Consider the following 116,639-nt stretch of genomic DNA (forward strand, 5'->3'; position numbering starts at 1 on the left):
ACAAAGGACATAGCCGATAAGCCAATGGGTTTTGTTTTCTTGACAGGAAAGCTAGTTAATCACCCCTGCTGTAATTTTCATAGAAACTTAATGAAACAAGAAACTCAAAATACCTATTGATTAACCACGCCTAAATAGAATTTATTCATTTCTTTTTCATCAACTAAAATATTTTAGAGTTCATGAAAGTTGATGTAGTATAATTAATTATTCGCATCCAAACATGAACTTGTACACTTGCATTCTTTCTAATCTATTTTATTAAGAGTATGAGCAAAGAACTAAATTTGGTTTTCTTTTTTATAAATATGGATTGAATGTGTAAACTATATATGTCATTATCTCTCATTAGATATCTGACACGTTATAATAGTAGGTTACGAATTAAAATGTTACAGTCTAATAAGGGTGGGTTTAAAACACAGAAAATCGAAAGAAAAATAAATTGAATCGAACACCAAACTGAAACCGGAAAGAAACAAACTGAATCAAACCGAATTCTATTGGTTCAATTTTGGTTTTAGGGGATTGAAAATCGAATCTAAACCCACTTAAAACGACGTGGTTTCATGTTAACCTTGATCCTAACCAATACACGGTATACACCACTCCAAATTCGATACCATGATACTCTGTCCTTTCAGCCCGTGACGCCGTCTCTCTCTTCGCGTCTCTGCCCTTCTCTCATCCTCGCTTAGACGCGCTATCTCTTAGCATTACTTGAAGTTCGAAAGAAAGGTATATATGAGTTTAATTAGGATAAAATTAGGGTTTATTCAAATTGAATTGGGGTTTTAGTGGAAATTAGGGATTAGGGTTGCTGGTGGGTTGTTCTGTGGATTTGTTCTTTTTACATATGTAATTAGCTTAAAGATTTGTAATTGATTTTTATTTCCATTTGCTTAAGATGAAATGGATTTTGGCAGGAGCCTTCTGATTAGATTTAGGAACCTGCAGCTATTGGACTTCATGAAATCAATCAGAAGTAATCCTTGTGAACATTTATCTAGTACTATCTATATTCTGCACATTATAAAAACACAAAATTCTGATCTCTCTGTGAAAAGAAACAAAAAGGAAAATTTTATTTGAACTCATGTAATTTTGTTCTACACCCAACTTACTCTCGTCACCCATATTGTTTTTTATTAAAAAATTAATCTCTCTTTAAACCCAAATTTATTACCAAAACTACCCTCTCAAACCCAATTCAAAATGTTAAGTTATCTTTACACATATTCCCTTTATAAAATAACATTTGTAATTGATTTAAAAAATTAAAAAAAAAATAAAAAAAGGAAGAGGCGTCCTTGCCCCACCCCTCTTCCCAATAGCATTTCCATGGCTACTTTTTTTCTTTCTGCTAACAAACCCAAACATTTGTCTTTTTTATTTCTACTGATGTGCATAAGCAACAAATCCAACAATTCATCCCTTTATATTTATCAACAAGCAAGGTAGTTTATAATCTAAGAATATTGGTAAGAAGTTTGTCCTTATAATTTTTCAATTGCAGAAAGTTTAACAAATCATTCGGAATTGATGAAAAAAAATTGAATTAGACAGAAGTACAGGTCTAAAAGGTTGCCATTTGGATTTAGAAATCCAATTCAGCTAAGTGCCAGATCCAAAACTATTGTCAATTTTCAGGTTTTAAAAAATATTGAACAGAATCTAAATTTGAATATAAAAAAAAATAAACTGAACTAAACAAAAACTGAAGAAAGCAGAACCAAATAATAATCTCGGTTTGACTTTTATTAGAAAAAAATAAACCGAATGAAACATAAATCACTCTACAATCTAACGTGATCTCACTATATAAAAAGTCTTAATTCACAACTCGAATAGCGTAATGTATCTATATATTTGACATATCTCCTCATAAAATAAAATAAAAAGAAAAAATGAACAAGATGAAAAATTAAAACTAAAATATGTGAAAGTCTTGGCAGCGTGACATTTTTGTGAAGTTGACTCTTCGAAGAGGCAATGGCAATACAATCAATATGAATATGTTGTAGTTGTATTTGTAGTTGTGGACTTATATTGTATGTGGGGCGTCGTGGGGTGGTACCAGTAGTCTTTCCAAACCCTGAGAGGATGAGGCCGTGGTTCATTAGTCACGCCCTACTCTTAATTAATAAATTTCAATCAGAAGAAAAGGGCAGTTTTAAAGAGGTGGAGTAAGTTGGGCACTGACGTGGATCTGAAGGAGTGATGTCGAGCACTCATGTCCTACTTTCATACCACGGTAGGACCCACGTGTCTCCTCCTCCTGCTAGGGTTCCTTCTGGAAGTAGAATGTTGGGAAGGCTTTTTGGATTCTTTCCTCCTAATCCACCAAATTAGATAATTCGTGTCGTTGAAAATTGATCTAAAGTTGAAAATTGATCTAACGGTTACAAATAGGGGCTCATTTTATAAGTTATAATAACTTCAGCCCTTAGATCAAATTTCAACTGCACAGATTTCCTGATTTGGTGGATTACGAGACTTTCTTAAAAAGTTGAAAACTGCCACAAGACATGCACAAGTGGGGACATGGGACCCTAATTTTAGCATATTAAAATAATTTATGTGAAAGTGGCCCGTTACATTAAGTGTAATGATACAATTAGCAAAAACTTGGAAAAAAAAAAGTTTAACTAACTGTATTAGTTGATGTATTGAGTCGTGTTTTCAGGATACTGAAAAATTTTCTTAGCGTAGGTGTGGGGTGGGGTCCGTGCACCGTAGGGACAAAGGGTGGGCCGTGATGTTGTGGCCAACCAGCTGAAGTTGATTGTGCAGCTAGGGTTATCGGTGGCACCCGCGATCAACGAAGCCGATTTCGTTCGAGAGTTAGGGTTAACTTGGAATATTGGTTAAGACTCAAAAGGCTAATCCAATTCACTCACTTACAACTGCAGCCACATGGAAGTGAGTGAACTTTTACTCATTCTCTGCTCTTTCACTTGCACCAATTCTTGCGTGAATTGAGATCGATAATTATCCTCTCCTTTTCTTTTATCTTTATTTAAAAAAATAAATAAAACTTGTTGGTCTTTTCTTTTTAATTTAATGTTCATGACAATCGAAAGAAACCCTGACTGATTTGTGATTAGTGTAAGACTTAATGGTTTTATGTAGTCCGATTTGGCCGGTGTTTTTTGGGGTTTGAATTTCCAAAGAGTGTCTAACTCGAGTCCATTACTAAGAGATTATGTATCAATGGAGTATTATTGCTTAACACTTCTAAAATAAACCTACTAATTAACTAAAATCTGACCAAGTATGTTCGTAATATGCAAGAAAATAGCTAGCAATATTTTTCCCTTGTAAGGTGGTGGGTTGAGATTTACGTACTATAAGAATCTATACGCGACTGAGATAGACAACTTCAAACCAACAAAAACAGCCAAATAAAATTAAAAAGAAACGATTAGCAACTATAGTACCACTAGAATATTTGAATTTAAAATTAAAGGCAAGCAAATCCAATATTTATATATAGTAGATTTACAAAATTTTAATTCGAAAGAAGCTAATGAGTTTGGAGGTGGCCGGCAGGATATGATTAGCAAAAACGATTTGAGGTAGTTAAATAGTTTAGTTAAATAGTTTTTGGTAGGCACAAATATTATCAAGTGGTTGACCAAGCTTTTATATCGTTCTAGGTGATAAGCAATATCTCCAAATTAATGCTGGGAATGAAATTAGTTGATTTCTTTACCTACAAATAGGGGTGTTGTGCGTACGTTAAGTGATTAATTAAAATTAATTCTGTAAAAATTCAATTCCTTCAACTTGAAGTAGTCAAAGACAAGAGCCATCAGTGTTACATTTTTTTTCTCCTCGAGTCTTTTTCTTGCAGTCCTTAAAGAAGATTTATCTGCGGATTTTGTTCTAGTTTTTTGTCTCTTGAGTGGGATGGCCAGGGCCTTGTTCCATGATTTCTCAATTATTTTCCATCTCGTATCTTACTTTGCCACCTCCCTCTCTCTCTCTCTCTAGATTGCTAATCAATCATTTAAAATGAAGAAGTGGCTTTGACTAACATAGCTTCTGCAGTTTTAAATTACAGAAACAGTAAGTCGGATTACGTAAGGGATTTCCTCATATGCCATGCCCAGTAGTATATGGGATCAATGTGCCTGTCAACAGTAGTAAATTGGTCCCACCAATAGAAGAACCAAAGATTTCCATATCACAATGTCCTATTTGAAAACAATATAGTGTTATAAGTATCTATCCAAAGAAATTAACAATTTATATATATATTAGTGTCATTTATTAACTCATTTGACACTCATGCCATTGCAAAGAGACTCTAAGAAAAGTCATTGAGCACTTAGAGTTAATGGAAGACTTGACACAAAACCAAGTATAGTAGCGTTTTAAGATTCATACAGCCGACCACACTCAATAGGATAAGGCTGTTGCTCCTTCTTCAATTTGCTAATTGGGTTGCTACCTTCATTGAAGATGTGTTTTTTCTCATTGGCATACCAAATCTAACTTTGCTGCCCAATTGCTACCTCCCTTAAAGATGCTCTTTACTCACGAAATCTATTTCTATTAATTGGTTAAGAGGCTTCTCTCATTGCTTAAATTAAGTAACTAAACAAAATTAGAAAAACACGTGATCAATTGGTGTAATGACACTTGATCTCTAGCTACTTGTCGTCCTAGATTTCAGGTTTAACTTGCAAGATTACGAGAATGATAAATACAATTTTCATGGTTTTAAATGTCTTCAAAGACTAATTAAGCATACATTTTTGTTTGTATCTTACTTTGGATAATATTGTGATGTTTTTCTTTACAATCTGATCCACTGTCTTAATCTGGTTGCTACCTAACTTAGTGATGTAGCATGAACGGCAATGAGTGCTTCTTATTAGGATCTTAATATATTCCCAAAATGAACGTCAAAGATAATATAGTTGCACTATTTTGCTTGCATGCAAGTTGTTTGACGTCGACTCCTTTCGTATGGCACGACAGATCTTTTCATTCGATACACCTTGGATTCGGATTAGGCTTTTTGGGCAAACGACACGTGGTCGGTAGCAGTGAGAAATTCCTCTCTTTAGTTAAGATAACACTAAGTAATTGGATTTGAAAGCAAGGGTGGAGAGCTGTGTGAGGTGGCCTCCTTCCCTCCTCCCTGGTTTGTGATACCTTTTCCACACTAGGGATAAAGAGTGAATGAATATGAATACTTTTTTATCAATAATATTATTTATACACTTAAAATACACACGTTTGCTCATACATTCTTAAAAAAATAACGAGTCTACCATTATACACGTCAAATTTATCAAAAACTGTGTCAACAAGTATATTAATTTTGTGTCCAAATTAATAGCATTACTTTTTCGACTTTTTATCTAAAATGGTTATTGAAATTGTCATAACTCTTCACTTTGGTCCCTAGAATGACCAAAATGATTGACAATAGACAGTCTAATGAACCACATCTATCAACTTTAAAACTCAGGGGCCACAATGAAGAGTTATAACAATCTCATGGACCATTTTAGCTAAAAAACTCTTACTTTTTTTTTCCAAGAATATTAAAAAATGTTGTATTCTATCTGCAATTAATTAGTCAATCACCAAACCCTTTGAGTTTTTAAATGTTTTGGGAAACGTATTGAGATGGTTTGAGAAGCAAGTAAATGGAAAAGATGTAGTAAAATAAAATTTACTACACGTATATGTGAGACATGCAAAAGGCAAAAGCAAAGGCTCTCCTCTAAACTCTCCAAGCATGCATCACGTTATAGCTTTGTCTCGCAGTGTGATGAAGTAAGTAAACCAACGCAAAGCACACTTGATCAGCTGCCGTGCAAATTAAACCACACAACAAATTAACCCCCTCCCACATCCCACTACAGCCGGTGATTTCGTTTTCACTCCTAACTCACGTTCATCGTTTCATGTTACTTTACCTTAGAGTGCATTTCAAGTGTGATTCCACGTGGCACCACAAGGTCCATCCCTATATTTGATTGAATAGTTGGTTAATATTATCAATGGGAGAAAATCTTTTTGATGAAAAATATCTTCATTAAAGAGAAAAGCTTATAGTACAACCAGTTTTAATACAATTAAAATTCAAAGTAACTAAAGTCGAATCAGGGAGACAATAATCTCAAACTTGAGGGTTAGCCATATCAATAGGAGAACATAATAACGTACATAATTGTTACTAGTCCACTCATGCGATAAGAACATGAAAATACAACGTATCACAATGTAAATGTACGTAACGAACCCTTCAATATTAAAAGCATATTGTATTGACCGCTTACATTGAGTACTTTTTAGTGTTCAGCCAAAATATCGTCAAGTGGTGTTATTATTACAGACTATAATGCACTTAGAATTATTATTTATGTATTTGTTTTATCAAATTAATAACATACAAGTGACACAAGTTAATTCTGTTGTTGACTCTTAAAAATTTTGTGAGTACCTTTCAGTGGGTTTTGATTAGGAAAACACTTAATTGGGTGAACTTACTGGCTTTATATAGTTTATGAAGAATCAGCGAGAGAAGAAGTTATGTGTTGATGATACTGGATGAACCCTAAACTCAAGATCTTAAGAGTTAGTCTTTGATGAGATCTGTACAGGGAAAGAGGGTAAGAGATAAGGATATGACCACCAGTGGCTTGAAGTCGGGTTGGAGCCGTGGAGGCAGTGTACTGAGATAGGGACTTGTCGGCAACGGAGGGGTAGGGTCGCCGTCGCTGGGTATTTTTTTCAGGTATTTAACTTATTTTTAATTTCTTAAAATAAATTATAAGTCCAGCCGTGATAAAAATAGTACACATGTTAAATTTTAAATGGAAGTATCACAGATAACGTGGTAGCACAATACTACTTAATAATTTCTCAAGAATAAGAACCTACCTTTCTCTGTTAAATTTGGACAGAATCTGTTAAAGGGAAATTGTTACGATGGGACCCATTTTGTTGGGAATTATGAGACAGCTGATTGTTCCCTCTAGGCTGACGCAAGACTCTTCTCTCCACTGGACACGTGGAAGTCCTTTATTCCATCGGCGGCAAAGTGTTGGCGCGTCCTTCAGTTGCCACGCAAGACAAAGCATGAGTGTCGCAATTCGATCATGCCAGTAGTTTGTTCTGCTTGCGTGGAAATGTGATGGACAATAAAATAATATAGTCAACTGGTCCACGTATTTAACGAAACGTTAACTAACACCGTTTGTATTAGGCCGTGGTGAATACTTGTCAAAGCACGGCGGAGAAGCCGGCCCCGCCCAGGTTTTCGGGTCTCGCACCACCTCCTGGCTCCGTGATGAGATTTTACTTTCGTGATGAGATTTTACTTTCAACTCTTTACTCAAAACAAATGTTTTACCTAACAGCAAAATAAAAAAATAAAAATGGCTCGTAACGCATTCGATTAAGTATATTTATTTCTGCATCTTTATTTGAAGTTTTAGTTCAATTCTCGCCTCATTCAATATTTATTTTATAAAAATCCGAAAAGAACAAACAAATTGTTATATATTTAATCTCAAAGTTGAAATTGAAAATGAGAAACCGAATGCATCTGAATTTAATTTGTATATTCAGTTAGAGATGAAATGATATTTAATTAATTTGACAATGATATTTAACCACTATTTGATTCCGCAACAAGAAGGTTTAAGTATATATCGTGGACAAATACTGATTAAATTAATTAAACGAATGCATCTTAAATATTTATACCAATATTATTAATTTGTATATATGGGACCACAAGAAGCTCCCGACTAATATAGCTGAAAAAAAAACCCAATAAGTACACTTGCTGGCTTGTATAAACACCACACTCTTGTGGCACAATTTTGTGGCTAAAACCCTTTTTTCATGGCAACCTTATCATATATGGAGATAAAGGCATTAGCTTTTGGCTGCAAAATCAAATGCAATGATTTCCAAGTTATCCATTTCTTGTGATATTTTCTTTTGCCAATTGTGACTCACTTTTGGTACCACCAAAAAACATGAGTTGTTGTGACAAACTTTAGTACACGTAGAGGGAACTGAAGTGGTTGTGGCACAGCTTGCCGTGTAGATTTAAGTATGAAAAAGAAGAAAAACAAATTCTAAATTTGGTTGGAAGAAAAGAATATAGCTAAGAGACAAACTAAATACCTAAAATGAATCTCTTTATATGATAACAAAGAAATTATTTTTTTGTATATACGAAATTTGCCACGCAATGAATTTTTTTTACCTGTTATAATATGAGTATGTGACATACATATAGTTAATACATTCTACTTCTAAGTGTATTAACAAAATAAATATACATATTATAATTAAGTAAAATATTCAAAACATGTGGCTGTGTTTTACGAGAAATATTTTCAATACGACTCGAGCACGGGGCAATACGTCACATATTGTTATACAAGTGGCCAGGAATTTTTTTCTCAAGTATCCATCCACTTATATAATGACATAGTATTAACAAAATAAATATACATATTATAATTAAGTAAAATATTCAAAACATGTGGCTGTGTTTTATGAGAAATATTTCAATACGACTCAAGCATAGGGCGATACGCCATATATTGTTATACAAGTGGCCGGAAAGTTTATTTCAAGTACCTGTCCATTTATATAATGACATATAATTATATAACGTATGTGTTTATGTTCTGAACACACTGAAAAATCTCTTTATAATAATGATAAGATTATCTAGAGTCACACAAGCCAGGTCATGACATGCACCTTCGTTATATGGCGATATTTTAGAGAGGAGGGGGTTTGACGTAGAGAAATGTCAATCTTATTCTTCTTTCCGTACATCGGAACATGCAAAAACTCAACCAACTTGATTAATTAAACTAGAAATCTTAAAAAAGAAAGAAATCTAATTAATTTATGTGTAAAATAAAAACATAAAAGAATGCAAAGCACGCACTGACTAAACAGAGAATTTTGAAGGAGACAATGCAGAGGATGTTGCTTAACGCATTTGCCAGAAGTTAGGGACCCTCGTAATCGTAAATGGTGTTGAGTGAGAAGAAATGAAATGAAGTGAAATATTGAAATGCAAGGCATGGGCACGTGACAGTTGAGTTTTGGCACGGTTGAGTATGGATCAAGCTAGTATTGGCTTGTTTAACATGTGTACTCGTTGTGGAGAAAATTTTTAATGGAGCGATTATCTTGTCGTTGAAGAAAGTTCTATATTTCATCGTAAAATTAATTAGTAATGTGAAAATTTGCTTAATTTTAAGTATACACATACAAGAGTTCTTATTTTCTCGGTGGCCAATTTACTATCAACACGTCCTATCCTCATCGAAATAAACTAGTAAATAACTGACGTGGGTAACTAGCTCTCGACTATTACGTGGCGTTATATACTGATGTGTTTTATTAATGAACGGGTGACATGATTTACACTAACGAATTTAAATTTTAATATAATCAAGAGGTTTTATGATATGAATAAATTAACAACACGTGAAGTTGTGGTTGAACATTAATAGATTTTTCATGGGGTGTCTTCGAAAATTGCCCACCAATATTTATTATACGGATGACTGTGATTGAAGAATAAGATTGTGTACAAGAGTCGCATCGTAGTCCAGTCCTTCAATCGTGGGCTGGTCGGGCATTCTCATGCATTCCTAGTTTTGAATCCGAAGCATATGATTACGCACAGTGGAAAACCCTCTCTCTTACGTTCCAAAAGACAAAAACGCCCTCAGTGGTTCGAGTAGATTTGCATGTTGACCGAAGCCCTAGCTGGAAGCTGCAGTGGATTTGCCATGCACGTGTAATGTGAGCCGTAGATGTAATCATGTAACTTGCACTTGATTGTTACACGTCAATGCATATTTTCCCAAAAGTCAAGACTGACAGGCTTTGACCGGGCCTTTAGACCATGTGACTATGTGAGTGAGTAGAGTAATGGTCTTGCTTTTTATTCTTCTTCCCCACAAGTGACACAAGTTGGAAGCCAAATTTAATAAAATGTATATGTGGATTCACACGCCACCTCACTCACGCCTATCCTGAGGTGCAACTCTTTTTACGTTGCTTCCACCTTCTGCCACTCCGTGTGACAATCCATCACACTACCATGACTAAGCTTTCTTTCTCTCTCAGTCTCTGTTTTGACAACCTTTTATGAGAAATTAGGTCCTTGAAATGACATAGACATCGGTGGATGGATGTTCATACGGGTGAGTGACCACGTAATTCAGATGACATTTATTACAAAATTATGATATTCTCTGGCATTTTGGTTCCACATGATTCTACGTTAATTTAACTCAATGTGGAAGGTTTGTGAAATGACATAAATATCCGTGGATGGATGTTAATGTTTGCAGTTGAGGGCAAAAACTTAAGTACGAGTGTTCAACTATGTAGTATATAATTAACGCAAAAACACAAAATATTTTGTACACGATCTCATACTGATTTCACCACGAGTGAGAGATGTTATAGTCGTGCAGTCTTATTGAAAGTTCTCTCGTGGATAAACAGCAGGGGTTGTACTGTAATTTTCAGAGGGGTTGTATTGGAATTTTCAGAAAAGGATAATATTCAAGAATCATGCAAGTCCATCGGCTCACTGCTTCGCCGTGCAAGCAAGGAGTAACTGGTTGCTTTATGCTTCCTAGTTCTGGGACAAGTACAATTACGCCTTTACGTGCATGGTAAGTGAACTCCAACACCAAAAAAGAAAAAGGAAAATGAAGGAAAAAAACCGAACCAAAAGAAAAGGAAAAGAGGGTGCACAATAGTCATAATGTTCCCACACACACCTTAATATCCTAAGGCTATTCTTTTTGGTTAAGTATAGTAATTACGGTCTCTCCTGGGGTCGACTGGGCTCACTCAAGCTATACCTGTAAGTTATCTTCGATGCTTGAATCAGCCAATTGAATAACTCCACGTGGGGAGAGATTAGAATTAATTGGATAGAAAGCTTTTCACTCTTCCACTTCAAGAATTTGGTACTCTACTTCCTGTTTGGTTTGCTTATAGATCAGATAAGATTGAGGATGTGTGGAGTGGGTGTTACACAGATATAGTGATCTATCCATTTCTCATCCTAGGGTAGAGAAGGTGTTTCATGTTTGTATATATCAAAATTATGTATTTGCCTAATTAAAATTAAACTTATACAAATCTTAAATACTTTAAGCTTATTTCAATTTATCTAAAAACAATGAAACTATTTATGCAATATTTGATGGGAGATGGTATTTCTACACCGTACACGATGACTTATTTAGGGTTATTTTGCCAAGAAAACGTAAGGGAAAATTGTAACTTATGCCAATAATAAACCGAGATGACATGCCACCCTCTTAACCACTGTAATATCTGATTGTTCACGTTTTTATTCTCTTGAGGCCTAAGTATATTTCCACGCTTCCAGCTAAGAAACTTGCTTAAATAACCAAACCACACAAATCAGAATTTATCCTTTTCCATCATAACCTTTGTAACAAAAGAAAAGGGATTAAAACGTAGGGTTTTTATAAAATTATAAGTAGCTGAATGCAAGTGACCGCAACAAGAACACCATGCATGCATTAAAGTTTACGATAATAGTTTAAAAAGTGGAACTCTCTATAGATCTTTCGGTAACGTCAATTTTCATGTCAATAATATAAACATGATAAAAATTATGACGTAAGAGAAAGCTTATTAAGATCGAAAGAGTCTTTTTTACATTTTTCTTCCTAATTTAAAAAACAAGATGGCAGCTCATGGTGGCGTAAAATTCCATCATTCTCTCATTCCTAAGATAATTAATATTGGGAAATATATATTTTAGTAAACTTAGGGATTTGTGAGAATTTAGCGTAACGAACTATAAATGGGATTAGAGTGAGAAGAAACTTAAGGATGTTGCTTGACGCATTTGGCATCTCTCTCTCTCTCTCTCTCTCTCTCTCTCTCTCTCTCTCTCTCTCTCTCTCTCTTAAGCTTCTTCTTCCTCACAGCTGCTTTGGGTTTGGGGTCCCTTAATTCCTTTCCTTCCATGATTCCATCCACCCTCTCCCTCCCTCCCTCGTGCCTCGATTGCTGCGCAATATCTCAGTCGTGAGCCACCACACGTGCTGCATGCCCTAATATACATATGATATATATGTTGGAGTCATTTTTAAGCCATGTAACATTCTCTGTTCTATTAGATATTAATTAGTTATTGTTTAAAAAATCAAGATTAGTTACTTTATTAGCATCAACAAGTTTAATTAAAGTATGTAAAAGGTTGCTACCTTGCCCATGCACTGAACGCGACCTATTATATTCTTTTGTTACCTTTGTGGAGCACTCTTGTTTGGTCAAACTCAAGCAGACAAACCTAGATTTTGGGGTCCCTTTGGCCAACAACACCCACTAAACTAAGTTTATCCAATAATTCTATAAGAGGGCCAATAATTTCGCAAACCGTCCATTAATATCTAATAATCTGTTAATTTAAATGGTTAAAAGTGCTAGGATTATAGGATGATATGATGGACTGCTGAGATTGTGACAATCAGTTTTGTTAGAGTAGATGTTGTTAAGGTGTTAAGTACGAGAGTAATAGACTCTCTATATGTCTCAATGTAAAATTCAACAACCTATTCAATGAAAGCTTTTATTCTTCTTTCTTAACATGGTATTAGAGCAGTTTTCTTGTGTATGAAGTCCAATAGCCACACGTGCTCCATGTCATCTGATTTGTATGTCACATGTAAGGCTTAAAAATTACTACACACTTCAAATTATGTGTTCCATATCCCCCTCTCCATGCATGGCTTGTAAAACCAACGTAATAATATGAGCTCAAATAACATGTAGTTACTAGAATTTTAGGAAACCATATCTTACTTGTTTTGTTACAAATCTCTTTCCTTACCTTATTACTTTTCAATATTTTATAACACTCAAATATGCAATCAGAGCACACTAAATCTTGCTTCTTGAAGTTAGTTTATGGAAAATTTCTAGGATGGCATCTTTTAATCACTACAAGGAGAAGGAAACAAAACCGTTTAGGATGTGACCCTATATATAGTACTGATGATCGTGAAGAATTTCTAAATACAAGCCCCACCTTTCTCATTTTTTTCTTTTCCATGATATAAAGCGCAATAGCATGAGGAGCGTGGATATGGATTACATCAATTGAATCAACTTTCAAAGTTTGCAAAATATACAACGTGAAGAACAGTGATGATGAAGTGGTAACGTCGCCTGTTGCTGGCTATTCGTTGGACACCCTTTATGACCCTAAACCTTAAAAATGCCCCAAATAATTAAGTGAAGTTGACCTCAACTCCTGTCATCCACCTCAAGTACTCCTTCGTTGAATTAGAGTGTAAGGCAGCAGAGAATTTTTCAGTGAACAGGGAATACGTTCAGATACACTAAAAAATTTCTCTTAAGACAACAATGCAGTTTTTGCGAATGTAAGGTTTGGGATGATATCAAAATGTGTTCTTTTTAATTTTTATTTTATTTTATCAAGTTAAACACATTTTGTTGCAAATGTAGGCCAAACTACTTTTGTATTACTTTTTTCTACTAGTTATCAATCATTATACGTATTATGTATTCCCTAACTAAGATCTCCGCACTGGTCTAAAAAAATCAAGAAATCTGTAATAATAACGTACTTGAAGATAAAAAAAAGAAAGAAAGAAAGAAGCTAGTTAGCATATCATCACATCCAAAAGAATTAATACATTTTGATATTTTGTTCAAATTCAACCCAAAAAGTAGGTCATTATTTACCAATATTTTTTTTTCTCATTGAACCCTTATTTTTTTATTCTCTCCCCACCTCTCCTTTCTCCCAATTTAGGATTGAGGATATATATATCTCTCTCCAAGATTCTAAAAGATGTTAGGCGCTAGGCGTGCTTAAGTAAATCTATTATATTTCATGTAAATAAGTATTTGTTTATACTTAAAATATATGTAATTTCATTATAAACTACAAAATAGAATGACATTTATATATTATGAAGTATTGGAACATAATGAAAACATGGGGAACAAGCACATAGTGTGTGTTCATTTAAGTATTCAACAAGTCTCTTACAATTTATTAAAAAAATAAAATACAAAATGAAAGTCATCTATTTTCTGTCTAAGTGAGTCGCAACCTAGGCTGGTCTGGGCGAGCTAGGCAAGTGCTTAGGCGGTCTAGGTGGGCGCCTCAGCAGGTCTAGGCATCCTTTCTTAATTTTCAAACACCTAGGCATTAATCGGGATGGTGATCAGCCGTCTAGCGCTTAGAACAATATATATATCCGAGTAAAAAGTTTGAGAGAAAGAAGTTCCCCCACTACAACAAATTTGGGGACCGCAACACAAGTACTCGCTTGTGGGGATTTCCCAATTAGAAATGGGGGCTTTTGAACTTTAATCATCGAAAAATTGAAATTAAATTAAAATATAGTGTTAGATTACATATGGTTTATAGTCCTTTGACGTGTATTTTAATTCAAAATTCATATTCTAGTTTTGTTTTAATACTTAATGACACATACGAAACATATGTAAATACATAAGATCGTGAAATATATTAAATTGAATTGATGTACCTAACATTTGTACCGAAATATATGTATCGTAATAATATTAAAATAAACTATTAATGTACTTGAGTGTATGTACCAAAAAGTATATTGAATGTCTGATATAAATATATCAAGATATATTAAATGAATTAATGTACCTAAATGAAGAACACAAAGCATATCAGAATATCTTATAAAAAAATTAATTTACCTAAATGTCTACAACAAAATATATTATGATAAATCGTAAATGCGGATGAGCAAGATAAGCGGAAGATGGGGTGGCTTGCCTCCTCGTTCCCTTTTACCTATGCCATGAAGCTCATGGGCAGGTTATCTCTAATTGGATTTCCTTTTCTAACTGGGAAATGAAATAAAGACTAAATGTAATTAATAGATTGAAATTAGGAAGAAAAAAGAGAAATAAAATATCAAAATATAAAGTAATATGAGGTGATTAAATGTATGCTGGCATGCATGGACATTCAGTTAAGGACTAAAATTAAGTTTTAATCTTACATAAGATTTTATTTTAAAAGTAATATTTTTTTAAGAATTTTAACGAAAAACTCTTGGTACTAATCATTTTAACGAAAAACTACATTTTTACACTAAAAAATCAATCTTAGTACTATTCACTTTACCTTTTATTTTGTCTTTATCGTTAAAACTCAAAGTTTTTGAGTCATTTTCATTAGTTTTCGTTATTTTTTTAAGGAATAGAATGAAGTTTTCTATTGAAAATGTCTAGAGGAATGTCGTGATTTGGTTTTAAATGAAATTTTCTCAATAAACTTGGGGAAGAGCTTAGATGAGGAGAGCATTGGACGACGTGATAAACTCAAAACGAGGAGCTCAACAATATTGTTGAGTTCTTGCTGAATTTAGATAGCTAGGTAGAGTTTCCAAGTGTTTTTTTTTTGTTTTAATTTTTTTTTATAGAAAATTGATGATTTATTAATGACTAGTAGTATTAAAAGCGAAAGGAAGACAACTTGATCCGTATCATGAAGGATTAGGCAAGCTAGATTACATATTAGGGTTTGATCGGCCGATCTAACCATGCAACTTACTCCTTCCCTCCCCTGGCTCTAAATTATATTAAAAATTTAATATTATTCTGATGTAACAGCTTCTAGAAGTGAATTAGCATATAACATCAACATTCATTCCAAATTGTGACTCGATAGGAATAAATATGTATATATGTGCACGTCTCTATCTGAAAATTGTTTGTGTGTTAGCATAAAACCCCACGTCATTTTACATAAATCAATTAAATAGGCAGACTTTCTAATCCAAACTCGAAAGCAAAGTTTAAAGAATGATTAGAAAAATAGTTAACCTCAAAGATCAAACACAAGGCATGCACCTAAAACACACAAATCCCATATCAAAATAAGAAGAAAAGCACGATAACACTGGTAAAGTGGCCTTTCGGGTTGTAAGATATGCATGCACCTGTACGGAGTTCCGGCTGCACGTCACGGTTGAGAGCTCCGTTTTAGCTAACAAGTTTGTTTGCTTCATTTTTCTTGTAATTGACTTGGTTACAATATAAGGTACTCACACCAATTATTATCTAATGAGTGTGATTAGTTTGTTATAATATAAGGTTGACTCTTGACTACGGCGATCGATCGATCGATCGGCCGTCCAAAGACCCCACAATGTGATCGTCTATTCTCATCAGCTTAATAGATATAAAGAGGCAGAGATTAGGTGGTGTACTAGAAGCAATGGTTGCATCACTACAGATAATGCATACAAAACCCTGATGTTTTGGTCGGCATCTAATTATCTTAAGTTTCCTGACAAAAAAAAAAAATGGTTGTCAATTTGTGTTTATTACCTTATTTGCTAAGGGTGATGGTAATCCTATAATTAGTAGCATTTTATCCATCATCCCACTAGCAAGTTCCTCAACTATAATTATTCTTCATTCCTCCATTTTTTTTCTATTTTTATTTACCGGACAAAGAAGAGCCTTTGTGTGGTGTAGCTTTGGACTCTTCTTTTTTGTGCAGATAAGTTTGAGTCGCACAATAATTCAGTTGGACTGTTATATCCTAGAAGAGACATGTCAAGAGATATATTGTTGCACCGGTTTGTAGACTTTTGTCAAACCATAATGGACTTGAATCTCCTTAAAGAGAATGAGATATACGCATCTCAGCCTAATTATCTACACGCTTCTTAGAAAAATATCTTTTTTCCCAATAATTTTCCCAAACATATCTTAAGTTAACATCACCAACGGATTACTAATAGATTATGACGTGACCCCAAAACCACAAGTGCTTCTGGTTTAGTTCATTTCGTCCTGTACGTACATATGTCTTTTCGATTAATCGACCCATAGCAATATTTGAATCGACAAGTCAGTCACTTCTCAGTCCCTTGGCTTTATAGGACGGTTTCTAGCTAACTTTTTAGATTTTCTTTCTTGAAGCTTCTTTGGGATAATTTTATTAATTTCAAGTGTATATGTGTGTGTGTGTGTATATATATATAAACGACTTTCTTCGTAATAAATTTTTTTTTAATCGGCATTAAGGCATGCTAAGCACCTATTCATTATTTAATTACAATGTGACTGGCTAAAACTTGATCATATAGGCAGATATATTAGTAAAATAAGTGTTGACATAGCTAGTCATGTTTATATTTCAGGCTCAACCCACCTACTTACAAGTTTTAAAGTTGACAGAATCATGCAGTTAGTTTACAAGAAAGGCTACTAATGATCATGATTTGTTTTCCATTAAATTTGTGAAGCACTCTGCATGGGATTATCATGCATAAGCTCAATAGTGTGACACTGTGCTTTCGATATGGTAGATTTATACTTAAAAACAAAAAATTATATCTAACTAGTTGTATTCAATTATGTGTCTTTTTTTAATCTAAAACAACATAAATTTCTTTGAATGTGCGAAGATTAACCAATACACAATACATAGCTTAACAAAAATTGGGGATAACCAATAAGCCCATTCAACAGCAAGATGCAAAACAAAAAGGAGAACCCTAATCCTTATCTTGCTAAGGCAGAATGCAACTGGTGTCGCTGCCCCCGCCACTTCCACCTTGCCAACAACTATAAGGGTAGCTTCCCTAAGAAAATTAACACCGCGTTGACTTCAACGAAGGCATTGCAGCAAAAAAATTTCAAACCCGCAACAACAGAACGTCACCAACCAGATTCGCCACAACAAACGACGCACCGTAAAAGAACCACTAGATCCAAACCACAGTCACAAACCCCTACAAAAAGAACCAAAAACGCAAAAATGGAGAAGGAGATGGGGTTAAGAGGCATCTTAAACACCCCCTTGCTTTGGGCTAAGCCGCAACACGCTTGGCCCCATATTCCGGCATGCCGGTCATGTGAGGGATGGTAATGGGAGGATTGAGATATGATGACGGCCAAAAGAGATTTGCCACTTGTAGCTTTGAGCGAAGGATGTGGGAGTGCGGTGTGAGAAGGGGGATCTTATGAAGTAGATGGAAGATGGAGGGTGTTAGGGGTTGAAGAAAGGCAATTACAAGACAAGAATTGGGTTTACCGAAGATAAAACACGGTAATAAACACCAAAAATTTGACGAAGAACACCGAAAAAATGGTGAAGCACGCTAGGAAACCAAGCCATCCACGAAGAGCATGGCTGGAGAATCATGAGTCCAAAGGGAAAGAGAGAGAGAGAGGGGGAGCGGTGTTGTATTTAATTATGTGTCTATACCGATAATGATAGAGAATTTTTTTCCCGAAAAATTATCAGAAATTAACCCTAAAGTAGTCCCATTTTCTGGTGAAACCCTAGAGTAGTGTTGATCCGGCAAAAAACAAGGATAATAATATTTACGCACTAATTTTTACCTCTCACATATTTTTGTAAATTTGTGGTCATTGATCTTTCTAAGTTCATTAGATCAAATAGGCAAAAATTAAAAAATATGTGTAAGAAGACAACATAGGTGTGAATAGCACTGGCAGTGATTACTGCCATGAGAATGATGTTATTTACCGCTTTCAAATCTATAAATCCCAATTCCTTTGCAAATCTGCGATGTGCACTCCAACTATAAACTCTCTGCGTTGTTGGCATCAGATTTGCCCCCACCACTAAATCACAATCTTGAACCTAAATTCACCACCGATATCATGTGACCATATCATGACTGGTGTGGACATAAATACAGAAGCACCATCATAAAAAAGAAGAAAAACTGACATAATAATATAATTAGCTTTTCAAGATGTGCATGATTTAGTACTTTCAGAACAATAAACTCGCTGGGACTTGTTCTTCTTTACGTTCTATCTCGCATGTCACGCAATGATTCATAGGACTGCGTCGTCGCTTGTTGACTCCGCAATTAAGAAACAATGAAAAGGAGAGATTAGAAATAGAATTGTATGCTAATCAAACTTTAGGAATCGGCCCTACTTGTCTGTCACGGAGACAATTATTTTTTCGGTGTAACCGGAAAGTTTGAGGAAAGCAATCACACAAATTTGACAAAACAAATTACACTTGATGAGATTGGTTACAATACTTACATGTATTTAATACAAAATTATAATATGAGGGTCAGTTATATTCATGTGAATATATGTATTTAATGCAACTACCTCTTAACTGTTGAGATGGTGATTGTATTGAATACATATAAATATTGTAGTCAACCCCACAATTTGTATTGAATAGTTACATTTCTAATTGTATTAGGACATTTTGTGATAAAATTAACACATGTCGGTTTGTGCTACAATTTGTATTGAATGGTTAAGTTGAGACAATATCAGTCTTATTAGTAGTACTAGTAAGTTGTTGGTCCGACTTTGAAATTTTAACATAGAACACATAATCGGACCAGTGACGTTACTAATTCACTCAAATTAGAACATGCAGATTTGTTCTTTATTTATATTATGGTATTACCTTAAAGCATATCAACCTCATCGTTCACCCTTAATACCCAACACGTAAAATAATACACTACATGACTTTGTTCTAATACTTATGAAGATTTCTCCCATGGGAGAGAGTTGTAATTTTGTAATGCTGTAATGCTCAATGACTGCTCAGTGAGACATGATTAGGACACCGTTTTTGTGCTGTAATTTCCTTGGCAGACATAATTGCAATACTAATAGCGAGCACATGGTTGCATGGCAAAATGATAGATAAGGAATCCAAAGGAAATGATATGAAGTAAAGGAGAAGAAGATAAAGATTATTGCGATGCCTTTATATGTATCAAACATGGTTTGATGTTGTTGGTAGACCTCAAAACAATCACTAATTACGTTTTTCAAATCTTCCAACCACCATTTGCTTCCTTAAAAGGACCATTTTCTACCAACCTAGATTTCTTGGTTGGTTGCTTTATCTTATGGGGTAAATTTGGGATAATTATGCCTCAGTAATCCTAATATATACATGGTTATTTTAACTTTTACCGTTTTTGTTAATTACAAGAAATATTATTCCTCTGAATAAAATTAAGAAAATGAGGATGGTTTCTCTTCTAGCAAATAACCTTCGGAAAGAAAGCATTCCTCCCTCTTGCCTGCATCTGAGGGATTGGGCGCTCTAGTAGGGACATTTTATGGTGTTAATTAATAAGAGGAGGTAGAGTGAATGATTTGCCAGGTGGGTCTTTACCAACTTAAGATTTTTTTAGGGAAGTCAGAAAACGCGAGCGCCCCATCATAATTCTGTTTTTTATGACCTACGGGTCTTCAGTCATACTGCCGCATTTGCCAATAATTTAGGTAGCGAAGTCTAAGATGAAATGACTGATTGGTTTACTGGTTTGTGAATTAGGTTAAGCTCTGTCTCGGAACCTTGCGGAGTTTGGAGTAAAGCATCCGGAGGTTGGCGTATCTTGTTCGTTCAAGATAGAGAAAAGAGGGGTTTAAACCAAGATGCAATGAGTGAAGAGAAAATCCTCACCTTAACTTTTGATCCTTTGCATCATTGAAAAGTTTTCATCATTGCGAAGCCATTTTCCAGAGCTACTCCTTCCTTTCACATATGGGTCAAAAGTCAAAACTTTTGTGCTTTAATCCACATCATATTGACTTGTATGCAGAAATTATTGAATGTTTGGGTTTGATCTAGCTGGAGTTGTATTTAGTTTTTCCTCTTTTGTTTCCCAAATGATTTCCCACAGCTGCTGCTTTCTGCTGATTACTTTGAGTAACCAACACTCTTTCCCTTATGATTTTTACAGCTGCGTCATGATAACAAGGCTATCAAATTTGTAGAAGTAGCTCCTCTTCTAGTATTCTTCCAAAGTTATGATTGGGCTTTTTTCTTTAAATAGCCCAGGAAGCCCACTTGAACTGTGAATAAGTTCCTCCTGACCCAATAAAATTCAATTGGGCTTCATGTGATAGAATGTCTCAAGCTAATAAGTTTCTCTCTTAAATGAGTCCATACAGTTAAGCCCAATTCAAGCTGGGCCTCCTTAAATGACCCGATTTGGTTATGGCAATCTGACTTCGACCTATCCTGATTCTGAATCATTACCCTAACCTTCCCTCACTGCTTGGCTAACACCGGAAGCAAAGACTATTACAAACCCTAACATTAGACTCATAGAAATCATTACAAATTCTAAACTCCGAAATGTAATTGTGGTGGAGAGCTATAAAAACTCGGCACGTGATGTAGTGCACTGAGCTTTTGGACACCCTCCCATTAGTCTATGGATAGAACTCACTCCCAAAAACCGGCTTGTAAGAGGGATGTGCTTCAAATCTCAATGCACTACATCAAGAATTTGCCAAGATGAAAACCGATGATAACTTCTCCAACACATTACAATACAAGTCAATGTATTTGAGTACAATCTAGTCTAGTGAAATATGGTATAATACGGCTACCAAATGAGGCTTTAACGTTACAAATAAGACGTCATTGTTATGTTTGTTCGAGAACTTTGGATAATCAATGGATTCAAGCTTGTGTTGATGTTGTGTTATACGTGCTTCATACACATTGAATTGGGTAATAAACATTACCTTATGTGAGAATATCAGATATCTACTTGGCCTCCTTATACGATGACCTCATTGGTTGCAATCAGTTCTCAGATATATTGGTGACTCTGACTTGTAATGTAAACCACCAGTTTGTGATTTTTCCAGGTAAGCTCAACAACTGGAGGTGGAGGGAATGAAGGGGCCCACTTTCAGATTCTGCACGCCACATGGCAATCCAAAAGCCAATCGGACACCACTCTCCTATCCTACAAGATAAGCCCTTCAATTCTTTACATTAACTCTCTCTCCCCAAACACTCCAAACCCCCCATCCAATTTCACAGATCAAACAAGCAGCAAGGTTTGGTTGAAGTCTCACAAAATGGCCTCCGCTTGGGCTTCCTCTTCCGCCATTGCAACCGTCGCCGTATCTTCACGGTAATTAGTAATTAATTAACTTAATGTTGTGGTTAATTACATGCTCTTGCATGGTTTAGTGGAAATTTGGAGCTTTGTTTTTAGTCACGTTTGCTTAATTGATAAAACAAGGATATGGATTATACTGCAGCTCCCAGAAGGGTGGGGCTACTTTGGCAGCGACCAAGGCTTCTTTCTTTGGTGGAAGGAAGCTGAGAGTGAGAAGCTTCACAGCATCCACCGGATCATCGTCATCTTTTACAGTACGTGCTGCTGCTGCTGACCCTGATAGACCTCTGTGGTTTCCGGGAAGCACCCCTCCACCATGGCTCGATGGAAGGTCGGTCCAAAATGTTTCGTATACCTACATATAAATGTTCTCTTATCGGACTGTCTAGCAACATTTAGTCTTTTTTGTTACTAACATGTGAACTCTAAAAATAATACTCTATATTCTATATGTTTCTTTATATAGTCTACATCTTCTTTGCTAGTTTCTGATTAAGTGTTTATTATGCCGCAATAATGCAGCCTCCCAGGAGACTTTGGCTTTGATCCGCTTGGTCTTTGTAAGTTGAACACCAGTGTTACTAAACCCTAACCCTAATTCTCACATGATCTCTAAATGCTGATGAAATCTGTAACTAATAATGTTTATTAAATTGTAAGTACAGCATCTGACCCAGACAGCCTGAAATGGAACCAGCAAGCGGAGCTTGTACACTGCAGATGGGCAATGCTCGGCGCAGCCGGAATCTTCATCCCCGAATTCTTGACCAAAATTGGCATTCTAAACACCCCATCATGGTACACAGCCGGAGAGCAAGAGTACTTCACAGACACCACCACTCTCTTCGTCGTTGAACTTGTTTTGATCGGGTGGGCCGAGGGAAGGAGATGGGCGGACATCCTCAAGCCCGGGTCTGTTAACACAGACCCAATCTTCCCCAACAACAAGCTCACCGGGACAGATGTTGGGTACCCGGGAGGGCTCTGGTTTGACCCACTTGGATGGGGAAGCGGCTCGCCTGAGAAGATCAAGGAGTTGAGGACAAAGGAGATCAAGAACGGAAGGCTAGCTATGTTGGCTGTGATGGGAGCTTGGTTCCAGCACATTTACACTGGGACTGGCCCCATTGACAACCTCTTCGCTCACCTCGCTGATCCCGGCCATGCCACCATTTTTGCTGTAAGTGCAATTAGTACAGTTTAAATTGATTTAAACTAATTTGAGAACATGTTCAGGGTTTTCTTAATTAGGGTTAACATGTATTTGTTTTGGTTGGTTTTTGACAGTCTTTTTCCCCCAAGTGAGGAAGGAAGGAGAATTATAATTGGGACTCAAGTGCGTGAGGAGAAGGGGCAACGTTGGTAGGACTTAAAACTTGTAATTTGATTTGCTTGCCTTGTGTACAAAAATATATTTGGAACCTTCGTTCCAATATGTATGAAATCAGCTGGTGACCTACAAAATCGGAACTTATAAATATGTAGACTACTGTTTTGCGATATAGGAGGGAACTATCGAACCTAGAACTACAAATGTATTAACAAGTGTTCTAAATCACTCGAGTTACAAATCCACTTCAAAACGATTTCTTTTTTTCGTGGAAAGAACTCAACTTGGGATTTATTTGGACCACAATATTCATTACGAAAAGGTTAAACAACATGAACTTCTAAAAAATCCAAATCCTGGTTTGTGTAGACAGGGAGAAGATGCTCAAAGCCTCAAACATACAGTCAGATTGCAGTCTTATTTATTAAAATTAAGCGATTTCGAAGTTTCAATCATGTGAACCGATGTTCTTATCTAATAGCTTGGGAATTATATACAATAAAACCGGTTACAAGATTTTACTCAAAATTAAACGTTCGGATCTAATAAACTGATATAAGCTGTATATTAATCACGATTTAATATCATTTTTAACAAGCTTTATTTGTGCATATGGAATGAGGATCCTATTTGGATTCTCTTTGTGAGGATTTTGGGGATCCATAAATCATGTATGTTTATCATATATCGTGTGATCAGAAATTATTTTAAATTTTTTATTTAAAATTGAATACAAATAGTATCTGACAAAAACTGACCACACACTATACGAAGTACGATGAACGGACATGATTTATGAATTTTCAAGATTCTCATAAAAAGAAGAGAGCTTTAATGAAAAGGATCTAGGCCAACAAATATTTAACCAAAAATCATCCCAAAATGTTATTTAACCAAAATGGCTCAAAGTTTAATAAAAAATCATCCAAAACTATTGTCAACGGTCAAACTTACAAGCCCAAACCGCTACAAATCTACGCTTTCGTAAATATCCTTAAATGATTTAATATTGTCATGGCTCTTCACTAACCTCAACCCAGAACAAAACCGCGCGTAATAACTCTCTGTCTTCATATCAAATCAAATTCCCCCATTTCAAAAACAATTAAATCAAAGTTGAAAAATGAAGCATTCATCGGAACAAAACCGCCTAAACAAGTTCAAAGAAGTTTAATGGTAGAAATCGACGAAAAAGTGTCAGGAAAAAAAAAAAGAACCGAAACATAAAATTATTTCTAGAGAACCCAAAACATAACACTGATTCTAAAAAAAAAAAAAAAAAAAATCAGATTTAGTGTTTGTTTTATCTGTGCACAAACAAACACTGTATTTGGAAAGAAAAGAACCAAAATCCAGAAACAGTAACTTAAATTTCAGAAACAATGACTTAGATTCCAGAAACAATCTATGTTTTAACCTTTGACTGTTTCTTTTCTTTAATGCATCAGTTGATTATATTTAAGAAACAGAGTGCTTATTTTGCTTTGAATCCAAATACTATGAATTTCACTATTTCTTTTCTAACTTACATTTAAAAAACAGTATGTCTATTTTATTTGGATTTCGAAACAGTGACTTAAGTCCAAAAACAGCAACTTAGATTCCAGAAACAGTGTTACTTAAAATTCAGAAACAATGACCCGTTGTTATTATTGAATAGCATGCAGATCTCAAATTTATTTTATGGAGAAACAAACGATGAACTTCACTGACAAAAAAAAAAATTGAAAAACAGTACCTCGAATACACTATGAATAATAACGACGATCACATTTCAACGAAATAATACAAAATATAAATTAAATAGCATGAGGATCTATAATTTTGTTTCAAAGAAAAAGAAGGTCTTTCAAACAACGATGAACTCCATTAACGACAAAAATCTAGAACTCAATCTAAAAAAGTTAGGGGTAAAATCGACAAATCATAATTTATTATAATTTGATCATTTTTAGTTAAACTACTTTAATATGGGCCTTGTACTAATCATTAAACAAAACTTATAACATAGTTTTTTATTAAAACTAAAAAATTTTAAATTATTTTCATTAATTTTCCTTAAAAATGGGCCTTGTACTAATCATTAAACAAAACTTATAACATAGTTTTTTATTAAAACTAAAAAATTTTAAATTATTTTCATTAATTTTCCTTAAAAAGAATCCGAAAATGATCATCCTTCGTTTGTATGTAACCAGAATCTCCTGCCCTTTCATCTGAAAGTTGTACAAGGTACTTAATCATCAACTTGGATGCCAAGTTGCCAACTAACATCCACAAGGCTCTCAGCCTCAACATAATTTAATCAGGAAGGTGAGCTCCAGATGGAGTGGAGGCACTCCCAGATTTAACCATCAAATTATGCATATTATATTCAAAATCTAATTTATCAATCATTTCTCTCAGACCAGAACATTAAAATTTAATCCAACAACAACAAAGAAAAGTCAATTTTAAAAGTTATAATAACTTTAGCTATTATATCAAATTTCAATAATTCGAATCTCCATACTTGATGAATTAGAAGAAAATGATCCGAAGATAATTCATTTCCATTCCCCTCAAGTTGAAAACAAAAGGACAATTATTTGTTTTGGAAGCATTCAGCTTTTATGAAGCTAAGGCTCATGGAAGCCAAATTCATGTTAGCTGGTTTGGAGATAAAAAAAAATAAAAAAATAATAAAAAATAAAAAAGTGATTTCCGCCCATTCTTTCCGTTACCACACATTTCTGAAGAATTAAAGGATAAAAATAAACACCAGAGTACTGAAAAAGAGACATGTACGGAAATCATTTCTCAAAGAGAAGTTGTTTGGACCAAAGTCCTGAAATCAACACCAGTTTAGTTAGTTATCTAAACACAAGGATTGGACGGTAAGATTTATGTTCACTCGTTAAATTGCCAAACTCTGGTTCTTGCTTTGTAGTTTGCACAAAAGCCCAAGTTACAGATACGAAAATAAACCCAAAAAAATGAATAAACACAAACTTTGTGGCCACAAGCAATAAATTAAGCAGCAAATACTAAAATTCTAATTAAACTTGAGTAAACTAAATTGTGAAATTCAGTGGAACCCAATACAATTTACAAACAAATTACACTTAAAAGGTAACAAATTTATCAATTAAGCAGACAAATTTAGTTATAAAAATATATTAATTTGAAGGAAAGTCACCTCATTACAGCCGAATGATGAACTCTCACCTTCTCTCCTTCTCTCAAAATATCATTAACTTACTATAATACAAGATCTAGTTTTTTGTAGTTTCTACAATTTTTTTTTTTTTTTTTTTTGGAAAAAAAATTGTGAGGAAAGAGAGAAATTCTATGACTTTCTAATAAGAAGCAGAACTGACCCAGCTAAGACGGAGGGTTGGGACGCTGTACGGAGATCTGAACCGGAAGTGGCCGACCCGTACCCGACCCACCGCAGCTGCTACATAACGTACGACCCGACCCGGCACAACTCCGACACCCGACATCGCCGTCGGACCAGCGGGAGCAGAAGCACGAGACCCGACCCGTTCCGTTACACCTGGGACACCGCGGGAACGGGCCGGCCATGGTGTTCCGGTCCATGATCGTTTTGACCAAGACCGCGCCCGCCAAGACGCCGAGACCGGTGGCCAGCTGAGTCAGCACGATCGGACCTCCCATTGTTGCTGATGTGGCAGATAACGAGGAGAGAGCAGAGAGAGGGAGGAAAATAAGCGAAAGGTGTAGAACGAGGATTTTTATTATTTAATTTTTGGGGTTTTATTGCAAAAAAATTGAAAAATTAAAGTGGTGAAGTGAATGAACACGTAGACGCCGCTGGGTGGGATTTTTAAGCACGTCGAAGATTTGGAATTTTGCGGACGTGTTTTGTATTTTATTGATTTTTCTTCCTTCCACGCTACTGGTAGGATTGTACCACTTGATTTTCTTTTCTTTTTCTTTTTCTTGTACACCGCTGGAAAATTTTCAGGTGTGATAGGCCTGAAAAACATTTTGTGTTTGTCATGTTTGTGAAGAGTTTATAGTATCTTAACAAGATGTGTCGTGTTAAATTTATTAACAGATTTTTATAGGGGTGGTTCGGTATGGGATACCATACCGAAACTAGTACCCCGAATCCCAAACCAAAATTTTTCGGGACGGAAATTTGAAGACCAATCCCAAACCAAATTTTCGGGAATCCCGAAATATTTTCGGGATTTTGGGACAAATCGGGAATCCCAAATTGAAATATGAAATTATGAATTGTTCTTCAAATATATAATTCAAGAACACATTCATGAACTAGGAATTTCATTTCATTCACACTACCATTTAATTGAACACTGGCATGACTGACTGTTTTTATCATAGTCAAAATTCAAATTAATTAAACCCTTTTTGCAATATGTTGAGAGACAAAAGAATCAAGTCTTCTAAAATCATCAGCCATGGCAGCAACAATAATAAAATCCACATGAATATCAAACAAAACATGAAAAATATGCAAGGTGTAGGGCATTCCAGGTTGCAGAGCATGAATTAGAAACTACTAGCATCAATTATAAAAGAATAATATATATAATAATTAATATTATATATTTTCGGTTCGGTATGGGATTCCCGAAATATCGAGAAGCCAATCCCGAATCCCATACCGAAATTTTGGGATCGGTTCGGGATAGCATCCCGAATATTTCGAGAATTTCGGTTTGGGAAATTTTTGGTTTGGGATCGGGATTTTTTCGGTTCGGTTCGGGATTTTTGGGAATTTTTTCCACCCCTAGATTTTTAGTAGGCGATTCAATTGATTAATGGGTTGTGTGTTTCTTCTCAGACTAACAGACTTTTAACAGGTTATTTTAGTGTCCTTTCGCGTTGTGTTAGTAGGTCGGTTAAAAAATTGTCAAACTTAGGTGTGATGTTAATTAGTTTTGAAATTTTTATGGGTGCTTGTAAAAAATATCTGAAAGTAGATAATGGGTGTGATTGTTGTGAATATTCTGATAATTTCCTATTCCTAAAATTGTTAGACTCGTTAAGTTAATTACCGATGAAATATCTCTCGTCTCTCTGGATTCATATGCCGATGAAATAGAACGGGTACTCAAAGATGAGTAGGGACTCTTACTCAAAACTCTTCGTGTTCAACTCACAGAGCTTTGTGCTTATGATCATAACCGTTCATATTATAAATCACATTGTAAAGATCATCTCTGTAAAAAATGAATTAAAATTAAGGTCGTTTAGTTAATCTATTCTAGCAAATACATAAACGGTTCGTAATGCTTTTACTAATTCCGTTAATTTGTTTTTATATAGTTCGATGACTAAACAACCTTAGTTTTAATTGATTTTTTACAAATGGGATCTTTATAGAATAATTTATAATATGAATGATTTTGATTATAAAAACGGAGTTCCATAAATCGACAACGAATAATTTTGAGTAGGAACTCCTGCGCCTTCTTTGAAGAGGCAAGTATTGTTCTGGTATTGTCACAAAGCCAGACACATTCACGGAGGGAGTTACAAGTACACCTTGGTCTCCACTAAAGTCTTCAATTGCTTCAACCATATCACAATTGTGTATAATGTCTTCAGTTGTCAATTCATTCCAGTAGGGAGACAAGTCCTAATATAATTATCAGACTTATCCTTCCCGTGGATGAGAGCACTTATATAGATCATTTTAACCATTATTGTGACATTTAGATCCAATAATACAATGTCACATATAGAAAAACCTAAATATGACGACATTGTATTGTTGAGTAATTTTCCCGCTTCATAGTTTCCTACTTGAAAATTCACGTCTTTGCATCCTTTTTTATCACATTTTATGGATTAGTTGGCTAAACTCTAAAAGTAAGTAGTGAACTGGATCTTTCTGAAATAGATTTCACTATTTGCTTTAGAGTTTAGCCAACCAATCCACATTGGGAAAGGGCCCCCAAAAATCACCTTACAAACTATAGAACATAATACCTAGAGATTCCCATCATCGCCATCGTATGCCGCTCACACCTCAACATTTCCAAGCCACTTTTCTGTTCGATCCGAAACAAAAATAAAAGAAATGAAAATTTATCATAAATCTATTAAATGCCGATGTAAGAAAAATATCGAAAATGAAGATAAAGAAAGAAAATTAAAAAAAAATTATGAAGTTAAATTGTGAAAAAACCATAAGAAAATTTTAAATAAAACATCATTAAAATATTGAATTTAATAACGATACTCCTGAAGAAAAATGAAAATATCAAAAAAGTCTTGATGATATTCTCAAACTTTTAAATCATGTTCATAACTTAGCTTCAAACGAGTATGTGGATCTAGAAAGTGAATATAATTCACTTTCAAACAATGAAATTTCAGCTTGAACAATCTTGATCCTTGAACTTAATACTTGGAAGTCATAAATGAATATCTAAAATAGCGATTTTGATCAAATCTAAAATGAATATTAGTATATGAAAAAATTCAAATTGAGATATGAGTAATTACTTTGTTATACGAACTATGTTGGTTGAGGAACTTCAAGCACAAAGAGCTATCTTGGGCATACCTTTGTCTCTAATTTTCATCCCCAAAACTAGATTGTTTCTTTGAAAAATTCTCACAATCATGCCGTTAAATACTGATTTTGACGGTCTTATCGAGGAATGAAGATAAGAACATATCAACAAACATCGACAAAAAAATCTCAAATGGGATACGTTACCAAAAATGGGGATATCGAGTAAATTTCAAACAACCTCACAACTTGAACAATAGCACAACAACGTTAAATCTTTCTTAGCCCAACATTTAATTGTATAAAATAATGATTTTAACTATTTAAAAATAAAAAAATTCTCACAACCAAGCAGTTAAATAATGACTTTTACAGTCTTATCAAGGAATGAAGATAAGAACATATCAACATAAACATTGACAAAAATCTCAATTGAGATACGTTACCAAAAGTGGGGATATCGAGGAAATTTCGGCGAAATTGTAGGCACGTTCACAACTTTGACAATAGTACAAGAACGTTAAATCTTTCCTAACCCGACATATAATTATATAAAATACTGATTTTGACTTTTCTCAAAAAAGTTTTCACAACCAAGCTGTTAAATACTAATTTTGACGGTCTTATCAAGAAACAAAGATAAGAACATATCAACATAAGCATCTACAAAAAATCTCAATTGCGATACGATACCAAAAATGGAGATATGGAGAAATTTTTGCAAAACTTAGACATGCTCACAACTTGGAAAATAAAATAAAATATTTCACTCCTAATTCAGGAAGAAAAAAAAAGAATGCAACGTAGGATGAGGGGTGAGGTCAAGCATCACGCTAGGCAAATTATTGTCCATCTGTGGGACTAGTGCCTGAAAGGCAAAATGGATGTCATGATATGTTCAGGGCATGTCAAGCCTTGTAAAATGTATGTCATGACATGTGAAGTCTCACAAAATGTAAATAATTATCTTGACGTGGATCGTTGCTCTACTAACTCAAGTAATTTAAGGCGTGGTAAATGACCCCACACATATAAGAAGATGGTGACCAAAATTAAAACACTTTTACTCTCATCATACATCAATCACATTATTGCTTTGTTTAGTTACAAGTTCACACTATCAGGCTTGGTGATATCAAATTTAAGTGTAAATCTTTATGAATATTTTGCTCCAATCAATGTTTCCTGAAGTGGAACAACTTATTTTGTGATTGGCGCGGTGTATTCTATTACCGTATTTAAGTGAAAATAGCATATTGTAACAAGCGGTTGATATGGCCGAGTTGGTCTAAGGCGCCAGATTAAGGTTCTGGTCCGAAAGGGCGTGGGTTCAAATCCCACTGTCAACATTTCTTTTTCTTTCTAGTTTCATGATTTTAATTTTAATTTTTTTGGGGGCTAAAGTTAGTTTGAATTTTAATTTGCATTTGAAACGGAGAATATTGAGCATAAAAAAACAATTAGCATCCATTAGCTTCAATTTTTTTCCAAAGATGGTACAAATATTTTATTAGGCCTCAGAACAACCTACAAAATCGAGTTGTGGAAAAACTACAAATTTGCACGGCAGGAGCATATGTACTATGAATTAGGCCCAATTTGATATTGTTTTTTTCACTAAAAACTGCTTCATTTTAAAGTTAAGCCAGTAAAAAAGTGTATATCCTGCTTATTTTAAAAACAACAAGCTCCAGACAACAGCTTTTAAAAGCAGTTTGTAGGTTACCTTTAAAAGCTGCTTTAATAATTTTAAAAGCACTGTCAACATTTCTTTTTCTTTTTCTTTCTAGTTTCATGATTTTAATTTTAATTTTTTTGGGGGCTAAAGTTAGTTTGAATTTTAATTTGCATTTGAAACGGAGAATATTGAGCATAAAAAAACAATTAGCATCCATTAGCTTCAATTTTTTTCCAAAGATGGTACAAATATTTTATTAGGCCCCAGAACAACCTACAAAATCGAGCTGTGGAAAAACTACAAATTTGCACGGCAGGAGCATATGTACTATGAATTAGGCCCAGTTTAATATTGTTTTTTTCACTAAAAACTGCTTCATTTTAAAGTTAAGCAGTAAAAAAATGTATATCCTGCTTATTTTAAAAGCAACGAGCTCCAGACAACAGCTTTTAAAAGCAGGTTGTAGGTTACTTCTAAAAGCTGTTTTAATAATTTTAAAAGCACTGTCAACATTTCTTTTTCTTTTTCTTTCTAGTTTCATGATTTTAATTTTAATTTTTTTGGGGGCTAAAGTTAGTTTGAATTTTAATTTGCATTTGAAACGGAGAATATTGAGCATAAAAAAACAATTAGCATCCATCAGCTTCAATTTTTTTCCAAAGATGATACAAATATTTTCTTAGGCCCCAGAACAACCTACAAAATCTAGTTGTGGAAAAACTACAAATTTGCACGGAAGGAGCATATGTACTATGAATTAGGCCCAGTTTGATATTGTTTTTTTCACTAAAAACTGCTTCATTTTAAAGTTAAGCAGTAAAAAAGTGTATATCCTGCTTATTTTAAAAGCAACGAGCTCCAGACAACAGCTTTTAAAAGCAGTTTGTAGGTTACTTTTAAAAGCTGCTTTAATAAAAAACAGAGTTAGGTCTTTAATAAATATTTTCAATTGTTGTATACCTTGATTAATTTTTTTTAAGTGACATTATTTAGCTTTCCACACGCATTTTATTCTTTAGAGAAACAGGTAAGCACTACCATTGTTACCACCATCATTACCTCCACTGCCACCATCGCTACCACCACCACTACCATTACTGCCACCATTGTTACCACCATCGATGTCGCCATCGCCACCACCACCACCATGCATCATTACCACAACTGTCATCACTGCCACCACAACCACAACTGCCACTACCACCATCATTGCCGCAACCACCACCACTGTTGTCGTCACCCCCACTCCTACTATTATGAACATTTGTTATTATATACATTTATATCACTTTTACATTAAAATTTACCATACGCTTTTACGCTGTTTTTTATACTCACAATACTTTTAAAATTCAGTTAGCCAAATGCTCATCAACTTTATTTTACATCTGATCGTTCTTAAAACACAGCAGAAACAGTTTTTTTTAAAAGCACAGCAATCTCAAACTGACCCTTATTACAAAAAATAACAAACGACTCCCAATAATATTATCACACACGTTAGATTAAATTTCACATTCCCATAAATAGTTGAGTTCATAAAATAAAAATACTTTTATACCCTCGTAAGCGGTAAAACAACCACAATCACTCCAAATGACTTTTATACCCTTCATGATCCCCTCACCAACGCCAATTTCAAAGGATAACTTCGTCCTTCTAAATTTCAAAGAATGTCCTTTATTTATCTTTTGGGACAGAAAAATTAAAAAAAACACACACACACACACACGAAATAGTCTGTTCTCGGAATCGAAAAAGGACCAGAAATGGCGTGCAGGACTGCGCTCCGCTCCGCTCTGCTAATAGAAGCGTGGCGACCCGTTCATCTCGCTCGGAGCTCCGCCTCCGCCTCGTTCAGGACCCGCGGATTCTCCTCCCCCAGGTTTAGCCGCCACTTCAGGACCCGAGACATCCACTTGGTGCGACGGACTCACCTCAACTGCTCCCACAACGAAAACTCGCCGGCTTTGTCGGAGGACGACCAGGGCCCGCCGCAAGAGGCCATCTTGAAAGCAATTTCAGGTTTCGCTCGCCTCATAGCCTCCGAAATTTATTTTATTTTACCTTAATTTTTTCTATTTATGTGTGTTTTTGACTCGTTGTTGGTGTTGGAATTGGATGCAGAGGTGTCGAAAACAGAAGGGAGGGTTGGGCAGACGACGAATGTGGTTATCGGAGGCACGGTGGCGGATGATTCTACGAATGAATGGGTCGACTTGGATCAAAAGGTATTGGGAAAGCCATTGTCTTAATTTTGACTTAAAAGCACATTGATTAAGTTTTTAAGATTTTTTATGAGCTTATGTATATAAATCGTATGATTTTGTGTGTGCGCGCACGCGTGTGTGTTTTAAGGTAAATTCGTACCCGACTGTTAGAGGGTTCACAGCAATTGGAACTGGAGGGGATGATTTTGTGCAAGCTATGGTTGTTGCTGTCGAGTCCGTAATTCAGCAACCTGTTCCAGAGGTATGCATACTTACGATATATATATATGTGTGTGTGTGTGTGTGTGTATTGTGTGTGTATCCCTTGTTGTGGATGGCTGTCATTTCAATTCGTTGATAGATATATTTATGAATTGGTTGTCGAATGCATGTATTTGCAAGCATTATGCGTACCAGTACCTTGCTGAAAGCAAGCCATTAAGTGGACATACACTGGACATACACTTCTGGGGGAAGTTATTTCCCTTTTGGATGAAATTTTTGTAAATAGTATTTCATTGGGTGTATCAATGTTCATGAATACGTAGGAACTCGGGTGCATGAGTAAATGCTTTTAACCACTTCAATAGGAGATGAATAAAATAGGCAACTAGCAGTTAAATTGGAGTTGACTTCTCAAGTGTGTAAATTTATGGACCGATACAAGTGAATCATGATAGCCATAGAGGTGCTTGTTGTTGTAAAGCATGCGAGGACATATTGTTGCAATGTTTAGTATGTGCCAAACTATACGCAAAGATGTGGTGCATTTGAGTTGTTTCTTAGACTTCTGTGTAAATCCTTGAAATTACTATCAGTAGGCTTAAGGTAATTTTATTATTCATTGGGGGTCAAGGGGAGACCTTGTAGCGATGTATATTACCATGCCCCTCGTGCGCACTATTTTGTACAGAACTTTATGATTCCAACCAAAGTAAGTGTCACTGTAGCTCAGGGACAATATAATGTACTGATGGACAGCCTGAGGAATATGGCATGTGAAGCAGTTACGAGAAACAAGAAACAGCTTTGACCAGTGATCATGATGGAAAACTAATCATGGTTTATGCAGTTATCCACTGAGAAATATCTTATTGCAAGCTCAAAGCTCCTGAAGAGGAGTGAGAAATGTGCTCAAAAATGATGTTGAGCGTTATTAGGTTTGAATTGAAAATGATGTGCAAAGACTTCAGCAAGGCTGCTATGTGGTAAAGGGAACTATTCAACTCCTCTATTGAGTGTAGTAGGTACTATGCCAACATCTTTTAAGAAAGAGGGACCTGTTGGCTAGAAATATTGTGGTATACATCCTGCCCTTAGTGCTCATAACTGAAAAAGGCTCTTGACGTTAACTTATTGAGGGTTACATGGAACCAATCATAGGGATACCAACCAATAGTTGAATTGACCATAGGGCTATCGGAATGCACTTTGAAGTTTAGATTGTTGAGTGTAAAATGAAGTTATGAACATGGCAAATTAATATCAATGGATGCCAAATTATTATCTTTTTTGTGAGTTCCATCTATGGGTATTTTTTACCAATAAGATAATTGTCCATGGAAGGAACTTTATACTAAAAGTACTGGGAGTCTTTGTCTTCTCGGCTTGGTCACAATTCATGCAGTAATCATGAGTTGTTATTGGTTTTAATTTAAGCCTACTATATGATAAAATTCATTTCATCCAAAGGGCTTATGTGGCGAGTGGTAGGATGGTGTAACATGTAACAATCTTTGCGCTTCAATCCTTTTTGTTGCCCCTTTTGAATTAAGAATCACTTTCAAAAATGTGATTGTTGATATGTTTAATCTATCAAGTGCACGAGTTCAATCCACTCTCAAATAATGAATGCAAAAGTTTGATGGACAATTTTATGTGGTGTTGTGTTTTATGGCAGGGTCGTGTGAGGCAGAAGGTATCATCAAGGGGAAAATATGTATCTGTAAACATCGGACCTGTTCAAGTAATTTCTAGCGAACAGGTTTTCCCCCCTCTCCCCTGCACAACCGCCACGAATTTGCTAATGTTATTTCTCTATATCCATGATGTAAACAAATTTTCATGTAGTAAAATGGTAAAATTTATAATTCAATGACATGGAATATTACTGTGGTTTCCAGGTCCAAGCTGTGTACAATGCCATGAGAAGAGATGATCGGATGAAATACTTTTTGTAGCGGGGATAATCCTTTTTTACCGTACTTTTGTACAGAGTGCCAATTTATAGCGGCCTTCCCAGTGCCCTCCTCGTCTGGTTCAGATTTGGGCTAATTCATGATACCAGTGAGCAGAGCAGTCGTGGCTCAGAATCTGTCCATATACTCGCTCGTTATGTAATCAGGTATAACTCAGAAAGTAGGCATTCATCGGCCTGTGTTATTCGGTTGTGAATTTTATGCTTTGTTTACTGATTTTATGAAAGGCCAGATTAGTTTCCTACTATTTTAGAATCATCTGTCCAAAGATCGTATCCAATACAATTAGGGCTCTTTGAAGTGTTTTTAAAATGACTGAAGACGCTTTGGATGATAGTGTTTTTGGAACTAATTCTTGGTAAAAATGTAAGTGATTTGGAACTCAGAAACACTTTCACCAAAAGCGTTTTCAATTATTTTAAAAGCACTTCCAAACGAGCCCTTAACTTCTACTGGGGGGCATATTTTTCTTTAATGTTGGCTTCGAAGTCTGCGAAATGAGTCGATTTTAGTCGTAGTTTTCTTTGGGGTAATTTGTTTGAGGACACAAATGCTTTCAGCATATTTCAATAATGCAAACCAATTATTATCATCATGCTAATCGAGTCCGTCCAATTTGATATTCGTGAAGAAATAATGTGTTTGGTTGGAGATGAGATGCTGCCGACATACCAATTTAGCAAAATTCCAATCATGTAATGCAAACATATGAAGCGTTTTGCTTCAAAGCTTTGGCTCAAGGGAGCAACCAAATTGCTGCCATGCGGCGTCTCGTACGCAATAAGACCTTTTGTGCATCAACCAACGTTTGGAACTTGGAAGGGGGATTGCACTAAAGGGATCAAACCAATCCAACACAACTATCATTTTTAAAGAACGATAGTGTAACTAATATTAGTTTTATCTGACGGCACGTTGTTAAACGAGATTTTGAGTTCAAATTTCTTGATCGACAATTGTAGACAAATGAGCTAAAACAATGCAGAACTTGCAAGATGAACAAATAGTGTTTTGATTCCAAGCAGTATGCGTGTAATGGTTGATGGATGTGAATGTTTAGGACCGCATCTATTTTGAATTGTGGTTGTGACTAAATTAAAGCATTATATTGATAATCATGCTTAAGCCCACATCATTAACCATATAAATTAATCCCTGGTTTGGGGAAACATATTTTACTCTAAATACATCTACGCTACAAAGAGTAACATTCAAACTCGAATGCAGAGAAAAAAGCACGCTACTTTGAATAACTGACACATGATTTCGTATACCGCCTTCCCAACAAATAGAAAATAAACCCTAAAAGGCTAGACGAATTGGTTGTACGTGAATATTCAAAGGCAATCGCATAATTTTATTTCACAAATCAAATCCCACCTAAAATTATTATTAACTTCGGTTCTTTCTACTAATTTATCTAGTCGTAGGCTGAGTTCATCAAAATTACGAGTCCCTATCGTTTTTCTAAAGATTCCTGAATGCATATGCCCTCCTCAACGAGTCGCCATCTCTCCCAATAATTTAATTAATCTTTGATGACCAAATACTTGGCATCTTTATTAAAAAAACTTTGCTAGTTGTTGACATTTCGTCGTCTCCAACTTTTTGTAATCTTTTATTTTGTGTAAGTTAGATTGAATTACGGTGTCACGTAGGCATTTCGGTATAAAATATATAAACTTACGGGTGACACAAGTTAAAAATCCAAAAATTAAACCATCAACTAGATGCCCTACTTAGTTTTGGTTTAGGGTTGAGGAAAGGCTACGAGATCAACTACTTCCGTAATCAATGCAATTGATTCTTAACTTTTCAAGTTTTAGATTACATGTTGTAATGTTCGACTGACATGCTTTTAAATTTTGTACGTGTTAATAAAAGCTAAGATAGTCACTCATTTTTAATAAGTAAACATGTCACGAACGTTTGAAAATAAAGATTTGAAGCTGTAGACGTATTGTGTACACTTGGGTTAATTAACCTGAATAATTATAGTTTGCTGAGCTAATCAAGGGGATTATATAATTGAATAAACTCTGATTAATGTCCTAAATGCTGTGTGCGGGTGTTGCTTTCATCACTTGCTGGCATTGCTCTCTTTGTCTTGAAGATATATGGTTTTAATTTAATATTTCAATTTGATTCCCCAACCCCAACCCTGCACCTACAGCATATAATCATCATGTAACAGAGGACTAGTCTCAACTTCTTGTTCAACATTTCTATTTCCTCTCCCAATTTTCTATGTTCTCCTGCTTCTGAAGGAGGGAGCAGCAGCATGGGAAGAAACATACAAGAAAAAGACATCATGAATGGCAAACTCAAGGTACATATACATATGTCCATAAACTTTCCTCTCTAACTTAATTACTTCAAAATTGCTCCTAATTGGTATAAGGAAATGATTTCCGTCCATTCATTCTCTCCGTTTGCCCCTTAGTTCTCCTTAGTAATAAAACTGAAAGGCCAGGAATAAATAGGGTGTGCATCGAGAGAAAATGAGTATTTGGAAATCACTTCCCATTGACATATCTTGGCATAGTGAAGTTGGGTAGAGCACAATGCTCTTCTTCTGCACCCAAGTTCAAATTCTTCTCATCGTAGTTGAGATAATAAGAATAAGAAATATTGTTGCTAAGTTTGAGCTGTAAATTTCTAATTCTCTACTCTTTAGGATAGAGTAAAAAGTGAACTCCAAGAATTGGCTTCAGGTTCTTCACCAAACTCACCAACTCAAGATGGAAGTCCAAGAAAAGATGGGAGACCAAGCAGCATGATAATTAAGGTCGTTGAATTCTGTTCTTGGACTAATTAGCCCATTACTTTTTTCCCTTTTTTTGTAAGTGTGACGTTCACACCACCTTGTGGTATTACTAATTCACGTGTTAATTGAATTCCGCTATACTTGTTTGAATTACAGAAGGCAAACACCATGTTTCCTGCTCACTTGATAGCAGAAGCCATATCCTCACTCAGAGGCCTTGATCTGAGATGGTCAGGTCCAATCACACCAAGTGAGATGCAATATGTTCAGCAATACATCTTCGCAAAGTACCCAGAATACTGCAATGGATTAGTGGAGGATGTCGAAAAACTAGACATTGATAATCTTTCGATCAACGAAGAATCATCAGGAACTCCACCCCATGACAATAAGCTCAAGTCACCCAAGAGTGTGGCACCAAAAGAGTTGTCCCCATTCAGCAGCACTCACTCAGACCTGGACAGGACTCAGATGGAACCCTCAAGACTTTTAGACATCCTGACCAAGAAATCTTCGTTCCAAGGGAACTTTGTATCCATTCCTGAGGTCCAAGCAAGGAATAGGGCATTGAAGCACTGTGGGTTACAAGAGGAGGATTATTTAGTCCTTTTCATGGCAAATTACAAAGATGCTATGGTGATGATCGGTGAGAGCTACCCTTTCTTCAGAGGAAATTACTATATGACCATTGTGGGTGAGGAGACTGATTCCATAAAGGAATTTGCAAGTACCAAAGAATCTAGGGTTATTTCAGCACCAGAAACTTGGTTGGATTTGAGGATAAAAGGGTCACAACTTAGCCAGTACTTTAGGAGAAAGTGCAAGTATAGTCCCAAGGGACTGTTTTCCTATCCGGCCACTGTCAATGGAGCTAAATACTCCATGCATTGGATCTCGGAGGCACACAGGAACTCATGGCATGTCCTGCTTGACGCAACCGGCTTGGTTTTGGGGGAGGACCGGTTAGCACTGGCGCTGTACAGGCCAGATTTTGTGCTGTGCACCCTCAACAATACACACACTCAGACCCAGCCATCCAACATCACTTGCCTCTTGGTCAGGAGAAAAACATTTGATACTATGACTAACCCAGCCTAGGGTTTCATCATGATATTGCTTTTAGTAACAATGAACATGTGTAATTTCATGGACCTGATTGTACTTGTTCCTGTTATAAATGGAGCATAGTAAGTCTTTATTTTTCTTTTTCCTAATCTTATTTTTGAAAACCTAATAGTCTTGACATAAGGCATGTTTTACTTTCTTGGTCAATAAGCATTAAGCAAAGAATTTGTGGTTAGAGCTTTTACTTTGGAGTATTTCGCTGATATTTTCTTGGAACTTGTAGCAACTGCTAATTTTTCCGTTGAACTTCATCTGGGCCTATTATTCCCTACCCTCAAACCCCAAGTCATTGTAAATAGTTAAATTTCAATTTACTGGTCATGTTTACACGCATTTCATTCAACTTCATTAGATGTTATTTGGTATTATTTTAGGAGAAACTAGTTAAAATACAAGTTTAGAGGGAAATCAGCAATGCAGACAAGTTATGGTGAGAAGTCATAGAAATATTCTTAACATTAATTACACCGAAGTTTTATGTCCCAAAAATGTGCGAAAGACAATACACATTGGCCATTGGAGTGTTCACTCACTGTCTCTTGACCTTCACAAAGAAGATTATGGAGTCGAAGATTAAGGCCTCATCTACATGCAGAGACCAAGAGGATCAAACAATCAGAAGCATCAATAGTTTAAATCTGAACAAGGATAAGTAGCAATTCATAACCTCTAAACAGTAACAAATGAAGGATAATAATGTCTGCCTTGCAACCCTAACCTAACCTAACCTCACTAAATAAATAAAGGCAAGTGGCGCTTTACGAATGAGGATCTTCTTCGGATCCTCAAATCGTGTCCGTTCATCTTACATCGTACGGTCAGAAATCATTTTAAATACTTTTATTTTAAATTAAATATGAATAGTACCTGACGAAAACTGACCGTAAGATATACAATGAACAGACACGATTTGAGGATCCACATGATCCTCACAAAGAAGATTCGGAGAGGATCCTTTTAGGTCCTTTACCACAGTGGTGGAAAAGAAGTTGAGCCGTTCCATGAAGGTGTGGGTTTGAACCCGTCGATGACTAATCGAACATCTAATCTGACAAAATATATCGTTTGACAAAAAAAAAAAAAAAAACCCTTAATAAAAACAAAGGAACTTTAACGAAAAATCCTTGTATTGTTCACTTTAATAAAAAAACTACATTTTTACACTAAAAATTCAATTCTGATACTATTCAATTATTGGGAGAAGGTCACTTTTGGGCCCGAAGTTCAAGTTACAATTAGATAAGCCTATCAGCATGGGTGTATAATTTCTTTTTATTCTTAAAACAAGCGGGATTTGAAGAGAATATCGAATGCAAGATTTTGAGTGTAGAAATGAATATTTTTAATCAATTAAACTAATAAATAAACATGCAATTCAATAATTAGATTAAATTAATGATGATATGATCGGTAAGCATATACCCCAAGTACTCGGATTGTTCCGCGGTGTAACCCACACACTGCGAGTGACATTCCAGTTGACAAGGTCTTTACAATTAACTCACAAGCCTAAAAAAAAAAAAAAAAATTAAAGTCGGAAAGTACCTAAAAAATTCGAACTCGCCATTATTGTTCTGTTGAGAGGTCAATTACTTTCGAATCCGGATTTTCTTTGTAAGGATTCCGAAGATTCGTAAATCATGTCCGTTCATCATACATTATGCGATTATAAATTATTTAAAATTATTTTTATTTAAAATTAAACACAAAATTACCTGATAAAAATTGACCATACGATTTACGATGAACGGATACGATTCACGAAACCTCAAAATCCAAAAAGAATCCTATTGAATTACTTTCCACCATTATCATTAATTAATTTAAATTATCTTTCTTTTCACCGATTATTCCAGGCCCACTAATCATTCCGTCAACTTATTAATATTTTAAAAAGAACAACCAAAAAACTATTAGGAATGAGTTTTTGATAGATCGTGCGGTTAAAAATTATTGTAAAATTTTTATTAAAAATTAAATATAAACAGAAATTAACCGTATGATTTACGATAAACGAACATGATTGGAAGATGGGAATCCTCACAAAGAGAATCCTCTTTCAACTAATAGTGAACTATCACATTTCATACATTAACATATTGTAAAAGCACTTCATGTTATTAATAAAATCTAATAGTGGAGATGGATGGGGGATTTTCTATGTGCAACGGTCTTTTTTTTTAAATTAAAGAAAAGCTAATTTCAACTAATCGTTTTATAATAATTAAAAAAATACATAAAAATACTGTAAAAACAATTCATAATTAAATAAAATTAAAATAATTCCTCAATAAAAAAAAAGAGAGAGAGAAAGCAGCGAGTAGTAATGCGTAACGATTCTCCAGTCTCCACCAATCCAAGCTCGCCGTTACGACCGCCGCGGGATTTAGCAAAAACGCGAGCCGTCACCGTGCGTCGCGTTTGCGGAGGAGGGGATCTCGAAGTGCCACAGCCTCCCCACCGCCTTAACCAAAAACTTCCTGCACAAGAACTCATTCGCGAACGCCTTCTCCACCTTCCGATTCACATCGTGCAGGAACACGTGCGTCACACCGGATCCCTGCCTCCTCCTCGCCATGACAGCCGCAGAGAAAATAGCCCCCATCCGGCCCGGCGCCTCCGGGAAATACCCGCGCGGCGCGTCGATCATGATCAGGTCCCACTCTTTGTCGTACACCTCGTCCGGCAGGTTGTCCAGCGCCAGCCTGCACTCCGTATTTCCACGCAGGACCGCCTCGGACGGGGAGCACGACCGTTTGGAGCGGTACGAGGAAAGGAGTTGGTCCGCCTCCTTGAGATGCGTGCGGTAGCGCACCGTCTGGGCCCGCAGCTGAGGGGCGTCCTTGAGGACGCTTTGGACCCACTTGGGATCCTCCTCCAGGAACAGCGTCGTGCCGCGTGGATTCAGGGAGGCCCACATGAGGGAGTCGAAGCCGAGGCCGAACACCAGGAAGTTGCAGGGGGCGCGGGACTTGAGGACCTGGAAGGACACGCCGATCTCGTTTCGCGACTGCTGCGGGGTCTGGCGCGACGTGGCGTAGTGGAGGATGGCCTGGATCTGGATCGCCACCGGCGAGTAGTTATTGTCGACGGCGCGTAGAAATGTGGGGCCGGCGATGGAGTAGAAGACGGAGGTGCCACCCTGGCAGAAGCTGGAGATGGCCAGCGCCGCGCCGATCAATAGAACCAGAGTCACGGCGAGAAACCCAGGTCTCTCGGAAAATGGACTCCGATTCTTCATGTTAAACTTTTTAATAATATCACCACCAATAAAGATCCAAAATAAAAAAGTGAAATGTAAAAGGGTAAATCTGCAGATGTCGGTTGCGATTCTAGGTTCCGGTGTGCGGTGGTTTATATAAAGGTGGAGAGATTGGAAGGGGAGGGGAGGGGCGAAGGGGAGGGGGGTGTTTCGATGGGGACATTAATACGATTATTAGTGCAGCAAAAATCCTGTCTGCGGTTGCCTGGTCTGGTTTTTGTGGGTGCGCAACTCTCGTCGCGGGGTGGACGAGATGGGAATGCTTCACATTTTTTAAATCTCCACAATTTTCTAATGGTGCTCACTCGACTGACGACACGTGACTTACTTACTGTTGCGGAACTTTTCTAAGTGCCGGGTACTCAGGTACTGACTCTCTACTCATTTTTTTCATTTGGCTTAAAAAAAATCAAAATTTTCTTTGGTTTTTAAGTTCAAGAAAAATTAAATAATATGTTTATTATTATTTAAATAATAAAAAAGTATTTAAAGTATTATTGGACAAAGTGTGTGTCCTTTGCTGTGTATGGATTTGGCGATGTCTTGATAAAAGTGGACCACGATGGATAAATTTCATCGGCTAGATAGTGCGAATGAATAAGAATCTTACCAATAATCTGAACGGATATTATGAATGGATAATAACACATGATACTATATGAAGGGTCGAGAATTTTAGCAAAAATTTATAATGATAATGACACATGCAGAATAAGACGAAGAGAACATTTAAAAATTAAAAAAGATATATTTATGAATAGTAATCGCACTTGCCATTTTCCTTCATTTTTCGAAACTAGTGAACTTGCCCAAAGACAATACTTGTTTGGAGTGAATAGTAAGAGCAATTTTGTTGACCTTACCCTCCAATTGTCATTGCCCTTCACCAACTAATAAATGTGCTCTTAGTCTACAGATTTACACTAATATCTATGAATGACAATTTGATTAGTAATGCTTTGGAGACTAAAATTTTAAGGGTAATGCTAGAGAGACTAAATTTGTATCCAGAATTTTATAAACTAAATGACATGAAAATTGATGATTGAAATATTATTCAAACGTTGATAACGTGTTCATTTCTATTGGTGACACATTATTTAGTTTACAAATTGTCTACAAATTTAGTACCTCTAGCATTACCCAAATTTGAAATCAAATTTGCAAACCAAATGATGTATCACTAATAGGAAATAAGCACGTTAATCAACGTTTAACGTTTAAGTAATAATTCAATCATTAACAACCATGATTTGATTAGATCCAATTTAATGAAACTGTTGGCTACAGATTTAAATTTAAGGAACCTTTTTTTTTTCCCTGTTGGGACTGTAGGCTTAGCACAAAGTTGAATGGAAAAATTTATAAACCTATCGGCTAGGTTTGCTTATCCCACTGCTTTTTTTTTTTCGAAGGTTTTGGTAAATTAGACCGATGAAACATCAAAATAAAGGTACAGTCGAAGTGACTAGCTACAATACAGTATGCAATTCAAATAACATGAACGGCAAATATTAGTACAAAATATTTTTGTTATACTAAAATAACAAGAAAATACAAATTTCATGTAAAAAATGAATACTTGTATTTTCTCAAAATTAAACGATGAAATCCAACTAGTCTCCTTCGGGCACTAAAAAGATGATTAATTGTAGTTCGTCACGAATCATCTTTTTAAAATACCCTTGGCCACGGGCGTGGAGACTTTTTTGCCGCGGATGCAGTCCGGCTGATTTGTCCCAACCAGTGCTGAAATTATAACCGCAATTATTGTTGGTGCATGATTGGCAGGCAAAAACTTAGCAAGAAAAAAAGATATCAAAAGGTAACAAACATGCAATGTGGGGGTAGTGGTTGCCGGTTGGCATGTTATATCACAAACTTTTGTCGTAAAAAAAAAAAAAAATGGAAAAAGATGTGGAGTATTGCCTTGGAAGAGTCCGGTAGTCCATGAATAGTAGTGTCATGAGAATCTAAACATAATAGCAATTTTCTTTTACGATTTTTACCAACCACACACACACACACACACATATATATAGGAAGTATTTAAAGGAAGGAATTCCATTTTTCAAGTTGTGGGTCCACATTACATCGAATTTTAACGATTCTAACCGTTTATTTTTCAATTTGCATCTTTTAGAATCATTATTACAAAATATTAGTCAAATCAAAAATATTTGAGACATCTAATTGAGTTTAAAGAAATTGATGAACACTTTGTTTTATAAGAAACGATGAAATTTCATTGTGATAATTAAATAGACAAATGTTTCGGATTGAACTGAATTTTTGCAAGAATGATTCATGAATCGGGCAAACTAGACGGTTCAAATAGTTGAAATTCGATGTGGAGTGGATTTTACAATTAATTCTCATTTATGGAACAAAAATAAAGATCCTTTTGCATAAAATTTAATTTCTACCCTCCGAACATGCAAAAAATAAAATATGTAAGCATGGCTCGGTATAGTTCAATTCATATACTAATTTATTTTTTTATTTTTTTATTTTTTTTTGTATAAAATGAACGGAACCGATCCATTTTCAATTTGAGAGGAAAGCAGACATAATTATTGCGGGGTTCCGACTTTCATGTGAACATGGGCTTAGCTTAGGCCCCACCAATAGCCTAACATTTCTTGGGCCTTTAGGGGCCCATCATCAATCATTGTTGCTGTCGTATTTTAGTCTGAGCCGTTGGATCATTGAACGACTCCCGAGAAGGAAAGCATTTGAACCCTCGAATCTCGCACATCACGGAGCTTCCACGTGGTCAAAGGCTACAGCTCACTTCACCAAAAGCAAAACCTCATCTCGTCAAGTGCACATTCCTACAGCTCACTTCATTAGAAGCTATTAAATGCGGCCCAACTACCCGAATGGGCCTCCGTTCATAACGTCTTAAAGTCCATCTGAAAAACAAGAGAGATCTAACTTATATGATAGGAGGAAATAGTAAAAATATATAAAAAGTAAAAAAATAACTTTAACGAAAAGCTTATTGTTTATTTTAACGAAAAATTATATTTTTACATTGAAAAGTCAATCCTGATACTATTCACTTTACCTTTTATTTTGTCCTTATTATTAAAACTCAAAGTTTTCAAGTCATTTTCATTAATTTTTCTTAAAAATAAGTGTGTAAAACTTGTCTCCCTATAGATCTTTAATTGTCTTCGTTGCATGCAAATCTCCTTTATCATAAAGGAATAATGCTAGAAATATTACATTCGCGTACCATATGATGCTGTAAATAATGCACACAACTAACATTCTATTATTATCAGATAGATTCATTAATCAATATAAAGCGTATACAACACTTATTATTTTAAGTAGTATGCATGTGATATCAAAATATAGTCTATCTAACATTTTTCCTCGTAAAACAAAATTGGCCATTGTATAAACATCACAATGGTCGATGCCACCCGAAGCTGACGTGGACGGTCCAGATTGAAAGTACTCAACACCCAACTCCCCTTCATTAAATGAGCCACTTATGCAAGACCTACTCTTAAGATTTCCCTTTTATATATATCGTTACCTCTTACCAGCCAATTTGTTATTCCACAGTATCAAATCTCACACGCAAAGAAGAAAATACAAAATTCTTGAAATAGCTCGTTGAGAAGATGACGAGGAAAATGATTGCGGTGTTGTTCTCCGTTTTCGTCGCCTGCGCTTCTGTTGGCGACGTCAGAGCGGCAGCGCCAACGGTGGCGGAGAAGTGCAGCGACAAGTTCCAGAAGGTTGCGGTGTGCTTGAGCTACGCGACAGGGAAGGCGGAGATGCCGACGAAGGAGTGCTGTGATTCGGTGAAGGGGATAAGGGAGACTCAGCCGGAGTGCCTGTGTTACGTCATGCAGCAGGCGAACAGCGGGAGCGAGGAGATTAAGAAGATGGGGGTTCAGGTGGCCAAGTTGCTTCAGCTCCCCACTGCATGCAGCTTGAAAAACGCCACTGCCTCCGATTGCCCTAGTAAGTTTTAGAACGGTATCATTTTAGGTTTACATGCCTGTCTTGATATATTACTTTTCTTTAATACAAATCTTGAGTTGGATTTGGACTAAGTTGAATCACAAATAGTTTGTAACTAGGTATTAAACTTGTCGGCGAGTCAAATTTAGGACATTTCACTTACAATTGGGAGGGATACTCATAGACAGTAGTTCCAAGGACTTGTCCTAATATACTTCGTTAAATAAGGTGCATGCAGTACTTGGAAGGACCAAATCTATATAGTAACTAGTAAGTGTAGATTTGTGTTTAGTTAATGATGGTGGGATATTGCATATTACCTCTTAACGTCTTAAATGAACATAACAACAAAAATTGCAAACGGAAAGGAGGAAAAAGAAAAAGGAAAACAAGCAACCCCATCAGTGATCATTTTATCTATGAAATTCAGTTTTCTTCTTCTCTTAAATAATCAAACTAGTCGTTTCATTTGTTAAAAGCGATGCAATTTAGTTTTGCGTATGAAAATAATATGATTGATAAGGTAGGTGATGCTAGAACATAAACCGTGTTTTGTCAATTTTTTTTTATTCCAAGTCTCTGACAGGAGTCCCATATTCTTAGAGATTGTTCAGTGTAACCGAAACACAGGATGATACATTACATATCATTATGTAAGTGGTAGGATATGTGTGTAAAAAGTTAATAACTTAAAAAATAAAATTTTTTACCACTTATATAAAAACATGTTATAAACCATCCATGTTCCTTTCATAATTAAAATTTTCTCCGCAATATGAACTCATTTGGTAATATGTGACATGGGGGAAAATGTTGAGAGGATCCTACCACTTGAGAGTGTGAAGAAAAAATTGGGAAATTTGAAGTTTGGATTTTTAAAAAATTTCCTTTGCGGGTAATATTAAAGAGATTATCTTTACAAAACATAAGATTAGTATTACACTTATTTCTATTTCTATTTCTATTTCTATTGCTTTGCAACCCTTCTCAACAATTACAACAAATTCAATCATTATTTATTTTTCATCCAACATATCTCATCCAAAAACTAAGTATATATTTTAAATGGTCATTTATCACAAAGGGTAGTGCTATCCACATGTAATTTTTTATCTTCCATACACCCATGTTAATTTATGTCATTTGAACTTCTTCAGTTCATTCGACGGTCAAAAATTGAGAGAGGTGTGTGATAGCACTACCCTATCACAAATCAATAACATTTAAATTAAAATTCGTCATTCACTTTTAATTAAAAACAAATTGTCTTTCACTTATGCACATGCATATTTATTCCCTATTCTTCTTGAATTTCGTATATTTAGCCATTCCAAATCCCAAATTTATTGAATAAAGAGCAAGAAGGTTTGTAATACTCTATAAAACATTTGTTTCTATTCTATCCCACCTGGTACTTGAGTTTTAGGGTTTCCAAAATTTTTATTAGTTCTCTCTATTGAGTTTAATCATTCTTTCAATAGAAGTATTGATGATATCATGCAACGGTTTCGAAATATGAAATTCGTCAAGAATAATTATGATTACTATAAATAGATAAAATTATCTAAGGAAAATTAATGAAAATGAATTGAAAATGACTTGAAAACTTTGAGTTTTAACGATGAGGACAAAATAAAAGGTAAAATGAATAGAATCAGGATTGACTTTTTAGTGTAAAAATGTGGTTTTTCGTTAAAATGAACAGTATCATGAGCTTTTAATTAAAGTTCCCAATTATCTATGCATATGTTAATTTTGACTACTTAATTATTCGGATATATATTTACATATTATGATGTTTTGCATTATTAATTTTATTTATGATGTTTTGCATTAGAAACTTTATAACCACTATTCAAAATTTCTTCTCTGTGTGAGGCCTATTCTCACGATAAATCCTAGCTCCACCACTACTCCAACTACCACCCAGAAATATGGCTCACATATATACGGCCACTGGCACCAGTAGATAGCCATTAATTAGGTTAAAAAGTTGATTGGCTCTTTATTAGGTTGAGAAATGCTCAAAAGTGAAACTCTTCATGGACTTTTTGCTACAAAATTTTTTTAATTATGACAGGAACACAAGTGGTATACTATGTGTTTTAATAGGAGTGGTGGGAAATTTTATTTTTTAAGTTATTAATTTTTAAGCACACATATCCCACAATTTGTATAATGACACGTGATGTACCATCCCGTGTACCGGTCACATTGAAAGACACGTGATGTATATACCGATCACACTGAAAAATCTCTGCTCTGCCATCTCACAGTTTAACTTTAATTTCCGTGCCAACATTATAAAACATTACGCCAAAAACATGAAGTAACCGAGAGTCCGAGAGTCTCACTTTTGTGAAAGTTTTCTTAGCATTTCTCTATTAGATTAAGGTCTCCTAATTAACCTTACTTAATGTGTGACACAAAGATCTTAATCCTACCTCATTAATGACTTTGCAATATTGTGGTTTGAATGGCCAGAGCTTTTAGGCATACCTGCGGGCTCACCTGAGGCTGCTGTCTTCACCAATAATGCATCATCAACAGCAACTCCCACTACTGGAGCTGGCGGACAACAATCGGCACCGGAAAAGGTCCGCAATTCCAACGGAGTTACAAAGCTTGGACCCCAGCATGCTGGTCTGAAGGCAATGGCTGTGGCCATCGTTTTCTTTGCATTCCCTGCTCTGTATGTTTAGCTAGCATCTGATCAGAAGATGAAGGTTCTCTCGTGAGGAGTATTTTACGTCCTTTTTGTTGGTCGTTTCTGTGTGATCTTTTTAGGGTTGTTAACATTTGATTGCCTTTGCGGTAATTTGTTGTTTCCTTGGACTCGGTATCTATGTTTTGTGAACTGCATGCTGTAGTTGCCCACTTTGGCAATCTTCTAAGTTTAATGTTCATTTGTTGTGGTGGGAGCAGATTAGTATTTATCGGAATCATCAAACATTTGAAGCAAAACTAAATATTTGAATCATCAAAAAGGTTTCTTTATCTAAATTGCGGAAAGAAAATACAACGAACTCAGGTGCATAGGAGAGCATGTTCTTTTGCTAATTTTGGCTATGCTCACATGTACATAGAAAATCACAGGAGGAGAAAACTGTATGCAGAAACAACTTTTGAAAACGCCAATAGGAGTCGTGCTGTATATGCAGGGAACAATTAACTTTTAAATAAATTTGTGCCTTGGAATTCAATTCTATGAGTAAATGGTCCTCTGGTAGCTCAACTGCTCAAGCCAAAGAGAAAGTAAAGGCACCAAAATATACTGTTTCTCACACCGCGGCAGCTGACAAAGAACAGAAGTGTCAAAGGGTTTTTGGCACTTCACAATAATTTTCACAGCCAAGAGTTGATCTTTACCTCTGTAAATTAAGTTTCTCTACTGTTTAACTTGCTTGTGGTCATTATTTTGTACTGATGGGAAGTGGGGAGCATGTACGTCGCTTGGCTGGGAACGGCGCCACCAGTAATTGCCATTAGTCCAAACTCCCTGCAGTCAAAAGTCAATAGGACTGCCTGTGATACCATGTCAGCCTGTCCACAGAGCAGGACTGAGCGCTAGCATTAACCTCTGTCCAATTGTAACGTTGCAAAGACAGAAAAATGCATGTACTTCTCTTGTATAAACTCAGGATAAAAACACTTCAAACTCAATATTTCGAAAAAAATTTGGTTTACTATACATTCATCGATGGCACCTAACCTATGCGGATTTTGACAGACCGTGCTCCACCCGATGAGCTAATTCCAACGTGTCCAAATGCCAGAGGTGAATCCGTTCACGATATGTAGGACTGACACCATTCGAAAGTTAGTGTCCCGTCTTGCCTAGAACAATCATGTTCGACTTTACACATATTTACTCACTCACTAATCAATTATAGTTTCGCTTGTTATTCTTAAGAACGAAGAGCGGCTCTCTTCAGATCATCACAATGTTGCAAGACCTATCTTACAATGTGTCTCGTGTACACATATTGTGGAGGACGTGAAAGCTATGTTGCGTATGTTCATCGGAGCTACTATCATCCATGTGCGTCGCCAAGCCAACAGTGTTGCTCGTGGCCTCATGCACACTAGGTCAAGGTCTTTAAAGTGTCCCATGGTTAAAGTGAACATATACACTTACTTAAGAAAAAGATAAAAAAAAACACCTAGTCTTCGATTCGGTTCCATCTGGACCGTCCATCCTAACCGAACTTGCAATCTGAGAGGGGAAGGGGAAACACAAAACGCTGCGCTGCGATCGACCCGCCAATCAAATCCACATAATCGTATAGAAGAACCCTCACAATATCTTCGTCGAGTCCTCCAGCCAGACAGCCAGCGCTACCGTTGTTTCTGTTGGGGCAAATTGCGTTCCTCTCTGATATTCGAACCGGAATCTGATATCTCGCCGTTGATATGTCTCAGGTAATCGCCTCCCACTTCATTCAATTTCAATTTTTGCCTTTGGATTTTTCCAAATCACCGCCACGGAAGCCAAAATTAGGGATTTTGGCGCGCCGGACGAAAGTTCCAATTTTTTAAGCCGCGAATAAATTTGATATCTCTGTGTTCAGGTTGATAACAGAAATTCTTCAGCAGCCAAGCGTGCTAGAACCGATGGTATGCCTTTTTTCAAATTTTCCGTTTTTTAATTGAGGTCCTTTGATTCCTTTTTTTGTATGTTTTTTTTTTTTTGAACAAACCATATTATTAATACTAAGGGTGGGGTTAGCCTCACAATATGTTAGCAATACTGTGGTTCAAACTCGCATTTGGCAAGAACTAAGATCTCTCACTTACAAGTGAAGAGGAATACGGGTGGGCTTAGCCTCACAATATGCTAGCAATAATATGGTTCAAACTCGCATTTGTCAAGAACTAAGACCTCTCACTTACAAGTGAAGAGGAATACGGGTGGGCTTAGCCTCACAATATGCTAGCAATAATATGGTTCAAACTCGCATTTGGCAAGAACTAAGACCTCTCACTTACGAGTGAAGAGGAATACCATTAGACCGTAGTACTAAGTGACGTTTTTTTTGTATGTTATTAGCTACAGATGATTTTATTTTTTTTGTTTTATTTTAGTTTATTTATTTGGAAAATCTAATGCATGTATTGATTCATAAAGTTTTGATTGTGGATTTAGGGTTTAATGAATTTGTATGATTTTTGGTGTTATGATTTCGGAGTTCATTATACCTACATATGGTGTTTGTAGGTAGTCGAAGGGAAGATGATTGGACGTGCCCTAGCTGTGGGAATGATAATTTTTCATTTAGAACGACTTGCAATATGCGTAATTGCACTCAGCCAAGGCCTGCGGATCATAACTCAGTAAGACACCGACCACGATTACACTAAATACTTATGTTAATTGGATGAGTGTGATGCTTATAATGCATATTTGAAATTTTGAAGTCGCTTTCTCAATCCCATTTGCTATTTTTGTTGTTGAAACTTTGCATGATTTGTCCATTGGTTTTCGCTTTTTTGTTTAAAAGACAAAAGAGAGATGGAGGTCAAGCGGCAAAGGGGATTTATGTTGCCAAACTTCGCTATTTATAATGAACACTTGTATATTTGGGCTGATTATACTTTTGATAATTGTGTTTGACATGGAATCTTTGTTGGGTTAATTATGTTAGATATAGATATTAAGATCCGAGTTTTGTACATTTCAGAAACCCGCTGCTAAGCCTTTCCCTGCCCCACAAGGTTACACGTCTGCTGCTCCTTATCTGGGCTCTGCTGCACCCTCCTCAATGTATCTTGGTGTGCCACCCTATGGTTCTTCTATCTTCAATGGATCATCCGTTCCTCCCTATGATGTTCCATTTTCAGGGGGTTCAGCATATCATTACAACTACGGCAGCCGCCTATCTACAGGCAGCCCCTACAGACCTCTGCATTTGTCTGGACCAACACCATATTCTAGTGGATCCATGATTGGAAATGGTACGCTTTCTTGATTTATCCTATGATGATTTTGTTTTTTCTTGATTTATCCTATGATGATTTTGTTTTTTCTTACTTGGGTAATGGATTAGTTAAGTACATTGATTTTTATACGCTGTTTAAGCAAGTTTTTCTTTTCCCGTATACAATGTTGTGGTTTTCCCATGTTGCTGTAACCTTTGCTTATGGAAGTTCCATGTGAAACTGTTATTCCTTGATGATTTAGTGTCTTATGGTTTCTCTTTTGATTTTCTAATTTTGCAGGTGGAATGTATGGTATGCCCCCTCCTATGATGGATCGGTTTGGCCTGGGTCTGTCCATGGGCCCTGGCCCTATGGTATGTGCAAAAGCTACTGTTATTGTTGCATTCTTCACATTTAGTCATCGTCGTTCCCTAGAACAATCTGCTTGATACATGTTTTCTATTGCTATTTTATAATTTAATCCAATTTTTGCTCAGTCATTTAATTACATTTGATGCTATTTGGGCTCTCAAATTTTCCTATACATTTCTTTCCAAAGTTCAGAGGAAACATTTCTTTTCTTTTGTTGAACTTGCAACAGAATTCCTTGATCTTGGATGTGGTAAAATTTATGTATTATTTTCTGTGCAGGGACCAAGGCCAGGATTCCTTCCAGATGATAAAGCTCAAAAGAAGGGCACAGGTGAGTCATCTAGTCTCCTTTCGAATCACTAGTCGTTGTTGGACATCATGTAAACAATATATATAGAAATGATCATTGAATTTTCAACTTTATTGCACATTTAGATGCTACACGTGACAATGACTGGGCATGCCCAAAATGTGGAAATGTCAACTTCTCATTTAGAACTGTTTGTAACATGAGGAAGTGCAATACGCCAAAGCCTGGATCTCAGGTCTCTCTCTCTCTCACTCAATCTCTCTCACACATGCATTTATGTATCTCTTTTCTCTGAATATTTTACATATAAGTTTCTCTTGGGGATCAATTTTTCTGACATGCAATGTTCTTTTCTATAGCAGCCTGCAAAGAGTGACAAAACTTCTAGTAAGTCATCCCAGGCGTTGTTCTCACCGAATTAATTCCTTTCTCCCTTCATTGTTCTTGACTCTATTAACTTTGTTGTCCTTTTTTTTAACGTCAATAACTATTTTTGTTTACAGAACAAAAAATGCCGGAAGGTAGCTGGAAGTGTGAGAAATGTAATAATATAAACTATCCATTTAGAACCAAGTGTAACAGACAGAACTGTGGAGCGGACAAACCAGCCGAGTCAAAGAAGTCCCCTTCACCTGCTCCGAATGAAAATAATCAGGTTTGTTGCATTAGATATTTTCTCTGGATTTCTATTGGTTGCTTGGAATCCTTGTTTTTGGTGATGTGTATACACATTTCAAACATAATATACATCTTATGCTGTGAACTATTAATGGATCAATTTAAAAGCTTTTCTTCTGCACTTGATTTTTGTTTCTAAACTGTAGTGGATTTTGATTCTAGCTGTTTAATTTTCCTTGTGTATTTTTCAAGTGCATCTGTTAATTTATAATTGTCTACTGTTCCAGTGAGTACTAGACATAATTGAGGGTTGAGAAGGTCCAGAGTTGTCATCCAGCATTGCTCAATATGGGTGTCTGAAAGTCAGTCTTGTCGTCGTGTTGCAGCGGTTATCGAGTTACTCTACTTTATCATGATCTGTGTCAAGTTGTATTAACTGCTATGGTATTTATGGTCTTTGTGGATTGTACAATGCATCTTGTGTCCGCCAGTACCATCTGGCATGCGTTTTACAGGTTGGTTCTGGTTTCTATTAGCTAGACCCTTTGCTTTTGGAATCAATTCATCTTTTCTAGTCAGTACGTTACCACGTATGATATGGTACCAGTTGGCTATAAAGGTTACTGTAGTCCGTATGTTTCTGGTTTTCATTTGATTCAAATTGTCCGTCTTTTAAGTATCTATGGTTTGACCGGTACTTCTGTTAGAAGCGTATGAACCCCCCAAGTTTGATTGTCTTACTGTTAAAGAGTTGGGGACAGAAAGGTTTCTTTTTTAGTCAGTTGCTTATAGTTCAATTTCGAGTTGCCCATTTGCCTTGTTTCCACGTTGTGGCTGTTGAAATTCTGTCAGGACTTTGGCTCTGGTATATGGTGGTTCCACGTCTTATGGCCGTCGTTAATCCTGTGGCCTTTTTAAAATTATGTTTACAGTTTGACAGGCCGTTCAGTGTCATGATATACATCCTTCCCCGTGTTTGTTGTGTAGAGTGACATAATACACCTCATATGCAGCAAAGAAATTGGGGGTTCATATGATAGGTCTCGGGATCTAAGTTAAGTAGAGTGACATATTACACCTCACTGCATGATGTTTGTGCCAAGGGTCTCAATCTAATTCTACTTTTTAACGTTTTTCAAATAAAAAAAACAAATACGTTTTCCTTTAGATATGAAAAATCTTTCCGTCGCTGAGTTTTTATGTTTCTGTCAGGTCAAATTGGGTCTCTGTTTGAAAGTTTGAGATTTTGTGCTAGCTGAGTGGTGAGTTTAATAAATGCGAAATTGAAAAAAAGTGGCCCTTGAGTTGTTTTTATTTTATTTCAATAGAATTTAAGGTCTGGTTTTCTTCTTCATTTAGTCAAATTTGTAGAGTGAGGATCCTCGTTGGATTCTCCAATCACATCCGTTTATCGTATAACGTGTGGTTAGTTTTGTCAAGTACTGTTTATGTTCAATTTTAATTTAAAAAATTTACAATGATTTTTAACCGCACGATGTACAATGAACGAATATGATTGGAAGATTTTCGCCAGATCCTCTCCTAAAAATTTGTAGAGGTAAAAGAATTGTCAGAAAGCCGTGGCTGATCAAAATAATCTTTTGCGTCAATATGTACAATCCTTCTGGCTCCCCATTGGTATATAGGGAGCAACGAGCCCATTTTTCAGGTTTACAATTTCCCACAACCAGTTGAAGGCGGCCTGGCTGCATGGAGGTACGAGTTGCGGCCAAGGCATTGTGATTGCGGTTGGGCGCTAAGAATCGGCTGGCGGAAATTGGTTTTGTTTTTTCCATTTGTGAAAAGTATTTATTAAGAGAGAAGAATAGATAGTGTTGTCAAATGTATACATGCGAAATTTAAATGATGACGGCAGCTCATGAAATACGTACAGGTTCGAATGGTATTCTCGGTAAGGGATCTATCTCTTAAGTTCCTTGACCACCGGAAAACAAAAAGTCCGGTGGATTCCTTCAAGGTTCACAGCAACCTGTTAAAAGTTGGAAGAAATCTGAGCTTTGGGAGGGGCATGTTAATATCCCCTTTCAATTTGACGTACAAGTCGCAACAAATAAAAGAAAATGCATGTGTAAAGCAATGTAACAGTGAACCAATTTGCTACAAATTGTCAAATTATACATGCCATAACAAAGGAGATATGGTTGCACCAGATTAAACGCATACACAGCTCTTGCATTCGCAACCGATAAAATGCCTAATCCCCGGAATTTCGTCCTTGAAAAACCAAAGCAGTGCCGAGTTTCTGGAAGACAATGACAGATTTTTATCAGCAGCCTCTACCAAAAAGGTACTCAAAACAGAGATTCACATCTCACAAATTTTTCAACACAACTTCATCAGTGTAGTAATCAAGAGGCGAAGAAAAAGCAAATGTAGCGGTAAGATCAGATACGCAATGCACAAAAAAAAACTCCGCTAAAGGAACCAACCTTAACATGATAAGTTATGCGGGTGAAAGAACAGTAACCCAGGTGGAGTCAACTGAATTGGTTTGGGTTATAGCCAAACTCGTACGGCGCTTTGAACTGATGAAGATCCTGAAATTGGTTGCCAACATTACTGTGTGAGTGGGAAACGTGTGCTTGGGTATCTAGGGATGGATGCTGAGTTTGCCAGTACTCTGAAGAGGCCGGCACACCTTGAGTCATCGCATGCATCCCCTGTTGAGGTGAGTTGTTATGATAACTTTGATTGGTATCAAGTGGAACAGATTTCCCCTCGCCTGAGACCCAAGGACTCGTTGACAGAAGAGAGAGAGCACGATGAATATCCTGCGTTGCATCCAGGTTGAAAGAGATCATAGATTCTTCAGCACCTGCAAACATCACCAATTAAAACTTACACACCACCTACAATGATGTGACACTATCCAAATCGGGATTAGCAAGATCTTTTTTTCTGTGAGGTTCAACAAATATCAAACAGTGAATCATAACAAAAATTGATTGTTGGTCATGAATCATAAGGCAGTCTGCATTTTGAAGTAAAACAGACCTCGGTTAAGAACCTCAGCCACAGTGCCCTTAGATGGTGACAGCCTACTGGAATCCTGATAAAGCACATTTATCGAGCCTGGACTTCCATTGTTATGAAAATTTAGCTGCCTGGCAGTGCCTCCTGCTTTTGCAGGATTTGGAAAATACTCTTTCGTTTGTGCAAACTTGAGGTTGCATGAGCCATCCCATGTTAAATTTGAAGCATGCTTTGTGTAAACATAGGGACCTTGGTCCAAAGAAAGGCTCATGCCATCTGCATCGGAACAGAAACCCAGCTCAACTTTAATGGATGAGCAACGGGGCAGTACAAATATGATTTCAAGTATTTAACATTAGCTTTAATCTAAAAGCATGCCTGATGACCAGTATTGCAGTTGGCTAATTTCTCAGTAAAATTCATTACTTGAATCGTACTAGATGGGTGAATGTCGAAGAACACTCAAAAGATTAAATTATTAGATGGGTGAATTAAACCCTGGTAGGTTTATTTGCATTCTTGACAACTCTAAAAAAGAAACAGAAACATACTGTTTAAACTAAGATTTCAACAAAATGGTCTACATCATGATTTGATGTATGTCGGTAAATAGCAAGAATTTAAGTGAGTCCAATACCTGTGCTGAACAGTGATGAAGACAGCCTTGCTGGGTGTCTCACTACTTCTGTCTGTGGCTTGCGGCGCCTTGCATTGTGATCAGAAAGTCGCCTGCGACAGCTTCGCTTGTTTTCATCAAATTCAGAAAGGCCATGGAACCTGGTACAAAGGATTTATGCATATCAAGATCTATGTTAGAAAAGAACTAAAGCTCATTCTGATTTAACTGCTAAAGAAACAAAACATCATTGTAATTCAGAAAACAAGTAATTGCGGGGTTGCTGCATCACCCAAAGAATCTCTACCAAGCTTTACCTGCTACACTGTTGACAAAACCGAAGCTCCACACCATCTACAACAACCTTCGGAGATTTGGAATGATTTGCGCAAATTCTATGTTTGCGATGGTAATCTTTGGCTGATGAAAGATCAAGATTGCAGCCTTCAACTTGGCAGTGTGATGCAAATGCACTCTGAGCAGCAGACTTAAACCTCTTTGTCTTTGTCGCCATAGATGTGGAAATAACAGAAAGAGAAGAGGTCTCATGATTATTTCCAGCACAAACGTCTTCGAAGTACATCCGCTTACCAAGCTTTAGACTGAGCAATGGCTCGCCGGAGCCAGCCGAAACATCATGAGTTGGAGAAGATCCAAGGGCCTCAGCTTCAGCTGAATCCTTTTTATCAAAGAAATCCTTCGGGAAACCTTCAAAAGCCTCTAAGTTGAAATTGGATTTCTTACTTTCCTCAACTGAAGAATTGACAGAAGCTGATTTCGAACTCTTTGATGAACCGTCTCCCAAATCAGAGCCAGAAACCCCACTACCCCCATCACCCCCAGTCGAATAGAAAGATTCAGAGTTCATTCCTCGTTCCCCTTCAATTCCCCAGTCTGCTGGTTGTAACTTCTTAGGATTTTCAGTAACTTTTGTACCATACATGAAAAGGTTCTCCAAATCCCACAGTGAAGGAGGTTTTTCATTCCACTCCATCATCAGCACCGAATTCATAAAACTACTCCAAAATCGTGTCTTCAAATAACACAAAAGCACCCAGTCACCAGACTGCAAACGTATAAATATCAGATAAAAAAATATATAAGCACATATGTAGCAAAGTACATGGGAGGATCAATACAGTACAATGTCAACTAACTAATCAATAAACATCAATACAGTACAATGTCAACTAACTAATCAATAAACACTATAAAAACAAGAAAGCAAACATAGTAAATCTTTGCAGACTGAAGAACAATGTGCACCTACTTGAGCTCAGATCTGAACAACCACAAAGTTCAAAAAATGCAGATCAAACAATTCAATAAATAAGCGAAAGAAGTATCTCGCAGCAGATAAACAGCTTTCCAACCCCTGTAAATATTTTCGCAGCTATAACTAGTACCTATAAATCACCATCCTTCTAAAGCTAATAAATTTTGCCAGATTTTTAAGGCACACAGCCACACACAGCTGCAATAATCCCCATTTACTCCATTTGACCGAAGACAAAAGGCACGGAATACATAAATCCAGAACCCTACCTATTGTATTCCACACGTCCAAGTCATTTCTTCTCAGTCAAGTACTTTTAACAAGCCCCACCGATTCACAAACTTACTACAAAACCTGAACCTCCAGTAAGTTTGTCAACCGTTCCCCATTCCCCTGCAAATATTTTGAGGTAAATTTCATGCTAACCTGGATTTTTTATCCTCTGACCACATATAAAATTTACCACCTTTATAAAAGATTATACATGGACATTACCTCTGCATCTCTCCCACTCTCTTCAATTATTTCCAATAATTGTTTTCTTTCTTCAACTGTAACTTGTTACCGTCACCTATACATGTATACCTTGTACTTTCCAGACCTTTAGCTCAATCATTCATATATACAATACGGTCACAATATAAAGTCGGCCATTAAATAAGCCCCACCCACTACACCCTATCAACTATCAACCAATATTTCACACTTCATCCTCCATTGCTCTGCAATTCACACATTCCTCCAACAAACTTCAAAGCCTCTTGCAGAGGCCTCGTAGCTCAGTTGCTTAAGAGCATTGTCCATCGCACCCGAGGTCTCGAAACTTGAATCCTCCTACCCTAATATCAATAGTATCAAAAATATAAAAAGTAAAAGCTCAAAGCCTCTTCCTTTCTGGTCACCAAGAAATTGGCACCAGTCAACAACCATGATCACCCATCAAACTAAGCAGCTCAATATCTTAATCAAATGGGGTTTTAATCCCAAAAAGAAAGATTAATTCTTTTTGATTTTCCTAAAATCTTGTTTACTAAATACCCAATAAATTTTTTATTTTAATTATAAAAAATCTGGAACCAGAACCCCCAAAGAAATTGCTTTTAGGCATATTACCAAAGAAGCTCAATAATTTTCCAGTACAATACATATGAGAAAATACAAAATAAAATTTCAGTTCCCAATAAATTTGGACCTCTTATTATTGGAAACAGATTAATACAGGGAGAAAGAAAGAAATAAAAATCTAAAACTGATAATTCCAAAATTAGAAATTCCAGCAGCTTCGATCGTCATAATTGCTCTCTTGTTTCCCCAAAAATACATACCAATCTAAAATCGGCACAACCACAACCGCAGCTACTGATCGTTTCCCAAAACTTCCAACATATAACATACAACATACATATTGATTCCATTCAGCACAAAAATAAAAAACAAAAAAACCCAAACTTTTATACCATGAAATGCTGCAAGTGCAGAGGGAAAAAGGAGAAAAGTGAAAAAATGGAAAATGATTGCGAGCTGAGGTTGTAATCAGTAAAACTTACATGGTGATTTGGGGAGGTTGCAGAGGAGATTGCTTTTGGGGTATTAAAGAAGGAAAAGCTTTTGTTAGCATCAATCGTCCGTTCCCTTTCCAAAGTTTCAATCTTTGGTCCTAAAAATTGACCACAGAGAGAGAGAGAGAGAGAGAGAGAGAGAGAGAGGAAGTACCGCCACTTGCTCCCTCACTCGGTCTCACACTTATATTGTGTGATTTTTGTTTTTGTGCGTGAGATCAAAAATGCTATTTCTACCGTTTAATTGTATAATGGGCTCCATCAATATTATAAAGATAGTGCAAATAGATAGTAAATATATCATTATACAAGTGAGATATCAAATTTTTTGGCACAGTCTCACACCCGCTTCCCTCACTCATGTCTGTCACTTCATGTTTTTTCATAATATTGACATATAAATTAACGTGAAATTATAAAATGACAAAACAATAGTAAAAATTTCACTTTGAACAAATCTTTTTAGCATTTCTCTTGTTTTATCATTCTCTTTTTCGTTTTGGGATTTAACGAGACTCATTACTATTGATTCATGACTGAAAAAGCAGCTCAAATTGATGAGCTTTAGTGCGAATAGTATTCTTAACTTACAACTTTTAGACTTATTAGCTAAAATAATTCATAAGATTATCATAACTTTTTATTTTGATTCTTGAGAGTTAAGATTGATAAAAGTGGTCAATGAGATTGTCCACTGTCAATTATTTTAATTATTCTGTAAAAAAGTTTTTGTTAGATTGAAAAACTACCCGTTCAAAGGAATTGGTTGATTTGACAAAAATACCCTCAATTTAACAGAGATTTCTCACAAAATGATTGACAGTAGACAATCTCATGGACTACTTTTATCGATTTTAAATCTTACGGATGAAAATGAGAAATTATATCAATTTCAATGACTATTTTGAATGAAAAAACCTAGCTTTTATTGTGTCAATTTATGACTTCATGAAGTTGACTGTTATGGTCAATCTAAATCACACACTACATTATTTTACTTGTATTTTATTATTGATAGTATTGAAATGGAAGATAATATAAAACTTACCATCCCATACATGTTTTTATGGTTGGGGACTTGGAGTGTGGTTATATAATAATCTACCACAAAAGACGTTACCAATGTCATGTGAAGCCTTCTTTAGTTGAGAATTTTGGTTAGATTAAGGAAAGTAAACTTAGGAATGTGTCTTGTACTAACAACTTGGACTAATTTACAATATGACTGCTAATACTAAAATAAAATTAGAGATCGTCCCCATGTTAGGGACTCGAGATCCATTCTAGATGTCTGTGTTTGAAGCATGCAGATCAAAAGATCTTAACCATTTAATTTTAATTGTACATTTTCTATTAGTTCATTTTACTATCTCACTTTATAAAGACTCAAAAACTTAAACGGTTTAGATCTCTTTCTCTTTCTTGAACGGTATAGATATCTTAATTTGTGTGTTTCAGACACAAAGAATCGAGTACATCTCCACCCCATGTTAGGACTTGGGCCAAATCATAATTTAACTTAAGATACTCATAATTAATAATTTAGTTTAAGATACATAAAATCAACATGGGATGGGATTGAAAGTAAGAATAATCTATTGGTTGGAGAGAGAGAGAGTTGGGTTTGGTTTTGTTTGCACAAGTATGTGTTTAAATATTCATGCGATATAATTAATTAATTTTGGCTAAACCTAGTTGTGTGTAATAAACAGTAAGTTCGTGTGGATTGAGGTTGGCAAATGGAAACAATTAGTTAACTAATCCGATAAATTAATTAAATCGAATTTCAAGATCTCATGCTGAGAAGGGCACATGTTGTTCATTACTTTCTGCCATTTGGTGTTCATTGTTTTCAAAATATCAAATCAACGGACGCCGCGTACGCATTGGAATAATAAAAAGAGTGGCAATTAGTTCATTCAAATGGAACTATTTACACTGCGAGCAGTGAGGAATTTAGGATTTGAAGTGAGGTGCATAAAAAAAAAAAAGTTTATTCAGTAAGGTATTTTGCCGAACACTTGGCGAACTTATTATCGTTAACCAAATTATGTTGTCCACAAGTCAACATATATAGACTTAACATTTTAGCATGCATTATATCAAACACTTGTTGGTTGTAAAAGAATCTGTATCAAACATTCGGTAAATCCTCGGAAGACCTTCATATGTATATTTTCTGAACTCTGAATGGTTCTAAAACCATCTTGGTCCCAATGTACATCCTCAAGGAGTGCGAATAATTTTTGCACAATCATTTTCGAGTCATCAAGAACTCATACTCAAGGACAAAATAAAAAGTTATAACATTGTTGAAATATTTTCTCCATCTAGTATGTGTGGAGAAGTCAGGATTCTATGTGAGGGAGGGCAAAAAGGAGGTTTGTAAATCTAGATGATTAGGTTGCTTTAGAAGTATTATTAAAATCTATTTTAAACCCCCATTTACTAACTTACTGTTTCATTAAACTACAAAGACAAAACAACAAAATTGTTAAAATTTGAAGACCACGACGTGATGAGCAACAATCCATCTTCTTTTTCATATCTTGCGGCAATTGCAAGCTTGAGGCCAACAAAAAAATTCTTACAACATAGTCAGAATGAGCCCGGAACCACTGGAGTCCCTTAGTGGCTCCACTCATGTGTGAGTGATTGATTAAATTTGTCTTGTGAGTTATTCAGAGTGAATTATTTTTTGGTACGATTGGCCTATATTCCACTGAGTGGAATGAACTTCATGCATGACACCGTTTATAATATAATTATTCATTTTTAATAAATTATTTTTACTTGTATATCATGCATAATATCATGCTGTGCAAGAGAAAGTTGCCAAGATGTGTTCATTTTTTAAGTGGGAACTTTTCTTTGGGGAGCAAATATGTGTGATCCTGCAACAGGGTACGTGTGCTCGTGCAGACCAAGTGTAACCTCATTTGCTTTATACCCCCACTGTCCTCGACTTCCTTGTTCCATGGCCTGGTCGGTGGCCACCCTCTCACTAGTGTCTGGTCACTTGTGAAAAGAGACGTATCATAACAAGAGTAAATTTATGATACCACGTGATCGTATGATAGCGTTTGACTTAATTATTTTAAATCGGTTAAATAATCTTAATAGTGATTGATTTGCTAATCACATCTCAACAGCAATCGACCTAAATTAAACCATGATCTGTGTAATTAATTATTAATTTGGACATGCAATTAAATTGTGGAATATTAGCTAAGGCAGTGGAGCTTGGATGCCTTGCTCTTTTCTATCGTGCTCTCTTTGACAAGCCTTCTCATGACCTTCCCGGAGAGTGACTTTGGTATTGTGTCCACAAAGTGCACCACTCTCACTTTCTTGTATTGTGCAACTTTCGAGGCCACATAGTTGATTATTTCTTCCTCACTCTCTTTTGCACCAGCTGTTATCACAACACACGCTGCTGGAATCTCCCCTGCCTCTTCATCCGGCAGCCTGAAAAAAGTGCCGATAACATAAGCAGATAACGCAGTCCATAGCAAAGCATATCGATATGTTATTCACGCATTGTTGATACAAAGTCCATTGTTTGACAAAGGAAGACCGTCGTGCACAAAAAATTTCTACCAATGAATCTAAACAAGAACACCAAAACTTTTTGTTTTGATTCATCGAAATCAACTTACGGGACTACTGCTACATCTTCAACTGAGGGATGACATAGAAGAATAGCCTCAAGTTCAGCAGAAGCCACCTTCAGATGTTGCATACATAATTAGTCAAGCAATTACATTGCAATGTGGATTAGTGTAATTAATCTGGAGTAGTTATAAGTATTCCATCTTACTTGGAAACCTTTGTACTAGATTAATTCCTTGATCCGTTCGACAATAAAGACGTTGTCATCATCATCTATATAGCCAATGTCTCCAGCGTGAAGCCATCCATTGTGTCGATAGTCAGTTTGGAACCGTACAGAAACTATTTGCGATAAAAAAGCCTTATTCATTTTGATGTAAATCTCTATCCTTTACCTTGCATTACACATTGACTCAAAATACAAAATTCACCACGAGTGTTTCTCGGTAGGGATTGACTGGTGTCGGGGTCAATGAATTTGACTACCAAATTCGGAAGAAGAAACCCTACTGAGTTTTTCTTTGCTACAAGACCTGGTCCTGCGTGTTCAGTGAGTGTGATGCAGCTATGCTCCGTCAGTCCATATGCCTGCATTTAATTTAAAACAACTAATCAGCACAAACATAATTTTTTGTTACAAATGAAGTGTCTTGTCACAATGTGTCACCTCTTGGACTTGGACGCCGGGAAACTTGTTTTCGAAAGCGTTGAGGACTTCCGGAGCAAGAGGAGCTGCTGCAGTCATAATAGCTAGGAGTTTGAGCTTACTAAGATCAAACTCATCAACAATTGGATTCTTAACCAAGTTCAAAATGATCGGTGGCACAATGGGTGTATACGTGACCTCGTGTGAGATCAACGTGTTAAGAAATGTGCGAAGTTCAAATCTTCCCATCACTACCACTTTCCCCTTGTTTTGAAGTGTGGCACAACATATTCCAGTGATCCCATAGATGTGGAAGGATGGAATTAGGCCTAGCACGGTTACTTTACCAATCATGTCTGGCGTTACTCCAAAAAGCGTGGAGCTGAGGTTCGCTACTAGGTTTAGGTGAGTCAGCATTACACCCTTAGACAATCCTGTTGTGCCTGATGAGAAGGGAAGGGCACATAGATCAGTCTGCTGCAGCTCCTCATCAATTCTGTTTCCGGAACGGTCTGCTGCTTCAAGTAGGTTTTCCCAGTTCATAGCACCTTCAATAACTTCTTCTCCAAGCAAAATTACTGGCACCCCAAAAGCTTTTACCTGATCATCTCAAATTCTCAACTTAAAAGACTTAGAATTATGATCATAAATGCCTGCATTATTCAAAATAGAAGAATTAATGTGATTACGATCTGAAAGCGTTACCTTTTCATAAGTTGCACCATTTGTTACAATTATCTTGGCATCGGCAACCTCAACCTGCTTCTTAATTTCAGATGCGTGCCCCGACGGATTTGCACCCGAAAATACACCGCCAGCAGCCATTATTCCCAAGGCAACAATGGCATACTCTGCTACATTTGGGAGAACAACCACCTCCACTTGGGCCTTTTTAAGGCCAAGAGACCATAAGGCCTTAGCAAACCACCCTGTGTCTCTAACCACGTCGCCGTGGGTAATTTTCTTTCCGGTCACAGCCTCCACGAATGCAACATTTCCAGCGTATAATTCCGCATTTTGGAGCACAAATTCTGCAACGTGATGTTATCAGGCACTCGGACATCTTGGGACTGGCGTCTGATAATATGTTCATCCTCCTGGGCTGAGTTCTGCACAAAAGTTCCCATGATGGATATCTGCCGGGAGCTAGTGGTAGGGAAATTAGTGAAGTTATGAGATTTGCAATTGGATTAGTGACTTTAAAGGAAAATTAAGATGGGATTTGTGAGTTAAATAAGGAAATGTTGTTAGAAAACAAGTGAGGGTGAGATTTTCCATGGTCTTTTGGTTGGTAAGAACTTGTTAAATCATGTTTCTGTCACAAGCTATTCGCAAGCTGTTCAACTTCAAGTGGCAAATTCTGTTGGCATGTGAAAAAAGAACTTAAATTTTATGTTTGTGAAAATTGAATGGATCGGAATGCTCTTAGGGAAATTGTACATTACAATGATTAATGACTTCAGATTTGGTTTGAGCCGAATTTAATGACGTTTGGAGTTTACATTATTAGGATACAGTTGTTGTAGCCTTTGCTATACATAATTGTATACAACACGGTTGTATCAGCCTTCCATCAGGCTTTCTGTGACATAGAGCAACATAACATAACGTCTCTTCAGCTCCTTAGCAATGGAATCAGGTACGCTTTCGTGGTAATTCAATGTTTATATGGTTGGTCTTTATATTTAGAAGTTGGGATAGAGCAAAAATAAGGCAGCTGACTAGCTATTATATATATATAAAAACAGCCTGGTAGCTATTTTTCTATATTTTTTGTGCTCTTTGGTCATCTAAATTTTTTTATCTATGGCTGATGGATTCTGCAGAAAACATTGGAGTCTTTACATCTGCGGACTTGAAAGCACGCACCAATGATTTCAAAACCAGAACAACTAAATTGGATTTACTCAGTTTTTAAATCATATCGAAGACGGATTAAGCAAGGGTTACGGGAACAGATGAAGCTCGAGATGTAAAAATATGGGATGAAAAATCAGCAGGCTGCAGCAAACTCATGCATGCATGATGAGATTTTGATGCTTAAGGTAATTGTAAAAGTTAATTAACTTTTTGGGTTTTGGAGGTTTACCGAATTGATGATTTAGTTTGTGTTGCCGGAAGAAGTTGAGTTTTTGACACATCGGACTGTGAATGGTCATCCAAACTTGGTGAAATTGTTTGGTTACTGCTGTGAAAAGGAAGTTGAAGGTGTTGTCTATGACCTCAATCCATGGGACACTCTGCATAATTTGACAGTCAAAGGTAAATTCAGTTTGTGTTTTGAACATTCTATTTCTTGTGGGTTATATATATGCAGTTTGGTGAAAAGTTTTTGTTATTATTAAGGGCATGTTTGACTCCTTATCATAGGAACGAGCTGTTATTTGATAATCATAGGCGTTCCTGACAGTATTTGACCAAAAAGGTTTAAGTTTTGTGGGTTATAAAACCGCTGTTTTTTGAAGAAGGTTAAATTTTTAATAAAAGCTCTCTAGGAATATAAAGTCATCTCCAACCGAGGGTTGGCTAGAGGATTTGTTTTAACCCTCTGACTCTCTAAGATTCTCTAATATATTAACATTTTAATGAATAGTACAATGTCATATTTGCCTCCGTCTCCAACCGAGAGCCAAAGGATTAGAGGGCTCGTTTTAGCCCTGCCACAAAAAACCTTATCCAACCGAGGGCCAAAGGGTCATAGGGCCAAACATAATTTATTATTTAAATTTAAAAACTACAACAACTTAAATTCAAATCCAACAACTTAAATTTAAAAACTACAATGATAACTGGCCCAAAAAACCCAAAAAATTAGAATTTAAATTTAATGAATGGTTAGGTATTTATAAGAAAAAAAAATAGAATTTTTAAGAATTTGAAAAAAAAAAAAAAAGGCCCAAAAAACCAAAAAAAAAAAAAAAAAAAATTGAATACAACAATCCTGTCGGTTATAATCGAAAGGAAAATTATATTTTCTGGCCAGCCCTCTAGCCCTCTCCGATTATGTGGGGCCCTCTCAGATTCCACAACCCTTTGGCCTAGCCCTCAGTTAGAGATGATTTTCGGACTATTTTCGACCCTCTGGACCCATCGGTTGGAGATGGCCTAAGCTTATATAGAAGTGTTTCCTGCATTAGCAATTTCGAACATATTATCTCAAGTGGGTTCAGAGCGTGAATGTGCTTGTGCAATAAGCAGGCCTGCTTGAATGTCTACACAACAAGGGGAAAGCCATATTTGGTGTTGGATTTGAATGCATCTCACAAAATGCTGGATTGGGTTTGGACCTCATGCCCTTCATCTCTTTGAAATCTACCCTTCAATCTTGTTATCTATTTGAAATCCTCATCGAATTTAATAAATCTTCACAATTTTTTTAGGAGTGCAAGCTAAAATTATTTGAATTTGGACTCATTAGAGGAGGAATCATCGGTGAAATGACTACACTAAAAAAGCAGATACCAATTTCCTTTGGCTTTGTTGATCCATTTTTCGCTGCAAAGGGTTCTTTTCTCTAAAGCCAACTTATACTATTGCTGTTTTGCACACTTTGAAGTTTCAACATTATAGAAATTCTCGTAGATAGCGCTTTACCATAGTGGAGAAAAATAATAATATTTATACATTCGGGTGCAGATTTGATCACCATCGATTACCATTCTCTCTAACATTTAACAATTTAAGCAAGTAGCCATTTACCACAGTGGTGGAAAGGAGTTAAGCCTTTGCATGATAGGGTGAGTTTGAACCCCGTCGATGACTAATCTAACAAAACTTATCGTTTGACAAAAAAAACATTTAACAATTTAACACCGTGATGTGTGTTCATTAGTTGCGATTCTTCTGGGCTATAGGGTGATGTGTATTCATTTGATGGTGATTCTTCTGGACTCGGTGCATTTCCAGACTTGGGTCTCGTTTGGAGCCCAATCGTACGATGGACCCCCACCCACCCCCCAAAAAAAAAAAAAAAAAACTTATTTAGAGGCCCAAATGACCAAAATGACCCCAAAGCTGAGGAATGAGCTTAGCTAATAGCTAAATACAAATTAGAAAATTGAAAGTGTTGACCGAAGATTCGAAAAAAGAAAAATCTGAGACGGGGAAAGGGAGGAATGAGGATCCTCTCCGGATTCTTTTTATGAGGATTCCAGATATCCTTTAATTATGTTCGTTTATCGTGCATCGTACGATCAGTTTTCTTCATGTACTGTTTATATTAATTTTAAATAAAAAATTTATAATGATTTTTTACCACACAATTTACAATGAACAACCGTGATTAGAGAATTCTCAAAATTCCCATAAAAAGAATCCTAAAAAAATACTCAATTCGAAGGGGAGGCAATAAAGGAACGGAATTATGGAATGCACTAATTCCGTTGTGCACACGTAAAAGAAGGGAATCCATCATGAATGTGATAATGACCAATTATACCATTCATACCCACCAGTCAGCCACCCAAATTACCAAAACAACCCTCACCGCCAAAAACTACCAAGTCTTCTTTCTTCCTTCCCTAGGAGGGAAGAAGAAGAGAAGTGTATGTGAAATGATTACCCACCGCATCCGCATCTCTCACTCACTCATTCCCCTTGGTTTTGCCGAACCTAATCATTATTTTTCAAAACCTTCCATCTTACCTTAACTTTATCCTCCCCATTTTAATCATCACTTCCTCCCTTACCAAATTCTCCACCCTCTTCCCCCATACATAATTACCTTCCATACCATTTTCCAACTTTTTCCTTCTTCTTTTGTGTAGTTGTGTAGTTGGGGAGGAAATTACAATGGCGGATCTCTTTTTGCAGAAGTGAGACAGTCGCATGATTCACATTATCCTATTTTATCCCGAATGTGAGACAATTGGAAAGTGGTTTTCTCACGTTTTGCAAAATGAAATCTTATTTTGATGGTTATGATTGCCTCACATTTTAATTTTTTAAGCTTCTGGAGAAGAAGATGAGTGTTATATAGGAAGACAAGTTAATTAGGCAAGGTTCAAAGTGCTCCATTGAAGCAACTTTTTAGCTTTAGCTAGCTATGATGTGATTTAAGCAAATGTTACTTATTGCATCAATTGGGCTCCTTTGAGGTTGAGCTTGAGGGTGTCGGATGTCACATCCCAGTTCGGGGTGGATCACTTCTCGGCCCCGCTCCACTACCGTAGCACGATATTGTCCACTTTGGGCTTACCATTCCCTCACGATTTTTGTTTTTGGGAACTCATGAGCAACTTCCCAGTGGGTCACCCATTATGGGATTGCTCTCGCACGCTACTCGCTTAACTTCAGAGTTCCCATGGAACCCGAAGCCAGTGAGCTCCCAAAAGGCCTCGTGCTAGGTAAGGATGAGAATATACATATAAAGCTCACTCCCCTGGGCGATGTGGGATGTCACAATCCACCCCTCTTAGGGGCCCAACATCCTCGTCGGCACACACGCGGCCAGGGTTAGGCTCTGCTACCAATTGTCACATCCCCGCCCAGGGCGGATCACTTCCCGGGCTCGCTCCACCACCGTAGCACGATATTGTTTGCTTTGGGCTTACCATTCCCTTACGGTTTTTGTTTTTGGGAACTCACGAGCAACTTCCCAGTAGGTCACCCATTATGGGATTGCTCTCGCGCGCTACTCGCTTAACTTCGAGTTCCCATGGAACCCGAAGCCAGTGAGCTCCCAAAAGGCCTCGTGCTAGGTAAGGATGGAATATACATAAAAGACTCACTCCCCTGGGCGATGTGAGATGTCACATAGGAAGTTAGCAATATCGATAAAAAATATTGATGTCAAAACGTACAAAAATATTGATATCGATTGTATTCGACGAAAATGATAGAAATTTGTTAAAAATTAAAACTTAAAATGAAGCTTTAAAAAATGTTAGATCAAACCATAATACATTTATTAATTTAAAAAGTGTTTAAATAATATGTAGTTGAAAATTTGGTTTACAACTTTGGAGAAATTTCTTAAACAAATTTCACAGTTTCGAAATTTTTAATTTGCTTTTTCGAAATTTTTGTTGAAAATAAGTAAATATGGTTGATATTCACCAATTTTCAGATATCTTGCAAATAAAGGATGAAAATTTGGTCTGCATTTCACCCCTTCCCCCCTCTCCGTTTTCATATTAATTTTTTTTTTCCGACGAAAATATCGACAATTTCATCCATGTATTAAACACTGAAAGTAAGTAATGGGGGTGGTGGCAATCAAAATGACATATGACAGTCCATTTTGTAACAAATTTATTAGGTAAAAGGAAAGTGCCACAAGTTTTAGGGGAAAGAAAAAGGAAAACACTAACACATGTGGTTGATACATTTAAATCAATCTTTCTTGGCTAGATTTAGGTTAATCTAATTTAAACTTTAGTATACGATTTTTAAGATGTGATTTGGCTAAAAAGAAAAGGGAAAACATCCCACTCACTTATTAGTCACTTGATGATGTGTGATTGAATGAGTATATTGGCCATTTGCTTAGGGAATGAATTGTATGATTGCTTAAGACAAGCCTTGCGGCCATCACTCATTTCATCGAATGTTGTGGAGGGAACGTATGCCATTCTTTAACTTCTCTTTTTGTTCATGTCTTTTAGCGGAAGATATCATCAATTTCGCATGTATAAAAAAAGTTGAACAAGTTCTAGAGAAATATTTAAATTAGGTATTTAAGATAAAAAGTAATTGGACGCAAAAATGAAAAAGAAAAAGTAACTTTCAAATGTATCATTCGAAAAAGCTAACTTTTTGACGAATTTCATGTCTGATCTAGGTCATAGTGTTCTAGTTTCTCAATTGTGGATTCGTGACCTTCCTTTACCGATGTTGAACGCCTTTTATTTCAATCAGTTGTGCCCTAGGATTTTCGTTTATAATCTCCTTTTTCTCTAGTGTAAAAGAGAAAAAGGAAAAAAAAAGAAAAAGAATAATGATAAGTAGGGGTACTTGGGGCAATTATGGCAAATGAGTAGAAGAAAGAAAGATTGAACGGCATCAAGTTGGAAGTAGGTACTTCCGTAAGTTTAACAAAATTCATCATGAAATGGGATAAAGTGTTGGGAGGGACAATCATGCCGTGTGCGTGGAATAAGAGATATTTTCAGTGTGATCGAAACACGGTATAGTACATTATGCGTTACTATGCAAATAGTATGATATGTGTGTTAAAAAAATTAATAACTTAAAAAGTAAAATTTCACATCACTCATATAAAAATACGTGATGTACCATCCATGTTCCGGTCGTAATATAAATTTTTGGTGGAACCGGGGCAAGAAAGAGAGAGATTCCCAGATCTAATCGCAACCGTTGATTTTCTGAAAGCCGAGCTATTAATTGGTGCTTCAAAAGCTCTCTCTCTTCCGTTGTCTCCTTGACCATCGTCAAGTTATAATCTTGCGTTCACACGCTTGGACTGCAAAATCCTCTAAATATTTGGACTTGTGAATTTACTCGTATACCCATTACTTAAAATTTATAATTTGAAATAATTACAAATCAAGTTTAGGATTTAAGATGGGATGATAAATTCAAAAAGGTGTACAAATTCATACGACATTTCAAAAAGAAATTCTGAAGATTATCTCAGAATTTATAACAGTTACAAAATATTTTTTTAGTTTAAGTTCACAATTTGAAAAAAAAAAGGAAAACAAATAAAATTACCTAATACCTTTTTAGCAATAAATTTTTAGTTTTTTTGTTATCATCCGACAAAATTCACAACATAAAGTTTTACCAATTCATTGTGTTTACTCTTTTTTTGGGTCAAATTCACTTGTGTTATATTGTGTGTGTATATTTTTACAATTGTTATAGGTACCTGACATATCAATTAGATCATCTGCAATTATTATAACAAGTGAATAGTAATTATTACCCAAATAAAATAAAACAATGGGGAAGGGTAAAGTTGGAAAAGGAGAAGACATTGTTATTCAAAACATGAAAGGGAGTAATAAGGAGTGGTAACAGTACAAGGTAAATGGTATGGGCGCGCTGGCGTGGTAAAGGAAGAGTGGGTCAGAGAGAGAGAGAGAGCAAAGAGGAGCGAAAGAAAAGGGGGAGAGAGAGAGTGGAGGTGGGGGTTGGGTTTTTGGGGGGTTGGGGATGGAGGAAGAAGAGAAGGGAAAGGGGCAGCTCTGGTTTTTCTGGGGTTCTCCTCTTATTTAATTAATTATTCACAAATAAGTCAAATAAAATTAAAATAATAAGAAGAAGAATAAAAGCTCTGGTTTTTGTGTGTTTTGTTGGGATTTTGGGTCGTCAGTCGCAGAGAGGAGAGAGAGAGATAGCCTGTGAGGGGCATGGAAGGGCTGGCCATGCTGAGACAGCTCATCGGTCAGCTTCAGGAGCTCGTCGGCTCTCACCCGCCTCCTCCTCATTACCATCACCATCTTCAACTTCAGTTTCAACCTCCTCCTCTGCTCCGCCATCATCATTCTCAGCAACAACCGCAGGACCACCACCACCACCACCACCTCAGGTTCGCTCCCTCCCTCGTCTGGATCTCTCCCACCTTCTCAAATTCCATTTCTTTCCGACCCATCTCTTCGATTTCTTCTCTTTCCTTCGTTTCATGGTTTGTTGGTGGCATTCTGATTTTTGTTCGACGTGCTTGCCTGCTTTGTTTGGTTTCTTTTCTTCCTCCGAAGTGTAAATTACATGGCTTTCTTTGATTTTCTTGCTGAATTTGGTTGCTTTGCTTTGTTTGCTTGTTGCCATTTACGATTGAGAAATTGGGTCTGATTGCTTTCAGAAATGGTTTTGCCATTCTGGAGTTGGGTCTTACATATTTGAGGAATTTGTTACTTAATCTCTGCCTTTTAGTCTATGTGCTTTGCACATCTCTTCCTTTTGTGTTTAGCTTATTTCTTTGACACAAATTTGATGAGCACTAGTGATAGACAGTATCAATGATGCAAATGTTTGATATTTTTGTTTCTTTCTTCCCTCTCTGGTTTGTGTTCATGACTGTCCAGCCGGGGTTGGGTTTCCGGGTTCACGGTGTTCTTAGGAGGTTCATGGCCAACTCTGAACCTTGCCACGGTTGCCCATTTCTGTTTTAGTACCATTTGATTGCGTGTACCATAGCAAACCAGAAAAGGGAAGGAGCAAAAGAACAGTTAGGCCCGGGAAGTTGAATAATCTGATAAACATATGAAAAAAAGTTGGAAGAGGGGTTTTCAGAAACTTAGACCGCCAATTAAACCGTCCTCCTTGAATTGGTTAGACCAAGCTGGGTTCATTGGTAGGCGACATTAATTACATTAGGTACTGAATAGACAATTAGTTTCTGGTTAGATATGACACATGAACTTCACCTTTGGTTTCTTGTACTGTATGCTAACGTATAATGCATTCACCCGTAGACCTCTTCATATTTATTATTTAGTGTTCAACAAACTTCCTACATTTTCTATATCTCTTTCTTATTCGGTGTAGGTTGTTGGTTAGCATTATATGTTCTGCTTGGTTGTCTTCACTTCTTGACTGGTAAACTGGCTAACTTGGATTCCAGCCTTCAACAATTTGTTGCTTAAAGTTGGCATTATTTGGCGATATATTGCTTAATTTCCATGAAAATAACAAGCTAACTGTACAAGATAATCCTGCACACTGGGAGAAGCATTGTTTCATAAAATAATTCTTAGTACAAAATGTTATCTTAATTTGTTCACTTGTTCTCCGAGTTTGTTCACCTGATGTCTGTTGAATTGAACTTATCCTTGGTGTTTGATTTCAGTTTTTTTGGGGTGGAACCTTCAAAATTTAAGTGTCATAGGTCTTGCGTACTACTACATCCATGACCCTTTCTCTTTAAGTTAGGACCTTAATATTCAATATCTTTCATTTCTTGTCAATTCCATATTCTAGTAGTAGCTTTCTTCTTTTGATAAGTTATTGCAAATTACTTAAACTAATATTTAAGGCTAAGTGAAGTTCTTTTCCAAGGGATCTAATAGAGTTTCAGTAAAGCTTGTAGCCTGTATGCACGGAGTTGGCTTGAATCAGTTCTTTAAGAAAAAAATCTAAAAAAATCATGGATAAGGCCTTGTGGTGGCCTCATAGATGTGCCTACTTCATTTTTCGGTTAAGAACCCCAGATTGGGTTTTGTTTTACATCTTTGTACTCAATAATTCAGAACTTGTTATTGTTTCTCATGTCCTTATGTTAATGTACTTTGTTGACCTGTACATGTGTACATTTCATTTTTTTATTCTTGTTTAATTTCTAACTCCAGTAAAGTTCCTCAATTAGGGAGCATATAATTAACTTCATCATTACTTGTATTTACACAGGTGGTGCCCAATTAACGTTGATGAAGGTTCTGCAGATGATTACTACAGTCTTATGATGGCAGCTGGAAAATCTAGAAGTTTTAAGATGTTGGAACCGTGCAAGCCTCCTCCTACCAAGAGATCTCGTAAGGAGCAAACCCGGGGTAAATCATCTGGAACTACCAATATCACTGAGCCTATGGAACAGCATATTTGGAAAGATTTCCCGGAAGACCTTTATGAAGCCGTCATTGCTAGGCTTCCCATTGCTACATTTTTTCGATTTCGTACTGTGTGCAGGAAATGGAATTCCTTGCTGGATTCTGAAAGTTTCTCTCAACATTGTGCGGAGGTCCCACAAGCTACTCCATGGTTTTACACCATCACTCATGAAAACGTGAATTCTGGAGCCATGTATGACCCTTCCTTGAAGAAGTGGCACCATCCCACCATTTTTTCTCTGCCAACAAAGTTAATTGTTTTACCGGTGGCTTCAGCAGGGGGACTGGTGTGTTTTCTTGATATCGGTAATAGGAACTTCTATGTTTGCAACCCTCTGAATCAATCTTTTAAAGAGTTGCCGGCCAGGTCAGTTAAGGTCTGGTCTCGCATTGCTGTGGGGATGACCCTGAATAGGAGTTCAGCCAGTGGCGGCTACAAGATCCTTTGGGTGGTTTGTGATGGCGAGTATGAAGTTTATGATTCAGTGACGAATTCCTGGACCCGTCCAGGAATCATGCCATCAGGTGTTAAGCTGCCACTATCACTGAATTTCCGGTCGCAGGCTGTTTCAATCGATGGCACACTCTACTTCATGCGTTCAGACCCTGAAGGGATTGTGTCATATGATATGGCCACTGGGATTTGGAAGCAGTTTATAATTCCCACCCCGCTGCATCTGACTGACCACACACTTGCTGAATGTGGAGGCCGGATCATGCTCGTGGGATTGTTATCAAAGAATGCTGTCACATGCGTTTGCATTTGGGAGCTTCAGAAAATGACACTTCTATGGAAGGAGGTTGACAGAATGCCAAATATATGGTGCTTGGAGTTTTACGGAAAGCACGTGAGGATGACTTGCCTGGGTAACAAAGGCTTGCTCATGCTATCCTTGAGGTCGAGACAAATGAACAGGTTGGTTACATATAACGTGTCGAGCAGGGAATGGCTGAAGGTCCCTGGTTGCGTGGTGCCACATGGGAAGAAGCGGCAATGGATTGCATGTGGCACTGCATTTTATCCAAGCCTGACTGCTGTTGCTTGAATCAGGTTTCTGTTTCTGGTGGGCTTCAGCATGGCCAGAATGGGAGTTTTCCTCAACCAGCGGTTCGTCATGGTTGGTTGCAAGCTTTCCCGGCCAATTTGTTTTAGACAATTTTCGTTGCTTGTTTTATGGAGTGGACAATTCCATGGGTTGTATGACGGCCGGAGTTTTACTCTTTTGTGTACGAACTTGACATACTGCTTTGAATCCGGAAGGCAGGTTTGAATCCTATTTTTCAGTCAACTGGATGAATGTACTCTCATATCCGTTTTGTACTCAAATAAACCGTCCGACTACCATTACGTTGTTTGCAGGTGGTATTTTATGAGATTTTTTTCTTGCAACTGCTGTGTCTGGCTGCGAATTGTTTCTGTTAATTCTTGAGTAAATCACCTCGTTTCCGGAGTGAGTTATGCAAAATCAAAGGTGCACACGAATTTCTTCAAATTCGACAAAGTAGAAATGGTAATCAAACGAGCGCAAATTCACAAATCCAACCTCGTCCAATGGTTATCAAACGAGCCTCAAATTTAACCTTGAGGGTGAAGGATTGCCAGGGCAAAGGGCAATATAGTTGCTTTCACAACCCTGAATTATTCCACAATATCTTATGTCAGGCAAACTCAACCACAAGAGAGATGGTTGCCGGAGACACGATTGTCGGAGACGGGTTAATCCAGCCATTGAAAATGAAGCAATGTATATGGACAGAAAAAGAAAAGGTAGAATTTAAGCGAAGCAGAGGAGGGGGTCCTTTATTCAAACTTCTTTTACTTCACAAGATAGAAACACCGCAGTTTTAGTTCTTACTACATCACATTTGTATATCATCAGTTTCCTATTCGCTAACAAAACACTAAACGGCACGACAGGTTTACGCCATATCTCATAACTTAGAAAGCAGTAGCAGCATCAGTAGGGTCAACTTGATCAGGCCATGCCTCCGCTTGTAGCAGTCCTGATTATCTGAAAGAGAGCTGTTCCACACAAAGTAAAAAAATATGTCAGAATCACAAAACCACCAAAAACCTTTCATGCAATGCAGTTCAATTACGCAAGGGACACAAAATGAACCGAAACTACAGACACCAGCTTGATCTTTTCGATCAAGGCAACGCCACAAGTTCAAACACCGCTTTAGTTTACAACCCAGATGAGCATTGGCAATTAGATGGTTTAGGTTTCAATTTTCATCTTCTTCAAATATGGCAATGTAACAAATTTGGAAGCCCTTTTCGGCTTCAAACCAGATGAGCATTGCGGAACGGGCGCTTAAAGTATCAATATTTGTATAAATTTCCTAAGGGAAGTGTTATTGGCACTTCAAAAATCTCATTCTACACTCCTCACAAGTGTATTTTTCTTTCCTAATATAGAAAGTTCAAAGTGTAGAATGAGATTTTTGGCGTGCTAATAACAATTCCCTTTCCTAATCCCAATTGAAGTTTTACGATTTCCAGGGCATGCAGCCACAATACAATGCAGGTCAAGCAAATTCAGAATCACAACGGCGGATAAAACCCAGATACAATTACCAATTCTACAGACTATTCAAATGATATCAATTAACCAAATTCTAGATTATGATATAATCACGTCAGATTTGTGAGTGAAATTGAGTGAGATGGACATACATGATCCGATGACAACAAAGATGAAGAAGCCAAGGAGAATAGGGCCCACTGGATAATCCTTGGCCTTCTTGGCAGTCGTCTCAGGCACCGCCCCTCTCTTCGTTATGTTCTTCTCGAACTTCTCCACCTTCCTGTCAGCCAAACGCCTTGAAGTCGTCTGCAAAAAATCACCAATTCAAATTTAAATACACACACACATAAACACAAACCCAAATTCACATGCAGCTACCGAATTGAATCTAATTCAATTTCATAGCTGAATCTAATCGTACAATTACAGATCTGGATCAAAGCATAAGATTTCAGAAAACCCAAATGATTTCATCTACATCTACAGATCGGAGCAATGATCGAGAATTACCATGATTGTGGGTGTAGATCCGGTATCTGAGTGTGCGTCTCAGGTGATTAGTTCTCCTTGTGCAGGCTTTTCCCCTTCCTCGTCGAATTCTCTCTCTTGCAGGCGAGTTCTGACTCTCACCCTTATTTTCTCTTTCGCCAAAAACAGTCGTGTTTTCAGACGCTTTTATATTTAGCAAACGGATGATAGGTCCCCGACCACGGCGCTACGGAGTCACCGCCTTCGCTGCCATTGGCCGAACTCCGTAATTCGGGACACGCGTCGGGTGGGGATTGGGAGTAAGTACGCGCTTGAGACCGTGTGCGTTAGAATTAGAGTCTAGGTGGAACAGGTGTAGTTGTGAAGAGAGAAAAAGTAACGCGTAGAGAGACCGGGTCCCGTATCCAGAAATTCGACAATGGATCCATTACGTACGCGGTATATTGACACACGATCCAATTGACCGTACAAATAGAAAGTGATCTGGATTAATGAAAATGATTTGAAAACTTTGAATTTAACAATAAGATTAAAATAAATGATAAATTAGATAATACTAGGATTGACTTTTTAGTGTAAAAATGTGGTTTTTCATTAAAATAAACAGTACCGGAAGTTTTTCATTAAAGTTCCTGACTTTTTTTAATTTTTTTGTCATAAGGTACCAACACACTTCACATAAAAAGTTAGAGGCTCACACACACATAATATACAAAGCAACATATAAGCCTCCAAAACTATAACAAAAGAAAAGTCCAACCCGAAAGTTGAGCCTAATATAGAAAAACACACGAGGAAACCCTAAACTCTTGGATCCTATATTCTCCTTCTTTGGTTGTTGAATTTCATTATGCGTGTCGTTTCATACATTTCATATTCACTTTTCTTTCACTATCATTCATACATTTTCGTTTCTCCTTTCTAAAACATTATCTTCCTATGATCTATAACATAAAAGTGAATTGTAAAACAAACAACAAAATGGTTATCAAAACGACCATAAACTAACTTTGCAGAAGATATGAACAAAAGAGTAAATCTAAAATAAAACTTGTGATCTGACCTAGCTAAAGTGACATTTTCTTACCTAATCAAAGCCAAAAGAGTTGGAACAAGTATAAGTAGACTTTTGAATTATTATTGACTTTATATTAAAACCAAAAACTTGTTTAAACTCGTGAATATTACTAAATATTTGTTGAGAATTAAAGTCGAAGTAAAACGCGGTGATCAAAACTAAAACTCAAGCTCTTAGTAGACTAAAATTTCATATTCTCTAAATATAAGTTGAGTGGGTCACCAACTCATGCTTTTCATTTGTCCTATGTAAGTCCTAAGTCATATCATAAACAAATTAATGGACAATTGCATGCATGGGCTCCATGGACATGAACTGCTTGGCAACGTCGGTGTCGCGCGATCCATGACGACATACTGTGTCAATGATTTCGGTACAAGAAAAAAAAGAGAGGAGAATATGACAAAACTTCTAGTAATTCTCCGTAGAAAGACAAATTAAGAGTGCTAGCTACATTTAGAAACTAAAAGCTGCATTAAAATGTTAAATTAAGCGAGATATTGGTTTTGATTTAAATTTATGTGGGTAGGGCTGTTAGTGTTAAATTATGAGTGGTGAATGAATGTAGTGGAACGCAATTGAGAATATTAGGCAACATTTTGTTCTAAATTAAGCGGGATATTGGTTTTAATTTAGGATTTAATCTGATATACATGTATTGATGTGTGTGATTTATGCATTAAAAAATTGTGTCATGTTGAGAATATTGAATAAATGAATGGTGAATGAATATGGTGGATCACAATTGAGAGTATTAGATAACATTGTTTCTAAAATAAGCGAGATATTGGTTTTAATTTAGAATTTAGTGTGATACATGTATTGGTGTGTGTGGTTTATGCATCAACAAATTAGGAAGATCAAGTTAAGAGTACTAAATTAATGAGTGGTGAATGAATCCAGTGGATCACAATTGAGAATATTAGGCAACATTATTTTCTAAATCAAGTGGGATTATTGGTTTTAATTTAGGATTTAATCTGATACACGTATTGGTGTGTGTGATTCATGCATTTAAAAATTATGTGATCCATGTTAAGAGGATTGAATTAATGAATGTTGAATGAATCTAGTGGATCACAAGTGACAGTATTGGACAACATTGTCTTCTAAATTAAACGAGATATTGGTTTTAATTTAGAATTTAATCTAATACGTGTATTGGTGTGAGTGATTCATACATTAAAAAAACATGTTAGTTAGGTTAAGAGTATTAATGAGTGATGACCAAATCTAGTGAATCAAAAAGGAAAATATTAGACAACATTATATTTTTTAAATTAAGCAGGATATTGGTTTTAATTTAAAACTTAATCTGATGTATGTATCGGTGTGTGTAATTCATGTATTAAAAAATTATGCGAGTTAGGTTAAGAGTATTGAATTAATAAGTGGCGAATGAATCTAGTGGATTCCCAACAACGAGTGTTAGACAACATTATTTTCTAAATAAGCCCGATATTGTTTTTAATTTAGAATTCAATGTCATAGGTGGTTTATGTATTAAGAAAATTATACATGTGTGGTGTATAAAAGCTATTGTTGTATGCATGTAAAATGAAGAACAAATGTTTCTTGCTAAGAGTTCTGTACGGGAGGGAGCTCGTACATCTCCATCCCTTACACAAATATAATTGCTATTGCAGTCAAACAAATATTCAACCAATAGTCAAAAAATTACATTCCCTTCAAACCAAGTAATCCAAAACCTAAACCCTACCAAGTTCTTCATAGTTTCTTCATCCGTTGATATCAATTACGACCTGAAGAAGTTCTGGAGGAAGAGCTGCGGGATCCAGTGCCCAGTGAACCGTTTGCTCGTTTGGAGATTCTTCACCTGTAAGCAAGTACCCCGGAACCTGGTGGGAGAACCGAAACATCTGTTGTCTACGATACGCCCACAAGCCATTCGTGCGATCCTGACGAAACACGGTTCTAAAACCAGCTATACTTTCGCTAGGGGAATGACCCTTATGCCGAGCTTTTTGTCAAACTCGTCAACTTCCACTGTATCAAACTTGCGGATCACTTCCTCAGCTGTCGACCGATTCCAGTCTGGGGACCAGTTTTTATAGAGGGCCCAAGCATCGCCCCTTTTGTGGATATATGCAAATTACACTGCGTGTCTCGGGTGGTACTTTTGTCCACCTATCTTTGTCATCACATACCGCCCAGACCTGTTCTTCTCCAAAAGACTCTTCGGTTCTCTCCCTGTCAAAACGGGGATCTGGATCTGGTACACTCAATGTCGACGATGTTTGGTCTAAAGGTTCTGCTGCTGAGGTGGAGCAAGAACCATGGAAAATGTTCCTATTATATTTACCATATGACCTGTTGCCGTCCATATTCCTACACAAAGATAAAACATAAATTTAAAAAATTCCATGTAGCTATTTTATTATATCAAATTATTGTAAAACAAAAGTTACCACTGGGATGGAAATTTGCTCAAAACAAAATAACAAGGCTTGTAAATGTATCCTTGATTTGATATTCTTTTTGGAAATGAAACTCATTGATCCTTTATTTAATATTAATACTTGAGAAATTTGAGCAAAAATCACATACATTAGTTGAGCAAAAAAATTAATCAAACACTTTAAACTAACCAAACCAAATTTAAATTTAAAGAAGCATTTCGAGTAAGTTGTTACAAGAAAGTTGATTAAGCCATTTTCAGGAAAAAAACAAGAAAGTTGTCACAAATGATAAATCTATTGGTCCATTGGACACGGACACTGATGAAAATATTAAATTATGAAAATAAAGATAATTGTAAGTGGGGAAATCAATGGCAAACAAATTGAAGTTGTTTAAAATCCGCTAACATTTTTAGCCATACGGATGCCAACTTTTAATCTTGTTCAAATTGAAGATAGAAGAGATAACTCACCGGAAACCCGGAAACTTTTCTTCTAATCATACCAATAGGGGAAGGGGTAAGCTTTCTTCATGACTCTTGCTTATCTTCTACCTTCGACTTAGACAAGATCTGACATCGACCTCCATTTTTTGTTTCAACACATTGAATTATTAAATTATCTATTCAACAATGCATGTCATATTCTAAAATTCAATATCGGTCCGAGAAATGCTCCATTAACCTTCATGAGTTTTAATTATTTCATCTAACCCAGTTTCATAGGCCTCCATAACACCGGAAGAGATTTAACAGAAACAAAGAAAATAAATCGGAAAAGCACATAACTCGTGAACTGAAATGAAATGGGGTATCAGCTTCCACTAGTATTTGATAACGAATCAGAGGAGTAACAGCAACACTAGAGTTTTAACAACTTCATCGAGGAAATGGAGTAATGGAGCATCAGCTCATGGACAACCAATAGTTAGAGATATATCTTTCACAGGAAACAAAAAATGGCTGTTGGAAAATGTAAATTTATGGGCTTTCACGGTTTCACCTTCTATTGCCTCGAACAAAATCTTGGATTCAGCTGCAGTGAGGGGACCTTCAGGGTTTCCTGCTTCAACCCCCCGGGCACATGGATGAGATGTTCACCTATCAAACTTTCCACAAAAATTCACCAACTCATGCTGCATAGCCCCAAAATTTATAAGTCAGCAAATTCTATCTGCATATATCACAAATTAGCCCCTTTTCGCTTCTTCCGTGACAGGACTAGAATTCGCTGCTGTATCTATATGCCAGTATTATTCTCAACATCCTCTGCTACATCGCCTTGCTGGCACTTTTTGTCAATCTCCATCATATCTTCCTCTTTAATGTCATTTATTACTTTAAGAAGCTCCAACGGAGTAGCTGCTGGATCCAGCTCCCGACAACCCTTTGGAGCATTTGCAGCTTCCTGACCCGTGATCAAGCATGAAGGGATTTGATGAGAGAACCGAAACAGCTCTTCTCTAGGGATCCTCCTGGCCTCTCTGGGATCCAAGTGCCGGTGAAATACTGTCTTGAAGCCAGCCACTTTCACCAAAGGAGTCACAAGTACACCTTGCTCCTCACTAAAGTCTTCAACAACTTCAACCATATCATACTTGTGAATGACATTGTCAGCTGTCAGTTCGTTCCAGTCTGGGGACCAATTCCGGTATAGTGCCCAAACATCCCCCTTCCTGGGATATATGCAGATAGCCCCTCGTGGACCTTTTGTTGACCGAACTCTGTGAGAAAAAGAATTAAGTGAATTACTCACTTCATATTTCCCTACTCGGAACTCCCCACACGTCTTTGAGAAGCCAGAGGATACCCAGTTAAGAGGACCCAGTTCACTATTTGTTTTCGAGTTCAACCAGCTGATCCGCACTGTGAAAGGATCCACAGAAATCACCTTTTGAACTAACGCATAAAACCTTGGCATGCCATCATCATTATCATATGCAGCCCAGACCTGATTATCTTCGAAACACTTCTCTGTTCGATCCTTGTCAAAATCATGAAAATCAGAATCAGGAACATTTATCGACAATATGTCTGCATCTGAACGGACACCAGAAATGCCAGAACCTTTCATGTCAGAAGAGCCATTCTTTGTGTCCACTGGCTCACCAGACTGCTTTTGATTTCTATGCACATCAATGTTTCCCAAAGATTTTTCTCTCTCATTTCCATTCACCGTCTCTTTGGCTGCAGTCTTGGATACAGTGAATTCATTTAGTTTCTTCCGAATTTCTTTTCTAGCCTTCTCCCTTAGTAAATTTGGAATATCAATCTGGGAGATATCCCTTGTGATACTAGGCCTGGCGCTTCCGTTTGGTCCAGAAAAATTGGTTGTTCCAGCTCCTCCAGCTCCCACACCCATTTGATTTGTGACATCCCTTCTGTAGCTGCTGACACCAACATCTTCCATTCCTCTTCTTCCCTTGGCAGCATTAGGATACCCTGTAGATGAAGCACCGCTTGCCTTCCTGGAGGATTGATGTTTCCTCCGCAACTCCTCTCTTTTTAATGCTGCTTGAGCCTGCTCGCGCTCTCTCTTGGCTTTCTCATATGCCTGGCTAACCACGCTCGCGGCTTGGGCAGCTGTAGAAGCACCTGATGCTTTAGAGAATGAACCCCATTGGAAGTTGTTTTGGTTGTACGATTGATTACCATTGAAACCAGCAGATCCAACACCCATTCTATCAGCTGTTTCATGCTTTGGTGGAGCTGACTTGGCACCATTTGTAGGTGGTGGAGCTATTTCTACTGCTAGAAATGGTTCATGGCAATTCGGGCAAAGAAGATTATGATTAAGATAAATCCTGAGATACTCATACTGCATCTTGCATTTATGACACACTGTCCAAAAGGTATTAGCTTTTGGTTTTTGAGATGAAGCAGAAGCCGAAGAGCGGCTGGCCCATGAGGTACCCTTCTGATTCTGTGAGGTACCCTTCTGAGTCTGTGTGGTACTCTTCTGAGTCTGTGTATTAACCTTCTGAGTCTGTGCGCCTGACGTTGCACCTTTTGTGAAATTGTAGAAACCATTGGCCCCTGGAGGAGCCTGTGAACTCCCACTAGCAGTCGCTACCCTTTGGTGTACTCTCCTCTTCTGGTCATAGGCTACTCTCTTAGATTTATCAGACAACAAACTCCATGCTTCTGATAGTAGCTTAAACGCTCCATCAGCTCCTATAGACTTGTTCTTATCAGGGTGAAGCATAAGAGCTAGTTTCCTATATTGTTTCCTCACTGCCTCATCATCTGCTTTTGGATCCGCACCAAGTATCCCATACCAATCAGCCTCCCCATTTATTTTGTTCTCCGCCGCGATATGCACGTCGAGGGTTGCCAACATCTGGGGCATCCCCTCTAACCCCGGAAACAAATTTTGAGCCTTCAAGGCAAACTTCTTGGCCCCCATAAGATCCTTTGCTGTGAACTTTCTTTCCGCAATCTCTTTTGCCCTAGCCGCCTCATCTTTGTTGCACTCCATATTCCTATTCTATCTTCGTCCTCTCTAATGTTTGCTTACTGTTTTTACAGCACTTGAGCTTGAAGCCTTTTTTTTAATCCTAAAGTAGTATAAAAAAATCCCCAAAGCTACAAGAAAGCCGAGACTACAACCGCTACTTGCCCATGCTCCCAAATTACTCTAGCAATTCAGCAACCTTATTGTTCAAATTAGATAAAATTCAGTTAGAAAATTGTCATGAAAGTTGTATGCAAACACAAGAATCCAACAACAAATGCATATCGAGATAGATATCCAAAAAAACAACGCTTTTTCGAGCTTCTTCAAGACCCTCGTTCTCACCACGCAACCACAACATAACCAAAATATTAATTCATACTCAATTCATGACGATATATGAGTCTAATTTAACTCTGAGGCTCAAAATTGACCAGTGAAGTGATAATTAGCTCAAACAAACATTCAGCACATAATTACACAGATGCAAAATCAATGAAACTAAAAAGCACAACCCAAATCAGAGAATTGAAATCAGAAATCACAGCCATGGATCTAACTCAATCAGTTCCAATTCAGCTCCAAAAAAAATCGTATTTGATAAATTAAAGTCGGAAATGAAACCCTAGAATCAGTGATTCAGAGCACGAAATTCACTAAATTTTAGTAAAACCCTAGATTCAGAGATAAGTTTAATCACCTTATTATGTGAGCTACGCTGGTTGCTGGCTGAGGAATTTGAATCGCAGAGAGACACCATGGACGGACCTCCTTCACCAATTTTTTTTTTTCTTTTTTCTGCCCCTCCTTCTTTAGCCCACATCTAAAACATCCCCAAAACTGGCCCCTTTTCTCAAAAACAAAACTTCTCACACCTACAATGGCATCCCAAATACCAAAATTATAAAATAGAACAAGGGTATGGGCCTTCCTCTCCTAAGTATTTACTCCCAAGTATTAACCCTAACCCAACATTTTTTCCCACCCTAACCATGGTTAAATTTTAACTCTTTAATTGCAGTTATAGAAATTTTATTGGTGGATAGGGGTGTGTGTTTGTGGCCGCGTCATACATGTTGCATCGTGAAATGACATGGCAATGTGTGATTGGTTTAAATTTGAATCCACTTATAAAAATAAATGATGACATATTGTTTAGTGTGCAAATTCAATGATTCTAGAAATTCCAATGACATAAATACAAAAGTGGATCTAAGTATTTCTAAGGTAAAAAACTTTATTTACGGTAGACTGTAGAGTTTGTAAACATCATATGCTTAGAATATTCTCTTTACGAAATAGCATATTTTGAGAATATTACAACTTTCAGTTATCTTGTTGAATTTTATAATATTTGGTCTCATGATACTCAGTCTTCATTTTTAACCTAAATATTGAATTCAAATATTATAGACAACAATCGTTGCTTTACTTTTTTTATTCAAATTTCTTTCTTTTTCTTTATCCTTTTTAAATTAAAAATAGAAGGAACCCGCCACACAGTATTACAATCTAATGGTATTCCTCTTCACTTGTAAGTGAGAGGTTTTAGGTTTGATTCTCGTCAAATGCGAATTTGAACAACATTATTGCTAGCCTATTGTAAGGCTAAGACCCACCCCCTCTTCCTTAATGTAGAGAATATCGTTTGTTTTAAAAAAATATATAGAAGGAACCCATAAGAGGACTTCTCACGTTCTCTCGTCAGTGATTCTTCCTCCTCCTACCATCCATCCATTCTTTTTTTTCTTTTTTTCCCCTTCCTTTTCTTTATATTTCTGTTTATACCAAATTTTGCATTATCGGTTCGTTTAAATGGAAGTTGTTGAATGAATTAATATTTTCTTAGATATTACTATCAGTCTTAATTATGATAGTAATTATCTGGGAGAAATATATTGTGAGCTTAAAGATGAGGACAAAACCTAGAAGGGGTGTCAAACAAGTGGATTGAATCCATGCCATATTGGAGAAACAAGAAGGATAATTAGCATGTATAATTATTCAGGTAGCAAGGATAATTATTTAGGTTGGGATTACTGTCACGATTCGATTTTGAGATGCATTCAAGATCGACATGTGACGTTATCTGTTACCTGTTACATTTAGAGTTCGGCATTCAGACTGTCGGACCATTTTTACCATAAAGATGCTTATCTCTTTTGAGTATTTTTGCCTCTATAGTTTGATACCTATTCAATAGACCTATATTTTCACCAATATAGTTGAGGCTGCAAACTTGGTGTGGATGATCTAGAACTTCATAGTGATTTGCATAGCTTTGTCTTCGGGTTTAAGAACTTAGATTGAGAGTGTTCCTTCCTTAGTCGAGGTTGCCTAATTCAGAAGTCAAAAGCGTATTCCATCACACCACCACACCCAGAAGTATTCGCTCGGTCGAATTCGATAGCGAATTAATACGCCCACATCAATAGTCAAGGACACAGAAAGATGTTGTTAACTTTTTGTACTCAGCATATGCACCATGTAGGCTGTATAGATTTTAGGGTCAATATCATTTATCTTCTTTAATTTATTTTTGTTTATCTTTCCTCTATTTATCTACCTCATTAGGACGAAATCAGAAACAATCATATTAGATGTAGGCCGATATAATCTGGTGGTAGCCAACCTCACTAGGATTACATGAGAGTCAACCTTGAGATAGTGAGGAAGAAAAAAAATGAGGAGAAAAAAATGAGACGTTAAAGAGAAAGATGAAAAGAGATTGAATTAGATAACTTACTAATGACTCGTTTTCTAATCTGTAATCAGATTAAGGAAGTTGAATGGAGGAGAAATTGAATTATGAAGGAGTTGGAATGGGGAGGAATCATAATCAAAATCCTATTAAATTTGTTTACTAAACTATCTAAAATTGGAATAAAAATGAGATTGATTTCTTATAAGTTGTTTACTAATGCACTAGAATTGGATCGGTGGTGATTTGGGAAGAGAGAAATACGGCTATCATTTGGGGTTGGGAGGTGAAGTGAAAAGGGTATACTAGAATTACCAAAAAAAATTAGGGGAACTTTAACGAAAAACCACATTTTTACACTAAAAAGTCAATCCTGATACTATTCACTTTACCCTTGATTTTGTCCTTATTGTTAAAACTCAAAGTTTTCAAGCCATTTTCATTAGTTTTCCTAAAAATTAAGGCAATTTCAGTACTAAAGCTGGATTCCGGATAGTCATCAATCCCAGGAATCTGAATGACACATATATATTAAGAATTCAATTATGGGAATTTCAGGATTGAGACTCCTGATTTCGAATGGGTCCCACTTGTTTGTTGATTCCTAGAGCATTGGCAAACGCTTGAATCATTTGCAAGGCCGGCTCTAAGAATTTGGGGGCTCTAGGCAACCCTTCGAAGTGAGGTCCTAAAATTCTCGGATCTCTGGTTCTTTGTATATTGATTTGTATAAAAAAAGGAATTCGCTAAATGCATAAAAAGTTCTATTTTCACATCAAATATCATTAAAAATTAATATCAAAAGAAAAATATACAAACATTACACGATTCACGTTTTTAGACATAAATGTACTAAATGTTTGCAGTCAAGGTCTAAGATTGAGAGTGAAGAACAATAAAACTTGATGATCAAGAGAGTAAATAAAAATAAAACTTGATTGACGAGTATAATAAATTCAACGCCAATTATTTCTCTTGTGTTTTTTCCTTCTAAAATCAACATCACACTAACGAATTGAATATTAAAATAATTCATTGAATAAAAAGTTAATGAAAAGAAAAATAGAAATTCAAAGTTTTGATTACCTTAAAGTTACAATATCTAAGACCATATGATAGTTGATTTAAACGTTCAATAGAAATTGAGAGAATTGAAAATTGTTTTAAAGACTTGAGTTTTATAACTTTATATGTATTTGAACAGATGGATTGGCAGTAAATTTGAAAAACAAGAAAAATCTAGTGACTAAAAGGCACATTCGTGTTTCAAACTCAATACCCCAAAGAAAAATGAAGCCAACATTTTCACTACACTAACAAATGAATTATGATATTTTTTTTTTACTTTTTTTTTTTACTTTATTTTTTTGTATTTATATGTTAATTACATAATATAAAAAAATTTTGGGGACCCTTCCAAAGTAGGAGCCCTAGACGGCCGCCTACTTGGGCTACCCTCAAGACCGGCCTTGATCATTTGAAATGAGTGCAATTCTCATTCCTCTCATTTCATTTCCCCCACGTAAACATGCAATAAATTTATAGCATGCTGAAGCCAAAAAAAATATCAAAGGAGAAAAATTGAGTTGACATCTATTTATTGTCTCGGACATACATTAAATCTATTGAATTATTCATCTCAATCTAATCATAGTCACTTCATAGACCTATTAATTAATCCATTCCAATCATAATCACTAAATAGACCTATTAATTATTTATGGGTAGTACTTTAGTTGGCGGTATGGTAATCTTAATGGGGCTTCATAAATGGAGAAACCTCATTTCGATAGCTTCGATTAAACTATAATTCTAATTGTCTTAAAATGGGTTTTTGAGAGATGAGGAATGGATGCTTGCTTTTAGGCACTATCACTCCCCTAGCAAAATGGTATCGATGCAAACCATACAAAAGTGGTCTCCTCCCGACACATATTTCTTAAGCGTAATTTCGATGGTGCTTGGGATGAGAGATCGAGGAAAGGTGGCGTTTGCGTGATTATTCGCAACTGTAGTGGTGAATTTTTGACCGGTCTTGCGGCTGTTGAGGAAGATGTAGGTTCGGCGCTGCAATTAGAGCTCTTGGCAGCTCGGCCAGCCTTGCAATTTGCTCAGAAAATAGTTTCATGCAGCTCAGGGATTTTTTCGAAGGGGATTCCAACTTGACCCTTGCGGCAATGAGTGGGGAGGGCGATGATCACTCAATTTTGGGTCCTATCATCAATGATAATCGTATTCTCCTGTGAAGTTTTGTTCATGCAATGACAAGTTTCATTCGACATGAAGGGAGCAGTGCTACCCATCGTTTGGCTCGGGCGGGTTTGCAAGGAACATGGGAGTCGATTCGGCTAAGAACCCTCCAATATGCTTGCTGATGTCCTGATTGAGGAGAGTTCTCATCGCAACCTTAGTTAATGTTGATGTTGTCACGCTCCGATCCTGACATACGTCCAGGATCAACACGTGACGTCACCAAGTATCCGTATATCTAACATACCTTGCTTCCAGGATATGGGCAAAGCATAACTCGAGATCCAAATGCGTAATAATTTTTTGTATACTTTATGGTTGCATCTAACCTACTCATTATACTGCCTACGTATCCTAAACAGGGATTAAGTCATTCGTAGTTCGTCCTTCATTACCCTTTAACAATCATCACATAAATCACTATGTCTCAACATAATACCACACAACAGGCATGCAACATCACGAGAAACATTCGATGAAGCGCAACATAATCTCTAGCCATATTGGTCAATGAGTCTAATCATAATGACAACAACCATAACCAACATTATTCCACAATCACATCAATCATTAACATGTATCATACACCGAAATGCAGGGCTAGAGCGACACAGTTCGGCCGAAGCCTACATCTCTAAAGCTGAAATCGAATCTAAGGAACCAACAAGTCAAATGATGCGATTTCGGACTGCTTAACGAAATCCATCAACATTGGGTTCCAAACCACTCAAAGGAACCAACGCACCAAAAAGGATTCCGGACCACTCAACGGAATCCAGACCAGGATACAATTCCGTACCACTCAACGGAATCGCAGAGTAGAAGGGATTTCAGATCTCTCAACAGAATCCAAGAAGATACGATTTCGGACCACTTAACGGAATAGCAGAGTACAATGCATATTGAACCACTTAATGAAATTCAAGCTGGATAAGATTCCGGATCACTCAACGAAATCCAGACGGAGCAAGGAACCATACCACTCAACGGAACCCTAGTGGAAACCCAGTTTCAGATCACTAATGGAACCGAGTGGAAGTCTAAGAAATATAGCAACGCTCGAAGAAGAAGACATGAAACAAGTACTGAAAATACAAAAGCTCAACGAAACAAGAAATGGAACAAAACACAAGGTACAAAATTAGAACGGTTCAACGAAACGAGAAATGAAATAATGATACAATATGTGAAACAAGTCTCGAAGCAACAAACCCCATGACAATGGGTTCATGGTCCACTATTAGCCCTCACATTTCATCACATCATGCCAAACATACAAATCAAACCACATTTCAAATATGCACGTCAAATCACCTTTCATAAATATTTCCAATTCACAATCAAATCACATAAATCGATGCCTAAAAATAAAAACAACAATTCAATAGAAAATCACATTTAATAACCAAGTATACACAATATGGCGCCATTAGTACGTAAATCGAGGCACGTGTCAAACAAGGATAAGTCATCACGCTAAGCCCAATAAGCTCCATAAAATCTCAACAACACTCTAAGATCAGTAACATGCTAGAAGAACTCAGGCTAGTTAACTAAAAAGTCAACCGTCGATCAAGATCGAGAGTAGGGTCCACAACCTTAGAAATCTAAACCGGAAGATCCGCTTATCAGACTTCTGATCTGTAACTTCCTAAAGTCCACATTGTGCTTCTAAAACAACATATTAAAACTTCATTATGATCCAATGGTCGGATCTCCGCCAATCGCTAAGATTAAATGGTGGTCAACGTTTGATTTTACAAACTTAGAAATCCAATTCGGGAAGATCCGTACGTCGGATTCTCGATCCGTAAGTTCCTATTATTTTCAAAATATTATGTACTATTACATATTTAAGTTTGGTGCCGATCTAATGGTCGGATCGTCAATTTATATAATAACCCTATGACGGCCAACTACGAGACTATATTAAAACATTGGAATTTCACTAAACGGATGTCAAATATGGAATCGGGGCATCAATATTAGCTTATAAAGGTCATGTGAGGTTTCGACCCACAAGCCGCCCCTACTCATCGGAAAATTCAACTATTTCAAAAAATTACCAAAATTTACAGATTTGTAGATCTCAATGAGAGGATAAATTTTCATACCTGGGCCGAAGTCCAATTCACCAGAGAAACGCCTGAAATCATCCTTGGACCGCCGGAAACCCTAGACAAGGATGTGCTTCGATTCGGCTTCCAAACGAGCTTCGACGCCTCCAGCACTGCTTGGGCTTTGTTCCTGGGGTTGAGAGAAGCCTTTTGTGGTGGTGGTGGTGGTGGTGGTCGGGACCTTCGGAATTAGCCAATCTCGCCGAAACACCTTTGGAACCCACGTGTTCCGTTCTCCTCAAATCGGGGATTCAATCGAGGTGGGTTTTGGGTGGAAATGAATGAGGGAAGTCTAGGGAGTTGTTTGGTAGGGGTGGACGGTTATGAATCGTAGGAAAAATGGACGGAAAACCTATCGAAAATTGTTGTAGACGTGGGTCGGGTCGGAGAAGAAAACCGGACAGAGTGATTAGGTGTGTCTGTCCCCTATCTCCCTTCCCCTCATTTCCTCCTTTTCTGATTGGTCCTCCCCCTCACTTTATAATATTGGTTAAAGTGATGAGTTTATTTAACATTTATTAGCTCTTATTTTCCTTAAAAGTAGCCTTAAGAGTCAAAATTTTCATTTGCTAAGTGGAATATGACAATTAAAATCATAAAATAGGCCAAAAGATTAATATTTTGAAGCTTGAAGATTCAAAACACTCCCTATGTTGTAGCCTAGAGGAGCCTTGTACTTCGCTTCTCTAGGCTCCTATCGGGATAGTGCTAGCTGTGGCAGGTGGGTTATATGCATATTTGGCCTACTTAAGATGATAAAACGTGGGCGCACTAAGTTTAAGTAGAGATTCTCTTTTGATTGAGTTTAGGTAGGAGGTCGTTTAATAATCATTTCATGTTTATTTTTTATTTTTTGTTTTCGTTTCTTTTTAAATGAAGACGCTTTGGCACATCACATCACCTCACAAGATTTTAGTTTTTCATTTTTTGTGAAAAGGAAAAGTGAAAGCCAAAAACTAATATAGGTATCAAACGGCCTCCTTTAACATTTATCTTTTATAAATGAAAATCTGAAGGATTAGGAAAGAAAATAGTCATTTAGACATTTCTCCTTCATAATGTATGATGGGGAACAAAATTTGGTAACTTTCTAGTCAAAGAATGAACATGAATAAGCCATGAACAGATATTTTTCTTTCCAAATTCCAAAAAAATGATAGGGTTTGGAGAAATAAGTTTCTTTACGAATCATCCCTATTCTACAAGACATTTAATACATTTGATGTACACTTATATTATGACACTTGATATACAAGAAATTTAATGTACACAAGAAAATTTCTCCCCCCCCCCCCTTATATTATGACATTTAATTTGGAAAAAAAAAATCCATGTTTCTGATACACTAAAAAATCTTTCAACAATTGCATTAACTATTGATTTCAAGGTAATTTATGATGATAGATTCATAACTACGTGCTCCACATCGATGAGATATGTTCATGCTTATGATAAAGGAAAAAGAGGGTATCATGAAAGTAATTTTAAAAAAATTTATCAAATTGTAAATTTTACATTAATAAAAACACTTCAAGTGTTCAATTGGAGAAAATCCTCCATTACTTAGCCATTTGTCATGTGTAATTGATTCTTAGTTATAATTTATTTAGTGTATTTTTTTTCTTCTAAAATATTAAGGTCAAAGTGTTTCTTTTTTCTTTTTGGTTAATGAACGTGACTAAACAACCCAAAACAAACAACGCTCTGTCTGAAACTTCACAAATATCGTCTAACAAAAACGAGTGGATTGTAGGAGGAGGATACCATCAGACTCCACAATCAAATTCCTAACACCCTTACCTAAAGCCATCTTCAATCACCTGACCAACGCCAAGATTAGCAATACACCTAGCCTTCCAAGAAGAACTATCACATATACATATTAAAGAGAAAAATTAAATGTGAAATAGTAATGACACCCCTGATTATTTATGTCCTTTAAAAGTTTTCCGATTTAATTCAAAGATTAGAAATAAATTCAATGAAGAATTGTCATAGTAAATAAGGTCTCATTCTCCAGTACAGTGCGTTACAAGTTCAAACATTTATAATTCTGTTAATATAATTTAAAGTAGTAATATCGTTTACAATACAAAAAAATTCAAAAAATAAACGAAGTTCGTGATTGTAAAGTTTTCCTCACATAAATATCTTCGAGGGGAAGTTTGTACATTAATATTTGAATTTTGAACTTTGTCCCATTTGCTTGCAATACTGGGACAAGCAGTCAAATTTTAGGGGCTTCAAATTTTGACGATTTTAACTGGAGATGATTTGCCATTGTGGGTCAATCATGAGATGACTTATTTGTTATTTGGGTGAGTGTGAGATGGAAAGTTGCTCTCATTGTTTTGCACTTTTGCTGGATACAAACAACCTATTAGGATCCAATCAATGAACCTTAAACACTTGGGGAATCCTCTGCCGTTGGATTTTTACCATTTTACAAATATCTACGGTTAGTATGTATGGAGTTTCTGACACATATAGCATATGTATACTTTGCATGTTGCATGTAATTATGTGACTGGTAAGGAATGATTGAAGCAAGCAACCATTTTGCCATGCCTGCTTGCTGATAGTGACTGGCTTCTGCCCGGCGGACCCATTCATCTACACCCGCCCACTATGCATTTCCACTCTTCATGATTTTAAAAGGGCTTTCTTTTTTACTCGAACTCATTAGTAAATACTGTCAATTAAGGATTCGAGAAAGTACTTTCATGCAACGAAAATGTTACAGTTATACGATTCTTTCTCATAAAACAAACCCAAATGTGCCCTTCATTGTTGTGGCAAAAGATTACAATGTACTAGTAGTCTGGCATGGTGACATCCTAAAAGCATCTTTAATGAAGATGTTAAATTCTAAGTTGAATGTTACATAAGATTTCATAGAAACTCTAATCGATAAGTGAATCTGATTGGCATAGAAATTTTATGCTCTAATTTTGACATATGAAACAGATTGATTTCTTTTTATTTTTTAAATATTTTGTTGTGTGGGTTATAGGAGGGCATCAATCATATATCATAAAACTAAGGTTTGATTGATTTGTTTTGAAAAGTGGATCCTACAAATATTAATTAAATAAGAAAAATTGGCCGCAATCATGCGAGTCTCCTTCACGTCTCATCTTCGTTTGATCAACCGGTGTCCTCTTACTTAACGGAGCTTTTAACTGTGTTAAGTCTTATTATTTTGTGTTGCAAATGAATAAAAAATGACAGAGCCAAAACTCTCCAGTAACGCAGCCGCAACCAGCACCCTCGTCGCCACTGACGAATCTCATTCTCCCTCTCTCTCTCTCCCCTCTCTTCAACCTTGTCAACGAAAACAAAACAACTTTGGTTCAATGGGATTCCCACTGTTGGCTATATTTGAATTGGAATTCGTGTTCGATTCAATTCGTCAACTCCAATTTTATTTGATTGATTGACCGATAATAACTAAAATGCTAAGAATCAATGTGTATACTCGCCGACGACGATCATGTGCATATTCACCGACGACGATCGTGATTTTTAGATTTGTTGTGCGAGTTTGAAGAGAGAGAGGCTTGACGGTACCAACTATACAATATGAGTATGTAGATAGTTTATTGTATTCCGGGCCGATAAATTAAGGGAAGAGATCATCTCCAGATCTATCCATTTAGAGGTCAAGGATCAAATGATCTGGGATTTTAAAATTTGATCATACGACAAAAAATTATTGTAATTTTTATAAGTTTTTACTATCTTATCTGCTTTTAGCCGTTGTTCAAATTTTAAAGATCAAGATCATTTGATCTATGGGCTTCAGATGTATAGATTCGGAGAGGATCCCTTTTCAAGTTGATTTTTTTTTTTTAATAGCAACGATATGATAGATTTCATTGATAAGGAAGAGCCAGTTACAAAATTGAGAAGAGGCCGCCTTATAGACAATCAACAACTAGCAAATTTACAATAAACTGGGTTGGGGGGGGGGGGGGGGGGGCATGAATAGGAGGTTTCATCCATACGAAGGGCAGAGCGGGCAAGGCGGTGAGCGGTACCATTGCCTTGATGACAAATATGGGCAACCGAGCAGGCAAGGCGGTGAGACCATTGCCTTGATGACAGATATGGGCAACCGAAGTTCCAGTGATCATGGAAATAGAAGCCTTCCAGTGATCATGGGAAGAGAAGCCTTAAAGTCTTCGATAATATGTCTCAAGTTGGGCATATTCGGAGAGTTCTCAATAAGGACTTTCACGATCTGGAGAGAATCACACTCAAAAATGAAATCATTAAAACCACTTTTCCATTGCCAACGACAAGTCTTCCCGAGCAGCCAAAGCTTCCGCTTGGAGGGGAGAGAACACGAAGCGAAATCGAATGACATGGGCAGCCACAAACGAGCCCCTATCATCACGAAAAATGATGCCCACACCCCCCGTCCTGCTATCTTCACACCATGCGCCATCTACATTGATTTTCAAAGAGCCAAAGGGAGGTTTGATCCAATTCACAACTGGCGAGACAGCAGAAGAATGGGTACGTGGAGCATGTAGCTATATCTTATGGGACCAGACCCATTGAATTCAACTACATAATGGTTTTGTAATTCGTACACTGGACAATAATTTTTTTGTTCTTTTTCTCCTTGGAAAACGGTTTCCAAGTATTCCAGAAAGTTATTGCACTCAAAATTTAATGGAGGCAGATTCTCTGCTCTCTAACTTTTTGTGCCCTCTTATTTTGTGTGGTCACGGTTAACTCATGCCAATATTTTATATTATTATTTTTTTTATAAAGATAATAAGACAAAAAAGAATAGTAATATAAAATGTTGACGTGACTTAACCGTGACCACATAAATAGGAGGGCACGAGAAGTTGGAGGGCAGAGAATCTGCTTCCAAATTTAATATGCAGTTGTGGACAAGTGTCGCTTGCACGATTGTGTTAATTGGGGAGAAAACATAATTTCAAAAATTTTGGAGACAAGAAGTGAATTTTTCTCCAAACAAAACAAGATTGTCCTCATTAAATTGACAAGGTTCGCAAATATCCCAACACGCAATTCAACATCCCTGAAAGCTTGAGCAGCTGACGACGATATCTCCAAGCTTTCATGCTCATGGCATGGAAAATGATACTTAAACAAGTAAAGAATCTCATGAATCAATCAAAAATACTTACCTCATCATCTCAAGATATTATTCTAACTAATATCTTCGGGATTATTCTTTCCTCATCCATCATACGGAAGATACACCTTGGTCAATAGGAAGCCGCCATGTGCAGAGTAGAAACCTACTATGGCTGGCCACCTTCTTATAAATACCTCATTTCTACTAGTTTTTGGTAAGCTTTATGCTATGCATACACTCACTCTTTTCAGATATACTGACTTAGGCATTGAAGATCCATTGGTCAATCCCCCACCTAGCATGTGTGGCTTAGTCGTTGATTGAATGTGTTTATTATTTTGTAAGTGCAAATTCGTCAAGATTGAAGACGGTGGATTTTTACTACTCATTAATGGTATTCAAGAAGTAATGCTAAGTATACTTACATTCACGATTAATCAACTTTAATTCTCATATTTTCGTTGAATATGCGTGCTTAATTATTGCACTATCTGAACTTCCATGCTTAAATAAACTTATACCTTTTTAGTGACAATTTATTCTTTTGGTCCGACGAGTGTTGAGCTGTTAGGTTGGAAGCAAGTTAAGAGAAGCAATACAATGTGGCAAATTCCCACCGTCGAGCATGTAGCCACATCTCTATCACGCAGACACTAAATTAATGGGGCTTTGTTGATCCACCTTCAACAATAATTCTCAATTATTCTAATCTCATTCATTAATTAATGCGATGTTTAATTTAAAACTTGAAAAATCCACACATGCCATTTTCCATCAATCACCCCCCTTCTACGTTTATACAATTTAAGGGTCCACAACGTGCCGCCGAATGAAATTGAGGCTTTAATTCAAAATTAATTAGTAATGTGGGAAATAATCTAACAAATTAATGAGTAATTTTATTGGATTGTGTGAAGCATATGTGATTTTCAGACTTTATACGTGGATAAATTAATTATGATACCGTAAATAGCGTTGAGGTTCTCTATTCCAAAATCAAGTGACAATAGTATAACATACCGCTTAACTTGTAAATGTGGTACAACTCCTCACAATCCGCTAAGTGCAAGAACACTTCAAAGTTGTAATACAGGTATTCTCCCTTGCAAGTTGCAATCAAAGCATAGTTGATAGTTTCAATGATATCACTCGTCCGACAAATATTTATCGCGTGTTAAAAAAGTATATCACATATTCAATAAATGTTTGTCGTGTAATGTCTTCAACTACACGAGAGTATCTTTCATTGGTGGCAGCCAGCAAGCAGCATCGTAACATGGCTTGCAAGAATCAAACACGTATATATTAAATATCGAAAGGTAAATGAACTCAAGTTACTTTATTTTCTTGATCATTAGATTAATAATTAGGTTAAGTAGGATTAAGAGAGATGCTTCATTTCATAGACAACTTTAACCCTTTATTCTCTTTTTGTTGATGACGTGGAGTCGTGTTCGTCCTTTGGGCGGGTAGGATGCCGTAATCTCTGACGCCTAGTTTGTTTGTTAATGAAAAACAAGGATTCAAAGGGAGCTTTGTTGAGAGTGACCTAATTATGTTTTATTAATCATTATTATTATTGTTTGTAAATTAATTATTATTATTTTAATTTTTAAAAATTAGGTGGGCTATTGAAAATTTGTTCTGTCTTTGACCTTTCCTGTTGAAAACCCTATCAAGGGAGGCTCTATGTTATAATTTAAAGTTTTAAACTCCATCTCTGTCTTTTGCTGACCGAAGCTTCCAACTATATTCGTCAAAGTATTTCTTGTGGATTAATATATCATTAATCTGAATCATATGCTTCTTAATGTTCGGATCGAGGGCTCCGCCAGCGTTAATCACCCGCCAAAAACTCATAGCAAATAATCCAATGGGTAGGAATCAAGGAATTAAACCTAGATAAAGCCTGATCACGACTACTACTAAAAAGTTCTAATGAAGAAATTTACATTGATCGACAACTGTAATACTCTACGCGTTTATGAAAGAGTGAGGTGGTTATTAATTTTGTCCTTTGTTTGGGCAAATATACGAAGCTTGTGATGGTGATGTTAATTGTGTGTATGGTACGGGTTGCAAGGATTTGGACTTTTGAGTTGAAGAATACCAAACCAGCACAAATATGAAAAGGAAAAGAGAAAAAAGATTTGGACAGCCACCATTTTTGGCGGAGGCTGCTTGTACGGTTGTACCAGATGAAGAAGTAAGCTGCCCGGTTTCCTTCTCTGGGGATTATTATATATTTGTTTAATTAATTTCCTCGTAATTTATTTATTATTACGATTTTGTGTCATTTATTTAACATAAATAGCAGTTTTTTAATAAATTAGAAAGTAAAATAAGGAAGTTTAATTAGACCTAGTCTTAGCATCTCCAGAATAAATTTGTTTTGAGGACAAAACTGCATCCATCCTCGCAACCATGTTCAATGTCCAGATACGATGAAGTAAAATATATAATTTTAAGAGTAATTTTTTCGATGGATATTAAAAATTGTCACATGTTGTTATTATTTTTTTTCAGCAAACAAGTGTTATTATTTTATTTAAATTATATATATATATATATTATTTTTTTGCTAATAGGCCCCTCGAAATGACTCACACTTTGTTGTTATCCTAGGAAAAGGATCCTTGCCGGATCCTCTTTGTGGAGATCTGGAGTATCAATCAATCACATACGTTCATTGTACATCATGCGGTTATAAATCATTTAAAATTTAAAATTGAATATAAATAGTATTTAACAAAAAATGACCGCACGATGTACGATAAACAGACGTGATTGATTGATCCCCGGATCCCCACAAAGAGGATCCGGAGAAGATCCCTTTCCGATAGTGTATTCGAATTATATTATTATTATTATTAGGGAATTGTTATTAGCACTCCAAAAATTTTATTCTACACTCATCACAAGTGTATTTTTCTTTCTAATTATAAAAAATTTGAAATGTGAAATGAGATTTTTAGAGTGTTAATAACAATTCCTTATTATTATTATTATTATTTTATTAATAGGACCTAGAAATGGTACTAAACCGAGTGGGTTCCATTTATATACCCAAATTTATTCTGCACCATATATAAGACAAATTAATTCATTTTAACTATTTGAAAGTTCATGTAGTAATTTTGCATATGCATAGGTGTCACTTGAATAAAGTTCACTATTTACTATTAATTAATGAAGTAACGACATGTGTGAGTTAGGAATAATTTGTCTGATTTATTTGCGCTCAAATTTAAATACTTCTTATGAATTAAAATAAATTAAAATATTATTTTATAAAAAAATTCAAACTTTTAGTAGGTTGTGGTACTTTTTGTAGGGAGACCCTCAGTGCACTCTTTCATATTTATATGCAATTAGACTCTTCTTCACTCTATCTAATTGGTTTAGAAAATGCCTCACTTAGGGAAATAATCATGTGATGTACAGAGCACGACACCTGTCCGGTGCTGGAAAGTTAGAACGAGAAGTGTTATGAACCATGAATGGCTGCAATGGAAAATAATATTTACATATTTACTGAGGTCAAATTAAGCACGACTGAAGTCCTCAAATCAATAAAATATGCTCGTCTTTAAACAGACGAGTAACAATTCAGCTTGAAAAACGATTTCAGAACCTAGAACTTTCTATGAAATTTGATCGAAAAGTAATAAATCGAGCATGAATATAGATTGTAAAATGAAAGAAATGATCCAATATTTACAAGGAAAAAACATATTAAATTATCCGAGGAAAAAGATTAAAAGTTACCAGTCAATAAAAGCTGCGATAAAGAGGCAATTTTTACAGTTTTACAGAGCTGATTATATACGAACACAATGCTGAGCTGGACTCCGACAAATTTAGCCCAAAACGAAGCGCAGAGAGGGGGGAGAGAGAGAGAGATGCTCACATTTCCAATCGTCTACCCCCACACGTGACACGTAGCAAGCTAGGCCATTACGCACATTACATTTTGGACATTCTGATTGGCCAGCGGCATAGAACCGGTGCGCTGACGTGGGACGGGTCGCTTTCACAAGGAGCTCACCAGAAACAAGGAAGTGGGTAGTAGTGATGGCCTAATCACTTCGTGACAAGCCTTGATTAAAGTGCCCTTTTGTTCTCGCCCCTGCTTTCTCACACTTTTACGCTTCTGCCACTGTTGTCGTCTAACCACCTCCCCTAGCTTATCTTCTTCGTTGACAATTTAGCCCTTGCATTTTGGTTGTATTTGCTTCCATGCCTGGTTCCTTGTCCAACTTTTGTTTCTTGTTTGTTTGTTGCTTCCTACTAGACCTGGAGGGATTGGTAACATCAACACATGTACACAAAACTCTCTTTGTCATTGGTGGGGTTGGTTTTAACTTTACTTTTAACATTTTCTTTCAACTTATTAGCTTTTTTATGGATAAAAGTTTAAGATGAGATTGGTTATTCACCATCATCGCCAGTGCATGCCCATAATTTCAAGCTAAAATGATTTACATGTGACATTTAATTGTCAGCTGTTACTGGTATGAATTTATGTAGAAATTTATAGATTGCGCACCAACGAAACTGTTGATAGTATGACTCGAACCTTGATGGAGCAACACATAAGGCAAAGACCTTATTAGCTTTGCGTTTCAATGTAACGAGCTTGAGTTTTTGAGTTGAGGCACCGTACAAATCATAATTAAGGTGGATCCTATACCGGTTAACTAGTGAACTAGTCGAAATCGAGTTGAAAAAACACTAAATATTGGTTTTTCTCCAGATAAGCTTAATTATTGGATTTTGTCACGTATATACCAAACCAAACTAACTCAGTTATATTATATAGTTGAAATTAGAGGTGGAGTTAGCCGAATCAGACATTTGCCCACTCCAACTTTTGGTTACAAATCAATGTGTTTTTGTATGCCACCAAAAAAATTACAGACATGAAGCAAATGAAATACAGCTTCGTCTGTTGTCTTCTACACTTTTTTCTTTTGCATTTTCATGATTTTCGTTCCAAATTCTTATAGTATAAAATTAGAATAAAGAACCAATCAACGCTAATCCATAATCCAAAAACAGAGAATAAAAAAACCCTAAGCCTGCAACCAAACATTGGTTTAGATTCCAGAATAAAAACAGGGATAGGAATCGGATAGAAGATAGCACAATGGCACCTCCCACAAGTTCCTATCATTGGCCCTTCTATCTTTTACCAACTCTTTTGACTATTGGTCCTCCAAATGCAATTTTGGAAAAGTATGGGGCATCTAATGCCATTCGGTACAAAGCACCGAGGCAAAGATGTCAAAGAAAGAAATTAGACCCCCATGCAAAGGGTACTTTTGTCATCGAAAAGTACAGCCTTACAAACGCATAGAGTTAACGAATTGGCACCATAGCGTGTAGAATTTGTCAACTGGGGCATTTGATGGATATGGATGTGAAGTTGTGAACGCCATGGGAAAGTTGGAGAAATAATGCAGCTACTTCTGCTTCGGTGGGAGTGTGTACCTTTACTGCCCTTCATTTCTAAACATCGAGTAGTTTTCTGAGGCATCGAAACACGATTACGTGATATTATTATTCAACTTAAACCGATTTGTGGATTTAATTTTTACTGTAAGTAAGTATTATCGATCAATCTTATTAAAACGCGTGTATCTACGGTCACCGAACATTTCTCCTAAATATATTTATCCATCTTTCCATGTAAACAAATTTAAATAATTATTTGGTTTTGTTTTTGTTTAATTAAATTTTTTATTTTCTCCTGGGTGGATGTTTTGGATGGAGATAATGGGCTGCGCTAGCAGACATTTGTACCACCATATTCTTCCAATATTTTCTCTCTCACGGATTCTTCTTCCTAATTCTTAATGTCCATGAATCATCCAAACCTGCTGGCTTCTTGTTCTTCTTCCACTCCCAAAGTTGCTACTTCCACCATTATCTTCATTCCTTATAGTGCTGTCAGTGCTTCTTCTCTGCATAGATCTTTGCAGCTGGGTGTGCTCAATAGTCAAACGTTAACAAACAAAACACACATGCGCGAACTGGGTTTGGTTTGATTTCAGGAATTTAAGGACTCACTCCTTAACTAGGATTTTCCTGTCAGATTCTCTGTTGGTTTGATTACCAAAGTTGGAATCTTTGCTGTCGCATTTGCTTGTTTTGGGTTTTGGTTGGTGGCTGAAGAGGATAATCAAATCAAACTCTTGTTAGAATTTAGAAAAAAACAGACAGAATCTTGGGATTCTCTTGTTCTTTGGAGTGCTGTTAGTAAATTTATTGTCTTTTCCTGATTTTGGGTGTCCTGTTTTTGGTTCCTGCGCACCCAAAGTTGAAGTTATTTGGGTGTGGATAAGATAACTTCTTCCCACACCACACACATCGTCCCCAGAATCCCAAAATCTTCCTGGTTGCAGTGAATTCAAGGTCGGTGGGTTTGTTCTTCCAAGCTTGGAATTTTTTACTTCTAAATGTTGGGTTTTGCTGGACAGTTCCTGTTGATTTGATAGCTGGTGTCTCCTTCTCCCTCCCTCCCTCCCTCTCTCCCTCCCTCTCTCTCTCTCTCTCTCTCTCTCTCTAGAATTCGTTTGACCTCTTGGCACTGTTTGTGGTTAACTTGCTTGGTTCACTGCTGTGGTGGATGAGTTTATTCCATGTATTTGAGTTCGGTTTAAAGGTGGGGCATCTGCTTTGGATGCTATGTTGCTGGATTGTATCTGTAATTTCCATGAACTGGTACCTCACTGGTGGGATTGTGACAGACACCAAGGTAGGTTTGCTTGGTGAAGCTGCTAATATGTGCCTCAAATGGTGGGAGAAAATCCCAATGAACATCAGCAAGATCCGCCACCATTACTACAAGTATATCGGGTCGAAGAGAGTCCGAAAAACGTGGTGGAGGAGGCTTTTGTTTTCGTGGGTGGTTGGGTGGACAATTGGGAGCCTCTGGATCTTGTGGTACATGAGCTCACAGGCCAGTGAGAAGAGGAAGGAGACTCTTGCAAGTATGTGTGATGAGAGGGCGAGGATGTTGCAGGATCAGTTTAATGTCAGCATGAACCATATCCAGGCCATGTCGATACTGATCTCGACATTCCACCACGGAAAGTATCCGTCGGCCATTGATCAGGTAAAGAGATCATCTGTCAACGTGGAGCAATTTAGGATGGTAAATATGTTTTAATTGATTGTGTCATTGATGCTTTTGATGTGTATAGGCTAATTGGTGTTTCATGTCACTCGGATTGATATTAATTGATTGTACTTAATGAGTACCTACCCCTGTCTGTTAATTAACTGGTTTGCTAGTTGATGCATTTTGTTCATGTGGGGATTTGCTTTAAATTCGAAGAATTTTGTACCGGTTTCTCAACCGGTGTTAATTTGATATGTTTAGCTTAATTTAGTTTCAGATATTCAGATCTGAGCTTTCTGTAGCTATGATGCTTGTTATCTAGTTGATGGAACATCCTAACTTTCGAGCCTGCAGAAAACTTTTGCGCGGTACACCGAAAGAACTGCTTTCGAGAGACCCCTCACAAGTGGCGTGGCATATGCTGTAAGGGTGCTCCACTCGGAAAAAGAACAATTTGAGAAGCAACAGGGCTGGACTATCAAGAGAATGGATACCCTCGAACAGAACCAGGTTCATAAGAATGACTATGCCCCAGAAGCCTTGGAACCTTCCCCAATTCAGGAAGAATATGCTCCTGTTATCTTTGCACAGGATACCGTTAGACATGTCATCTCTTTTGATATGCTGACCGGGAAGGTATTTCCTTATCTAGTTTCTTTCGTCAACTTCTCACAATTCATTTAACAACTATAGTCGTAGATCCAGTCGAATTCTATTATCTTAATTAAGCAGCATGTTAATTAGTAGTTGTCTAGGATCTTTTACTTTTACTTTTACTTTGCAGTCCTGATGTATCCAAAATTTAGATGATAGTACCTTTATATTAGAAATTTAGAAAGCTCTCGACATTGTCTCATGCTATGTAGAAAAATTTGGTTTCCTGATTTGCAATCCTCACTCGTGAAGTTTCGTTCATTTGGGTTTCAACAGGAAGATCGACAAAACGTGTTGCGTGCAAGAGAATCGGGAAAGGGGGTTCTTACTGCTCCTTTTCGGTTGCTTAAAACAAACAGACTTGGAGTAATACTGACATTTGCCGTCTACAAAAGAGATCTGCCCTCAAATGCAACTCCAAACGAAAGAATTCAAGCGACTGATGGGTAAGCTTTCTTTGAATGAGAACATGTTATTAACAAAAGCATAATACAAGTCTTCCGCCAATAAAAAGCATGTCCACATTCCTTTATGGTATCATCAAGGCCTTGAAGGGATATCAGCAGACAGAATTGCTTTGCTGGACTCAGAACACTCAAAGTGGTTATACTTTAGAAGAAGGTTTTTAATCCTGTTGTTTCTGCCAACCAGGTATCTCGGTGGAATCTTTCATATTGAGTCACTAGTGGAGAAGTTACTTCAACAACTCGCTAGCAAGCAAACCATCCTTGTGAACGTGTATGATACAACCAATCAGTCGCATCCAATCAGCATGTACGGTTCAAATGTTTCAGATGATGGATTGCAGCGCATCAGCTCCTTAAGTTTTGGAGATCCCTTAAGGAACCATGAGATGCGGTGCAGGTAACTACTAAGTCTTGTGCCTTATACTTTTTAGGGTTGAGCTTCTATGTTATATAGGCCTCTCCTTGGTCTCTGGTAATGGGACGAGACTAGGAAATGTTATGTTTGTGTTACTTATTCCGATCACACTGTTTCTGAGGGACCTAGGCATCTAGAAAGTCTTGTAGAACTGTATTCAGAAGCTGAGTTTCTTCTTTATGCAGGTTCAAACATAAGCCACCTTGGCCGTGGTTAGCCATTACAACTTCTATTGGGATCCTCGTGATTGCATTGCTTGTTGGCTACATTTTCCATGCAACTGTAAATAGGATTGCCAAAGTGGAGGATGATTTCCATAAGATGATGGAGCTCAAAAAACAGGCTGAGGCAGCTGATGTTGCCAAATCTCAGGTACTTTCTGACTTTAGTTAATGCAGGAAAATTTTGTTTGGAATTGTACTATGCCTGTGCCTAATCAGATCTTAATCCTCTGTAGTTTCTTGCAACTGTTTCACACGAGATCAGAACCCCAATGAATGGTGTCCTAGGTGAGTTCGCGAGACTGCTGCTGTTATTTGTTTAAAATCATGTCCCGGCATTGCTCAAGATTTTAGAGCAAAACTACAGCCAAAAGAAAGCTTGCTGAACTTTGAGTCTTTGACAATCCTGTCCCTTTTCAGGAATGTTACACATGCTAATGGACACAAACCTGGATGTTACTCAACTAGATTACGTCCGAACTGCCCAGGGAAGTGGAAAAGCTCTAGTCTCACTTATAAATGAGGTATTGGACCAGGCGAAGATTGAATCTGGTAAGCTGGAGCTTGAGGCAGTGCGTTTTGATCTGCGAGCTATTCTGGATGATGTTTTGTCACTCTTTTCGGGGAAGTCTCAAGAAAAAGGAGTAGAGGTAAATAATGTTTCCACCCCCCCAACTACTTCCCCGGAACAAAAAACATTTTCCACTGTTTTATGTATGGTTTTCTGCTCTAAGTTTTCATTGTCTAATAACTGAACTTTTGAAATTTTCATGACCAAATTTTTGGGGAGAGTAGTTGGCAGTATACATCTCAGATCAGGTTCCTGATATGCTTATTGGTGATCCCGGACGGTTTCGGCAGATTATCACTAATCTCATGGGGAATTCAATCAAAGTAAGTGTCTAGTGGGTTCTCAACTATTTGTTAAACAGAGTAAAATCATGAGAGTGGATAAATGTACCCCTGCATATCTTTATGTATCAAACCGTATATTAGGCTTTGTTAAATACGGGAAATTAATTCTATTTAAGCCATGTTGTCCGCGTTCTGTATAAAATGGCAATGACATTGTTTATTTTATATACAGTTCACAGAGAAAGGACACATCTTTGTGACGGTTCATCTTGTCGAGGAGCTGATTGGCTCAATAGGCGTTGAGACTGAATCATCATCGAAGAACACTTTGAGTGGTTTCCCCGTTGCAGATAAACGCCGCAGTTGGGGAGGATTTAGGTGCTTCGGTCAAGATGGATCTGCGAGCCTTTTGTCATCCTCATCTGACCTCATCAATATTATTGTATCTGTTGAGGACACAGGAGTAGGAATCCCTCTAGAAGCCCAATCTCGTGTTTTCACTCCTTTTATGCAGGTGGGACCATCCATCTCACGTACACATGGAGGCACAGGAATTGGACTAAGCATAAGCAAGTGTTTGGTTGGCCTCATGGAAGGGGAAATCGGGTTTGTTAGCATTCCGAAGATTGGTTCCACATTTACATTTACTGCTGTTTTCACCAATGCCAGCTCCAGTTCAAATGAGTTAACCATCGAGCAAATCAACAGCCAGTCAAATGCTGCATCCTCAGAATTTAATGGCATGACGGCATTAGTAGTGGACCAAAGACCTGTTAGGGCCAAGATGTCAAGTTATCATATCCAACGGCTTGGAATTCGTGTTGAAGTAGTTTCTGATTTGAATCAGGGTTTAGCTAGCATAAGCTGTGGGAGTACAACTATCAATATGGTCCTTGTTGAACAGGAAGTCTGGAATAAAGATTCAGGAACTTCAGCTCTCTTTGTCAGTAATTTACGGAAAATTGATGGACAGGTTCCTCCGAAACTGTTCATTCTTGTCAATTCTAGTAGCTCATGCAGAATAAGCTCTGCAACTTCAGGTGTCTCTACCCCAACCGTCATCATGAAACCTCTCAGGGCAAGCATGCTCGCTGCCTCACTGCAAAGAGCCATGGGAGTTGGTAACAAGGGAAATCTCCGGAACGGGGAGCTCCCAAGTTTGTCTCTCCGCAATCTTCTGCTCGGAAGGAAAATTCTTATTATAGATGATAATAATGTGAATCTCAGAGTAGCTGCCGGTGCTTTGAAGAAGTATGGGGCAGAGGTGATCTGTGCAGACAGTGGTAAAAAGGCAATCTCACTGCTTACGCCGCCCCACCATTTCGATGCCTGCTTCATGGATATCCAGATGCCAGAGATGGATGGGTGAGTGATGCTTTTAGTTTTGAAAGCTTTCAATTTGAAAACCTCACTGAAATGTCAGAGAACTTAAGATTTAAAAATAATATTTAACCTGTGAGGCTTACTTCTTAGCAAGTTCAGTTTTTGCAAGTCGTCTTATATTGAAGGTAGCCATGTGTAGTTCGTTCATAAAATCTCTCTTTCGGTTGTGTACTTGGCCTTTTTTTGGTAATTTTGATCCATTTGAGCTATCCTGGATTAATTTTGTCACTACATTTATAAGTTTCATTTCTTCCCCCCCCACAGGTTTGAAGCTACAAGGAGAATACGTGACGTGGAATGCAATATCAGCAACAGTATTCAACATGGCGAAGTTTCTGCGGAGGATTATGAAAATATTCAAGCATGGCGTGTACCCATTCTGGCCATGACTGCTGATGTAATTCAGGCAACCCATGAGGAATGCACAAAGTGCGGAATGGATGGATATGTTTCAAAACCATTCGAAGCTGAACAGCTTTATCGCGAAGTTTCACGTTTTTTCCAATCTACTACAACTGGAAACGCGTAGTGAGGACTTGAATTGATGAGTTGCTGATGGCATCAGCACACCGTTTCTCCAAGACACTGTAAATGCATTCAGAATTTTCCTCGGAGTAAGTTTTTATTGACGAAGATTTAGTTTGCGCGCTCCAATGCTCCATATATTTTCATTGTGGAACATTAGAAGAAAATGTACGAAAATTTGATGAAATCATCGCGCGTGCCGTCAGGAACTGACAACACACTGCCCATTGGCTAATTTTTTCAGGAGAACATTTCTTTTGTCACAGAGAGTGTATATAGGAGCCCTGCTCGATCACTTGTGATCCAAGTCAGTTTTCTTTTCCCTTGTATTTATTTTTATGAGCCAGATATCAAAGCCGGTTCATTCTCCTTGTAAAGTTGATCCATCTCCAAGCTTCTTCCACTGAAATCGGTAACCTGGAATTTTGAGTTCCGGTTAAAGCTCAAGAGAACCGACGACGTTAAAGCTCTGGGTTTGGATTCCGATTCTGATTCTGATTCTGAATGTAATAATTGAAGCTCGCATCGTTGAAGATCTGTCACACTTTACTTAGCATCTGTGTATTATGTAGAGATTGATTTGGCAGGAAGGAGGATGTTGTAGCCTTTCCTGGGAAGCTGTTGGAGAATGCACATTGTAAATTACAACCTCAATAAAGATATGTAGTTGGACATTTTTTTCCTTTTAGATTTGATGTAACCATACAATGTTGATAATTTGAGAAAGTCGATTTTTATTGTCCGAGTCTATTGCAGATATCGAACTTTTGACATATGGATATTCGATGCCAAGCCCTAATAACACTCTGTTTTTTAAAATTACATAGTTTGTCGAAATAGAAATATTTTCTTATCAAACAATGGCGAGCCCCGATAACATGCTCTTTTTTGTAAAAGCACGTAGTTAGAATGATTAGTTTTTAATGGTTGATTGTAGAAGTGATAAGTTTTTAGAACGTTGTTAGAATGACTACACAATGATGATACAATGACAATTTGATAAAAACTAATCATATATCGATGACTGAACGATGACATAATAACCACACAATATTGTAAAAATTGATTGTTTCTGCAATCAAATGTCGAAACCTAATTATTCCAGATAATTACACCAAAACAACATTGATTCGTATATGAAATCGTATTAAAATCCTACTTCTCTTTCACTCTCATAGTCTTCAAGATCAAATTGCGCGTTTATTCATGCACCGAAACACAAAAATTCTCTCTTCTTCAATATCGCTGGTGCGAAAGAGCAAAAAAGTTATAGAATTATCATAAAAACTAGTAATGCATCCCACTACAAAACTTGCTCCAAAGTCTACAATAAAAAACAAAAATAATAATAACAACCAGCGTTATAGTCACGCGGCAATACTTTTGGATTAGGATTGATAATTCAAAAATTATGATAATTATAATTTGACCCCGCAAAACTCAAATAATTGAAATATAAAAATATATATAAAAACTGGCCACTCGGTCACAAGTTGTCTCTACTCGCTCCGTCTCCTCCCATCGCTTTGTTTTGCAGCAGTCCCTTCTAACAAATTTCACAGTCGAGTCTCCTCTGCGGCGTGGCGTTCAGGTGCGACGGCGATGGATCCAGACGCACTTTCCAAGGCCTTCGTTGAGCACTACTACACGTTGTTCGACGCCAACCGCGCGGCCTTGGCGAATCTGTACCAGGAAAGCTCGATGTTGACCTTCGAAGGTCAGAAGATCCAAGGGTCACAAAGCATCGTGGCCAAGCTCACCAGCCTCCCTTTCCAGCAGTGTCAGCACAGCATCACCACCGTCGATTGCCAGCCCTCTGGCCCCGTCGGCGGCATGCTCGTCTTCGTCAGCGGCAATCTACAGCTCTCCGGTGAACAGCACGCTCTCAAGTTCAGCCAGGTATAATATTGCTTACCTCGTCTTTGTTTAAATCTTTTGCGGCGATTTTAGGGTTTTAGATGTGACTCATTTGCTGATCTGCTGCTAAATCGGCGTGCGATTGGTCGTTGTTGTGACGATTTGATTGTCGTTGCGTTTCTGCTGTTGCTATAAGTAGGATTATGAGTTTTCTTGGGTATGATTTTAGTGATTTTAGCCTCTGTGATCGAGGTTTAGTTCCCGATCTACTCGAAACTCGAGTATGCAAATCCGATATTGGAACTGCAATCATTGATTGGCTGTATTTGGTATGATTTACCAGGTGTTTTTCTGTATGTGATTTGATTTGTGGACCTTATGATTAGATGCATGCGTTTTTAGCTTGTGTGATTGCAATTTCAGTCGGATTCATCATTCACCCGTGTGTGCTTATGCAGGTTTCACTCACTCAGCGGATTACTCGCGGAGACGGACATTTGTAGCTCTGAATATTCTGATTTTGTTTCTTTTATATTTGAGTTTGATTGGAGCTCACATGTTTCAATACTGTGGATGTTGTGCTCGTTTGGTGTTTCTTTTTATTTATACACATCAATTGAAGATTCTTAGTCGATTTAACGATGCCTTTTGTTGTTAATTAGATATTGGCTTCTTTTTATGTTGAACCGTGTGCATAAAAGTACTGTTTTCTCTATGTTGCAAAGGAATTCTCTATTGAATTCTCAGTTTTACTAAATAGTTGTTTCATTTTCCTGTGGCCTAAATTATGGCATATAGGTCCACGAAATTCGTCGTCTTCTAGTTTCACGTCATAGAAAGTTTTACGTTGTTGTTATGTATTTTTGATTTCATTGGTTGGTATTTATTGTTTGGAATTCTATTTATGTCTATCCGTTATCTCTCTTGACTCTAATTGCTTTGTAGGTATTATGAAGGGTTTTGTATCACCTTTTGCTTAATGGCCACCCGTTTTACAGGGATCTTGGACAACGTGTAGTGATTAACGATTTGAAACTGCTTGATTTGCTATTCTTGTCAAGAAAGTTAACTGATAGATAAAAACTCGGCAAACCTAAGTATGCTAATTAAATTGGTTCCCTTGGTTTTCTGCTTCAGTCATGATGTGTGATGCACTGACTGAGTGACAGTTCGTGATTGTTGTTGGTATATATGCATTTCTTTGGCATGTGACTGTGGCTACTTTTTGCTTGCACTCAGCCATCAAACACATGATAGAATTCCAGCATTAGTTTTATCGCCCTCCCCTCCCTCCTGCTTTGGGATATGACATTGTGTGTTTTCAGGTGCCCCATAAGGGATAAGCGCTCCATTCTGCATCTTCTTGTTGTCGTGCATGCCCTGTTTATCATTATACCATGGACTTTGCTCCTTGCTTCTTGTATTAACATTAAGAGCCGTCTCATGGTGTTGTCATTATCGCTTTGCTTCATCAGGACCTCAACAGCTTTTCACTTGTACATGAAAATTTTATGCGGCTGTATGTGTTTCAGATAAATAGTTCCAAGGTTCCCGAAAAATTGTTCGTAAACCTGTTGCGAATGTGTGTTCTACTATGTTTACTTATTTTAAATAATAGGGTGCTGGCATGTGTCTTCCTTTATCGAATCCATTATTTATGTGATTTACCATTTACGTAGGACTGTGAACATCTTGAAATATTTATCTTTACATTGTAGTTTACTAGTTTTTGTTTCCATCTTCAGCTGGCTTCTACCTAATCATAGTTTTGTATTTCATTTCCAGATGTTCCATCTGATGCCGACTCAACAGGGAAGCTTCTACGTTCTCAATGACATTTTCCGGTTGAACTATGCGTGAAGATGAGATTACGAAACACATTTCTCTCTATTGCAGGTTGAACTTTCGGTCTTTGGGTTGGTGGTGTGTTTAGTGTTGTTGAATGTGGTTTTTTTCTCTAAATTTAGAGAAAATTTCAGAGATTGTTATTGGTTAAATGGATGATGCTTACCTTGCTGGGTAATTGTCTAAATGAATACAGTTATTGGAGGTTTGAAGACTAATCCTCATATAAATTTTCTGTTTTGCTGTAATATCTAGTGATTGCTTGGTGGGAATTTGCTATCGAACCACATGTGCATGAACGGCTGATAGTAGTATCGATAACGCAGCTGTTTTCACTCAAATAAATTTTGCAACGGCAAGGGAGATTTTCTTTGGTTTTTTTCTTTCTATCTCTCTTTTCCAACAAGTTACGTTTAGTAGGAATGGCAAAAATTCTGGATAACTGACCAAAGTGCCCAACTGTGCAAGAGAAGTTCAATCGTGTCGTGCTGAATGTCTACGCACATAATCGGCACCATTGTTCGGGAGGGTTGGGTCCCGGCCAGCGGTGTTCTTGCCTTATCGTTCATTTTCTTTATCAACCAAGATGTATTTCTGTAAAATAATTTGAAAACCATATGTGTCGAACTGATCAACAGTTATAAGTAGCATCTTCACAGTGAACCATGAATTTTTTTAATTCATATGAATGACCAAACGGTCTCTGCATGAGGAGGTAAAGGATTTTCTTCCGCACTGCCTGTCGGGAAGGATGAGGATTTTCTTCCGCGCTGCCTGCCGGGAAGAATGAAAGTTCCATCTAAACATCCCCTTGTCAAGAAAAAAGAAGAGAAACTATTATTGCAGTGTTGGGCCGTGTCTTCTTTTGTTGGCATATTCATCTTTATGCTTGTAATCTCTGTTTCCATATGCTAATCATACTTGTTTATACGGTTTTCGTTTTCAGATTTTCGACGTGATGCCGATGGCAGGCGGAAGCTCCGGCGTTATAGTGACATTTTCCGGTTGAACTACAGAGAAAGACAAGATTATCACTAACATTTCAACAAAGGGTGGTATTATGTGCCACACTTGAACAAAATTTCCAAGTGATCCCATCCTTTGGATAACTTTCAATTATCTATTTAATCAACCAATCTTACGGTTCATCGACAATATCCATCAAGACAATCCCAAACATACTCATATGTTATGTTCGGTAATACACAAGTTGACGCATGTACTGAAGTGACTTATAAACTCACCGCAAGAAGAAAAAAAAAACTAAAAGGAGCCAAACATTAATAATAATATTCACAGTTTTGTTGAAAAATTCAATGCTTTTCACTTAGACTAATATCTGGCAAGGGGAACTCAGGTATTTGGAGTGAAGGAAGAGAAGGAGACTCACCCCGGTGGCGTTCTTCCGAGTCCTTCCCGTTCCCCGTCAGCATCCCTCCGATGCATCGAAAGGGGTGTCTGAATCCCTCGTTGAGTTTCCAAAGGAAAGTCGCCTCAGAGGCTTGCCAGGCGACAGTGAGCACAATCATGATAGAAAGCAGCCAGTGAGTGATGCTGTTCTGTTTCTTCACCTTGTTTACTTCTCTCACAATTTTTTCCGTATCAATTTCAGCCCCACCGCCATCTGCTTTGCCACAACTCTCATTTTCCGGCTTCAATTCGCCGTCTTTAGAGGACGTTTCCTCTTCCGTTTTGGTTGAAGTTTCCGAGTTCCGAAGCTCGCCATTGCCTTTTAATGATTCCAACTGTCAATAGAAATGAGACTGAATTGAAATACCTCAAAATATTCATCATGCAACCTATCGTAATGAAAATCGACAAAAATTTGAAGTATTTTGGAGTCTCAATGGCAATTCGTTAATATGTTTATGAATTTGAGGCGCGCAAATGACACGATAATATGTGTAAGTTTCGTTTTAAATAATTATATCACGATATCATCTAGCACGTTAATAGTGTAACGTGTCAAGAAAGTTACTCCCCTGTCAGAAAAGAAACGATACGAGGGGAAATAGATAGAGAACTAGTTGAGATGGCCGGTGATCTGACCTGGGAGAGCAATCGGTGGAGGAGGAGGCGGTCCTCATCTTTATCATCGTCATCACCACCATCTTGGGAAACGCCCTCGCCGGCGGAGGATTTACTGTTTTTCCTCTCCTCTAAGAGCCTCTTGATTGCCTCATTTATCAGCTCCATGTTCTCATCTTTCGAATCCATAGGTTACGTTGTAATATCTCACCTGGAGAGAGAGAGAGATGAAAGAGAGAGAAAAACTCAAAGTCTCGAACCCTTTTCGTTAATTCTAGATTCCACCCGCAGCGCACTAAGGCGCCTCACGGAAGCTACGCGACAAAGCGTCAGCCGCTGGGTCCAGCGCTCGCCACTTGCGACGAGCCCCACGACTCTCTTCTTTGATCGAAGGTTGGCCATTTTTTTCCTAACTATATTAAATCAAACGGCTGAAGTTGAATAGGAGTAAATTTGACGGTAAAATAAAAATGGATAAATTACATTTTACCTCTTCAAGTTTGTAATCGATTTTAATTCCTTACAACATTTTAAAAACATTTTAATTTCATACATTGACTTATTATTTTAGGATTTGGATCCTCGCCGGATCCCCTCTCTAGGGATCTTAGGGATGGGGATCCGGCGATGATCAACACACGTAGATCATTGATCAAAAATCGTGTGGCCATAATTTTTGCCTTTTTTATATTTTTCACGCAAACGAGGTTACTTTACTTTTAAAAGTATAAAAAACATTTAATTGTGGCCGCACAATTTTTAATCACGTGCGTTGATCCCTAGGATCCAAATTTATCATTTTATTTCAATTTCATATGTCTGTTAGAAAATTTATTAGGCGATGAAGTTACTGCCAAATCTATGACACGGTGCGAAAAAAATATTTTTTTATACTTTTAAAATATTATAATAATTTACCCTATTAAAAAAAATAAAAAAAAATAAAAACATAACACAAACCCAGAAAACCCATCCCCCCGACCACCTCCCTTCCCCAACCTAAACCCCCCATCCCACCACCCCACCCCCACCTCCCCCGAGACGACGTACAACAGCACAATGGCAGGGCCCGCGTGATTTTTGACCTCCAGTCCGGTGAGCACTAATATTCCGGCACCGATGACAACGCGAAGTCCAAACCAAATGAGGTCCCACCAGTTGAGCGTATGACTTCGCGCCTTCATCTCCACCAGCTTCGTGCTGTCTGCCGACCGAGTCAGGACCTGATCCACGAACCGGCCCGGCGTCTGCCTTAGCGTACTGACGTAATTACTGCAGCTTTGGAACGACTCCTCGAAAAAAAAATCGTCCTTTCAGTACGTGCAGCCTCTCCGCTATATCCCCTCATCGTCTCCTCCACCGCGCGCCACCATCTGTAAAAATTCAAACTCACGTGGGGGGCTTGCGAGAGAGGTGGGGATGGAGTGGGGTGGGGTGGGATGGGGGGTTTGGGTTGTAGGGAAGGGGAAGGGATGTGGGTCGGGAGGGGGGATGGGTTTTCTGGGTTTGTGTTTTGTTTTGGTTTTTTATTTTTATATAGGATAAATTATTATAATATTTTAAATGTATAAAAAAAAAATTTGTTTGCCATGTGGCACAAATTTGATAGCCCATATCATCACTTAACGGA

General features: G+C 37.0%; 13 protein-coding genes, 2 long non-coding RNA genes, 1 other non-coding gene and 2 pseudogenes across 35 annotated transcripts; 9 read left to right on the forward strand and 9 right to left on the reverse strand.

Moving 5' to 3' along the window:
* The first annotated feature begins 21,844 nt into the window (after positions 1 to 21,844).
* On the forward strand, positions 21,845 to 23,456 carry LOC137731511 (chlorophyll a-b binding protein, chloroplastic). Its single transcript, XM_068470631.2, has 5 exons — positions 21,845 to 22,004; positions 22,135 to 22,323; positions 22,515 to 22,552; positions 22,658 to 23,172; positions 23,280 to 23,456. Exons 1-5 carry the CDS (start codon positions 21,949 to 21,951, stop codon positions 23,295 to 23,297), a joined length of 816 nt encoding a protein of 271 aa, XP_068326732.1. The 5' UTR covers positions 21,845 to 21,948; the 3' UTR covers positions 23,298 to 23,456.
* Positions 23,457 to 26,462: 3,006 nt separating this feature from the next.
* LOC137731836 (uncharacterized) lies at positions 26,463 to 27,115 on the reverse strand. The gene has a single exon (XM_068471073.2). It carries the CDS (start codon positions 26,980 to 26,982, stop codon positions 26,686 to 26,688), a length of 297 nt encoding a protein of 98 aa, XP_068327174.1. The 5' UTR covers positions 26,983 to 27,115; the 3' UTR covers positions 26,463 to 26,685.
* A 1,869-nt stretch (positions 27,116 to 28,984) lies between these two features.
* On the reverse strand, positions 28,985 to 30,011 carry LOC148689895 (uncharacterized). The gene is made up of 2 exons (XR_015957508.1): positions 29,809 to 30,011; positions 28,985 to 29,351 (listed from the first exon to the last, which is right to left on the reverse strand). It is a non-coding gene; the product is annotated as an uncharacterized LOC148689895 (long non-coding RNA).
* Positions 30,012 to 31,086: 1,075 nt separating this feature from the next.
* TRNAL-AAG (transfer RNA leucine (anticodon AAG)) lies at positions 31,087 to 31,167 on the forward strand. Its single transcript has one exon. It is a non-coding gene; the product is annotated as a tRNA-Leu (tRNA).
* A 2,044-nt stretch (positions 31,168 to 33,211) lies between these two features.
* LOC137731755 (uncharacterized) lies at positions 33,212 to 36,151 on the forward strand. Its single transcript, XM_068470951.2, has 5 exons — positions 33,212 to 33,521; positions 33,624 to 33,727; positions 33,855 to 33,968; positions 35,607 to 35,690; positions 35,830 to 36,151. Exons 1-5 carry the CDS (start codon positions 33,266 to 33,268, stop codon positions 35,884 to 35,886), a joined length of 615 nt encoding a protein of 204 aa, XP_068327052.2. The 5' UTR covers positions 33,212 to 33,265; the 3' UTR covers positions 35,887 to 36,151.
* Positions 36,152 to 37,993: 1,842 nt separating this feature from the next.
* LOC137733041 (uncharacterized) lies at positions 37,994 to 39,878 on the forward strand. 2 transcript variants are annotated; one of them, XM_088687334.1, is made up of 3 exons: positions 37,994 to 38,233; positions 38,587 to 38,692; positions 38,828 to 39,878. In XM_088687334.1, the coding sequence occupies exons 1-3, from the start codon at positions 38,220 to 38,222 to the stop codon at positions 39,767 to 39,769; spliced, it is 1,062 nt and encodes a 353-aa protein (XP_088543460.1). In that variant the 5' UTR covers positions 37,994 to 38,219; the 3' UTR covers positions 39,770 to 39,878. The 2 variants fall into 2 exon arrangements, with proteins under 2 accessions (XP_088543460.1, XP_068328370.2); XM_068472269.2 differs by having other exon boundaries at positions 37,996 to 38,233; positions 38,582 to 38,692.
* Positions 39,879 to 41,950: 2,072 nt separating this feature from the next.
* On the reverse strand, positions 41,951 to 43,454 carry LOC137731666 (arabinogalactan O-methyltransferase 2 pseudogene; annotated as a pseudogene). The gene has a single exon (XR_015957921.1). The product of XR_015957921.1 is annotated as an arabinogalactan O-methyltransferase 2 pseudogene (transcript).
* Positions 43,455 to 46,611: 3,157 nt separating this feature from the next.
* Positions 46,612 to 50,045, forward strand: LOC137733020 (non-specific lipid transfer protein GPI-anchored 1). The gene is made up of 2 exons (XM_068472248.2): positions 46,612 to 47,042; positions 49,527 to 50,045. The coding sequence occupies exons 1-2, from the start codon at positions 46,697 to 46,699 to the stop codon at positions 49,742 to 49,744; spliced, it is 564 nt and encodes a 187-aa protein (XP_068328349.2). The 5' UTR covers positions 46,612 to 46,696; the 3' UTR covers positions 49,745 to 50,045.
* A 1,125-nt stretch (positions 50,046 to 51,170) lies between these two features.
* Positions 51,171 to 54,940, forward strand: LOC137730811 (ranBP2-type zinc finger protein At1g67325). Of its 2 annotated transcripts, none has more exons than XM_068469788.2 (10): positions 51,171 to 51,464; positions 51,614 to 51,659; positions 52,261 to 52,376; positions 52,724 to 52,997; positions 53,262 to 53,335; positions 53,613 to 53,664; positions 53,769 to 53,878; positions 54,003 to 54,030; positions 54,147 to 54,298; positions 54,549 to 54,940. In XM_068469788.2, the coding sequence occupies exons 1-10, from the start codon at positions 51,456 to 51,458 to the stop codon at positions 54,549 to 54,551; spliced, it is 864 nt and encodes a 287-aa protein (XP_068325889.2). In that variant the 5' UTR covers positions 51,171 to 51,455; the 3' UTR covers positions 54,552 to 54,940. The 2 variants fall into 2 exon arrangements, with proteins under 2 accessions (XP_068325889.2, XP_068325890.2); XM_068469789.2 differs by having other exon boundaries at positions 54,006 to 54,030.
* A 1,395-nt stretch (positions 54,941 to 56,335) lies between these two features.
* On the reverse strand, positions 56,336 to 60,920 carry LOC137730809 (squamosa promoter-binding-like protein 2). 14 transcript variants are annotated; one of them, XM_088687425.1, is made up of 7 exons: positions 59,643 to 59,986; positions 59,417 to 59,540; positions 58,189 to 58,937; positions 57,893 to 58,032; positions 57,277 to 57,531; positions 56,712 to 57,097; positions 56,336 to 56,524 (listed from the first exon to the last, which is right to left on the reverse strand). In XM_088687425.1, exons 3-6 carry the CDS (start codon positions 58,881 to 58,883, stop codon positions 56,760 to 56,762), a joined length of 1,428 nt encoding a protein of 475 aa, XP_088543551.1. In that variant the 5' UTR covers positions 58,884 to 58,937; positions 59,417 to 59,540; positions 59,643 to 59,986; the 3' UTR covers positions 56,336 to 56,524; positions 56,712 to 56,759. The 14 variants fall into 14 exon arrangements, with proteins under 14 accessions (XP_088543551.1, XP_068325886.1, XP_068325888.1 ...); XM_068469785.2 differs by lacking the exons at positions 59,417 to 59,540; positions 59,643 to 59,986 and adding an exon at positions 60,695 to 60,920; XM_068469787.2 differs by lacking the exons at positions 59,417 to 59,540; positions 59,643 to 59,986 and adding an exon at positions 60,695 to 60,897 and having other exon boundaries at positions 58,189 to 58,904.
* A 2,878-nt stretch (positions 60,921 to 63,798) lies between these two features.
* On the reverse strand, positions 63,799 to 66,091 carry LOC137730637 (4-coumarate--CoA ligase-like 1; annotated as a pseudogene). Its single transcript, XR_015957725.1, has 6 exons — positions 65,670 to 66,091; positions 64,986 to 65,564; positions 64,713 to 64,906; positions 64,527 to 64,677; positions 64,366 to 64,433; positions 63,799 to 64,174 (listed from the first exon to the last, which is right to left on the reverse strand). The product of XR_015957725.1 is annotated as a 4-coumarate--CoA ligase-like 1 (transcript).
* A 6,964-nt stretch (positions 66,092 to 73,055) lies between these two features.
* On the reverse strand, positions 73,056 to 75,401 carry LOC148689896 (uncharacterized). Its single transcript, XR_015957726.1, has 2 exons — positions 75,274 to 75,401; positions 73,056 to 73,453 (listed from the first exon to the last, which is right to left on the reverse strand). It is a non-coding gene; the product is annotated as an uncharacterized LOC148689896 (long non-coding RNA).
* On the forward strand, positions 73,280 to 76,865 carry LOC137732005 (F-box only protein 6). 2 transcript variants are annotated; one of them, XM_068471284.2, is made up of 2 exons: positions 73,280 to 73,458; positions 75,276 to 76,865. In XM_068471284.2, exons 1-2 carry the CDS (start codon positions 73,280 to 73,282, stop codon positions 76,519 to 76,521), a joined length of 1,425 nt encoding a protein of 474 aa, XP_068327385.2. In that variant the 3' UTR covers positions 76,522 to 76,865. The 2 variants fall into 2 exon arrangements, with proteins under 2 accessions (XP_068327385.2, XP_088543718.1); XM_088687592.1 differs by having other exon boundaries at positions 73,280 to 73,453; positions 75,274 to 76,865.
* A 384-nt stretch (positions 76,866 to 77,249) lies between these two features.
* On the reverse strand, positions 77,250 to 78,658 carry LOC137731582 (uncharacterized). The gene is made up of 3 exons (XM_068470730.2): positions 78,517 to 78,658; positions 78,156 to 78,312; positions 77,250 to 77,498 (listed from the first exon to the last, which is right to left on the reverse strand). Exons 1-3 carry the CDS (start codon positions 78,517 to 78,519, stop codon positions 77,452 to 77,454), a joined length of 207 nt encoding a protein of 68 aa, XP_068326831.1. The 5' UTR covers positions 78,520 to 78,658; the 3' UTR covers positions 77,250 to 77,451.
* A 4,131-nt stretch (positions 78,659 to 82,789) lies between these two features.
* On the reverse strand, positions 82,790 to 86,360 carry LOC137731099 (uncharacterized). The gene is made up of 2 exons (XM_068470178.2): positions 86,147 to 86,360; positions 82,790 to 85,645 (listed from the first exon to the last, which is right to left on the reverse strand). The coding sequence occupies exon 2, from the start codon at positions 85,468 to 85,470 to the stop codon at positions 83,233 to 83,235; it is 2,238 nt and encodes a 745-aa protein (XP_068326279.2). The 5' UTR covers positions 85,471 to 85,645; positions 86,147 to 86,360; the 3' UTR covers positions 82,790 to 83,232.
* A 16,682-nt stretch (positions 86,361 to 103,042) lies between these two features.
* LOC137732374 (histidine kinase 3) lies at positions 103,043 to 110,021 on the forward strand. The gene is made up of 11 exons (XM_088688013.1): positions 103,043 to 104,753; positions 105,114 to 105,395; positions 105,690 to 105,859; positions 106,065 to 106,277; positions 106,481 to 106,667; positions 106,753 to 106,804; positions 106,937 to 107,166; positions 107,312 to 107,410; positions 107,604 to 108,736; positions 109,019 to 109,368; positions 109,524 to 110,021. The coding sequence occupies exons 1-10, from the start codon at positions 104,265 to 104,267 to the stop codon at positions 109,281 to 109,283; spliced, it is 3,120 nt and encodes a 1,039-aa protein (XP_088544139.1). The 5' UTR covers positions 103,043 to 104,264; the 3' UTR covers positions 109,284 to 109,368; positions 109,524 to 110,021.
* A 716-nt stretch (positions 110,022 to 110,737) lies between these two features.
* On the forward strand, positions 110,738 to 113,229 carry LOC137731597 (nuclear transport factor 2B). Its single transcript, XM_068470752.2, has 2 exons — positions 110,738 to 111,178; positions 112,922 to 113,229. The coding sequence occupies exons 1-2, from the start codon at positions 110,882 to 110,884 to the stop codon at positions 112,994 to 112,996; spliced, it is 372 nt and encodes a 123-aa protein (XP_068326853.1). The 5' UTR covers positions 110,738 to 110,881; the 3' UTR covers positions 112,997 to 113,229.
* Positions 110,805 to 115,396, reverse strand: LOC137732598 (uncharacterized). Of its 2 annotated transcripts, XM_088688015.1 has the most exons (3): positions 115,031 to 115,396; positions 114,372 to 114,726; positions 110,805 to 113,991 (listed from the first exon to the last, which is right to left on the reverse strand). In XM_088688015.1, exons 1-3 carry the CDS (start codon positions 115,196 to 115,198, stop codon positions 113,924 to 113,926), a joined length of 591 nt encoding a protein of 196 aa, XP_088544141.1. In that variant the 5' UTR covers positions 115,199 to 115,396; the 3' UTR covers positions 110,805 to 113,923. The 2 variants fall into 2 exon arrangements, with proteins under 2 accessions (XP_088544141.1, XP_068328011.2); XM_068471910.2 differs by having other exon boundaries at positions 110,805 to 114,726; positions 115,031 to 115,393.
* Positions 115,397 to 116,639: the final 1,243 nt, after the last annotated feature.

The sequence above is a fragment of the Pyrus communis genome, chromosome 16 (genome assembly GCF_041283825.1).
Source record: "Pyrus communis isolate YQ-2024b chromosome 16, ASM4128382v1, whole genome shotgun sequence".
In the NCBI taxonomy this organism is placed as follows: domain Eukaryota; kingdom Viridiplantae; phylum Streptophyta; class Magnoliopsida; order Rosales; family Rosaceae; genus Pyrus; species Pyrus communis.

What these genes read in the sequence shown, in the direction of transcription:
- LOC137732374 (XM_088688013.1), top strand. Translation starts at nt 104,265, where the DNA reads ATGAGTTTATTCCATGTATTTGAGTTCGGTTTAAAGGTGGGGCATCTG. An exon ending in ATCCGTCGGCCATTGATCAG is followed by an intron (nt 104,754 to 105,113) that starts GTAAAGAGATCA and finishes TCGAGCCTGCAG; the next exon opens with AAAACTTTTGCGCGGTACAC. An exon ending in AACCATGAGATGCGGTGCAG is followed by an intron (nt 106,278 to 106,480) that starts GTAACTACTAAG and finishes TTCTTTATGCAG; the next exon opens with GTTCAAACATAAGCCACCTT.
- LOC137731582 (XM_068470730.2), bottom strand. An exon ending in CTTTGTTGTCATCGGATCAT is followed by an intron (nt 77,499 to 78,155) that starts GTATGTCCATCT and finishes TGTGTGGAACAG; the next exon opens with CTCTCTTTCAGATAATCAGG.
- LOC137731511 (XM_068470631.2), top strand. Translation starts at nt 21,949, where the DNA reads ATGGCCTCCGCTTGGGCTTCCTCTTCCGCCATTGCAACCGTCGCCGTA. An exon ending in ACCGTCGCCGTATCTTCACG is followed by an intron (nt 22,005 to 22,134) that starts GTAATTAGTAAT and finishes ATTATACTGCAG; the next exon opens with CTCCCAGAAGGGTGGGGCTA. An exon ending in CCACCATGGCTCGATGGAAG is followed by an intron (nt 22,324 to 22,514) that starts GTCGGTCCAAAA and finishes GCAATAATGCAG; the next exon opens with CCTCCCAGGAGACTTTGGCT.
- LOC137732598 (XM_068471910.2), bottom strand. Translation starts at nt 115,198, where the DNA reads ATGGATTCGAAAGATGAGAACATGGAGCTGATAAATGAGGCAATCAAG. An exon ending in TCCACCGATTGCTCTCCCAG is followed by an intron (nt 114,727 to 115,030) that starts GTCAGATCACCG and finishes TTCTATTGACAG; the next exon opens with TTGGAATCATTAAAAGGCAA.
- LOC137730809 (XM_068469783.2), bottom strand. Translation starts at nt 60,562, where the DNA reads ATGGAATCAATATGTATGTTGTATGTTATATGTTGGAAGTTTTGGGAA. An exon ending in GTTGTGCCGATTTTAGATTG is followed by an intron (nt 58,938 to 60,472) that starts GTATGTATTTTT and finishes ATACGTTTGCAG; the next exon opens with TCTGGTGACTGGGTGCTTTT. An exon ending in TTCATCACTGTTCAGCACAG is followed by an intron (nt 57,532 to 57,892) that starts GTATTGGACTCA and finishes GTTCCGATGCAG; the next exon opens with ATGGCATGAGCCTTTCTTTG.
- LOC137731099 (XM_068470178.2), bottom strand. Translation starts at nt 85,470, where the DNA reads ATGGAGTGCAACAAAGATGAGGCGGCTAGGGCAAAAGAGATTGCGGAA.
- LOC137731755 (XM_068470951.2), top strand. Translation starts at nt 33,266, where the DNA reads ATGGCGTGCAGGACTGCGCTCCGCTCCGCTCTGCTAATAGAAGCGTGG. An exon ending in CATCTTGAAAGCAATTTCAG is followed by an intron (nt 33,522 to 33,623) that starts GTTTCGCTCGCC and finishes AATTGGATGCAG; the next exon opens with AGGTGTCGAAAACAGAAGGG. An exon ending in AAGTAATTTCTAGCGAACAG is followed by an intron (nt 35,691 to 35,829) that starts GTTTTCCCCCCT and finishes TGTGGTTTCCAG; the next exon opens with GTCCAAGCTGTGTACAATGC.
- LOC137733020 (XM_068472248.2), top strand. Translation starts at nt 46,697, where the DNA reads ATGACGAGGAAAATGATTGCGGTGTTGTTCTCCGTTTTCGTCGCCTGC. An exon ending in CACTGCCTCCGATTGCCCTA is followed by an intron (nt 47,043 to 49,526) that starts GTAAGTTTTAGA and finishes TTGAATGGCCAG; the next exon opens with AGCTTTTAGGCATACCTGCG.
- LOC137733041 (XM_068472269.2), top strand. Translation starts at nt 38,186, where the DNA reads ATGGGAAGAAACATACAAGAAAAAGACATCATGAATGGCAAACTCAAG. An exon ending in TCATGAATGGCAAACTCAAG is followed by an intron (nt 38,234 to 38,581) that starts GTACATATACAT and finishes TCTACTCTTTAG; the next exon opens with GATAGAGTAAAAAGTGAACT. An exon ending in CAAGCAGCATGATAATTAAG is followed by an intron (nt 38,693 to 38,827) that starts GTCGTTGAATTC and finishes TTTGAATTACAG; the next exon opens with AAGGCAAACACCATGTTTCC.
- LOC137732005 (XM_068471284.2), top strand. Translation starts at nt 73,280, where the DNA reads ATGGAAGGGCTGGCCATGCTGAGACAGCTCATCGGTCAGCTTCAGGAG. An exon ending in CACCACCACCACCACCTCAG is followed by an intron (nt 73,459 to 75,275) that starts GTTCGCTCCCTC and finishes GTATTTACACAG; the next exon opens with GTGGTGCCCAATTAACGTTG.
- LOC137731597 (XM_068470752.2), top strand. Translation starts at nt 110,882, where the DNA reads ATGGATCCAGACGCACTTTCCAAGGCCTTCGTTGAGCACTACTACACG. An exon ending in ACGCTCTCAAGTTCAGCCAG is followed by an intron (nt 111,179 to 112,921) that starts GTATAATATTGC and finishes TTTCATTTCCAG; the next exon opens with ATGTTCCATCTGATGCCGAC.
- LOC137730811 (XM_068469788.2), top strand. An exon ending in GGCCTGCGGATCATAACTCA is followed by an intron (nt 52,377 to 52,723) that starts GTAAGACACCGA and finishes TGTACATTTCAG; the next exon opens with AAACCCGCTGCTAAGCCTTT. An exon ending in CCATGGGCCCTGGCCCTATG is followed by an intron (nt 53,336 to 53,612) that starts GTATGTGCAAAA and finishes TTTTCTGTGCAG; the next exon opens with GGACCAAGGCCAGGATTCCT.
- LOC137731836 (XM_068471073.2), bottom strand. Translation starts at nt 26,982, where the DNA reads ATGGGAGGTCCGATCGTGCTGACTCAGCTGGCCACCGGTCTCGGCGTC.